This window comes from Schistocerca americana, chromosome 8 (assembly GCF_021461395.2).
Source record: "Schistocerca americana isolate TAMUIC-IGC-003095 chromosome 8, iqSchAmer2.1, whole genome shotgun sequence".
NCBI lineage: Eukaryota > Metazoa > Arthropoda > Insecta > Orthoptera > Acrididae > Schistocerca > Schistocerca americana.
The window spans coordinates 53547089-53656475 of NC_060126.1; the positions used below are offsets into that span (position 1 = coordinate 53547089).

Genomic DNA, 109387 nt, shown 5'->3' on the forward strand with positions numbered 1-109387 from the left:
AATAGTAGTAGGTCTGTTCAAAGCACACTGCCTCCTTTACGTATCAGGAAAGTATAATTTGTTCTATATTTCTGCCATCAACACAATCAGACCTCTACATCTACATACATACTCCGCAATCCACCATACGGTGCGTGGCGGAGGGTACCTCCTACCACAACTAGCATCTTCTCTCCCTGTTCCACTCCCAAACAGAACGAGGGAAAAATGACTGCCTATATGCCTCTGTACGACCCCTAATCTCTCTTATTTTATCTTTGTGGTCTTTCCGCGAAATGTAAGTTGGCGGCAGTAAAATTGTACTGCAGTCAGCCTCAAATGCTGGTTCTCTAAATTTCCTCAGCAGCGATTCGCGAAAAGAACGCCTCCTTTCCTCCAGAGACTCCCACCCGAGTTCCTGAAGCATTTCCGTAACACTCGCGTGATGATCAAACCTACCACTAACAAATCTAGCAGCCCGCCTCTGAATTGCTTCTATGTCCTCCCTCAATCCGACCTGATACGGATCCCAAACGCTCGAGCAGTACTCAAGAATAGGTCGTATTAGTGTTTTATAAGCGGTCTCCTTTACAGATAAACCATATCTTCCCAAAATTCTACCAATGAACCGAAGACGACTATCCGCCTTCCCCACAACTGCCATTACTTGCTTGTCCCACTTCATATCGTTCTGCAATGTTACGCCCAAATATTTAATCGACGTGACTGTGTCAAGCGCTACACTACTAATGGCGTATTGAAACACTACAGGATTCTTTTTCCTATTCATCTGCATTAATTTACATTTATCTATATTTAGAGTTAGGTGCCATTCTTTACACCAATCACAAATCCTGTCCAAGTCATCTTGTATCCTCCTACAGTCACTCAACGACGACACCTTCCCGTACACCACAGCATCATCAGCAAACTGCCGCACATTGCTATCCACCCTATCCAAAAGATCATTTATGTTGATAGAAAACAACAGCGGACCTACCACACTTCCCTGTGGCACTCCAGATGATACCCTCACCTCCGATTAACACTCACCATCGAGAACAACGTACTGGGTTCTATTACTTAAGAAGTCTTCGAGCCACTCACATATTTGGGAACCAATCCCATATGCTCGTACCTTAGTTAGGAGTCTGCAGTGGCGCACCGAGTCAAACGCTTTCCGGAAGTCAAGGAATATGGCATCCGTCTGATACCCTTCATCCAGACCCTCTAGGGAGGTATAGTTGCTCTGTGCATTCTATGCACACTCACTAGAATCTTCCCATACTGTTAACACTATAAGAAAATAAATAAATAAAAGGACTGGGAAGGTATTTTATCACATACTGGTTTGCTTATGACCAACAGACAGGCGTCCAACCTAGCATCGCTGATTTGTGGCTGAGTAGCGCCACTATGAGGATCCAGATCCGGCTTGCTTTAAAGACACGCTGTGACGGTCATCGGCGTTGCTTACCTTTGAGACTGGACGTGGTGAGCTGATGCTACTCAAGAATGCCTTTAAGGCAACAAAGGCGCCATTATCAAAACCTCCCTAAACTTGCACAACAGCCTGTAATAGGGCTACAAGAACCTGGAAGTTCCTTTCGTGATACAGCAGAAACGCCTGGCAGGTATGTAGGCACTGTACCTGATTGCTGGCCTCCAGACGGCCACGTGGCACTACCGAGAGCGAAGGTATTATATTTGACGTATGGCTCTGGCGCAGCGTACTGCCTCTGCAGCAACAACCTGAGTACCAGTTGCGGCCACAGTGACACAACGAACTGTTACGAATCGGTCACTCCACAGACAGCTGCGAGCCAGACGCCCTGTAGTGTGCCTTTCACTGACCCCAAACAACAGCCATTTGCGACTTCAGTGCCACCAACCGAGAGCTCATTGGTAGGCAGGGTGGAGGTCCGTTGTGTTTCCTGATGGAAGCTGGTTCTGCCTCTGTGCCTATGACGGGCGTTTGTTGGTTAGGAGGAGGCCATTTGAGGGCCTGCAACCAGCCTGTCTGCATGCTGGACACACTGGACGTACACCTGGGGTTATGGTCTCACGCATCCAAACTTCAAATTTGTCGTCTGGTGATTCGCTGTGTTGTGCAGCATTCCAGCAGGTGTTTTTCAACAGATAACGCTCTCACACACACCGCCGTTGAACCCGACATGCTCTACAGAGTGTCGACATGTTCCCTCGTCCTGCTTGATCACTAGATCTGTCTCCAGTCGGGCACATACGAGCGATCATCTGACTCACAACTCCAGCGTCATCCACAAAGAGCATGAACTGTTCCTGTATAGACCGATCAAGCGTAAAAGGCATGGAACTTTACATCACGAATTGACATCCGATATCTGTACAACACAGTGAATGCGCGTTTGCAACGCTTACATTCAACATTCTGGCATTTACACCGGTTACTAATGTACTGGCATTGCGCAGCTTCCTTGGTCGTTAGTGGTTTGGGGGGACTGTGTTCTGGCTATACCCTATACTTTGAGGGATCGGCTATCTATCCTGCAACCGACATGCTTTTCGAAGAGGTTCTAGCAGATACTGCTCATCTCCTTAGAGGCGTATTTTGTAGCACTGTGCTACGCATAGAGTATCTTTGGTTGGTAGCACGACAATTTTACTGCGACATCATACAATCTAGCAATGTAGTGGTTGTTTGGCAGGGGTTTGTCTATCGTGATGTGATATTTCTGATACATACAATATCTTTGGTCAGAAACCGGTAGTGCTAACAGAATTTGCTGTAACATCATTTACACGATATAACGTCGTTATTTCTACCGATGTGTTCATTTCTACCACGTACACTATGATGCCACAAGTATATTAGTAATGGAGTGGTGGCTTAGCAATTATCAATATATCAGGCCCCGCGCTCCATTGTGATTGGCTGAGAGCATCATGATGCTGGTGCGACGTCGTTAACAGTGGGGTGAATCTTTCATAACTGAATAATATTCGAGAAATGTGGGAAAATGAGGGTGTTTACATATCTGTCTGGGTGTGGTGTCTGTTGCTGCCTCAAATGACGAAATATTAAATTCTTATTAACAAATAGGCTTTGAGTAACGTAATTTGTTATTGACAAATACAGCCTGCAACATTTCCCTAGGGTGCCCACTCAGGTGACGCAATTATAAAAGATGGAGTTGGCAAGGTGCGCTTCATTAGCAGTGATAACTAATTCGGGCACATACTGTATTGTGATTGCCTGTCAGCATCCTGACGTCGACGCAATGTCGTGAACAGTGTGGCGAATCGTGCATAATTTGGTAAAAAACGAAAAATCGTGGAAAACCCGGTAAAAATACAAAATTGGGTAAAAATATGTAAAATTGGGGGAAATACGAAACATATAGAGAAGAGTGTAAAATATGGAATAATGAGAGTACTTACATGTATGCCAGGATGTGGTCTCCGCTGATGCCTCGAATGTCGAAATATTAAACTTTCATTAACAAACAGACCTCGAGCGACGAAACTTAACCTAATTTGCTATTACCAAATAGACACAGTCTGCTCTTCTACCTATGTTGCCCTGCTTCTGAGTGATCTACACCCACCCAAATAAGTTATAAAAGATAATGAAGCGGAGGGAGAAGTAGGCGGTGCATGATCCTCATTGGTCCAGGGGGAGGAGAGGGGGTATACCCAATTTTATTTTTATTTTACACATCTAGTTCCGCAGGACCAAATTGAGGAGCAATTCTCCAAGGTCATGGAACGTGTCAGTACATGAAATTACAACACGGAGTAATAACAGATAAAACAAAATGTTTATGACTCCAAAAAAGAGAAGCCATAAGTTTATGTAAGCGCAATCAATAATATAACACAGGAATCAGCTTAATTTTGTACGGAACTCCTCGACAGAATAGAAGAAGTGACCCAAGAGGAAACTCTTCAGTTACGATTTGAAAGCGCGTGGATTACTGCTAAGATCTTTGAATTCTTATGGTAGTTTATTGAAAATGGATGCATCATTGTAGTGCTCACCTTTCTGCACAAGCATCAAGGAAGACGATACAAAAGCAGGTTGGATTTCTTTCTAGTATTAACTGAGTGAAAACTGCTAATTCTTAGGAATAAGCTAATACTATTAACAAGAAACAACAGTAAACAATATACACTCATGCTCATAAATTAAGGATAATTGCAGAATGTGGTGCCACACAACGTGGCACTACACAAAACTGGCGCTAATAGCATAGGCACATAGGGAACACACACGATACAGATCTGTAAGTCCACGGTATTGGCGATAAGTTGATAAAATCGTCCCGAAACACATGTGCTACAAAACGCCACTGTTTCCTGCGCATGAACCACGACATCAATATGGGATATGATCACCATGCACACGTACACAGGCCGCATACTCTGGATCAGGAGGTCGAGAAGCTGCTGGGGTATAGCTTCCCATTCTTGCACCAGTACCTGTCGGAGCTCCTGATGTGTCCTAGGGGGTTGAAGACGTTCAGCGATACATCGACCGAGAGCATCCCAGACGTGCTCGATGGGTTTAGGTCAGGAGAACAGGCAGGGCATTCCATTCGTCTGATATCTTCTGTTTCAAGGTACTCCCCAACGGTGACAGCTCGGTGGGGCCGTGTGTTACCATCCATCAGGAGGAAGGTGGGACTCACTGAACCCCTGAAAGGCGGACATACTGGTGCAAAATGACGTCCCGATACACCTGATCTGTTACAGTTCCTCTGTCAAAGACATGCAGGGGTGTACGTGCACCAATCATAATCCCACCCGATACCATCAAATCACGACCTCCATACAGGTCCCATTCAAGGACATTAAGGGGTTGGTATCTGGTTCCTGGTTCACGCCAGTTGACAACCCGGCGAGAATCACTGTTCAGACTATACCTGGACTCGTCCGTGAACATAACCTGGGACCACTGTTCCAATGACCATGTACTGTGTTCTTGACACCAGGCTTTACGGGCTCTCCTGTGACCAGGGGTCAGTGAATGCATCTTGCAGGACTCCGGGCGAATAAACCGTGTAGACTGTGTGTCTGGAGACAACTGTTCCAGTGGCAGCGGTGAGGTCCCGAGCAAGGCTACTTGCAGTACTCCGTGTCCGTCTGCGGGCACTGATGGTGACATATTGGTCTTCTTGTGGTGTTGTACACTGTGGACGTCCCGTACTGTAGGGCCTGGGCACGTTTCCTGTCTGCTGGAATCGTTGCCATAATCTTGAGATCACACTTTGCGGCACACGGAGGGCCTGTGCTATGACCTGAAGTAGTGCTGGAGGGAATTGGCACCATGAAACCTGCAGCGCTGGCCATAAATCCGTAAGAGTACGAGGGAGTGGGGATCTCTTCTGAACATCACGTAGCATGGCATCCCAGATATGTTCTATAATGTTCAATGTCTGGGGAGTCTGATGGCCAAAGGAAGTGTTTAAACTCAGAAGAGTGTTCCTGGAGCCACTCTGTAGCAATTCTTGACGTGTGAGGTGTCGCTTTGTGGTGCTGGAATTGTCCAAGTCTGTCGGAATGCATAATGGACATGAATGGATGCAGGTAATCAACCGTACGTGTCACCTGTCAGCGTCGTATCTAGACGTATCAGGGGTCCCATACCACTGCAACTGCACACGCCCCAAACCATTACAGAGCCTGCACCAGTTTGAACTGTCCCCTGCTGTTTTTCAGAGTCCATGGATTCATGAGGTTGTCTCCATACCCATACACGTCCATCCGCTCGATACAATTTCAAACGCGACTCGTCCGACCAGGCAATGTGTTTCCAGTCATCAACAGTCCAATGTCGGTTTTAATTCCCCAGGTGAGGCGTAAAGCTTTGTGTCGTGCAGTCAGCAAGGGTACACGAGTGGGCCTTCAGCTCCGAAAGACCATATCGATGATGTTTCCATGAATGGTTCGTACGCTGACACTTGTTGATGGCCCAGCATTGAAATCTGCAGCAACTTACGGAAGGGTTGCACTTCTGTCACGATGAACGATTCTCTTCAGTCGTCGTTGGTCGCTTCTTGCATGGTCTTTTTCCGGCCGCAGCGATCTCTGATGTTTTACTGTATTCCTGATATTCACGGCACGCTCGTGTTACCTCGAAGATGCTGTGTCTCTTCGGTCGTGCGCCGACTATATACCACTTTGAAACTTCTGGTTTGGGAACTTCTAGTCAGGTCTTTCTGAGGTACTGGCACGCCACCATAGACAGCCAGCAACACTGATGAACTCTGTGATAGAGATGCAACATTGTGGAATGACAGAGATGCAACATTGTGGAATGACACACCCGCTAAGCTGGACTCCATCTATGTCCAGCATTGTTAGACTGATTCTTACTGCCAGAGGTGGTACATCGGTGTGCCCCAAAACACCTCTAAATTTAATTTCATCGTGTGTTCTTCGTACTATACTGCATACACACGATAAGCGAGATTTCCTTATTTCCTATGCTTGCTCATGTCACAGTTTCATGGTCAGCAGTGTGTAAGTATCTCATATTTTCTGTGTACTACAGATTTAATTCAAAGTGGCACGGCATGAAGGCGATGTTTCTGATCAGGGTAATTACATGATGTGCAAAGACCAAATATTCTTCACCGACAATGTTTAGCCTAACAAAGTGACGTGGCGAAAATAACTTACAGCACATATAGTAAATTAAGATTACAACTTACATCGAAAAAGAACTACTATGATTCTAGCGTTCTCCTATGTCACGTTCGTGAAAGAGGGCTGTGATTGGCACTTCGACTATCAAAGATGCCTCAACATACCAGAGAGTAAGGGGGCATTCAGGTCCATTAAATGAAAGAAGTCTGTTCGGTGACGAATTTAGCTCAGCTGAAGGGTTGATTTCACAGTAAGCGTTTAGTTGGCTAGTGTGGGGAGGTCCTCGTTTCACAAGGGCGCATGTTCAGCTGAAGAGGTGAAAGACTTATCCCGGAAAGCATCGCTTGACTGGGCAAAGCTATTTCTCCGAGATATCATTTCTTCTGGGAGTGCTGGTTCTCCATCGTATGCAAGAGAATACCGTTGAGGTTTGGAAGCTAGATCGCGACTCATAGTTCGACAGCTAAGTAGGTAAGAGCACTGTAGGCGGTAGCTGAGGGTCTGGTTTCCGGTGCTACCGGGTACAGAGTTTTCACTTTGCCATAAACGTTTCGCAGCAACACAGACTCCGCTGTACGCAGAAAGGTTACTCTGGGGACGTTCGGTCCGGTCTGCATATAAATTGTCAAGAAGACATACGGCGCAAGCCGTTTTTCTGGCTACTATTCGCTATACGGAGATCTGCAGATGGGATGCGTTATCCGCTGCCTCGCTGTCGCAGCATCAAATTATCGTATTGCCTCGATTCGAGAACTGAGAGCTTCTGTTAACAGCATAACAAGTAATCATGTTCGACGTAAACAATCCTCTATTCTTACAACATACAGATAACGGATGTTATGTGATAAGTATCCGTGGAATCATATAAATATTAATAACGCAATGGAAGATAAAGTGCTGCCACTTGATATAAGTGAGGAAGCAACAGATATTTTTTTCCAACGTTGCGACATTCCTGATAATTTCTCTCTGCTCGTTTTACCTCGTGTGAGCATAAACAGTTCAATTCAAAACAGATTATTAAATTTAATTTATTATGCAGAACACAAAATTGGCTTCTAACAACTGCGTCTTTCTTAATGTACATTTCGACTCATTGTTTCATACTATTAACGAACCCTTTCAATTAATGAATGAATAAACAATGTTTTACGTTAATCAACTGGAGTGGACTGACTTCACTGGCTAGCAATATTTCAATCCTTCAATGAGTACTAAAGAAACTTCAAAAGTGGTAAAATAATACATTACTCACCTGTCCATCGCCATTACTTCTGCAGTTCTCCCGGTTCTGAAACGTTAACTCTGTCACTGTGAGAACCATAACCTCCCTGCAACTTTGCCACATGATATTCGTGACGAAAGAGTTTATACTGATTTTCACAACTACACGCTGCCTCCAAACGTCTATAACACGCAAGTCATTGCGAATTTGTGTATGACAAACTTGCAACTTACCCGTCAAGTTACGAATGCCGTCGCGGTACCGGTGTTCTGGGCCCATAGTGATCCCTCTGTCACAGATAAAATTTCGTCACTGTCCATACTCCGCGTACCACTGTGAAGTGTGTGGCAGAGAGAACTTCGCATCGTATTAGGTTCAAGAATGGTTCAAGTGGCTCTGAGCACTCTAGAACTTTACATCTATGGTCATAAGTCCCCTAGAACTTAGAACTACTTAAACCTAACTAACCTAAGGACATCACACAACACCCAGTCATCACGAGGCAGAGAAAGCATCGTATTAGGATTGCGGTTTCTGTCCATTTTGTTTGCGTATGGAGCGCGACCACCACTCCCGTCGTCCTTGTCCGTATACGTTTAGGACCCCCCAATGTAAGCCGCGTACACACCAAACCCACCGATCCGCGCAGACCACAAACACGCGGCGCAGAGCGGCTGAGCACAGCGCAGCCTGGTGCGCAGGATTTGTGAACAGCAAATGCTGCGTTCGTAGTTGTTTCTCATCATTAGAAGACAGTAGAAGAGGGGTGGAGAGGGGGGAAAGGGGACACAAGTACTGAAAACTAGGAAGACATATTGGGGAAAAAAACCTTAAGTGATGTACGCATCGGCAGTGATGGAAAGTTTGGGACCCGCCAGGTTAGCCGAGAGCGCTAATGCGCTGCTTCCTGGACTCGGGTAGGCGCACCGGCCCCGGATCGAACCCGCCCGGCGGCTAACGACAGAGGCCGGTGTGCCGGCCAGCCTGGATGTGGTTTTTAGGCAGTTTTCCACATCCCCCTAGGTGAATACCGGGCTGGCCCCCACGTCCTCCCTCAGTTACACGGCTTGCAGACATCTGAACACATTCGCGCTACTCCATGGATTACACTAGCCACAGACAGTTGGGGTACACTAATTCCGTCCCAGCGGGTACAGCGTGGCGGCGGAAAGGGCATCCGGCCACCTCTTCCATTACCTTGCCAAATCCGATTAAGCACGCCGACCCTGCGTCGTTGCGGGAAAAAGGCGCAAGCAAAAGAAAGTAAGAAAGAAAGTTTGGAAAATTTTGCCGCATGACGTCGCAAGACTTTGAACCTTTGGTCAGTTCGATTGAACCAGAAATAAAGAAACAAGAAAGTAATTGTCAAAGTGCGTTCTCTGTATACAGGGTGGAGAAAAAAATGTCGCACTTGGAGGTCGGCTTCCGGTTCCTCATCCAGATTCGAGACAAAAGTTTGTCTGGCAAAATCAGATTCTTTGAAAAAAAAGAAAAAGAAACGTATGAAGACGAGGCAACACTATCACATCGTAAAGGGCAAAGGAATGTACAGAGGAATATGTACCGTCATTGTAAGTCACTGAGTAGCCGGCACGATAGCTCAGCGTGTTCGGTCAGAGGGCTAGCTGCTCTCTCTAATAAAAACTAAGTGAACGGATCGACGACGAACCTGAGCTGGTGTCATTGGACGTCTGCCCCGGACAAATACAGCGAACAATAACCAACAAAATGAGATTAAAAAAAGTACACAATTGGCACATCAAATCCACATCTACTGTGCAGCCGTGGTTCGAATCCACTTCAGGTTCATTTTTATTATTTTTTAGACGTCTGTTCGCTAGTGCTCGTCATTTATATGTAGGACATCATTTTGTCACATGACAAAAGTCTATCACTATAAGTAAGACATCATTTTGTCACATGACAAAAGTCTATCACAAGACAATGGAGTCCATTTAACTGAATGCATATGTCTACTAATCGCGCAGTGCACAACCATAACTAGTAATGTCAAGTTCATGTAGGGCGGCTCCCGACGGAGTATACAAACGTTGACAACGTCGATATGCTTTTGATGGTGACTCACGGCACCCAGAAAAAGGTTATTCGTCGCCTGGAGCAACGCCTTCGGCAAAGTGGTAATGTTCGCTCACAAATAAGGAAGAGAGGTCTTCCAGTGACTAGACGTACTACATAAACAGGGGACGCGATTTCTGAAATCGTTCAGCAGTCACCTCGGCGAAGTACCGTGATACTGGAAGGCAGTTTCAGATGGCTCAAAGACTGGTTATTGAAATGCTGCACCATGAAGAACTGCATCCATATTATTACACGTTAACTCAACACCAGTGGCCAGTGGCTTTTGCACCAAGTGGAAGATAACAGCGCAGACGCAACCAGCCCCAAGCCGCTCCCGCGGTAACCACAGCAGCGCCAGCCGGCGTGCATACGGAAAATACACTACTGACCATTAAAATTGCTACACCAAGAAGAAATGCAGATGATAAACGGGTATTCATTAGGCAAATATATTATACTAGAACTGACATGTGATTGCATTTTCACGCAATTTGGGTGCGTAGATCCTGAGAAATCAGTACCCAGAACAACCACCTCTGGCCGTAATAACGCCCTTGATACGCCTGGGCATTGAGGCAAACAGAGCTTGGATGGCGCGTACAGGTACTGCTGCCAATGCAGCTCCAACCCGATACCAAAGTCCATCAAGAGTAGTGAGTGCCGTATTGTGACGAGCCAGTTGCTCAGCCATCATTGACCAGACGTTTTCAATTGGTGAGAGACCTGGAGAATGTGCTGGCCAGGGCAGCAGTCGAACATTTTCTGTATCCAGAAAGGCCCGTACAGGACCTGCAACATGCGGTCGTGCATTATCCTGCTGAAATGCAGGGTTTTTCAGGGATCGAATGGAGAGTCGAGCGACGGGTCGTAACACATCTGAAATGTAACGTCCACTGTTCAAAGTGCCGTCAATGCGAATAAGAGGTGACAGAGACGTGTAACTAATGGCACCCCATACCATCACGCCAGGTGATACGCCAGTATGGCAATGACGAATACACGCTTCCAATGTGCGTTCACCGCGATATCGCCAAACACGGATGCGACCATCATGATGCTGTAAACAGAACCTGGATTCATCTGAAAAAATACGTTTTGCCATTCGTGCACCCAGGTTCGTCGTTGAGTACACCATCGTAGACGGTCCTGTCTGTGATGCAGCGTCAAGGATAGCCGCAGCCATGGTCTCCGAGCTCCATGCTGCTGCAAACTTCGTCGAACTGTTCGTGCACATGGTTGTTGTCTTGCAAACGTCCCCATCTGCTGACTCAGGGATCGAGACGGGGCTGCACGATCCGTTGCAGCCATGCGGATAAGATGCCTGTCATCTCGACTGCTAATGATACGAGGCCGTTGGGATCCAGCACGGCGTTCCGTATTACCCTCCTGAACCCACCGATTCCATTGCTAACAGTCATTGGATCTCGACCAACGCGAGCAGCAATGTCGCGATACGATAAACCGCAATCGCGATAGGCTACAATCATTTGCATATCACAGCATCTTCTTCCTGTCGGTTAAATTTCGCGTCTGCAGCACGTCATCTTCGTGGTGTAGCAGTTTTAATGGCCGGTAGTGTAGCAACCTACCGACTAGGGCCCAATCACGGCATGCCACGCCACAGCTGACTCACCGCCGGCCTGTGAACTCCAGCGCACTGCAACAGTTAATAGCGCACGCCCCGCCACGGGCGGCAGCGCAAGTCCGTTTACAGTCTCACACTGTGTTTGGACTCTGTTTCTAACTACGGATATATACAGACCTGAGGTGACAGTGTTGTACGTTTGTGGTCAGGACACAGTATACAATACCGTCTGACAGTATTTGTATTCAGATATTGTGTGAATTTCAGTTGAAAGACTGAACTTCATTTTCCACTCATGCCTCCAATCTTTGTTGCTCCGCACTTCCCGGACACTACAAACTAGTGGCGTCAGAGGCTGGCTTTTGGTTTCAGTTTTGGTTTCGTCGGTCCTCCCTTGCTTCTGGTCAGGTATCTCATCGCCTCCGACGAAGGGTTCACTGTGCGTATCTGTCTTCTCTTCTTTTGTGCGAACGGCCTTTGTGAATATCCATTCGTTCCTTTACTTTTGTCTTCCTTGTTTCGTCTCTCGTTTTCGCCACGGCAGCTGCCCAACCTGAGGAACCTGTGTCGCTCGAAGACCTTTTTAAGTACGAATCGATGCAATTGTCTAAACAGATGGCGAAGAAGCTGACACTGTTGATGGACGACCGGCAGTTACTGCAGCCAGCCCTCCACCAGCGCCTCGCCCGGGCTGACCAGAGCGGCAGCCGACACCGATGGGCCCCGACGTTCTGCAGTCGAAGAGTGGGACGAATACAAACGGCAACTGTTTCAACACTTTGCGGTCTCCAACATTTCAGGTGATGTTCAGCGCTCTTATTTCTTCTCTTGGGTTGGTGTTGCGCATCTCCATTAAGTTGTTTCCCCTTACTGAGCCGGAAGCAGTTCCTTTCTCGGACGTCATTGATGCTCTTGGTAAATATTTCGACTCTCAGGTGTCGGTCACCTCTGCTCGTTGTAAGCTTTTTCGCAAAAAAAAAACGCCAACATTCCCAGTCACATCGACAATGGCTCATGGAGTTACGTGGTATGACCTGCTGGTGCAAATTTGCCTCTCCTTGTGGTAAGTCATATCCTGATGCTATGTTGTGGAACGCTATTGTTCAAAATGTTACTGATTTCCGACTTCCCGTGAGGATTCTCAAGCTCCCAGACCCTTTTCTTGAGGATGTCATTCGCATAAACGAGGCACAAGAATTATTCGACACTGCTGAATTGGAGATGTCGCACCCCCCCCCCCCCCCTCCCCTCCTCGTGGTTGCCACCCTTAACACTCCATAGTCCTCTCCACACAGGCCGTCTGTTTCCATTAGGCACTGTAGACAATCTACATCACGCACGTGGCAGCTCCGTACCACTGGCAAATTCCAATCCTGCCCTCAGTGCTACATTTCTCGTCACAGGGATACCTGTTGTTTTCGCCGGGCCAAATGTTTGTTTTGCAAGAGGGCTGGCCACACTCAAGAAGTTTGCTCCAAGAAATTGCGTGGCCATTCTGTCCACTTACGGCACGGAGGCAATGGATGTCAATCAAGTCGATGGCGACGATGCTGTGTTCCTGCAGCAGTCAGTTTCTGACAAATTTTCTCCGGTTCAAGCTTGTTATAGTGTTTTCACTGCACCAGGTCAGCTCCAGTTTTCACCCATCCCCAGCGTCCCTCCTTGCTTGTACGGGAACCGAAAAAGAAAAAGGGGGGGGGGGAGCATACCGCGCGGCCTTGGGCGCCTTGCCAGTGTTAGATTCAGTAGTGTGTAAGCCTAGGGACCGATGACCTCAGCAGTTTGGTCCCATTACAACTTACCACAAATTTCCAAAATTTCCAATAAATCTACTCACCCAGTAGCGCATCTGAACAAGGTAGTACAATGCCAGCTGGTTACTAGGGCTTTGGGGTCTTTCATTAATAATGTATGAGAAGCCCAGTTCTCCATGGCTCGATGCTCAAACCCAGGCTCTCACTGCATACAGTGGAAATTGCATTGCCGTCCTGGGCACCTGTTCTGCCTTTGCCGATGCAATACCGATCTACCTCTTAAGATAGTTCCAGTCATGGTGCTCCACTCCTATGACTGTCCTAACATTTTTGGCCTTAACGCTCTTGACATTTTCGTTTTTCAGTCCTCAGATAATGTGGCGCTGATTAGCTCTTACGACAGAATCATAAAGCTCTGTGACGAACTCCAACAGCTTTTCAAAGACTCTCTGGGTAGGGCTAAAAGTTTTTTCACTCATATTACGTTGATGGATGCGGCATAGCCAAGGTTTATCAAATCTCAGGAAGTTCGTCATGCTATTCCAGGCACTGTTGCAGTGGAATTGCATTTATGAAGAAGCTGGAGGTCCTTACACCTGTTTCTGCTAGTCAGTGGGCACCCCCCCTCGTCATTGTCAGGAAACCCAACGACAGTGTTCGCCTGTGTGCAGATTTTAAATCCACCGTTACTGCACTGTCTCCCTCGTCCTGAGCAGTTAATGGACAAATTGCAACGAGGGATGCTCTTTTCCAGTATCGATACTGGATGATGAGACGAAGTCCTTCCTCATCATCAACACTCACATCGCATTGTCCCAGTATCAGCATCACCCCTTTGGCAGCGCTTCTGCCCCAGCCATCTTCCAATAATTTCTGTGCTGTCCCACAAAGTCGGCGCCATGGACCACCCAACTGTCTCTGCATCGAAACTACTTAACAAAGCTCAGGTCGACTACAGCCAGCTGGAGAAGAAAGCCTCGGCAATCGTCTATGGCGTTTCCAAATTTCATCAGTATCTGTATGGATGGAAATTCTGTTTGCTGACAGATCACTAGCCCCTCACTAGTTTGTTCCACCAGCCTAGTCTGTACCTGTCTGGACGCCACAAAAACTTCAGCATTGGGCGCTTATCCTCGTGAACTATGATTACAAGATTCTCTATCGCTCCACTGCCTGCCATGCCAGTGCAGCTACCTTGTCTCATCTCCCTGAAGATTCAGATACGAAATTTGATCCTTCTGAGTAGGTGTGTTTTCATACTGATCAGATTGAGGAAACTGCAGTGGCTTCGTTTCCGATTGACCACCATCAACTTGCCGCAGCCACAGGACAAGTTGCTACCATCTGGCTCCTCCGCCAGTTTTTCCAGTACAGCTGGCTAGAGACTAAAAGACTAAAGCATCCCTTTTTACTGAGTCGCTTTGGCGTAGGTTTTACCAGCGTGACATCCGACAGGTGGTTTTCCTTTTACACAGACCAAATGAGCTGGGGAATCGTCCATACAAAGCAGCTGACAAGGCATTACTGTATATGGTTAGGTATGGACAAACACATTGTACACATGATCACGAGTTGCAAGGATTGTGCTGAAAACTGCCTACTCCTCCCCATAAGTTTTTCGACAGGCCCTGACCAGATGGCCCCTGGCAATAGATTCACATTGATTTCACTGGACCATTTTGTAGTTCGTGGTGGCTTATCACAGTGGATGCTCTTCCAAATTTCCTTTCATGAGCCCTCTGACTTTTTTATTTAATTTATTGCCAAATTGTAGACCTGTTACCTGACGTTTAAAACAGGTCGTACATGTTACAATTTTCGTTTTTCATCTTTTTACAGTTTTCTCTCCTTTTGTTTTTTCTACAACATTTACAAAGAATTATACTTTTCAAAATAACCATAATTTAAGGTTGAAATATAAATAAAATTTTGTTGTTTTTTTGAAGAATATAAAAAGAAGACAGGATAGATGAGAGATTTGCTAGTACCATCACCGAATGTAACTGACGGTGAATACCTCGGAATGGTTTCTTCGAGCTGTTGACCGCTAGTCACACACACACACACACACACACACACACAAATGATTATTAGTAGAGAAATAATGTTGTTTATCCTACTTATTACTAATCCTATGTATTAACTACTTTAGGTGCCCATCCATATACAGCATTTGGTGTTTTCTTGGCTAGATTGACAGCACTTTTGCTTATTTGCTGTCACATCTCAGCTTCCTCCTCCTGTTCCTCCTCATTGTCAGTATTTTCGTTGTCACTGTGGGTATCGCTATCCATCCTCTGGAGATTGCTGTTACGCTGCACATAGGCATGTCTGCAATGTCGTGTCCGCATATAGTCTTCATGTGTTGTTTTTGAAATACTGTTTGTCAGTGCGTTTAATTGTGCCCATTGTTCTTCGTCTCTTATTTCTCTGTATATATCTATGTCTGTACATGTGCAATCTAAGTGTAGTGTATGTCTATTGTTCGCGTATTGCCCGCAGAAAAAGACAGTGTGTTCTGGGGAACCTTCTTCCGCGCATGTGCATATAGGTGTCTGACTCAGACACTGCGTGGGATAATGTCCGTGTCCGGGTAAGAAATGTACCATACCGCGGCTGGGATCGATATGTCTCATTCTTCAAATTGGTTAAAATGGCTCTGAGCACTATGGTCTCATTCTCAACCGCTCCCTTATGTCAGGGAGAAAGTCGTGTAGTCTGCGTCCCTTATCACTTACATCCCACTCACCTTGTCATGTATCCAAACACCAAGTTTTAAGGTGACGTATCGTCTCTATGCGCACACCGGTTATTGTGTGTACCTTATCTAGTCTCCCCACCTTTACCCAGTACCTTGCAACTCTGTATTTGATCGTGATATCTATGGGGCATATTCCGAGCACCACACACAGTGCATCCGCTGAGGTGGTACTGAAGGCTCCAGATAGCCTAAGTAGGACACTTCTCTGCCCTCGTCTGACGGATGCTTTGTTGGTGACCACGTTCAGTCTATGTGCCCACGTGCTAGCTGCGAAGCTGAGTACTGATTCGAAGAGCGCACAGTGTTATGTACATATTACTGGTAGAGGTAGCCTGTACTGTTTTGAATTTAGCCTCACCAGTTTGTGTAGTATTTTTTCTGCTTTGTCTGTTGTTAGCCTTTCAATTTTTCATCTATGTGTACCCCAAGATAGCGCGTAATGCGTGCTCGTTTGATGTTTGTGTCCCCAATTTTAACCGAAGTATTTCTTTGGAGTGATCCTTTCAGTAAAGTGTATGTTGTTTTGTTTCCGGCTATTCTGAGTTTGTTGTTGTGACACCACTGAGTAATTGTTTGTAGAATTCCACTGGCTTTCTCTCCTAACTGGGCTCTGTTGTTTGCAGTGACTACAACTAATAGGTCATCTGCGTAGGCGACCATTCCGTCTGACCTGTCATCCCCATCCAGAAGTTGTAGGAGGGGTTCGATTGTTATGTCCCAGAAGATGGGGCCGCAGATCGACCCTTTGGTAATTCTTTTAATTACTTACCGGCTGTCCATCTGACATTCGACTACTCGGTCTTTACAGTAGTCTAGAAAACTGTTGTACAGTGATTGCGGTACCTCCAGATGTCTTAGCCTCTGAAACAGTGTGGGCCACCAAAGATTATCAAATGCTCCGGCAATGTCAATCATTATTGCCATGGCGTATTTCTGTTTTGTGGTGTTAACTATGTGCCAGATCTGAAGCCGAATTGGTCTTGGCTCATACCCCTGAGAGCTCTGTGCGTTTGCAGACGCTTACACAGTAGCTTCTCCTGAATCTTTGCTAGAGTGTTTATTAGGCATATTGTCCTGTAAGTCTTTGGATCTGAAGGATCCCTGTCCGCTGATTTCTTAATAATGACTCCTTTGGAGGTTTTCCATACTGTAGGTACCCTGCCCAGCCGTAAGGCATCGTTCAGTAACGTTGTTAGGAACGGGGTGATCGGCGATGCTAGTTTTTTCAGTGTTTCCGAGTGGATACCATCTGGTCCAGGTGCTTTTCTGTTTTTGAGCTCTGAGATTGCTAGCGCAACCTCTTCTTGCGCAAAAGTACAGGTGACAGTTGCAGTGTTGTATGGTGTGTGTAGGTTTTCTCTTAGTGTTGCATGATATTGTGTGTCTGTATCGATAACGTCGTCAGGGAGCAGTTTATACAGCAGAAACTCCGCTGTACTCCTCCATCCCCTCATCATCGTGCCGTCATCCTGCCTTAGCGTTCCCAGAACTAGTGGGGCTTTTATCTTCTCTGTCAATGTTTTGTGTGGTTCGCCCCATATATTTTGCTCTGTTTGTGTTGTTACAAATAGCTCCCATTGTTGTCTACGCGTGTTATATAGGGTCTGTCTATATAAGTCTTGTGCATGCATATATGCTTCAAGTCTTATTCGTCTGTCCCTATCTGCTATCGCCCTTTGATATAATTTTCGTTTGCGTCGTGCGTCTTGTTTGAGTCTCGTGAGTTCGGTGGTACATGGTACTGGTGAGCAATTTGTGTTCTTTGCTGTCGGTATTGAAGTGTTTTGTGCATGTTGTATTACCTGTGTTAACTTGTGTGCTCTATAATCGATACTTCCATTGATGTTTTCTAGATCGTGTCGTTGGATAATTTCCGTTAATTTGTTCCAGTCTGCTTTGTGCAACAGCAAGTGTCTCGTGTGAGATTTGGTCATTGTGTTCTGAGTGTGAGTTAATGTGTATGTTATAACATTATGATCACTACTGGTTATGTTGTCGTGTACAGTCCAGTTTGTTACGTATGCCATTGCTGCATTATTTGCTAGCGTGAAGTCGATATTACTGCTCGTACCATCGAACCCTGCATATGATGGTATAGGTCCTTCCGTATTCATTACATGTAATTGTGTTTCTTGTATTAGTTCGGTGATTATGCGTCCTCTGTCATCTGTTCTGAGTTCCAGAGGGTCGATCTGGAATTAATGTCAGCACTTATCACTATTTTTTGCACCTGGCATACATTAATAGGTCTCTGATGTAGTCTGCGTACGGCTGTATTTGATGGCTGTATTGGGCGTACATGGATGCAATAACCCATGTGATGTTCCCGTTAGTTATCTCTATGGTAACCAAGTGTTGATTGCGTAACTGTGTTACCTTAATTATGTTATAAGTTCTATTCAGAATTACTATTGCAGCCTTACAGTCATTGCTGCCTGTTATTGTGGTAGCATGTTCTGGTAGACATATCAGTTGCCCGTTACTATTATAAGGTTCTTGTAAGCACATGATGACTGCCTGCAAGTCTTGTGCTATTTTAGGGATTCCCGCGCTGACTGTCGTACTGTTTTTTGTATTATGTTGTAAGATATTCATTTTTTGTCTATGTGTTCTGGGTGTTTTACGCGTACAAAACATTTACTGCCAGTCTGTGAGTAATCGAAATATGTTCGTACGTGTGCTCTTACACGATCTATATATATTTTGTCCCAGTCGAAAGATTCTGACCTGCGCAGGTAGACCTGGAACATGAAATCGAGCAGCGGCTCTGCTGATGTAGAAATATTTTCTGTCTTTAGGATGATTCTGTCTGTTTGCTCAGTTACTGGAACACAGAGAGAATCTCCCTTTGGATGGCACAATCTAAGTAGCATCCGCTACGCTGTCTGCACTATCTCTTTTTTCTCTAGCCTCCTTAAAAGTAAGTTAAGTTCTAAATTATCATAATTAGGTGCAGTTGGCTTGCTGTTGGTGCTGGTTTCTGTTGCGGTCTCTGAGGTGGTACTGGACGGATTGTGGCTTGGTGTTGGCCGCTGATTGGGGGACATTTTAAGACCTCTTTGGAATGTCATACGGTTACTTTTCGTTTTGTCACACGCTTCTTCAATGCTGTTTGCCTTCACACGTTTTTCACTGATGTTGGTGGTGCTTGCTGGCATGGTGTCGGCGATGGTAGTGATTTGTATGGGGCTGACTGTATGTGTTATGTTGTCTTTGTTTATGTTTGGAGTGGAGGTTGTTGCTACACGCACGTTGACATCGTTGCAAATGTCACATCTCTCTCCCTCAGATTTGTCCTCACCTAATTGGTCTACTTTTATAAGTCTGGGTCCGGTAGTTTTGAGTTTTGTGTTGGTCTGTGGCCTGACTGTTTCGATGTGTTTTGATTCTCTGACTTCCACAACGTCGGCCAGCATGATCCAGGTCTTGGTGACTATTTTCTGCCAAGAAGGATTGCCTGCCACCCTTGTATTGGATAACAGCCCACAATTCACCTCTGCTGAATCTGCATCCTTTTGCAGGGCTAATGGCATCACTCATATCCGCTCAGCACCTTTTTCACCACAGCCCAAAGGAGAAGCAGAGAGGTTTGTGTGAACTTTCAAGTACCAAATGACAAAGCTATGGTCATCCCACTCCAAGTCTCATCCCACCATACAACACGTCAGGGAGATACGTCTCCTACTGAACTTCTCCATGGCAGACCTCATTGGACCCCTCTGCATCTCTTCCATCCTCCACACTACCACAACTCCTCCTCTTCATTACAAATTTCAGAACCAATGACAAGATGTACTTTCGGGTTTTTCACAGGGGTTATTCATGAGTGCTTGGGATTGTCATCCACTCCACACGTAGGGCTTCATATATTATTCAGGATGGAATGGGGCATCATCAACAATGGCACCAAAATCAGCTACACCCTTATGCTATTCCCAACCCTTCTGCTGATTACAGAGCAAGCACAACAGGCACCACCATAGTTCCCCGCAGTGGGTGTCATCCCACCAGCCCGGCACTCCCAGCAGGGCTTTAGCATTGGCCCACTGCTGTCGCTACCATCACTGCCTTGGAGGCTTGCACTATCTCCATTGTGGGCTCTGCTCCTTCCACCACTGTCATTGCCACCCCTGCCACTGCAGCCCTCAGCAGTGCCTCTTCTGACGTCACTGCCGGTGGTACCACTGCCGGTTCAGTTGCTGGCCCTGCCTTCGTATCCACTGCCTATTTCGTCATTTCCGTAGTCGCCCCTGGACCTAGACTCCCCTCTGCCACATTGGGAGCTCCCTCAGCTGGGTGGGCATCTGACACATGCTGTTTGTGGGTTTTCTTTCAAGTTCCATTGGAGTGGGCCAGCAGAACCCACACCAGGCCTGCCTGAATCATCCTGCTTCCAGCCCAGACCTTCCCCCCCATCGCCGCTGTGGCCATGAACATTACACTACCACAATTTGGTATTTGGGGGGGGGAGGGGGGGGGGGGGGGGAAATAGTGCAGTATCATCAATGACCACACTGTGGCACACAGTGTTTCGTGGCCAGGAGCCAGACAGCATTCAGCTCACGGCCAATCGGTAGTGGCACTACTGCCACTTAACAGTGCAGGTGTAACATCCCCTAAGCAGCTAGTACATTATAATAAGAAGAATTCATGATCAAATCTGTGTATGATGTTGTGCAAGAACTAAATAACACATTTCCTGGAAGATGGTTAGGACGCCTGTCTGTGCCAACATGTGCATTGAGGTCCCCTACTATAATCTGATTACCTCCATTTAGCTGCTTTTGCATGTCATCTTCAAATTCCTCCTTCTCCTTTTTTGTACACCCCACCTGTGGGGCATATGCTTGGATGATTTCAATGCTTTTTCCTTTCACTCGTACTCTGGCTTTTATCATTCGATCATTGATACCTTCCACCTCCTCCTGCAAACCCTCTCTGACCACTATTGCCACTCCATTTCTTCCCCTCTCATTCCCTATCCAGTACAGTTTACATCCTTTACTTAGTGGTTTTTCACCAACTCCTCTCCACCTAGTCTCAGCAAGTCCCAAGATGTCCAATTTCCTCCTTTCCATCATTTCTACAATTTCTTCTAACTTCCCAGTTAGAGTCCTTACGTTTAAGGCGCCCAGTCGTAAACCATCGCGTAATCCTTTTCCATTGCTTGGTCGGTTTCCTTTAAATCCGTTCCGTGATCCGAGGCATGTTCCCTTTTTGAAAGCAGTTGATTTATCCACTACTGGCTTGCTAGGCCTATCGCAGCTTCACCAGAGCCCCGTTAGCCGTCACGTTTCAGTGTTCCCATAGGGCCTTCCCAGCTACCGTAGCGCATGTTGGCACAGACAGGAAAGGATTTGAGGAGATAATGAGACCAGAGGGCTGGGGGAACCGAAATAGAGAAGGAAAATTGTTGCTGGAATTCTGCAAGAGTAATGGGCTGGCGATCGCAAATTCCTGGTACAAGAAGAGAAGTAGCCACAAAATAACTTGGTACAGTGGAGACTGGTCCCAAACTTCAGTAGTAGACTATGTACTAGTGGATAGGCAGATGATGAGCAGCCTCACAGATGTTAAGGTCATTCCATCTGAGGCCTTAGACAGTGACCATAGGCTGTTGGTAGCCACCCTGAGAGAGAAAAAAGATAGGAGGGCAACAGACATACAGGAGAAAAGGTTGAAGACATGGATGCTGAAAGAGGATGAACGGAGGACCCAGTACCAGACACTGATCAGGAAGAAGCTGCCAAAGGAAGATCAGAGAACAGTGGAAGAAGAATGGGGAGATTTTAAGAGGGCTCTAGTTGAGGCAGCTGAGACTGTGTGCGGAAGAACTAGCACAAAGAGGAGAAGTAAGGAAACCCCATGGTAGAACAACATATGTAAAGAGGCAGTACTTCGAAAGAACAAAGCCTTCAGAGAATGGTTCCAGACCCGAACAGAAGAAGCTAGGATAAAATATAAGGGAAGCAAGAAAGCGGCACAGACCATAGTAAGGGCAGAGAAGAAAAAGTGGATGGAAAAATGGACAAGAATTTTAGAAGAGGACAGTGAAGAGAACAAAAAAGTACTTTACACCATGGTAAGAAATAAGAGGAACGACAGAAGCGAGTGCCTGAGGATCATGGATAATAATGGAAGAGTTGTGGAGGAAATGCATGAGCTCAAAAAGATTTGGAAGGAGTACTTTGAAGATCTGTTGAATGCCGTCAAGCGGGTAACTAACAGTGATGGAGAGCCTAAGGCAGCAGACGATGATAATAGTGGGGAAATTGATGATCTAACTTGGAATGAAGTGGAAGAAGCCATAAAGAGGATGAAAGGGGGCAAGGCACCAGGTTGGGACGAACTAACAGTGGATATGATACGAGCAGCAGGAGAAGTAGGAACCCAGTGGCTATACAGAGTGCTGAGGGTGGTGTGGAAGGAGAACAGAATTCCTGAGGATTGGAAGAAAGGAATTATAGTCCCGATCTTCAAGAAAGGGGATAAAAGGAGATGTGAGAACTACAGAGGAATCACCCTGCTATGCCACTGTGGAAAAATCTATGAAAAGATCCTGGAGAAGAGAATAAGAAGCACTATTGAAAGTAGACTGCAAGAGGAGCAGTATGGTTTCAGACCGGAAAGATCAACAGCGGACCTCATATTTGCGGTAAGGCAACTGCAGGAAAGGCACTATGAGTACGGGAAGGACTTAATCATGGCCTTTTTAGATATTGAGAAGGCGTATGACAGTATCTATAGGGACAAGCTCTGGGATGTGCTGAACGCAAAAGGGATAGATGAAGAGATAACACGAAAAGTCAGAAAAATGTATGAGGGAAGTGAGAGTTGTGTGAAAGTGGGGAGGGAACGTACTGCATGGTTCAAGCTGGAAAATGGGCTGCGACAAGGAAGTGCACTTTCGCCTTTATTGTTTATTATTGTTATGGATGAAATCCTACAGCAAGTATCAGATGCAGTTGGAGATCATAAAATGAAAGCAGTGCTTTTTGCCGATGACCTGATGTTATGGGGAAATTGCGAGAAGGAGGTGCAAGAGCAGTTAGATGTATGGGAGGCAACGGCAGCACAATATGGAATGCATTTCTCTGCAAAGAAAAGTGAAATAATTGTCACAACAAGGAAGAAGAATAGGCCAAATGTGGATATAACTTGTGGAGGGGAAAAACTACAAGTGGTAGAGAACTTCAAGTACCTGGGAAGCATGATTGAAAGTAAGGGGGGAAACGCAATGGAAATAAATGAAAAGTGCAGAAAAGCAGGGCAGTTCTTCAAATACATTAGGGAGCTTATTTGGAGCAAGGAGGTGCCACAGAAATCCTAGGGAATTATATACCGAACCTACTTTGTCCCCATATTGGCATACGGAAGTGAGACATGGGTAATGCACAAAAGCGACAAAAGTAGAATACACGCTAGTGAAATGAAGTTCCAGAGGAGCAGGTTGAGTGTAACAAGACGAGACAGATTGCGAAATGTGTATGTGAGGGAAAGACTAAAGGAGGAACCAGTACAGGGACAGGATAGAAAAATCAAGACTGCAGTGGTATGGACACATGAAGAGAATGGACGAGGGAAAAATTCCAAAGAGGATGTTTGATCTGCAACTGGAGGGGAAGAGGCCCAGGGGAAGACCAAGAGATAGATGGGTGAAGGGAGTGAAGGAATGTGTGACGAGAAGAGGAGAGAACTGGACGAAGGTGGAAGAGGGGGAATGGTGGAAAGACAGAACACGATGGAGAGGCTTGTGTCCCCGACAGACCCAGCCAGTGGCTGGAAACTGTCCAAGATGATGATGATGATGGTTAGGACGCCATGTTCCCTATGAATAACCCACTCAGTTTCCCGATTTAATACCAGTGGATTTTTTTGTGGGAATATCTAACGAGTCATGTTCATGTCAGCAAACCCATAATCGAGTTCCTACTGCACATATAGGAATCTTGTCGCTCTGTGTCACCAGCAACTTTACATCTCGTCCGGGGAGTCAAGTATTCAGGAAAATAGTCCACACCACAGGTGCCACACTGCACAGAGCCTCCTTCATTGATTTTGAATGGCACAGCTGCAGTGGTGCAGCTTTAGTCCTATTTGGCCAGGTCTCGCAAACTTCAGCGAAATTCTAGGACATATCGCATGAGAGTTTTCTTATTTTTTTTAATTTTTTGTAAAAACTTTCCTTCATAGACTGAATTTTCCCAGAATTCTACCAATGAAATGAAGTTTGCCTCCTGCTTTATCAACGATTCTGCCTATGTGATAATTCTATTCACATCTCAACAAATTGCTACAGCCAAGGAATTAGCATGAGTTGAGTGATTCCAGTTGTAACTCATTTACATTGAAGTCATAGGATATTACATTTCTACATGCTGCAGAGCCCTCATTTTTGAATTTCTGAATATTTAAAGCAATTTGTCACTATTTACAGCATTTTTAAAATTACATTTTTATATCGTTATTGTTTCACCTCAGTTGCTCATGTTCTTATTTAAATTTTAATTTTAAATATCAACACAGTTCTGAATTCTCTCCACAATGACGGCGTAAGTGATTTTGAATCTTATCAAGATCTGACTGAATGTTTGTGCACGGTCTGCGCAATAGATAATGGAATCATCTGCAAAAAAAGATTGAGGTTACTATTAGTAGGCAGGTAGTGGGTGCTCAGGCATTCTTTGTATTCTTGCCACATTCCCCCCCCCCCCCCCCCGATGTCATCGATGATGTCACACGCTGTTGCAAGATTTCTGATGAAGCACAGTTGTCTTATGTATAAAATGGCGTAAAAATTCAAAAGTTGGCAGCAAATTCAAAATATGGTGTGATTTTCCCCAACTCCTAAGATGTAGGACTACTGTCCTAACTATAAACTGGCGGGAATTTCAAAAATCCAAGATGGGACATTGTCTTGCTGGAATTCAAGGTGTCTGAACTGGAACACTGGCACTATGATGTCAGATTTTCCCCATGAGACAAAGGATTTTTGTTTTCCCAGCAGGTCCAGGCCTATCTGTTAGACAATGGGTGTCAGTCTACTGACCTACTTATCCTGTTTTCCCCAAGCAATTATTCACTCAGACAAGGACGGACACACAGTCACGGTTGTCAGATCACTTGTTCTAGATATAGAATTCAAGGTGGTCACTGGTTCTCCCCTATCGTTACTGACCCGCCTGCCCCAAGTTATAGCCCAGCTGTCCAAATTTTAAACAATTTACTCTCCCCTCTGACATACTTTAAAGAGTTAAGCTGCTGCCGTCTCACATCATCAACTGGGAGATGCGCCACCATCAGCCAATGGCGACCAGCCATGTTTGCAGTGACTTGTGCAGGGCCGGTGGCTCTGATTCTCATCCACCTAGAGTTGCACAACAGTCAACCTAAGAGAGTTCCATGCAGAAAGACAGCACCTGCATACCACCAATTCAACAGTGTGTTAGTGTTTTTTTTTTAACGTCCCGTCGACAACGAGGTCATTAGAGACGGAGCACAAGCTCGGATTAGGGAAGGATGGGGAAGGAAATCGGCCGTGCCCTTTCAAAGGAACCATCCCGGCATTTGCCTGAAACGATTTAGGGAAATCACGGAAAACCTAAAGCAGGATGGCTGGAGACGGGATTGAACCGTCGTCCTCCCGAATGCGAGTCCAATGTGCTAACCACTGCGCCACCTCGCTCGGTCCACCAATTCAATAACCTAACATGAAGTGGTGTATAGAAGTTCCGATCACAATGCTAGTACACTGTTGTGGCGACACTGTAGTCACAGCCCGTATGACCCCATGTTAGGATGACAGGAAACACTAAAAATGCACGAAGCACATTTGTACTTAAACACAAGTGTCGGGGATTTAAAATTCTCGCAAGTTGAAAAGTAACCTACTGAAAAATTGAAAAGTCGAGAGATGCGCATTTGTCCTCTTGATGCTGGACAATTGAATGGGTGAGCTGAACAGAACAGAATCTTGCCTCCAGCAACAGCCATTTAATGGAGACGACTGCATAAAGTACTAGATGTTCACTTGGTGTGGGTATGGTTTATGTGCCATCACCATTGCACCACCTTGCTGACGGCTCACCAAGCAAAGACCGTTCATGCCAGTCCACATTGGAGGAGTATGCTGACTCCATCCACAATTTGCTGCTATCCTGTTACTAGCCAGGTTCGATTTGTGAAATATTTTCGTGACTGTAACCGATTGACAGTGGGTGATAAACGAAACTATAGAAGTTTCTCATCAATTTTGCGTTGAAACAGAACTTGGTGTCAAATCACTACAAGTTCGTCAGAACTATACATAGCTGTTACAATCCTAGCAGAGTGTTGCTCGCTATCTGTTATCATGCACTCTAGAACTGACTGTACTAGCCTTGTCTGTACAGCACATATCATTATCCAATAACTCTTCCAGCAAATCTAAGTCTTCCATCCACCTCCCTGCTGCAAAGTCCAGCCTCACAGTCAAAGTTGTTTTGTAATATGTGTAGTAAGATGGGAAAGTGTTTTTATAGATATTTAAACTGTAGGGGACGTCAGCAGAATGCAACATCCATCGAAGTGCAGACGAGAGACCGCCCAAATCGTGTGCCAAAGGCTTGCAGCCATAGCAGAGCTGATCTAGTGTTGAAGATATAATGATGATTTGTGTGTAACTTGGCGACAGAATCAGACATTGATTGAATTATTTTATAGTACCAAGTCACTTAATACCTGACATTCCTTGGACATGGAGCAGCAGATTAATTTATTTGGCCAGGATCGACAATAACGGACCAAAAGATTTACTGGCTTTAAAAGAAATCAACACTACACAATTGAAAAGGAGTGTTTCAGAAATGATAGGAAAACGGTAATGTTCCTCCTGCCTCAATGCTGCGTTCGGTCCATCATCGTGATCGTAATTAATGGAGATAAACTGATACAAAATGATTAACATTCAAGCAATGAGGAGATGGAGACACTTAAGGATAATTTGTCTAAATAAGCACACTGCATATACAGGGTGATCCATTGATCGTAACCGGGCCAAATATTTCACGACATAAGCGTCAAACGAAAAAACTACAAACTACGAAACTTCTCTAGCTTGAAGGGGGAAACCAGATGGCGCTATGGTTGTCCCGTTAGAAGACGCTGCCATAGGTCAAACGGATATCAACTGCGTTTTTTTAAATAGGAACCCCCATTTTTTATTACATATTCGTGTAGTACGTAAAGAAATATGAATGTTTTAGTTGGACCGCTTTTTTCGCTTTGTGATAGATGGAGCTGTAATAGTCACAAACATATAAGTACGTGGTATCACGTAACATTCCGCCAGTGCGGACGGTATTTGCTTCGTGATACATTACCCGTGTTAAAATGGACCGTTTACCAATTGCGAACCTGGTCGATATCGTGTTGATGTATGGCTATTGTGATCAAAATGCCCAACGGGCGTGTGCTATGTATGCTGCTCGGTATCCTGGACGACATCAGCCAAGTGTCCGGACGGTTCGCCCGATAGTTGCGTTATTTAAGGAAACAGTAAGTGTTCAGCCACATGTGAAACGTCAACCACGACCTGCAACAAATGATGATACCCACGTAGGTGTTTTAGCTGCTGTCGCGGCTAATCCGCACATCAGTAGCAGACAAAAAACGTCGGTGCTGAGACTGCTACATCAACATCGATTGCACCCACATCATATTTCTATGCACCATGAATTTCATGGCGACGACTTTAAACGTCGTGTACAGTTCTGCCGCTGGGCACAAGAGATATTACGGGACGATGACAGATTTTTTGCACGCGTTCTATTTAGCGACGAAGCGTCATTCACCAACAGCGGTAACGTAAAGCGGCATAATATGCACTACTGGGCAACGGAAAATCCACGATGGCTGCGACAAGTGGAACATCAGCGACCTTGGCGGGTTAATGTATGGACAGGCATTATGGGAGAAAGGACAATTGGCCCCATTTTATCGACGGCAATCTAAATGGTGCAATGTATGCTGATTTCCTACGTAATGTTCTACCGATGTTACAACAAGATGTTTCACTGCATGACAGAGTGGCAATGTACTTCCAACACGATGGCTGTCCGGTGCATAGCTCGCGTGTGGTTGAAGCGGTATTGAATAGCATAATTCGTGACAGGTGGATTGGTGGCCCGCACATTCACCGGATCTGACGTCCGCGGATTTCTTTCTGTGGGGAACGTTGAAGGATATTTGCTATCGTGATCCACCGACAACGCCTGGCAACATGCGTCAGCGCATTGTCAATGCATGTGCGAACATTACGGAAGGCGAACTACTCGCTCTTGAGAGGAACGTCGTTACACGTATTGCCAAATGCATTGAGGTTGACGGACATCATTTTGAGCATTTATTGCATTAATGTGGTATTTACAGGCAATCGCGCTGTAACAGCATGCGTTCTCAGAAATGATAAGTTCACAAAGGTACATGTATCACATTGGAACAACCGAAATAAAATGTTCAAACGTATCTAAGTTCTGTATTTTAATTCAAAAAACCTCTCTGTTACCAACTGTTCGTCAAAAATTGTGAGCCATATGTTTGTGACTATTACAGCGCCATCTATAACAAAGCGAAAAAAGTGGTTCAACTAAAACACTCATATTTCCTTACATACTACACGAGCCGGCCAGAGTGACCGAGCGGATCTAGGCGCTACAGTCTGGAACCGCGCGACCGCTACGGTCGCTGGTTCGAATCCTGCCTCGAGCATGGATGTGTGTGATGTCCTTAGGTTAGTTAGGTTTAAGTAGTTCCAAGTTCTAGGGGACTGATGACCACAGCAGTTAAGTCCCATAATGCTCAGAGCCATTTGAACCATATTACACGAATATGTAATAAAAATGGGGGTTCCTATTTAGAAAAACGCAGTTGATATCCGTTTGACCTATGGCAGTGCTATCTAGCCGGCCAACCATAGCGCCATCTGGTTTCCCCCTTCAAGCTAGACAAATTTCGTTCTTTGTGGTTTTTTCGTTTTACGCTTATTTCGTGGGATATTTGACTCTGTCACGATCAATGGACCACCCTGTATAACGCACGTTTTTTTAATGCTGCGTAGCTTTTTATATTACAGTTACAATAGCTGGTACGTATTAATACTTGAGATTAATGTCCTGTTGATGGTACCTGCTCGTAATTAATTACAGAAAACGATGTTTGCTGATTGAGAAGACAAATGTTTTGCACAAACTATAAAATACAGATTGCGGAACGCAGCAAGTCTGCGTCCGCCTTTCATGGAATAGAAACTCGCCTAAAACAAACAACTGGAAAACTTTTTCCCTGTCAACACAAAATTGAAAAATCAAATTACACTCCTTATTGAAGTTACAGTCTGCCAATCGAGGAAATGAAGGTGGGTGAGTGTACTTTAGCGATTCTCTACAACATCCGGTCTTGCACAGCACTGAGCGATTTCTCTGAGTCCACATGCACGATTGTTTCACATTATATCTCCTAACACTCATGCCACTGCAATTACAAATCAAATTTCGTAAAATATATTTCCCTCTACGCAACAGCATTGTGAATGAACAATCTTTTAGTGCTACTGATCAATCTGCTAAATCGTTTTTGTACAGGGCGATCAAAAAGTCAGTATAAGTTTGAAAACTGAATAAATCACAGAATAATTTAGATAGAGAGGTACAAATTGACACACATGCTTGGAATGATATGGGGTTTTAATAGAACCATAAAAATACAAAAGTTCAAAAAACGTCCGACAGATGGCGCTTCATCTGATCAGAATAGCAATAATTAGCATAACAAAGTAATACAAAGCAAACATGATGTTCTTTACAGGAAATGCTCAATATGTACACCATCATTACTCAACAATAGCTGTAGTCGAGGAATAATGTTGTGAACAGCACTGTAAATCATGTCCGGAGTTATGGTGAGGCATTGGCGTCGGATGTTGTCTTTCAGCATCCCTAGAGATGTCGGTCGATCACGATACACTTGCGACTTCAGGTAACCCCAAAGCCAATAATCGCACGGACTGATGTCTGGGGACCTGGGAGGCTAAGCATGACGAAAGTGGCGGCTGAGCACACGACCATCACCAAATGACGCGCGCAAGAGATCTTTCACGCGTCTAGCAATATGGGGTGGAGCGCCATCCTGCATAAACATCGTACGTTCCAGCAGGTGTTTATCAGCCAGGTTGGGGATTATGCGATTCTGTAACATATCGGCGTATCTCTCACCCGTCACGGTAGTAGTTGCCTGCTGTCCAGCGCCATCTGTCGGACATTTTGTGAACTTTTTTTTTTTCTAATAAAACCCCATGTCATTCCGAGCATGTGTGTCAGTTTTTACCTCTCTATCTACATTATTCTGTGGTTTATTACGTTTTCAAATTTATACTGACTTTTTGATCACCCGGTATATTGAGAGGTGCGACATTCACCATCCAGTATATTTCTATTAGTTAAATATTCCTGGACTACAGGCGCAAAATGTATTAGAATGTCACAAACTCCTTCCATGTGCTGCACACCAAATCTAACGTTTACCCAGCGATATTCTGTTTTACTGACATGTATGACAAGGGCTCTTAGTTTTAATAGCAGGAAACATTCCAAACTTGAAGGTGGGTCAGATGGTCATGGTATATAAGGTCTGTGCACTATAAATAGTGATAGAGGTCTATTCCTGGAAATAGCTTCCCACAACAGTTATATCGTATTCCTTCCAGCACACGAGACAGCTATGCAGTTCTGCGACCTTGATTCAGCCCAGGCGACCTCTGTTTATAGATGAATTTACAAAGTAACACGACTCCAGGATCATATTATTAAGCTGCTTTTTACAACTCCACGGTGCTGCTAGGTATATTTCACGCTATGGCATATGGTTCTGTGTGATATGCACTGTGTAACAATGTTCTGTGACGCGTTTGGGGGGTCATAAGAAGACCACAATGGGCATCTAGAAGCTGGAAAGTAGTTTGACGAATTTTGAAACCGGCGGAGTAGCTGCATTTAACTGCAGTTCGTTTGCTATATTGGTTAACTTGCATGTAAACTACCTGGAACTCGACTACACATAGTCAGACACTATTTATGACTGTATTGACAGATCACTGATTTTACAAAGTGCCTGCATAAAACGTAGGACACGAGGTACTGGCGCAAGCAAATCTGTGAGGACGGGTCGTCAGCCGTGCTTGGGTAGCTCAGTCGGTAGGGCACTTGCTCAGGAAGTTTGAGTCTTGGTCTGGAAGACAGCTTTAATCTACCAGGAAGTTTTACATCAGTCCACTCCTTGACTGAAGATAGAGTTGACATTAGGGTGTGATTTATAACCTCTGTGTTTGCCTCTACACAAACATTAATAGACTCTTAAGAAATGGTGATAGATACAAATCGTACGGCTGACAATACATCACGTACCGATACTTTCCGATAAATATAGTGGTACTTCTACCATAACTGTCTGATAGAGTGACTTGGGTTTACTAATAGCATCGTAGACTATGTGATCAAAGGTATCCAGCCACCTCCAAACACATACGTTTTTCACATTAGCTGCATTGTGCTGCTACCTACTGCCAGATACTTCATGTCAGCGACCTCAGTAGTTAAATGGCTCTGAGCACTATGCAACTTAACTTCTGAGGTCATCAGTCGCCTATAACTTAGAACTACTTAAACCTAACGAACCTAAGGACATCACACACACCCATGCCCGAAGCAGGATTCGAACCTGCGACCGTAGCAGTCGCGCGGTTCCGGACTGAGCGCCTAGAACCGCGAGACCACCGCGGCCGGCTCGACCTCAATAGTCATTAGACATCGTGAGAGAGCAGAATGGGGCGTTCTATGGAACTCACGGACTTCGAACGTGGTCAGGTCATTGGTTGTTACTTGTGTCATACGTCTGTATATGTGACTTCCACACTCCTAAACATCCCTAGGTCCACTGTTTCCAATGTGATAGTGAAGTGGAAATGTGAAGGGACACACAGAGCACAAAAGCGTACAGGCCAACCTCGTCTGTTGACTGGCAGACTGCCGACAGTTGAAGAGGGTCGTAATGTGTAATAGGCAGACATCTATCCAGACCATCACACAGGAATTCCAAACTGCATCAGGATCCACTACAAGTACTATGACAGTTAGGCGGGAGGTGAGAAAACTTGAATTTGACGGTCTTGCGGCTGCTCATAAGCCGCACATCAAGCGTCACTTGGTGTAAGGAGCGTAAACATAGGACGATTGAACAGCGGAAAAACGTTGTGTGGAGTGACGAATCACGGTACACAATGTGGCGATCCGATGGCATGGTGTGGTTATGACAAATGCCTGGTGAACCTCATCTGCCAGCGTGTGTAGAGCCAACAGTAAAATTCGGAGGCAGTGGTGTTATGGTGCGGTCGTGTTTTTCATGAAGGGGGCTTGCACACCTTGTTGTTTTGCGTGGCACTATCACAGCACAGGCCTAGATTGATGTTTTAAGCACCTTCTATCTTCCCACTGTTGAAGAGCAATTCGGGGATGGCGATTGCATCTTTCAACAGATTGAACACCTGTTCATAATGTACGGCCTGTGGCAGAGTGGTTACACGACAGTAACATCCCTGTAATGGATTGGCCTGCGCAGAGTCCTAACCTGAATCCTATACAACACCTTTGGGATGTTTTGGAATGCCGACTTTGTGCCAGGCCTCAGTGCACCACTCCGTGAACAATGGGCTGCCATTCCTCAACAAACCTTCCAGCACCTGATTGAACATATGCCTGCCAGAGTGGAAGCTGCATGAAGGCTAAGGGTGGGCTAACACCGTACTGAATTCCAGCATTACCGATGGAGGGCAGCACGAACTTTTAAGCCATTTTCAAGCAGGTGTCCTGATACTTTTGATCACATAGTATATCTGTGTGATCAGCATGTCAGTGCCGCAGGTCTACCGTGATGCAACAGTGGTCTGCTTGCACGTAATACCCTACTGTGATAAGCTGTATCAAATAACTACACAGAAGGATAGAGTGGAGTTTTTGCATCCTGCAGACCAATGCAGTATTGCTCTGATGATTTTACTTCAAGATAAGGATGCAACAACTGTTGGATGGCATTAAATCATCAGTATGGTCACACTCAGAAGACAGTAACGTAAGAAATCAGCTGCATATGTACAACATAAAACACATATAAATTTGTACAAATGCTTGCTTTGGCAGCAATATCCATTAATAAAATATCCTCAGGTTTCAAACCGCTTCAAGTGTTCAACTGCTCACGAGCTATCGGCAGAAATCTCCTCTGCCATTTTCATGTGGTTGTCTGTCATGCAAATGCTACTGCCATGCTTATATAGCCACGCCCCCACCAGTGACATCACTGGTGCCCAGTCCCGCACAGTATATGACAATGCTACAGTGGCACGGCCACTGTGCCCGCATTGCCTTGGACACAGCTCCTGCAAAGCATTGGTGTTTTTATTGCAACATCAGTGACACCTCTGTCATATGGCCTCATGAACATGAAAAACTGTTAAGAGTTCCTGGAACACTTCAACAGCATCCAAGACCACAAAAAGTTTATGATGGAAGTAGAGGGGGGGAGACAGTTCCTTGCCATTCCTGGACGTCCTTGTCTGCTATAAATCCAATGAGTGTCTCCGTCACAGCATTTAACGCATGCCCACCCACACAGATCCATACCTACACGCCGCTACCTACCACCACCCAGCACAAAGACGGTCTTTTCTGAGCACCTTCGTACATCGAGCCAAAACCATCTCTGATGCCATAAATCTGCCAAGGGAACTGAGCCACTTACGCAAAATTTTAAAGGAATATGGTAGCAAAAACAGACAAATTTTGCATTCAATTTAATCTAATCTGTGAAATCAGAAGGCCTCCAAAGAATACAAAGATTGTGTTTTTACTGTTTTGTGGCACAATAACAAAGAAGATTAGCGTGTTCCTGAAGTAACCTAAAATCGACAGTCTTCAGGTCTCCAGCAAAGATCCAGCAAATAATGAATCCTGCGAAAGGCGATATAGGCTTCAGAACTCCTGGAATATACAAAATACAATGTGGGTGTGGTAGTTTGTCAGCCACACTGTCCCCAACACTGAACAGTGCTGCACAGAACATGAAAGGTGTTTCTGACTACATTATCCCGAAAAAGTCTGCTGTAGCAGAGCATGAACTGGAAAACGGACACCGAATTGCATTCAATGATACTTGTTTTATTATCCAGGCCAATAGCTTCTGGGACAGCGTAATAAATGAAGGAACAGAGATCAAAACATCGGACAACACCTTTAATACAGACGGTGGATTGCAGCTGAGTTTGTGCTGGGATACTGTGATCGGGGAGTTGAAGCGGGTGTGGTGGCCATGTCACCAAAACATTGTTGTATATTGTGCAGGTGTGGTGGCCATGTCACCAAAACATTGTTGTATATTGTGCAGGTGTGGTGCCCATGTCCCCAAAACATTGTTGTATATTGTGCAGGTGTGGTGCCCATGTCACCAAAACATTGTTGTATATTGTGCAGGTGTGGTGGCCATGTCACCAAAACATTGTTGTATATTGTGCAGGATGAGGCACCAGTTATGTCACTAGCGGCAGCGCATGGCAGTGGTATTCACATGACAGTCAACGACTTCACAATGGCAGAGATCTCTGCAGAAAGTTCATGGACAGGTAACTAGTTGGCATGGCTTGAAAACCGATACTTTCTTATCAACTCATATTTTTGGTGAGGTTCTGCCAGCTCTATGCATACGTTTCTCAAGGCAATTATTGGGTGTGAGGGAGAGATTGTGGTGATCTACTGTTGGGTTTAGTTGTGTTGTGCTGTTATGTTCTGTTCTTCTCATTGTTACTCCAGGATACTGTGCGTTCAGATGTCAAATGCTGCTGTACTGCATGTGACTGCTTCTGTCGAGGAGTTCACCTACAGCTTTTGCAGAATGATAGCCACGACTTTCTTCATTCATTTGATTGTGTGGAAGCATGCAACGTCCGCCCATGTCGCGTGCACCAACAGAGGAAGCATGGCCAGCAACATCGGTCACTCAAAGCTATCACACAAAAATGATGAAATAGTTTCGGTTATGATGCTGGGTTTTGTGGCAGTCGGGTTGTAAGATGTAATGACCTTCACATGCCTTTTTCTATCCTACACGATTAGAGTTGTTACCGGTAGCTTCGAAGAACATGTAAGTGGTATGGAGATGCTTTGGGAACTCAAATCGGAATCCCTGGATGGAAGGCGATGTTCTTATCGAGAATACTATTGAGAAAATTTAGAGAATCAGCATTTGCAGCTGACTGTAGAAAGGTTCTGCCGACGCCAACATACATTTCGCATAATAGCCGTTAAGATACGAGAAATCGGGGCTCATATGGTGTCAAACAGTCGTTTTATCCTTGCTCTGTTTGCTAGCGGTATAGAAAAGGAAATGACTAGTAGTGGCACAGGATACTCTCCACTGCAAGCAGTACATTGGCTTACAGAGTACGTATGTAAACGTATGACACATTGACCAATGAGTCGTAGGTCTCATGCCTCCTCCCAGTACACTCCGTGTCTAACATTGTTACATGACACTTTACATAGAAACTTATCAAACCATAAACTAACAACACTTTAGCCATGGCAAAACAGTTCTATGCCTTTGCACGAGTCATGATTTCTCTGTCTTCGAGGTTCTTATGCGAGATGTTTGCTCTGGTGCCTGTCTAACTTTTCCAGCCATAGTGTGTAGATCTTGCCAGCTGAATGTATATCAGGTGGTGGAAAGATATTTCCTACATTGGAACATTAATTGCGCTGCATTCTAGACGACTAGAGTATGACATCAGTTCACCTTAGGGGAGGATGCCTAGAGGAGAGGTGGATGGAAGACAGATTCCTTGGAAACATTAACACGCTGTTATATCACCAGCACCACCATTCACCATAAATGTGTGTTGATCTCTCAGTTTTGTCGTCATCGTCGTCGTTGGATCTATAGCAAAAATGAGAATAGTGGGCAAATCTTAATCTACCGTTCAATATCGCAATCAGTGTGTGTCAGAACTTACGATCAGTGTTAAATATAGATCCAAGATGTCACCTGGAAATGAGGGTTAATGCTTCTTTAGGTGGAAATTTCAATATGTTATTGTTAATTTCAGTATAAAAGTCAAATGAAAATTCAACGTTTTGTTGTGTATATATCTACCATGTCATTTTGAAAAGACTGCAGTAGTATCCCTGGTATCAGATCCTTACAAGATCAAGCTGCACCAGTATGCACTGGTCAGTCAATTCAAATACAATTTTTGTGGCAGGTTGCTCAGTCAGGCAACGATAGTCATGTGCATTTCTCACTATATGAGGTGCTGCCTGCTTCTCTATTCTTATGGGTGACAGCAACTTATTGTTAATGGTGCACCACACAGCATCCCTGCGACTCACAGCACACAGTGTGATGTGTGACGATCGTGGAGTGGTAGTGGCGGCAGCAGTGTGCAGCGATGAGGTAGGCTAGTCCAGCTATGGAATATCAGAACCATTCCATTGCCTTCCTCTAACACAACACGATGCACTCCTATTCTAAAATTAGACAACGATTAAGTGAAAAATCTTGTCTTAGGAATACATCAGAAAGCATGCGGACTGGTGTGGATGCACTGCCTTAGAGAACAAGGTGCTGACCAGATCACATAAGTACGTACTGTAGGTGAAAACAGCCTCTATGTAGCAGTAAACTTCAGAGCCATGTGACGACATGCTGTGAGCTCCAAGCAATACTGGTAGTGAGTTAAGACATGGTGTGTCAACCTGCGAAGATGCCTCCAATGTGGCACGTAACCTGTCCCGCCACGGCACGGCTCGGCTCAGTGAGCTGCAGCGGAGAGGACGTGAACCAGTGTCCACAAGTTGACCAACAGTCAGTGCAATATAAGAACAGTGTTCAAATGAAGATGCATGTGAATACCTCTCCTACTGCTTTCTCCTCCCTCCCCCAGCTACTACAAACATCAGTGACAAGTGTTTGACAACCATACAGACTGCATCGATGGGCTATATAGTTTTTAGGTTAGGATGAGTGCATTATAGTTTGACAGCCAGCAGACGTCCCATAACTTGAAACTTTTGGTAAGTGGATTTTTAATTTTGACTCACTGTCATTTGGGTTAAAGTATGTTTTTCATGTTTCCCAAGACGTTAACTCCAGTCATGCAGGCAGTAATTGCAGTGCTATCACAGCCGCATACTAGCACTTGGAATCTGAACTTCTGCACTCCATTCAGCATTAAGTTATCGAATCGGTAGTACACGCATGGTGTGCGTCTGAACTGAGCTGTCCCCCAGTGCACGGTGGCGTGACTCCAGGGCGACTTGGCTGGGCACGGACTTCACGATCAGTCTGTATGTCTATCCTCCTGATTTATAGTTTGTGGCACTTTGACCATTCAGTTATGTAATAAAATGAAACACTTGTACTGTTGGTTTGATGTTATACTGCAATGAGTTTTGATGACTTAGTACGCCATCTTCAGGCCTTAGCTGAAGCTGATAGCGTGAACTCTTATTCATACTCTATTCCATCAGCGGCTTAGAAGATTCTGATGTCGTAGAGGCAGGCTCAGTATTCCAGCTCTGGGACAGTATGTCCGAATTCCACACTGTTATAAGTAGCCCAACAGGTCTGAGTTGGATCATGGTGTCTTAGAGCTGCACTAGGATGTCTCAACTGCCATATGCAATAGCCATCTTGTATTCCAGGTCAGCCATCTTGAATCCTCATGTCATAGGCTGGTGCTCACATTTCATGTCGCTGATTGTGACATCACAGAGCCTGCACCCAGCATTCTCAGTCTGCCAGCATGACAATGTGTTGTCTTGAATTTTCCACCAATTTATACTTTTGAACGAGTCTTTCTTCCTTAGGAAACACAATAGATCAATTGGGCTATTTTTTTTAATTTCCTTTTAGTTTTGAATTTCCCACCAAAACCTGAATTCTCTCCTTTTTATACATAGGGCAAATGACCTTCGTCAGAGGGAAAGCAGTGTGGTAGGAAAATCCCATGAATCATTGGTGCCATTTGTCCATGAATTGGCACTACTATAATACTTCTGTTTTGACTGCACCAACTCAGAAGCCTAAATTTTTTGTGATACAAAAGACCCTAGACCTTGCTAATTGACATAAATTTGAACTTGATATCTGTACTCATTCCTGAGAAAGAGTGGTTTTAACAGTCAGACACATGGACAGACAGACAAGGTGGTCCTAAAAGCGTTCCATATTTACCGACAGATGCAGAAGCCTAAAAAATAAAAACATGAAATATATAAATTCCCTGACAGGTGCTAGAACAGATTACAGAACACTTCATCGTTTTTCCTGCAATTGACCACCATAAATTAACATTGCTGTGATTATGGAGGGCACTGAGGGTGTTATTTTACCCATATGCTCATGAAACCAATCTAGTTGCCACTTGTGGATTCATTTCCAATAGCTGTCTATCTTAATTCTCAAGCTATCTGTACTACTGAAGTATATTTGCATTCACACACTTCACAGCAAATTTTACATGACTGCAAACAATAACTGACATGGCCATACTGAAAACAAAATTAAGAGATTGGACTTGTGCTAAACATCTCGCAAAATCGTGTCCTATAAAATGGGAACACTGCCAGCTCAAAGGCTCTACAGATAGTTTCCACTACTGGTCAAAAGTTTTTGATCATCTATCAGAACTATGGATTTGTGGTTAAAGAAGGATTTCATTTTGAATATTCTATCATATTCTGACAATCATGTAAAAACTAAGCACCTCTGTTATACCTGACTGTTTGGCTAAAGAAGCACTGAGAAGTATCTACAACACCACTGATGTGCCTTTACCTAAGATGGTTTCATTCAAACAGATCTCATTCCTTCTACTGTCTGTGTAGCAATCAGTTTGCATGAGCTTACAGTACACTGTGTGCATCTTGCAGTGTGCTTTTACACCTGATCAGGGTCATACCATTATCTCCTAAAGGGACGTAAGTAGGAGACTGGAATATAAAAAACATGATGTAATTGTAGTTCTGCATAAGGAAGGCTAGTCTAGTCTAGTCTAGTAAGACAATAGCAACAAAAGTTGGTGTAGCCCAATCTACAGTACAGTATACATTGCCACAGTTTAAGTAAACGGATGTAAATGCAAGTGTGTTGCAAACTAGAAGACACCAGATAGCATCCTGCAGTGAAGATCAATTCATATGTGTACCATGTAAATGGTAGAGGCCTCTTACAGTACCTGAAATTCACCAGGAAATAAATTGTATGCAAACAGCTCCAATCTCCACTCAAAAGCACAATGCCATCTCTGTCAACAACAGTTAAGGGGCTTACAATGGGCCCAGCAACATAAAAACTAGAGTTCACAGCAGTGGCCCAAGTGTACTCACAAATCTAAGTCTGAAGTTTCTGGAAGCCATCATTGAATGTCTGTTCATCACCTTTGTGGAGAACATATAAAGAATCAGTGTGTGATGCCACGATGAAGCATAATGGAGGGTTGGTCGTGGTGTTGGGATGTTTTGCAGGTTGAAGTCAAAAGCCTAGTTGGGAAGCATAGTGAAGGAAGAATATCAGAATCAACAATGCAGTTCCATCTGGCAAAAAAATTCTGCAGCAGGACAATGGTCCCAAACATGCTTCTATATTGTGCAGGAGGTATGTCAGTATAAAAGAGAAATGTGGGGAACTGAAGAATATGCTAAATTCCATTCATTTCTTATGGGATGAACTTGACAGCGAGGTCAGAAAACTGAGGTCATTTAACATTGAAAGGTCTGCGTAAAATTTAAGCCATATTGTGTTTTACTTAGGGATAGAGGGATAAAATATGTAGTTTTTATGGTGTGTATATTGAAATTAAGTATATCATGTATGACTGAAAATTTCTGACCGGCAATGTAAGAAAATTTATACCTCAAAGATCTAGGCGACATTAAGCCCGAGATTTACTGCTGTATAAAATTAGGATGAAGAACATGTACCGGAAACTTTTACTGTCCAAAATGCCTGTGAACTTAGAGTAATACGAAATGTAAAGATCACAAGGACATAGTTGTACGTGGTAGACTTTGGTTGAGTAAGTAAACACAATGAAGTCCACACAAAAGGTTGCTTGCAAGACACCCATGTGACCCTTTCTGGAATAATGCACAAGCATGTGGATCCCACACCAAAGAGTACTGAATGTGGATATTGACTGCATACAATGAAGAGCAGTATAAATGGTCACAGGTTTGTTTCACCCCTGGAAAAGTGTCACAGAGATGATAAAAAGATGAAATGGCAGATGATTCAAGAGAGAAGCAAACAATCCTGTAAAACCTTACTTGTAAACTTTCAAATATCTGTTTTACATGTCAATCTACACTTGCCCTATGCATACCTACTGTAGGGAACATGAAGACAAGATTAGAATTTGTTAAAGCATGCACAGAGTCATTTAAGCAGTCATTCTTCTAGTGCTCCATACATGACTGGAACAAGAAGCAGCTCTAGTAACTAGTAAAATGTTACGTACTCTCTGTCATATACTGCACAGAGGTTTGCAGAATATAGATGTAGAACAAGAGTTTTCCATCAGTGTGTTCTTCGTGTTTTAACTTACGACTGAGGAACCAGGGGGTTAAGAGAATTCACAAAAGCGAAATTTAGAAATCACAGGGGTGAAAAGATCAATACTAGGTCTACGCTGAAGAGATTGCAAAAGTGACTATTCATGTCAGTTGTGTAACACAGCGGGTTGAAACACTGCAGTGGAAATGGTAGGGCATGTTGCAATACGAAATCGTGGAAGGACGACGAAAGCAAACCTCCAGTTGAGCCCAAGAAAAAAAAAAAAAAAAAAAAAAAAAAAAAAAAAAAAAAAAAAAAAAAAAAAAAAATCACCAGACAGCTGGCATAAAGGACTGCAGAAGAGCCTTGGGTGTCAACTAGCAGCAGTCAATCGAGAATGACAGTGGCGTCAGTTTTCAAAAAATTGCTGCTCGACTTGCTTTCACACTGGCGACTTCGTCGTGGCGATTCAGCTGCGCTGTTCAATCGTTGCAACACCCGACTACAGCGCGCTTGAATTGCCGTACACACGATAACCGTGAGGCTGAAGCTCTGTGGTGAGAGCTGTCAGGGCACTTGGGCGAGCCTGGTACGAAAGGTAATCTAAAGAGGAAGCGTTGCTCTTTATTTTGTTATTTAGAAGAAAATACGTCGACGAAAGTGTTGGATTTTCGAAGTCCGGAACAAATTTTTACACGTCTCCTCCAAAGCATTACTTTTTCTGATCTTACTGCTGTAATCATTTTCCAAGTTCCAAACAGCAGGACGACGTTCATTTCAACGACGATGAAAAGATCCACGTCGAAAGCCGTTTTTGTAGCAGGAAAGTGCACAAAATTCTTTAAAACGACAAAGGAAGTCACGTGATTCGACAACCGCAGCAAAGACTGGCAAGACGTGCGGGCGGCAAATGTTTTAAATTTAAATATCGTGCCGGAGCAGCTTTCGATTTTTTTTCAGGCGGATTATCGTCACACATATGTCCCATGTAACAGTTCTGTAAGCTCAAATTTTTAAACAATTAGTACAAACGCAACCGTGTTTCTAGTCATTAAGTACGATCCAAATCGGAGATTAAAATATCGAGGGGGGGGGGGGGGGGGGGGGGGGGGGGACACGCTTGGTGCTGGTCAAAGGTATATGAAGTAACTAACGCCGTTAAGTACATCAGAAGAAAGAGTGTAGTACACTTTATTTGAATTAACTTTGAGAGCAACCGTCTTTTGTGTATTATAGCTCCTCTAACTTCCATGCTTGCAAAGTAACGTATTACACGCGAGCTGGCTGTTGAAACCTAGAGTTTCCGTGATAAAATACGCTTGTAACTAACTACTGAGACACAAAAGTATTTCAACACGCCTACTAGAATTCTAAAATGACAGTGTCAGAAAACCATGATAAGCGGTATACAGTACTATATAACTCTCACTACCGGTATAACTGGCAGACAATAATAAAAACACTGATGATTACGCATTCAGTGCTGAAACGTGAACGACTTTAAAAACGCAAACTGCCAGGCGTACGGAGGAAATTTCTTCCAGTTTAACTTCGAGGCAGTCACAGATGAATCCCACTTCAAGGACAGGGACAAGGATTTAATAATTATATCTTTCACCAGCATGCAGCATAGCAGCCCTTTTCACTTGTACCCTGTACATTTACAGAACAGTTTTGTGTTTACACGTTTTACACCATAAACTGCTCTGCATATTGGGGTTTAGGGGCGCTCAAAACTGCTCTGCATATAAACTATGCAACAAGTAAGTCATCGCTATCGGCCTACCATTGAGTGTGAGTGTGTGTGTGTGTGTGTGTGTGTGTGTGTGTGTGTGTGTGTGTGTGTGTGTGTGTGTGTGTGTAAGGGGGGGGGGGGGGGGGTGGTAGCATACTCTCACTTCATCTATGCAAGTACACAGAGAAAAATTTAATGACTACACTCCCTCTAACTAAATTTAATTTAGCATACTATTTACGGAGATGAAGCTAACCAATGCTATACTTACACTACTAAACTTTTGCTAGAGCCATTATACAATAATTCAGAAATGATTTTGGAGGTTCTATGAATGTATTGATAAATAATACATTTCTGGATGTCCAGCCGAATCTAAATTGCCAAACTACCTGAACAACTAATTAAGTACAGATTTTTATAAGTTTTAACAACTTATCTTTCATTAAACGTTTGTGCCACTGTATTTAACTTATGTTGTCATTAACAAAATAATAATAATGCCAAAAAAAGAGTATTCACTTATCCTGTATAATTTCCGTTTTCTTTAATATTTTAGATTATATGCAATGAAGGTGTGTGTTAATTATGCATTTTGTAATCTGTGCTTTCTTTTCCAATGAAACTTCATTGTTTACTTTTCCAAGAATGACAGACTTGGATATGTTACTATTCAGCAGAGTCATTTCCTGCAACTAGAACTCCCTAGAGTTATGTATTTTTGTATGATATTTGATCACCAACCACTTTTCAAGCCGAAACATAATACGTAAAAGGCAAAACTAGGCAAGGAACTTACAGATAGCAGCTAACAGAGTCCCACCCGACAACAATAACACTGCAGTACACACTTCATTTAACATGTCCCCTCAGATAAAAAACCTGATGGTAATGACAGTAAATGAAAATCATTTACCATCTGAAATGTCATGTACACCTTATCTAATTCTACTGGTGCATTTTGACTTTTCTGATCATCACTATCAACAAAAATGACTGTCAGCATATGACAGCAGCTGCCATGCCAATTTTGAATCTAGCTATTTTAATGACATTTTTAACATTACATTTCCACCTGGCACAACAATGTTTCACATGCAGCTTAACAGCATGCCAGTGTCACTGTTTTAACTTTTTCCCTAGCTGCTTCTTACACTAAGCTGGAAAAATTATGGTATAGTAATGCAGTATGGTTCAGGACCATTAACACTCAGGGCCATGGCAGGTGCACGGAGTCTAAGAAAAGTGACTATTCAATACAACTTTCATCGACTTGATATTGGTAGGAAATAGCTCTGCAAACACCTTTTTAAACAATCTGATGCAGCCTGACACCAAGTAACTACTTGTAAGCAGTGTAACAAACTGCACTGATGATGCAAGCACTATGAAAGTACTACTAGACACCTTTCCCCTGATAAGTTACTCTATAAAGATTCATTGTATCTGTAAAAAGAATATAGTAAAACTATAATACAATAGCACGGACTAAGAAAAATCAGCAGCTTCATAACTGTCACACCTCTAAATGTGACAAACAGTATGTTACAACTCTTGGCCAGGTTAAGAGTGTCAGCAGGTAAATTCTCAGTTTGAAGGAGAATATGCAAAATAGCAAGCAGCACACAATCTATAGATGCAACTTTATAACAAGCTTACAAAAGTCAACATCTGGCTCGTTGCTGCTGTACCTATTCAAAAAACAAATGTGTAGCAGCACTTTCTTACAGCAAAGAGCACTAGATTATTTGGGTCGACAGAAGCGTCCGATCCAACGCGTCAGCTTTGACCCGTGACGTAAGGGTGTTGTGTGTGACGTCATGACGGCGCGGAGTTTGGTTTGAGTGTGGCTGTCTCCAGTTATGTTTTATCTTATTTTATTTACTTTTCTGATCTGTTCGTTCTATTCCGTGAGATTTTTTAAAAAAAAAGACAAAAAACACTAATCAGCTACTGAAGCATCTTTATCTTCTATGGGTTGCAGGGGTTACGAACCCTGGGAAGGTGGGTGTGTATTCATGCATGGCTGTCTTCACTTACACGTTGTAGCTACGCAAGGCATCTAAATTTGTTTATATTTAGTTTGCCCCCCCACCCAAAACACCCCATTTCCCGCGCTTGTCCCGTTAGTGTCATTAGGCTTCTTGTGGAAAGTGTGTGTGTTTGTTTTTGTTTCCGCCATATTTGTGACATGGGTCAAAGCAGACGGGTGGGATCGGACGCTTCCGTATTTCCGATTATTTTGATACAGCATTAATAAACTGCCTCCATTACAAATTCATTACAGCCATAAATATTTATGTATGTGAACTATCCCTACAACAAATGAAAAACTTCGTAGTATACACTCACTAGACAGAGCTATGCCCAAACAAAGTAATGCAGTTAAAAATAGGACACAAATTCTAGTTTTTATGTAGAGAACTCTATCGCAAGGTGGGTTAATATGATTACTTTCACAATGTACGGCACTAGAACAAAGTGTTGCACTGCCTTTCCAATGCTCGTATTATTTAATATCAGACACTGTACCATCATAACTTTTTTCTTCCTTGATTGCAACTTGTTCTCTGTCACAACTATCAAGTTGTTTATATTCTGTTACAAAATCTTCAAAGGCAGACCACCTGAGTATGATTTATGGACAGTATATGAAACCAACCAATTATGCTTTTACATTTGATACTGTTGCAGCAGCCATATGATTAAAAACAAAATTTCACATTTTCCAAAACTTATCTGCAAGAGATTCATGGGACTGGCCAATCACCAAAAACTAGAAGCAAGTAGATTTCAGATTCAATACATGCTGAAAATCTATTTATGACAAAATATCACAACTAGCCCAATAATATATAGCAATGCATGTTTATATGTCTTGTTGATTAACTGCAATAACTGTGTGACATAGTGGACACTAGGTTGCCAGATGTGCAGAATGTAAACAATTTGGCACAATTATCGTCTGAGTTAACTGTAGTGTAGTTACTACCATCACCATGAAAATATTTAAGAAGTTTCAGCATGCTGAACAGAAGTAAATTTTAAAACACCAATTCTATAAAATATTTGACATACAGAAAAATGAAAACTACAGGTCACTACCAGAGATCTTTCACATTTCACTACATTTACAAGTTTTGATCTTATAGAGGAGCATACTATTCTATTGTTGGTTGGTTGTTTGGATTGTCCTCAGTAGAACAAGTTGGGAAGATGGATGTGGAAATGCAACAAAATAAAGTAATATTAACTTATTTAATTTGAGTTTCAGTTTCTCACACATCTTACAGATGACAAATACAGTGTACAGAAATGCACAGCTATCAATTCTGTAAAACAAAAACAATTTTTGAGTGTCACCAGCACTCAAACATTTAAACAAATTTCTTATAAAAGATAAACAATACAACAAAAAACATTTGTATAAAATAGAACTCACAGGAATTTCTGATTTTATTACACAACTCCCTGAACTTCAGCAGGTAAGGAATGTTTGGCAGAAATTAGACAGCAGTTGTAGAAGACAACTGGTATGACAGTGTCCATATTCAACCAGAATTATTCAATTCTGTTTTTTCCACACTTCAATAATACTTCCAACACAGAGTCCTTCAATAAATAAGCAACAATAAAGCACACAGCACACTATGTTCCAAGAAAGGAAAGGTAAATATAACGAGCTTAGTTACCTGAGGAATGAAAATGTTTCATATAAATGCAAATGGGTCCCATAACTATGTCAGTATCTTCAATAGGCCCAAAATTTCAAAGCTGCATTCATAACAGCCATATTTCCTCAGTACATACTATTGTGAACAACTAGACTAATTTATATTCCTCTGGCAATTTAGATGTGTTTACATTTGCCTTTCCTTTATGAAACAATGCCTTTAAATTTGAAAAGCACAGAATTTGTGTGTAGCAAACTACACAGCCATTTATTTTTAAGAACACATCTGTCACTCGACATTTATAAGCCAAAGAGCAAACATGTCAAAGCAAGACATTACACATTACTGTACCTTGGCTTTGCTTCCTATATACTTTGCAGAAGCTATGCCATTTGTTGTTGTAACCTTTGACTTATGCCCACCATCAATGTATGTCTTGTAGAAAAACCTTGCAAACAAAACGAAATAACTGAAGTACATCGCTATAGAAAGCTTTATATTTGTGCGTGAAATGTGACACTCTTGCTGCCCTGCCTCAAGGATCTGGTGTGCCCAAATATTTACCGCACAGCCAATTATCATTTGAGTTAACTGCAGTGTAGTTACTACCATCGCCAACTGACGTGGAGGTCTGTAACCCATAGCTCGCAGTGCATAATAGGAGTACATTACCGAATGCACAAAGTAGTTCATGACAATAAACCATCTTGCTGAGGCAGTGTACTCGGTGTAACTGTACCAAGAATACAGCAAAACTGTAATATGATGGTACCAATGAAGAAAAATCAGAGGCTGCTTTCGTAACACAATGAACACTGTGTCTCCAAGCTCTGGTAGTTTTGATAGCACAAACATCCACGTCCAGAAGCCAGACACTCTGTCCTGCTCAATGAAGCTGTTGCAAAGAGAAAAGAAAAAAGTACTGTAAATTAAATCTGACGATACAATTTCAATTTCATAATAATTACAAAACACTGATTTGACAGAAATTACAGAATAAAGAGGGCACTGTGTTAAGGAAAATTGTGCTAAATATCATTCTGGCTAAAAAGATCCAAATGTAGCAATCGTCATGTTACAGCAAATAATGCAGATTTAAATCACACTGTGATTTTTTTTTTCCCGAGTGCTACACTTTTAACAGTTTGATGACGCATGACTGTTCCATTCCTTTGCGAAGAAAATCACACTGAACAGGCGTTTTCATAACTATGTACCCAGGGTGAATGTGATTATGAAACTTTACATCAAATAAAAACCCACTTTATTTTACGTGAGACTCTACTGTCTCTACCGTATGAAACAAACGCTTACTGCGATTTTATTTTGACAGTAACTTTGGAAGATTGTTTCCCAGTATATAAAGATGTCTTTAAGCATCAGTACTATTGTGTTCATGGCGCCTTTTTTCCTTACTGTTGGAATGAATCCAGTGTACGGCACTTTACGCATCAAGTCTTGGCAAAATTCACACTTGTACTACCACCACCCTCCAACATGATTATTTCCAAAACATATGACGAAAATGTAGAGCACAGAAAAGTGTGACACTATATACAGCTATCAAACAGCTGTAAAATTTTGTTTCGATCACTGAACAATCCCTCCCCCTCAACTGGTATATCACTTTGATACGTAAAACTCATTCCAAAACACTTCGCGCAATACTTCAAATTAGTCTTTTCTTTCGTACAAATTATGTTTACGCAAGTATTCCTTGGCAGTGCACGTTACTGCAGTTATCAGAAATGGAGCTGCTCTACATGAGACACACGAAAGAGCATTACGCTTATTGCGATCGCATTACGTATCGCCCGACACACACACTGCACAGTAGGGAGAACCGGTCATTGAGGTAGCTGGTTTCACACAAAAATCTCAAGAATGGTAGTTTCGCCCCACTTCCGCTTGTTCTACTCTTACCATAAAAAGCAGTTTTCAGTTTGATTGACAAAGTAAACGTAGATGTCTATCCCTTAGTTTCTTAATGAATAGCAAAGTAAATCGGAAACAGTTTCGTACTCACCTTGGAATACACACGGAGTGATATAGACCGTAATTCTTTAGCACATGAAAAAATTCTGGGGCTGTTCGGCATGCGCCGATTATGCTAAAAGCTGCGAGCATTGTATTCCACAAAGATAGAATCCCACGAAGCTCGAATCGTGGGCGGCTCTGCATATAATGCTGACCAACGAAAATGAATATCATATAAATCCCGCAGTAATAAAACCCATTGGTCCAGTTTTTTGTCATCCATACTCTGGTGTCCTGGTGCTCAAATTCTTCTTCGAAGTTAAACACGTATGAGTAATTTGGCAAAGTTATTTCCATGTAGCTGTTCATCGTAGATGGCTAAGATCTTGAACCGGCAAGAAAATTTTTCTTTGGTCGCTAATTTCCGCAACGTGCACGATGCCGATAAATAAGCGTATAACATCAAACCACTGCAGGCAGTAGGAGATAATCACAACACTTCAACCCTACCGGCACACTATCGGCACGTAATGAAGATACACACTTTCTATTTTACTAAGTCGAACTGATATTTCCCGGCAGGTGAGCCGCGTTCAAAGACCCTGTAGCGAGTCGCTACGTTCTTCTAACGCCGCTCTCCTCCTTCCCTACTACCTCCAGCGTTGCGCCTTCACTGACTCAACAACCGTCATCCGTTCCATTCAGTATTCACAGATTTCGCCGTCTGCCACCAGATGGCGGTAAAAACCAATCAATGTTTGTCACTGTCAAAGAACATCCTAGCAAAATTCATGCTCCGTATCAGTGACAATACTTTCACATTTTTCTAAAGAAAATGTGTTGAATACAAGAAAGATTGACGGGAAACCTCATTGATATATATATATAGTCTCGGTAATTGCTTGCGAGTAAGAAATTAGCAATGAAAATCTGCCATGAGTAAAATATGCTATATGTTATCTCTGTATATCGCTGTCTGACATCTTTGATCGTGTTGGGGGCAGGTGACTGTGTACTGTGTGTATAATTGTATATGTTCTTAGTTGTGATGTTTATATGTGATTTGGCATAATATTTATTATTTTGTAAACATGCCACCAAATATAAACACATACATTCAGTTAAAGGAATCTATAATATCAAAGTCTAACTATGTTAGTCCACCAGAACTCAATAATTTTGTGTTAGAATACGCGCAGATAATAAACTCAAAAAGACGTTGTAGCTCGATAAAAAATTTGGAAGAACTGATTTGTTTGTTAGAAAAACGAGATTATATAAGCCCAGACAACGTGAAACCTCTGCTATGTATTAGGGATAGAATCCGCGATCCACAACGCTTGCATTCGTTCAGTAATAATGGAGATTCAATATCAAATGGAATCGACGACGATTTTTATGGTATGTGATAACATGAAAAGTTTCTAAAATTATTGACTGAAGTAAACCGCCTTTATAATATGGTGTTTTGCTCTGCATCTAGGAAGACAGATGTCGAACAGTACTGAGAGTCAGAATGACGTCTTCAGAACGCGATCTCTTCCGCCTAGAGGTTCGTAATTGTTGTTGCCTCACTAAAGATAAGGTAGTATAGGTGATCCACCTGTCATTTAATAAATTATATTTTTATGATGCACACACTGCCCTAGCTCTGCACATTGTACCTGACTGTACTTTGTAATTTTAAATTTAGTTTTTTGTAAAGGAAGTAAGAAAATCTAAGTATATTGTGATTAACACTGAAGTCACATAGCCATAAATTTCTTTACGGTGCGGTGCTGTCTATATACAGAAAAGAATATCAAAACATGCCCTGCATGTAGACAACTACTGCTCATAAATTTCCTTGTTCGTTTATTGCCAGGTTTGGGTAAGCAGTCTACTGTGTATCTTTGCACATTACAGTTTTGATTCAAGATGGATTTACACGTTCATTTATTGTTAGATTTTAAGTAAGTTCTCTGTATTTTGTGACGTCATTGTTGCTGACACTTTTCTCTTCTCTGTTAAAATCAGAGTGGGGAAGTAGAGCACAGGAAAATAAAAATGTGCCATTTATATTAGTAGAGTGATCCAAACCTTGTTATTTGTGTTTTACAAGTTCCACAAAAACTTTTCACTTTACAAAATTTATAAGGCTTTCGTGCTCACTTGTTGACAAACTGCCTGTTGGCTTCTGTCTTGGGTTTTTCGGCTGACACTCGTCTCATGATTTTTTCTAACATTTCGCCATCATGAGTAGTTGGTATTGTCAAAGTTTCACCCTCCATTGCTGGGGGTGGACTGGTGAAACATTAGAAAAATCATCAGACGAATGTCGGCAAAAAAAACCGAGACAGAAGCCAACAGGCAGTTCATTACTTTTCACTTTGCTTATTTTATCGCAAAACCCTACATCTTACACTCTTCCCCTTTCATTCCTCATCTTGTCGTGTTGTTGTTCTTGTTGTTGTTGTGGTGGTCTTCAGCCCGAAGACTGGTTTGATGCAGCTCTCCAAGCTACTCTCCCCTGTGCAAGCTTCTTCATCTCCATATAATTACTGCAGCCTACATCCTTCTGAATCCTCATACTGCATTCATCACTTGGTCCCCCTCTATAATTTTTACCCCCCACACTTCCCACCAGTACTAAATTGGTAATCGCTTGATTTCTCAGAATGTGTTTTGTCAACCAATCCCTTGTTTTAGTCCAGTTGTGCCTCAAATTTTCTTGTCCCTCCAGTTCTATTCAGTAACTCCGTAATACTTACATGATCCACCCATCTAATTTTCAGCATTCTTCTGTAGCACCACATTTGATAGCTTATATTCTCTTCTTGTCTAAACTGCTTATCGCCCATGTTTCACTTCCATACATGGCTACACTCCAGACAAATAGATTCAAAAAAGGCTTCCTAACACTTTTCTTACCATTACCAGTCTGCATTTTATATACTGTCTACTTCGGCCATCATCCTTTATTTTACTGCCCAAATAGCAAAATTCATCTATTGGTTTAAGTGTCTTGTTTCCTAATCTTAATTCCGTCAGCATCACCTGAATTAATTCAGCTACATCCCTCATTTTTGCGTTTGTTGATGTTCATTTCTCGTATATCTTCCTTTCGAGGCACTGTCCATCACATTCAACTATTCTTCCAAGTTGTCTGCTGTCTCTGACAGGATTACAATGTCATCAGCAAGCATCAAATTTTTTATTTCTTCTTCCTAAGCTTTACTTCCTACACCAAATTTTCCTTGGTTTCCTTTACTGCTTGCTCAGTATCCAGATTGAATAACATCAGGATAGTTTACAAACTTGTATCACTCCCTTGCCAACCAATGGTTCCCTTTAATACCCTGTGACTCTTACAATTACCATCTGGTTTCTGTCCGAGTTGTAAATAGCCATATGCTCCCTGTAATTTACCCCACTACCTTCAGAATTTCACAGAGAGTATTCCAGTCAACATTGCCAGAATCTTTCTCCAAGTCTACAGACACTATAAACCTAGGCTTGCCTTTCGTTAACCTATATTCTAAGATAAGTTGTAGGGTCAGCATTGCCTCGTGTGTTCCTACTTTTCTCCGGAATCCAAACTGATCATCCATGGAGTCGGATTCTACCTAGTTTTCCATTTTTATGTAAAGAGTTTGTGTTTTTCATATTAAACTCATAGTTCACTAATATTCACACCTGTCAGCACCTGCTTACTTTGGAATTGGAATTATTACTTTCTTCTTGAAGTCTGGTGGTATTTTGCCTGTCTTGTACATCTTGCACACAAGGTTGAAGAGTTTTGTTACGATTAGCTCTCCCAATGCTATCACTATGGAACATTGTCTACTCTCAGAGACTTGTTTGGACTTAGATCTTTAAGTGCTCTGTCAAGTTGTTCTCACCTTATCATGTCTCTCATCTCACCTACGTGCTCTTCCCTTGCCATTATGTTGCCTTCAAGTTCATCTCCCTTGTATAGTCCCTCCATATACTCATTCCACCTCTGAGCTTTTCTTTCTGTGCTTAGCACTAGTCGTTCATCTGAGCTTTTGATATCCATACAGCTACTTCTCTATTCTCCAAACGCTTCTTTAATTTTCAGGTAAGCAGTATCTGTGTTACCCCTAATGAAATATGCTTCTAATCCTTACATCCATCCTTTAGCCATTCTGCTTAGTCACTTTGCACTTCCTACCAGTCTCATTTATTAAACATTTGCATTCCATGTTGCCTGCTTCGTTTGCTGCAGTTTTATATTGTCTGCATTCATTATTTAAATTCAGTATCTCCTGTGATATCCAGTGATTTCTACTAGTCTGTTTACCTACATGGTCTTCTACCACCCGTGCTATTTCATCTCTCAAGACTACCCATTCATTTCTCCTGTATTCCTTTCCACCGTTCTAGTCAATCATTGCCTAATGCTCCCTCCGAAACTCTGAAAAGGCTCTTAGTCTTATCCAAGGACTATTGCCTTAAATTCCCACATTTTGCAGATTCTTTAGTTTTAATCTGCAGTTCACAGCCAATAAATTGTGGTCAGGTGTCACATCTACTCCTGGAAATGTCTTACAATTTAAAATCTGGCTCGAATGTCTCTGTCTTACCATTATATAATTACCTTTCAGTGCCCCATGTCTCTTCCACATACACAACCTTCTTTCATAATTACTAAACCAAGTGTTAGCAATGATTAAATTGTGCTATATACAGAATTCTACTAGGTGGCTTCCTGTTTCATGCTTTTCCCCCCTGTCCATAATCATAACAATTGTTCATAAAACCTGTTCAACCTAAAAGTTGAAGCTCTCCTTTTGAGGGAATGTAGAACAATATATTGTACTATTCAACAGAAAAAAAATCAAACTTTATGGATTGGCATTTTTGAAAAAAATTTTTTTTTCATAAATTATAAAAAAAGTTCTGAATGCTATAGTAAAAGAACTTTGACAGATAAGTCCAAATGGAGGATTTATTTGTAATCATAAAGCAATTATCTACCAAATAAAAAAAAAAAAAATCTAGAACTGTTCCAAAGATACAGCATTTTAAAAATTTTTCTAAAATTCACACCTTCAAAATGGTATGCACAGTATCCTCTTTGGAGGGCTGTATCTCGGAGCAGAAATTTTTTTGGAGAAAACAAAAAAATACGTGTTCCTTACTAAGCTGTTCATCTGCTAAATTAAATAAGATCCGTGACTTATGAAGGTAAAATTTTTTTCCTAGCCTGCCTGAATTGATATGGACTATGGCCCTACTATTTTTCCTTCTCTACCTTTTTCAGTTATCGAATTCTAGTCCCCAATCACAATTAAATTTCCATCTACCTTAACTGTTTGAATAATTTCTTGTATCTCACCATACATTTCTTTAATATCTTCATCACCCATTGAGCTAGTTGGCATATAAACTTGTTGTGGTGCGTGTGGGCTTAGTATTTATCTAGGCTACAATAATGCGTTCACTATGCTGTTCATAATAGCTTAACCACAACCAACTCCTGCATTGGTGCTTTTAACTTTGCATTTATAACCCTGTATTAACTTGAGCAGAAGTCTTGTCCCTCTTGCCACTGAACTTCACTAGTTCCCACTATACCTGACTTCAACCTACCCATTTTCCTTTTTAAATTTTCTAACCTTCCTGCCCAATTAAGGACTCTAACATTACACGCTCTGACCTGTAGGATGCCAGTTTCTCTCTCTCTCTCTCTCTCTCTCTCTCTCTCTCTCTCTTGATGACAGCATCCTCCTCAGTAGTTCCACCCAGAGATCCGAATGGAGGACAATTTTACCCAGGAGAATACCATAATCATTTAACCATACAGTAGAGCTACATGTCCTCAGGAATAATTATGGCTACAGTTTCCCCTAGCTTTCACCCATTCACAATACCAGCACATCTAGACCATTTTTGTTGATGTTACAAGGACAGATCAGTCACTTATCCAGACTGTTGCCCCTACAATTACTGAAAAGGTTGCTGCCCCTCTTCAGGAACCACACGTTTGTCTGGCCACTCAGCAGATACCCTCCGTTGTGGTTACACCTACGTATCTCTGAGACACACAAGCCACCCCACCAATGGCAAGATTCGTGATTCATGTAGGGTGTCTTGTAATAAGATTGCAATAATTACATATGCTTTTGACTCTCACCATTCATATCATTTACACCCTCCTTTCTCTTGTGTAATTCAGTTATGTTTTAGGAGATTTGCCCCTATTTATCGTCTTCTAGTGATGGACATCAGTAGGCTCAATTGTTAATTTTTTTGTGATTGGCAGTATTTTTGGTATGTGCTTCTTCTTGCAAGATCCGAGCCCTCCTGCTTCAGCCTACCTACCAGCATTGTTGCATGCATTCTGTTCTGTTGTTGACAGGAATTATGTCTATACAACACTTAATATTGCATCTTTTGCTCTGAATAGCTTACAAGAGACTTGTTTCTTCTGTTTGTCTTGAATGATCACTGCGTAGTTCTCCTACATTACAGAGTGATTTTATGCCTGTCACATTTTCGACCATCTAATTGTTGCTTATGTTGCATATTTCAATGAAAGTTGCTTAGTGTAACCCACCCTCAGTCCCTCTCTCCCCATGCCTCCCTTGCATTGTTCATTGTTGATAGCTGATTTATGTACATACTAATCACCAAGTTATTCATTGGAGATTTGTCTCTGTTATGTATCACAGTGAGCGGGCCTGCAATTTCAGTTATTCATAAAAAATGTGCATTAAATATAGAGCAAATGTTAACTATGGTGGAATAATAGCGAAATTAGAAATGGTGGAACCAACCAGAAAGCACTCCAACCCATATTGTCCATCCAACTGACTTGTGGAGGGCTCTACACTGAAGAAATTTTCACAGAGGCATAGGCATAATTTAGATGAGCAGATGCAGATGCTTACGTTAATTGGACTTTTTTAGGCTACATTAATCTCTTATAGTAACTTTTCATCATCAAGGAGATTGTACTTGTTGTATGGATATATACTTGGCAATTACATGACTCTGGGCTGCAGCAGTGCTGTTTCGAGATTTCGATTTCTGTGCTGTTGCCTACTCTTTTTTAGTTATAATATGGATCTGTTGATAAAAATTCTTATGCTACTGACTCTGTAACAGAGCAAGAAGACTTAAAATGATCTGGAGAGTAAGGCATGTGAGTACCAGTTAACGAAGTGTGTGGCTTCCATGGTGTGGCTCACATGCCTTAGTGATGCAGATGTCCATACTGTAGGAGCAATCACATTGAAGAGGCCAGGCAAATATACGGTTCATGAAGAGGGGCCTTTTCAGAAGTCTGGATGGTTGCCCTCTCTGGCCTTGTAGCTTTAGTCAACATGGTTTTGCTATTTTAGTACTGTGAATGGCTGAAAGGAAAAGAAAACTACAGCCATAACATTTCCCAGGATAGGCAGTTCTACTCTGTGTCGAAATGGTGATGGCATCCTATTGGGTAAAATAGCCCTCATTTGAATCTCTGGATAAGGATTACTCAGAAGTATGTTGTCATCAGCAAAAACGAGACTGGCATTTTAGGGTTTGAGTGTGGAATGTTAAGATCCCTTAACTAGGTAAGAAGTTTAGAGAACTTAAAAAGAGGAGTGAGTAGGTTAAAGATGTATTATGCGAATTACTGAAATGTGGTGCCAAGAAAAAACAGGGCTGATGGTGAGGTGAATACAAGGTTACCAACAGAAAATCAAATAGGGGTAATGCAGGAGTAGGTTTAATAGTGAATGAGGAAGTATGAATGTGATTAAGCTTCTATGAACAGCATAGAGACTGCATTATAGTAGCCAATATAAACAGCAAAGCCAATGCTCACTGCAGCAGTGCAAGTTTATATAACAACTAGCTCAACAGATGAGAAAGAGATCCAAAGACTGTATGATGAGCTAAGAGAAATTATTCAGTTTATTAAGGGAGAAGAATATTCAATTGTGAGGGGAGCTGAAATTCATTAGTAGGAATAAGAAGCAAAATAGTAATAGCAGGAGCACATGGTCTGAGGGAAAGGATTGTAAAGGGGAAGCCATCTGATACAAACATACATATACCGAGCAAGGTGGCGCAGTGGCTAGCACACAGGACTCGCATTCAGGAGGACGACGGTTCAATCCCGCGTCCGGCGATCCTGATTTAGGTTTTCTGTGATTTCCCTAAATCGCTCCAGGCAAATGCCGGGATGGTTTCCTTGAAAGGGCACAGCCAACTTCCTTCCCCGCCCTTCCCTAATGCGATGAGACCGATGATTTCGCTGTTTGGTCTCTTCCCCCCAAAACAACCAACCAATCATACAAATTCAACCATTGCTAATACTTTTGTAAGGTTGTAAGTGTGGAAATGACAAGGTGACACTAGAAGGTTCCATAGAGTGTACATAACAGTAAGACATAGAATCAAAACAAGATTTTTAAGTGTGAATCATTCCAAGGGTAGATGAGGACTCTCTTGCCATAAGTTATTGCAGATGGAAATTGCAGAAAGGTGGGAAATTAAAGAGATGGGATCTGGATAATAAATTGAAGGAATCACAGGTTTTTGAGAGTTACAAAGGGAGAATTTGGCAATAATTCACAGAAACAATGGAAAAGAGAGAGAAATTGAATGGATAGCTTTGTGGGATGAAATAGTGAAGGCAAAATGAGAAGACCCAGTGGAAACTTTTGGGTAACTCACTATATCTCAAATTCAGTTGATGAAAGGAAAAAATATAAAAATGCTGCAACTGATGTGGTCTAAAGGGAATATAAACTGCTAAAAAATGAGATTCACAAAAATAGCAAAACGGGAATGGCTAGAGAAGAAATGCAAAGACGGAGAAGTGTACATGGCTATGGGACGATAGATGCTGCTGTTTGAAAATTAAAGAGACCTTTGGAGGAAAGGGAAGCAGCTGTATGAATGTCAAGAGCTCAGACACCTAGCCAATACTGAGCAAAGAAGGGAAGACTATAGTTGAAAGAATATTTAGGACTGTACAAGGGAAATTAAACTGAAGGCAGAAATTTAGAAAGGGCTTAAGATTCACATGAATATAGAAAATGTATTGTGAGAAAAATTAGACAGAGCACTGAAAGAATTAGGATGAATCAAAGATGTTGGAGTAGCTAATATTCCCTCAGAATTATTTAAGTGCTTGGAACAGCCAGCCAAAATAAACTGTTCTACTTGCTGTTCAAAATATGTGAGACAAGCAAAATAGACTCAGATTTAAAGGAGAATTTAATAATTCAAATTCCAAATAAGGAAGGTGCTGATGAGTGTCGGTATTATCTGACCCTCAGTTTAATAAAACAGTGAAAAATCTTGGGTGGAATAATGACTTATTATGGAAAGGATAGTTGCTACTCACCATACAATGGAGGAGCTGAGTCACATGTTTGAAAAGGATAGTTGCTACTCATCATTCAGTGGATACACAAAACAAAAAGACTGTGAAATATGTGAGCTTTCAGCCCAAAAGGCCTTTATCAGAAGTAGGCAAAACACACACACACACACACACACACACACACACACAAGACACAGTCTCTGGCTGCTGAGGCCAGATTGCGAGCAGCATGTATGATGGATGATGAGAGAAGCAATCTGGGTGGTGGGGGTAAGGAGGAGGCTGGGGCACGGGGGGAGACAGTAAAGTGCTGCTTATGTGAGCACACAAGGACAAGGTGGGGAGAGGTTAGGGTTAGGTGGAGGAGCAGGGGGCACTGGAAAAGGAGAGAAGCAAACGGACTGTGACTGGGTTGATAGAAAAGAGAGTTCTGTGGTGCTGGAATGGGAACAGGGAGGGGGATTGGTGGGTAATGGAAAATGACTAATGAAGATTGAGAACAGGAGGGTTACAGGAACGTAAAATATAGTTCAGGGAGAGTTCCCACCAGCGCAATTCAGAAGCGTGGTGTTGGTGGGAAGGATCCAGATGGCACAGGCTGTGAGTAATCATTGAAATGAACATCATGTCAGACAATGTGATCAGCAACTGAAAGATCCAGCTGTTTTTTGGCCACAGTTTGTTAGTATTCATTCATGCAGACAGAGAGCTTGCTGGTTATCGTGCCCACATAGAATGCAGCACAGTGGTTGCAGAGCTTAGCTTGTAGATCACGTGACTGGTTTCACAGGTAGCCTTGCCTTTGATGGAATAGGCAGACTGGAGTAGGCGGTGGTGAGAGCATGTATGGGACAGGACTTGCATCTAGAATTATTACAGGGATATGAGCAATGTGGCAAGGGGCTGGGAGCATGGTTTATGTAGGGGTGGGTTATGTAGGAAAGTTCAGTGGACAGTGTAATACCACTGTGGAAGTGATGGGAAGGATCATGAGTAGAACATTCCTAATTCCAGGGCACGACAAGAGGTAGTCAAAACTCTGACGGAGAATGTGATTCAGTTGCTCCAGTCCTAGGTGGTACTGAGTCACGAGGGGAATGCTCCTCTGGCTGGACGATGGGACTTTTGGGAGATGGTGGGTATGTGACTGGTGAGACAAGGCATGGGAGATCAGTTTTTGTACAAGGTTGGGAGGGTAATTACGGTCTGTGAAGGCCTCAGTGAGACCCTAGGTATATTTTGAGAGGACTGCTCATCATTACAAATGTGATGGCTATGGGTGGCCAGGCTGTGTGGAAAGGACTTCTTGGTACATAATGGGTGGCAGCTGTCAAAATGGAGGTATTGCTGGTGGTTGGTAGGTTTGATATGGACAGAGGTACTGATGTTGCCATCTTCGAGGTGGAGGGCAACGTCAAGGAAGGTGCCTCGTTTGGCTGAGTAGGACCAGGTAAAACAAATGGGGAAGAAGGTGTTGAGATTCTGGAGGAATGTGTATAGGTTGTTCTCACCCTCAGTCCAGATCACAAAAATGAAATCGATGAATCTGACCCAAGTGAGGGGTTTGGGATTTTGAGTAACTAGGAAGGATTCCTCTAGGTGGCCCGTGAACAGGTTGGCGTAGAATGGTGCCAAGCAGGTGACCATAGCCATACTCCAGATTTGTTTGTAGATAATGCGTTCAAAGGAGAAGTAATTGTGGGTGAGGACATAGTTGCTCACAGTGACTAGGAAGGAGGTTGTTGGTCTGAAATCCTTTGAGCTTTGGCAAAATGTTCAGTAGAGGTAAGCCCATGGGCATTAGGGATGTTAGTGTAAAGGGAGGAGGCATCAATAGTGACGAGCAGGGCACCGGGTACTAAAGGAACAGGAACTGTGGAGAGTCAGTGGAGGAAATGATTGGTATCTTTTATATGGGAGGATAGGTTGCGGGTAATAGGCTGTAGGTGTTGGTCTATGAGTCAGTCAGGCAGCAGTAGCCGACTGAGACAGATGCAGCAACAGGGAAGCAACCGCTTTTGTGTCACTTACGAGTTCCTAACCAGGAGCAAATTTTATTGTATCAACTGTGTGCTTTAATAGTTTAGTTTCTTGAGTTTCTGCATGTAAATTTAATATCTAATAGCCACAGTTGTCGCGTTTTTGTTTGCATTGGAAAGTAAACCAATTTTGTGACATATTACAAGTTCCTAATCAGGGGCAAATTGTTTAGTTTCACCTGAGTGATTCGGCAGCTCTTAAAAGCTGATATTGAAAGTACTGTCAAAATGCTCCATTCTTTGCTGAAGCATATTTGGCTTGAAGAGAAATCTCCAAAGGAGTGGAAAAATGGTTTGGTGGTAAAGCTCCCAAAAAAGGGAAATTTGTCAGGCTGTAACAACTTGCGTGGTATTACATTGTTGTCAGTGCCCAGTAAGGTCCTCCAGAATTATTTTAATCAGAATTAAAGGATCCCTTGAAAAGCGACTGCGTAAAGAACAGGCCGGTTTTAGGGCACAACGCAGTTATGTTGATCTTATTAACACTCTTAGGATCATTTTAGAGCAAAGCAAAGAATTCCAAGCAACCATGTACCTGGCATTCATTGATTTTCAAAAGTCCTTCGATTCCGTGAAACATAAAGTGCTCTGGCAGGTGTTGCGGAAGTATGGCATACCACAGAAGATCTTAAACATCATAAAAGACCTATATGATGGCTACAAATGTTGCGTACTCCGCAAGGGAAATATGACAGAGCCCATAAAAGTAACAACTGGAGTCTGTCAGGGTTGCATTTTGTCACCAACACTTTTTCCACTCGTTCTAGACTCTGTTATGAGAAGAGTCATAGCAGGCAGGAGATGAGGAATCCAGTGGGGGATCCACGAACGTCTGGAGGATTTGGATTTTGCAGACGACATAGTTTTACTAGCTCCAAGGCTGACTGATATGCAAGCTAAATTAAACTTGCTGAAAGAAGAAGCAGAGACTGCTGGCCTCAAGATAAACATAGGCAAAACAAAGGAAATGAGAGTAAATTCAGGGAACATGGAGGTGCCATTGTTAATAGGTGAGCAGCGGGTGGAGACTGTCAACTCATTCCTGTATCTACATCTACATCTACATTTATACTCCGCAAGCCACCCAACGGTGTGTGGCGGAGGGCACTTTATGTGCCACTGTCATTACCTCCCTTTGCTGTTCCAGTCGCGTATGGTTTGCGGGAAGAACGACTGTCTGAAAGCCTCCGTGCGCACTCTAATCTCTCTAATTTTACATTTGTGATCTCCTCGGGAGGTATAAGTAGCAGGAAGCAATATATTCGATACCTCATCCAGAAACGCACCCTCTCGAAACCTGGCGAGCAAGCTACACCGCGATGCAGAGCGCCTCTCTTGCAGAGTCTGCCACTTGAGTTTATTAAACATCTCCGTAACGCTATCACGGTTACCAAATAACCCTGTGACGAAACGCGCTGGCCCTCTTTGGATCTTCTCTATCTCCTCCGTCAGACCGATCTGGTACGGATCCCACACAGATGAGCAATACTCAAGTATAGGTCGAACGAGTGTTTGTAAGCCACCTCCTTTGTTGATGGACTACATTTTCTAAGCACTCTCCCAATGAATCTCAACCTGGTACCCGCCTTACCAACAATTAATTTTATATGATCATTCCACTTCAAATCGTTCCGCACGCATACTCCCAGATATTTTACAGAAGTAACTGCTACCAGTGTTTGTTCCGCTATCATATAATCATACAATAAAGGATCCTTCTTTCTATGTATTCCCAATACATTACATTTGTCTATGTTAAGGGTCAGTTGCCACTCCCTGCACCAAGTGCCTATCTGCTGCAGATATTCCCGCATTTCGCTACAATTTTCTAATGCTGCAACTTCTCTGTATACTACAGCATCATCCGCGAAAAGCCGCATGGAACTTCTGACACTATCTACTAGGTCATTTATATATATTGTGAAAAGCAATGGTCCCATAACACTCCCCTGTGGCACGCCAGAGGTTACTTTAACGTCTGTAGACGTCTCTCCATTGATAACAACATGCTGTGTTCTGTTTGCTAAAAACTCTTCAATCCAGCCACACAGCTGGTCTGATATTCCGTAGGCTCTTACTTTGTTTATCAGGCGACAGTGCGGAACTGTATCGAACGCCTTCCGGAAGTCAAGAAAAATAGCATCTACCTGGGAGCCTGTATCTAATATTTTCTGGGTCTCGTGAGCAAATAAAGCGAGTTGGGTCTCACACGATCGCTGTTTCCGGAATCCACGTTGATTCCTACATAGTAGATTCTGGGTTTCCAAAAACGACATGATACTCGAGCAAAAAACATGTTCTAAAATTCTACAACAGATCGACGTCAGAGATATAGGTCTATAGTTTTGCGCATCTGCTCGACGACCCTTCTTGAAGACTGGGACTATCTGTGCTCTTTTCCAATCATTTGGAACCCTCCGTTCCTCTAGACACTTGCGGTACACTGCTGTTAGAAGGGGGGCAAGTTCTTTCGCGTACTCTGTGTAGAATCGAATTGGTATCCCGTCAGGTCCAGTGGACTTTCCTCTATTGAGTGATTCCAGTTGCTTTTTTATTCCTTGGACACTTATTTCGATGTCAGCCATTTTCTCGTTTGTGCGAGGATTTAGAGAAGGAACTGCAGTGCGGTCTTCCTCTGTGAAACAGCTTTGGAAAAAGGTGTTTAGTATTTCAGCTTTACGCGTGTCATCCTCTGTTTCAATGCCATCATCATCCTGTAGTGTCTGGATATGCTGTTTCGAGCCACTTACTGATTTAACGTAAGACCAGAACTTCCTAGGATTTTCTGTCAAGTCGGTAAATAGAATTTTACTTTCGAATTCACTGAACGCTTCACGCATAGCCCTCCTTACGCTAACTTTGACATCGTTTAGCTTCTGTTTGTCTGAGAGGTTTTGGCTGCGTTTAAACTTGGAGTGGAGCTCTCTTTGCTTTCGCAGTAGTTTCCTAACTTTGTTGTTGTACCACGGTGGGTTTGTCCCGTCCCTCACAGTTTTACTCGGCACGTACCTGTCTAAAACGCATTTTATGATTGCCTTGAACTTTTTCCATAAACACTCAACATTGTCAGTGTCGGAACAGAAATTTTCGTTTTGATCTGTTAGGTAGTCTGAAATCTGCCTTCTATTACTCTTGCTAAAGAGATAAACCTTCCTCCCTTTTTTTATATTCCTATTAACTTCCATATTCAGGGATGCTGCAACGGCCTTATGATCACTGATTCCCTGTTCTGTACGTACAGAGTCGAAAAGTTCGGGTCTGTTTGTTATCAGTAGGTCCAAGATGTTATCTCCATGAGTCGGTTCTCTGTTTAATTGCTCGAGGTAATTTTCAGATAGTGCACTCAGTATAATGTCACTCGATGCTCTGTCCCTACCACCCGTCCTAAACATCTGAGTGTCCCAGTCTATATCTGGTAAATTGAAATCTCCACCTAAGACTATAACATGCTGAGAAAATTTATGTGAAATGTATTCCATATTTTCTCTCAGTTGTTCTGCCACTAATGCTGCTGAGTCGGGAGGTCGGTGAAAGGAGCCAATTATTAACCTAGTTCGGTTGTTGAGTGTCACCTCCACCCATAATAATTCACAGGAACTATCCACTTCTACTTCACTACAGGATAAACTACTACTAACAGCGACGAACACTCCACCACCGGTTGCATGCAATCTATCCTTTCTAAACACCGTCTGTACCTTTGTAAAAATTTCGGCAGAATTTATGTCTGGCTTAAGCCAGCTTTCTGTACCTATAACGATTTCAGCTTCGGTGCTTTCTATCAGCGCTTGAAGTTCTGGTACTTTACCAACACAGCTTCGACAGTTGACAATTACAATACCGATTGCTGCTTGGTCCCCGCATGTCCTGACTTTGCCCCGCACCTGTTGAGGCTGTGGCCCTTTCTGTACTTGCCCAAGGCCATCTAACCTAAAAAACCGCCCAGCCCACGCCACACAACCCCTGCTACCCGTGTAGCCGCTTGTTGCGTGTAGTGGACTCCTGACCTATCCAGCGGAACCCGAAACCCCACCACCCTATGGCGCAAGTCGAGGAATCTGCAGCCCACACGGTCGCAGAACCGTCTCAGCCTCTGATTCAGACCCTCCACTCGGCTCTGTACCTAAGGTCCGCAGTCAGTCCTGTCGACGATGCTGCAGATGGTGAGCTCTGCTTTCATCCCGCTAGCGAGACTGGCAGTCTTCACCAAATCAGATAGCCGCCGGAAGCCAGAGAGGATTTCCTCTGATCCATAGTGACACACATCATTGGTGCCGACATGAGCGACCACCTGCAAATGGGTGCACCCTGTACCCTTCATGGCATCCAGAAGGACCCTTTCCACATCTGGAATGACTCCCCCCGGTATGCACACGGAGTGCACATTGGTTTTCTTCCCCTCTCTTGCTGCCATTTCCCTAAGGGGCCCCATTACGCGCCTGACGTTGGAGCTCCCAACTACCAGTAAGCCCACCCTCTGCGACTGCCCGGATCTTGCAGACTGAGGGGCAACCTCTGGAACAGGACAAGCAGCCATGTCAGGCCGAAGATCAGTATCAGCCTGAGACAGAGCCTGAAACCGGTTCGTCAGACAAACTGGAGAGGCTTTCCGTTCAGCCCTCCGGAATGTCTTTCGCCCCCTGCCACACCTTGAGACGACCTCCCACTCTACCACAGGTGAGGGATTAGCCTCAATGCGGGCAGTATCCCGGGCAACCACAGTCGTAGTCCAATCAGGGGATGCGTGGGACGAGCTGGCCGTCCCCGACAAACCCCCATCCGGACCCCCACAGTGATGCCCATTGGCAACAGCCTCAAGCTGTGTGACTGAAGCCAACACTGCCTGAAGCTGGGAGCGAAGGGATGCCAACTCAGCCTGCATCCGAACACAGCAGTTGCAGTCCCTATCCATGCTAAAAACTGTTTTGCAAAGAATGTCTGAACTAATCTACAGAGAGCGCAAACAAATCAACAAAATTTAAACGGTTATTAAAATACAAGATTGCCTAGTAAATGCAGTAATGCTGCTACTTGCGCACTGCTGACACTGCTCGGCGGCGGAAGGAGACTACACGAATTTACACTATTCAGGTACTAAACCGCGATGCTACACTCTCAAATACTACAATACGCCCGAAATTTATGAATTAAACAATGCAAGTACCAAAAACAAGCAAAGAAATTAAGAATTAAACTATGTAACAAATGAGTGAGCTAGGAGTATACGACTTGCTGCTGCAGCTGCTATCCAACGGCGGCAGGGAGCACACTGACTGTGACCAACCGACACTGGCCGTTCAAAACAAAAACAGAAGACAAACGACTACGCGAATTTACACTATTCAGGTACTAAAACGCGATGCTACAACTCTCAAATACTATAATACGCCCGAAATTTATGAATTAAACAATGCAAGTACCAAAAACACGCAAAGAAATTAAGAATTAAACTATGTAACAAATGAGTGAGCTAGAAGTATACGACTTGCTGCTCAGCTGCTTATCCAACGGCGGCAGGGAGCACACTGACTGACCAACCGACACTGGCCGTTCAAAACAAAAACAGAAGACGAACGACTACGCGAATTTACACTATCTGGGTAGTATAGTGGCAGAAGACAGTGGAGCTGGAGATGACGTGAAAAACCGCATTAAAAAGGCAAATGCTGCCTTCATACAATTGTATCCAATATGGAAAAATAGAAATATCATGTACAAAACAAAAATCCGTATTTTTAATACAAATGTGAAGGCTGTCCTTCTGTACGCCAGTGAAAGCTGGAAAATGGATAAAAAGATAGCATCCCAGTTACAAAGCTTCATAAATAGATGCCTTCGACGCATCATGAATATCTGGTGGCCAGAAAAAATATGTAATGAGGAGCTCTGGCGAATAGCAAACCAGATACCTATAGAAGACCAGATATGAGAGAGAAAGTGGGGCTGGTTGGGGCACACCTTAAGAAAACCAGATGGAGCCATCGAGAAAAAAGCATTGGAATGGAATCCCCAGGGAACAAGGAAGAGAGGAAGACCAAGGGGCACATGGAAGAGGACAGTGGAAGGGGAAGCAAAAAGAGTTGGCAAGACCTGGGCAGAATTGAGGCAAATGGCCAAAGACAGAGACGGATGGCGAGTTCTCCTGGATGCCCTATGCCCCCATAGGGGCCAAAGGAATTAAGTCAAAAGTAAGTAAGTATTACTAGACACAGTTCGTGCAATTTCGTCAGGGTCTACAATAGAGTTGCGCAGCACGTGCCGATAGTTTGTTTATCTGCATAGTTTAGTTTCCCATGGTCTTTAGTATGAACAAGGACTGCGATTATTGTGTGCGGATGCGAGCCGAGTTGGTGACACTTCACTCGCAGCTTCAGGCCGTGATGGCTTTGGTTACACAGCTTGAGGCTGCAGTGGATGAGCACCACTGCTGTGGGCCGGCCGTGGGGATTGAATGGACATCCAGCATGTCCAAGTCCTCTGATTGGTCCTCACCGGTGGCCAACCCAGTTACTGCTTGCACTGAGGCTGACCCCTCATCTGTGGTCGAGTAGGAGGTCGCCCTGGAGCGAAGTAGGCAGCGAAAGACTTCCTAGGGAGCCGCACATAAGACCTCCCCGGTTTGTCTGACAAACAGGTTCCAGGTGCTGTCTGTGGCTGACACTGCCGCTGAGTTAGATGCTGTCGCCTGTCCTGTTTCGGAGGAAACCACTCAGCCTGCAAGATCCGGGCAATCACAGAGGGTGGGATTATTGATAGTTGGGAGCTCCAATGTTAGGTGCATTATGGGGTCCCTTAGAGACTTGGCTAACAAAAAGGGTAAGAAAACCAATGTGCACTCCGTGTGCGCACTGGGTGGAGTCATTCCAGATGTGGAAAGGGTCCTCCCGGATGCCATGAAGAACACAGGGTGCAGCCAACTGCAGGTGGTTGCTCACATCGGTACCAATGATGTGTGTCACTTTGGATCAGAAGATATTCTCTCTGGTTTCGAGCGGCTAACGGGAGTGGTAAAGGCTGCCAGTCTTGCTTGCAAGTTGAAAGCAGAGCTGACCATTTGCAGTATAGTCGATACGACCGATTGCAAACCTCTGGTACAGAGCCGAGTGGAGGGTCTGAATCAGAGGCTCAGGCGGTTCTGCGACCATGTAGGCTGCAGATTCCTTGACTTGCGCCAAAGGGTGGTTGGGTTTCGGGTTCCACTGAATAGGTCAGGTGTCCACTACCACTATACGCAGGAGGCGGCTACACTGCTAGCTAGGGCTGTGTGGCGTGGACTGGGTGGTTTTTTAGGTTAGAGGGTCTCGGGAAAACACAAGAAGGGCTTCAGTCACAAAGGGTGCAGGCTGAACACAGGAAGGACGTAGATACAGGAACCATTGATATTGTTATAGACACTGAAAGCTGGCTAAAGCCAGATATAAGCTCAGCCAAAATTTTTGCGAAGAACCTAATGGTGTTCCGAAAGGATAGGCTAAACACGGTTGGCGGTGGCGTGTTTGTTGCTGTCAGAAGTAGTTTAACTTGTCACGAAATTGAAGTAGATACTTTCTGTGAGTTAGTACGGACAGAGGTCATTGTTGGCAACCAGATTAATATAATAATAGGATCCTTTTACCGACCTCCCAGTTCAGATGAAAGGTTCAAAGAAAACTTGAGTTTGATTTCAAACCCGTACCCGACTCATACGATAATAGTAGGTGGTGACTTTAATTTACCCTTGATATGTTGGCGAAAATACATGTTCAATTCCGGAGGATGCATAAAATATCATCCGAAATTGTGCTAAACGCATTCTCTGAAAATTATTTTGAGCAGTTAGTTCATGAGGCCATATGAATAGTAAACGGTTGTGAAAACACACTTGACCTCTTAGCAACAAATAATCCTGAGTTAATAACGAATATTAAAACTGATTCAGGGATTAGTGAACACAGAGTTGTCGTAGTGAGATTGAATATTGTAATCCCCAAATCCTCGAAAAATAAGCGAAAAATATACCTATTCAAAAAAGTAGATAAAAATTCAATTGACACCTTTCTGAAAGACAATCTCCACTCATTCCAAATTAATAATGTAAGTGTAGACCAGATGTGGCTTAAATTCAAAGAAACAGTATCGGCAGTAGTTGAGAGATTTATACCAAATAAATTAACAAACGACGGAGTTGATCCTCCTTGGTACACAAAATGGGTTAGAACACTGTTGCAGAAACATGCCAAATTCAAACAGACGCAAAATCCCCAAGTTTGGCGATCGTTTACAGAAGCTTGAAGTTTAATGTGGACCTCAATGTGAGATGCTTATAACAGTTTCCACAACGAAACTTTGTCTCTAAACCTGGCAGAAAATCCAAAGAGATTCTGGTCGTTTGTTAGCGGCAAGAAACAATCAATGCCTTCAGAATGAGATTTTCACTCTGCAGCGGAGTGTGCGCTGATATGAAACTTCCTGGCAGATTAAAACTGTGTGCCCGACCGAGACTCGAACTCGGGACCTTTGCTTTCGCGGGCAAGTGCTCTACCAACTGAGCTACCGAAGCACGACTCACGCCCGGTACTCACAGCTTTACTTCTGCCAGTATCTCGTCTCCTACCTTCCAAACTTTTCAGAAGCTCTCCTGCGAACCTTGCAGAACTAGCACTCCTGAAAGAAAGGATATAGCGGAGACATGGCTTAGCCACAGCCTGGGGGATGTTTCCAGAATGAGATTTTCACTCTGCAGCGGAGTGTGCGCTGATATGAAACTTCCTGGCAGATTAAAACTGTGTGCCCGACCGAGACTCGAACTCGGGACCTTTGCCTTTCGCGGGCAAGTGCTCTACCAACTGAGCTACCGAAGCACGACTCATGCCCGGTACTCACAGCTTTACTTCTGCCAGTATCTCATCTCCTACCTTCCAAACTTTACAGAAGCTCTCCTGCGAACCTTGCAGAACTAGCACTCTTGAAAGAAAGGATATAGCGGAGACTTGGCTTAGCCACATCCTGGGGGAGTGAAAATCTCATTCTGGAAACATCCTCCAGGCTGTGGCTAAGCCATGTCTCCGCTATATCCTTTCTTTCAGGAGTGCTAGTTCTGCAAGGTTCGCAGGAGAGCTTCTGTAAAGTTTGGAAGGTAGGAGACGAGATACTGGCAGAAGTAAAGCTGTGAGTACCGGGCGTGAGTCGTGCTTTGGTAGCTCAGTTGGTAGAGCACTTGCCCGCGAAAGGCAAAGGTCCCGAGTTCGAGTCTCGGTCGGGCACACAGTTTTAATCTGCCAGGAAGTTTCAATCAATGCCTTCTCTGCGCAATAGCAATGGAGATACTATCGAAGACAGTGCTGCCAAAGCAAAGTTACTAAACACAGCCTTCCGAAATGCCTTCGCAAAAGAAGACGAACTAAATATTCCAGAATTCGAATCTAGAACAGCTACCAACATGAGTAACGTAGAAGTAAACATCCTCGGAGTAGTGAATTAACTCAAATCACTTAATAAAAGCAAGTCTTATGGTCCAGACCGTATACCAGTTAGGTTCCTTTCGGAGTATGCTGATGCATTAGCTCCATACTTATCAATCATATACAACCGTTCGCTCAACGAAAGATCTGTACCCAAAGACTGGAAAGTTGCACAGGTCACACCAGTATTCAGGAAAGATAGTAGGAGTAATCCACTAAATTACAGGCCCACATCGTTAACGCCGATATGCAGCTGGATTTTAGAACATATATTGTGTTCAAACATTATGAATTACCTTGAAGAAAATGGTGTATTGACACACAGTCAACACGGGTTTAAAAAACGTTGTTCTGTGAAACACCACTAGCTCTTTTTTCACATCATTTGTTGAGCGCTATTGGCAAGGGTTCCGTATTTCTGGATTTCCGGAAGGCGTTTGACACTGTATCACACAAGCGGCTCGTAGTGAAATTGCGTGCTTATGGAATATCATCTCAGTTATGTGACTGGATTTGTGATTTCCTGTCAGCGAGGTCACAGTTCGTAGTAATTGAGGGAAAGTCATCGAATATAACAGAAGTGATTTCCGGCATTCCCCAAGGTAGTGTTATAAGCCCTTTTCTGTTCCTTATCTATGGAAACGATTTGGGAGACAATCTGAGCAGCCGTCTCCGGTTTTTTGCAGATGACGCTGTCGTTTATCGACTAATAAAGTCATCATAAGATTGAAACAAACTGCAAAATGATTTAGAAGAAATATTGGAATGGTGCAAATATTGGCAGTTGACCCTAAATAATGAAAAGTGTGAGGTCATCCACATGAGTGCTAAAAGGAACTTCTTAAACTTTGGTTACACGATAAATCAGTGTAATCTAAAAGCCGTAAATTCAACTAAATACCTAGGTATTACAATCACAAACAACTTAAATTGGAAGAAACACATAGAAAATGTTGTGGGGAAGGCTAACCAAAGACTGCGTTTTATTGGCAGGACACTTAGAAAATGTAACAGACCTACTAAGGAGACTGCCTACACTACGCTTGTCGGCCCTCTTTTAGAATACTGCTGCGCAGTGTCGGATCCTTACCAGATAGGACTGGCGGAGTACATCGAAAAAGTCTGAAGAAAGGCAGCATGTTTTGTATTATCGCGAAATATGGGAGAGAGTGTCACAGAAATTATACAGGATTTGGGCTGGAAATCATTAAAAGAATGGTGTTTTTCGCTGCGACGGAATCTTCTCACAAAATTCCAATCACCAACTTTCTTCTCCAAATGCGAAAATATTTTGTTGACACCGATCTACATAGGGAGGAATGATCACCAGGATAAAATAAAGGAAATCAAAGCTCGTATGGAAAGATATAGATGTTAATTCTCTCCGCTCACTATAGAAGATTGGAATAATAGAGAATTGTGGAGGTGGTTCGATGAACCCTCTGCCAGGCATTTAAATGTGATTTGCAGAGTATCCATGTAGATGTAGATGTAGATATGAGAGCAGAGATTATGTCAGTGCAAGCACAGTAACCGCCACAATGGGGTGTCCTGGGTGGTTGGGATTATGGGCTTTAGGAAGCATGTAGAACATAAGAGTACGGGGAGTGGTGGGGATAAGGAGAGAAATGGACTGTGGGGAGAGGTTCTGGGAGAGAAATGGACACTGGGGAGAGGTTCTGGGAGAGAAATGGACTCTGAGGACAGGTTCTGGGATGGGCCTAAGGATTTGAGGAGAGACTGGAGATCCAGCTGGATTTCTGGAATGGAGTCACTGTGACAGGGTCTGTAGGTGGATGAATCTGAAAGCTGGTAGAGTCCTTCTGCCAGATAATCCTTGTGGTCCAAAACAACAGTGCTGGAGCCTTTGTTCAGCAGGTAGGATCAGTTTTTAGGTGGCATATTGCAGGTCTTTCTGCAGATATAAGGTTAATTTGCATGTTGAGGGATTTGGGGAATGATGTTGAGGCAAGGTTCAAGGTTAAGAAATTCTTGAAAGTTAACAGGAGGTGATTTGGGGGCAGTGTGGATGGATCATGGTTGGATGGATTCTGAGAACTGAGGCAGGCAGAGTTCAACTTTGGTCTTAGGTTGAATCTGATTGATAGGGTTAGTGGCAAAAAAGTGTTTCCATTGTTGGGACCGGGACAAGGATAGAAGGTTATTAACAAGTCCTGCAGAAATTGGCAGTGGGGCGAAAGGTGAGGCCTACGGAAATGTCTGATACTTCTTTGGGGGTAAGGCTTTTGGAGGAAAGGTTCATGACTGTGTTTTGGGTCTGTTTAGGCTCTGGATTCTGTGCGGTGGTGGTGGAAGGGAGTTTTTGAGGGTGAAGTAAATGTAGTAGCTTTGAGAGCCAGGATTTATCAGTTATCAGGGGACTTAAGGGAGGTTCGAAGGTTGTTGTAGAGGATGTGGATAGTGATAATCCAAGGTGGGAGTGCATATCTGTGGCTCAGCATCTCCAATGTATGGTAAGTAGCTATTATCCTTTTCGTAAGTCATCAGTTTATTATTTACAGAAGACTGGAAAAACTTTCAGAAGCTGACCTCAGAGAATATTAATTGGGATTCCAGAAAAATGTAAGAACATATGAGGTAATACTTGGGACTTACCTTAGAGGATATGTTGAAGAAAGGAAAACCACAGGATTTTTAGATATTTACAGGTTGCACAGAAACCAGACTGCTGTTATATGAGCTGAAGGACATAAAAGGGAAACAGTAGTTGACAAAGGACTGAGACAGGGTTGTAGACTACCTCTGATGTTCTTAAATCTGTATGTTGAGCAAGCAGTAAAGGAACCAGGGAAAACACTGGAAAGGGAATTTTAGTTCAAGGAAAAGAAAAACTTGGTTGTTTGTCATTGGCATTGTAATTTTGTCATAGATTTCGAAGAACTTGGAAGATCAGTTGAATAGAATGGGCAGTGTTTTGAAAAGAGAGTGAACAGGCCAGGTGTTTCAATAATTAAGCGATGATTTGCTTCCCCGACATGTGTGTGGTATAACATGTCAAAATATAAATAATTTTTTTCTGTAAAACGTGCCTGTGATCCAATTTGTATTATCAAAAATTTGTTCAGAATACTAGTTACAAATAAATGTGAACACACCATAATTAGATTTTCACTGTTTATTGTAAAATAATAGTTTTACTGATTAACAATTAAATTAACTTGTGAAAATTTTATATTCCTAATGGGTAAACAATGCTTCACATGAAAACATGAATTACTTTAATACTACGCAGATTCAGACATTACTAGAATGTTGTTGGCAATATTATGTTAAATACTTTAAATATAATTGCTGCTTTTCTGACTAAAATTTCGAGAAGTCAGAATGTTTGGTTCTGTTTACATTCCAATTACAATTCTTACCTTTAATGAATAGAATACATTGAAATTACAATGTAAATCGGGTAACTATTCTGCATAATCTGATTTTGTGCAGAGACATTGATATGTAAAACATATAATTGACTATAATAAACATACAGATTGGGTATCGTAATTTACTGTTGGCACAGTATTGATGTATTCTGAATATGTTGTCCTATTCTGTCACATTACAAGAGTATTATATATATAAAAAAAAAAAAAAACAGCAATAATGGAATGTAATGTGATTAAATCAAGTGGACGAATGCTTAAGTAGGCATATTGACTTGTAGTACTATGGCGGTTGTTGGTGTTATATCTATCTTGGCTACGGTAATGTGGTCACTATGCTGTTCACAGTAGCTTACCCACATTCCTACTTTTTTATTCATTATTAGACCTACCTCAATGTAGAGGCCTGGGGTGGGTCCCTCTGCAGTGGCATGGTTCAGCTGAGGCTGTAGTTTGTCACCAGGATGTTATCCAGTGATGGCTCAACAAAACATCATTAACATTCACACATTTTATTAGAAAACAAGCTATGGTACTCATAGTGTCATCCTGCAGTAGCGACACCCCTTTGGAGTGTGACGACAGTGGCAAAGCTGGCAGGGCTGATGCCACTGATAACCGGCCAACAGCTGGGCCCGAGTGCTGACACGTAACATCTGCAGCAACACTCGCACCACCTTGGCGCAACTCAGGGCAGTTGTGAAAACCCACGGTGATTCTTGCATAAGAAGACAGCCCCCGACAACGGTGTGCAGCACTAGGAGCAGAGGCATACAGTGTAAATTTGCCTGCACAAGTGGGGGCAGATGGGTGGCTGCACTGCCCTTGTTTCAAATGGCTATCCTCTAAGGCAAAACCCCAGCTGCAGCTAAAGTTAGCCAGAAGATGACGCACCAGCTGGAAGCACCAAGTCGACAGGAGTGGGCTTAGAACCAAAAGTCGGCTTTTTGGTGATGCTTGCAAAACTGTGTCGCTCCATCACCTGCTATGAACCATTTCTCATAGCAGGTGCTGCCAAACGTTGATACATTTGGCTAAAAATGATGGGTATTTATACAGTTTCAGTGCTCACTTGTTGTACCAAGACACCACTTCTGATGGTACACCAAAACGAGGCTGTGACCAGAACATACGGCAAATGCCATGCTGTTTCTATGATCAGCCTGCATTTCTGCTGTGTCATCAGTACTGCCAGTTCTGGCCCCTGTTGGTATTGCTGTATCTGATGCTACGGTGTTTTGGTCCTCTGTGCACTTATTGGCATCCACAGCCAGTTTGCAACAGCTGTGGCTTTGTTGCTGTTTTACTCTGTAGTGCTGAAAAATGGTGGTGGTGCTACATTACCTCCTCCCTCTGGTGGTTTTGGAGCCTGAAACTTAGCTCATTGTCATTCTGCAAAACACAGCACACGTTTCCACACTGGTAATGGTGTACAATACATTTTCTTAAGTGCAGTCAGTCTTAACCACAAGATACGTCAGCTGCATACTTTAGCCCACTGGCTTTCATTTACAAATGCTCTGAAACCGTTAAGTGACTACTTATTGACTAACAATGTAATGTTATCAAACTCTTCCCTTCTGTTGGATATCCCTTAATTGTAAATTGGCTTAATAGGTTCCTACACAAAATAGAAAACAACTGTTACACTGACTCCTACTTATTCACACACCACTGGCAAATTGTCAACAAGCCATAAACTAATTTCATCCCTTATAAATTATTACACAAAACTCGTTTAGAGCACTATGTCAGTAATCCCGTCAGCGCACTTTAGTACAAGAAAAGAATCTGCAATGTCTTCTGTAACGTATCCTTAATAGTAATTACACATATTCCTACCATTGATCACAATGTATATAGAACAGACTGACATAAAACTGAAAAAGCCTTCCCATCTTTACAAACCCTTGAAGCACATTATCCCTGACAAATCACTGTTAACAGTAAATGGTCCAACTTCACTGATTTCTTATGTTCAGAATTTCTATTCATCTGTCTGATGATGTCTTTACTCACCACTTTGGTGCACCATTCATAAATTTGCATCTATGGCCACAGTTTCCCTTATGTCTTCCCATAAAAATCCCCCTAATATCATGGTCACACATAAACTACATACAGAACTACCATACATCATATGTTGACAAGTAGTTTCATGTATTTCCCTCTCTGTAGTGGTAATAACAAACTGAATTCTCCTTGTGGTGCTAGGCTTTCTTCTTCCGTGTCTCACCCAAAGCCACTTACTGGTGCCTTGCAGCACTATACTGTACAAATTAAGCCCTAGTGATGTTCCCAATATTTTAGCGCTTGTTCCCTTAAGATAGACAAACCTTGTGACAGTATCTCAATGGTGATAGTTTGCCCTAGCTGGAAAAGTTCTCTCAGATTCCACTGTGCATCACACAAGGTTAATTTTGGTGTGATGCATGAACTGAAAGCCCCAAACTTGTGCAGTATTTTTCACCTATATTATACTTGCTGTGCACAATGAACCATGGCTGCATTTGTGCAGTATTCTTCACCTATATTAATATTCACTGTGCACAATGAACCAAGGCTGCGTTGCAAACAGCTCACAGTCTGCATTGGAAATAAATGTCTCTGTACCACTTCATTACTCATAACATTTGCATCACTATCAACATCATCAATAACTTCTTGTGCACCCTCTGCAGTATCTACAGCAACATTACTGTCTGCAGTTCCACTGTGCACAACACAAAAATCATTGGAAAGTATGCTGCCCTGTACATACTTCACATGGTACTGCAGCTATTCCAGGTTCCACATTTTCAGAAGATCTCAGAGCAGCCCCTTAATTTCCACAACATTACTACTGTGCGCATCGACTAAACTTGAACTGCTAACTTCTTTCTCCTTACCCTCTGCTTCCTTCTTCATTTATAATTCCTCCAAAATCCTTATATTTCTGATCCCCAGTAAAACACTTGTTTTCAGCCAACCACCCATAAAATATTCTCTTCCTTTTTTTCTTTTCTACTATACACCAATTTGTACTGTTGTTCGGCCTTTATTTCCTTAAACATGCATGCATTGTTTGCCTGCAACTGAGCTTCCTCAGAAGCTAAAATCCGTAATGTTTCGTTCAGGGCAGCACCCGTTGGTATTGCAAAAGATGTGGGTAATCCTTCACCAATCAAACAACAACAGAAAAGAGTAAAGCAGAATGACAAGAAAGAGACTTAGGCCTAAACAAACTACTATGCTGTTACTTATTGCTATTTTATTTGCTTACATAATGAGCCTTATTCCTTGCTCAAAAACAAATATCTTGCGTGTTCTAAGTGGCCCAAACAACCACACGTTTCCTAAAATTCTCATTCTCTGATATCATGGGAACACTATTCAATAAATACAGCAAAATAAAATAAAATTATGTGAAGGACACTTAATTGTAACACTATCATAATACTTCTAGATAAAAGTTAGCTTGCTATATGTGTTTAACAATCTAAACACTTCTATACCATGAGCCACACCCCTTGCTTGTGATAGGCAGTATTTAGTATCTGCAGTAAGTGTGACAGCACCGCTACTCGACATGGTTGGTGTGGATACTACACAGATTTATGGTGACTCGGTAAGAACCGTGGAACAGAACCCTGTGAGTGGAACAAACGCACCTGCTTGTTGAATTATGGGAAGGAGAGTATCCAAACCCAAACAGATTGCGCACAACAATATTCTCGGCCCACGGCTGGTGCTGCCGGCTAGCCACTGAGCACACGACAACTCTTGACACAAGCGAAAGGCTAGGTCTGCGGCAATTGAACTCTGCAGAAACACTGGTCTGCTACAATTATGCTGCTCACAAGTAAACATTTCTATCAGTGGGTCTGCCTGTATGAGGCAATGTGCGTGCACTCCATGGTATGTTTCTGAACTACTCTGCTTTTCTGCCCATTCCAGTACATCTGCCTCCATCGGGATGTCCACTAACAGGAATCCCAAAGCACATAGTAATCAGTGAAAGTTAACATTATATTTATACATCCACATAACACTGTCTGATTTTACCTGCACATACTTAACGTGCAAATAGTCTACAATTTAACCTCTGGCAAAAGACCAACTGACTTACCACAATAAGTGCAGTAAAAATATAAAGTATACTTCACTCACCCTACATGGCCGATAATGACAGCGCTTAAAACATCCAGGCTAATAAGCCAAGGTCAATGTATAAAACATTCTAGTAACGTTTCCTCTCCAACTCCGGGAGACGTCTACACAGATAAAGTAGCAAACTGGCAGTTCGCCACTTTACCTCTGAAGATGTCTCCCGCAGTTGGAGAGGAAGTGTTAGGAGAAAGTTTTATACATCAATCATAGCCTATTAACCCAGAAGTTGTAAGTGATGACTGAATCGCCTCCTGCTCAGAAACATCCTGCATCCCATTGTGGAACCTTTGCTCCGAGTACACAACCAAGCATTGTAAAACAACACCACCAGGAAGATACCCAAAAACAATCATAGAATACTAGCTTACATGTTACGTCTTAAGCCTGCCTAGCTGTATGGCCATAACAGTAGCATGAAAAGCACTGTGTTTCAATTGGTAAAAGTGTTTCTCATGAAGTATAACAAAGCAAATTAGAATCCTGGTGGTATTTTCAATTTGCCATAGCCGTGCGCTGACCACATGCCGCTCCATATCCGCATCCAGTGACGCCTGTGGGCTAAGTATGACATGGCAGCCAGTTGGTACTATTGGGCCTTCATGGCCTGTTCAGGTGGAATTCAGTTTTTTTATAACAGTAAACTGAAAGAGTCTTTCCTTAAGGAAAGTTAGAATTTAACATATCCTTTCAACAGAATGGTCTTTGGTCATGGCACACTAAGTGTGTTAGATTGGGTAGTGACAGTGTTAGGAATTTCTAATTGCTGCATTGAAAAACACCCAAAATAAGTCTTGACCAGATGGTGGCATGAGTCCTGCTTCACCAAGACAAAAGCCTAATGTCAGGAGCACTTTGCACCTTGGTGCTTTGGTTCATATAAATCTGAATGTCATTGTAAAGAATAAAGTTTGAATGCCTAGTGTGTGTTACTCTTGCCCCGTGTAACATGCAAAAAATTCTTTATTGAGTGTGAAAAGTGCAACAGAAGAATGGAAAAACTGGTTGAATCTGACGGTGGGGGAGATCAGGCCAGGTTCTGGAGAAATGCAGGAACAAGCAAGACAGTACTAACCCCAAGACTTCTTAGAAAACAGGTTAAGGAAAGACAAAGTTACATTTATAGTATTTGTAGACTTGGAGACTGCTTTTGACAATGTTGACTTGAATACCCTCTTTGAAATTGCTTCATTTGACCTTCGGTGCACTCAGCGACATCCGTCATTTGAATAAAGGTAAAAACGTAATTCACCAGACCACATTACGTTCCGCCAGTCAGCTGCTTTCCACTCTCTGTGGTTTTTAGCGCATTGAAGTCACACAGCTTTATGTGCCAATGTGAGCAATGGCCTCTCGTGAGGTCACCGACTCCAGATGTTGATTGCGTGCAATTCCCATCGCAATGTTATTTTGGTTGCAGGTTGGGATCAACCTTCATTCACTGCCTGAAGCAATATCTGTCAGGTTTGGAAGCAGTTTGATTCACAAGCTGTGAAACATGTCTCCAGTCTTTTTCCAGCCACAGTTCTGACATCCTGTTTTGTGGCCATGTGTATTGAACCACTGCTTGTAGACACATTGAACAGTTGACCATGAAAACCTACAAATCCAGCAACTTCCCACACCGTATGGCCATAGGCGTGACCAAACATGATTGCCCTTTTTTGGCACTTTGTCACATCCGTATATTTAGCCACATTTTCGTACAGTGTCTGCTTGAAACATAAATGTCTCATTGATTGCTACTTCCTTATGCTAACAAAGAGACAGTGTGTGTGCGGTTGAGCACATGACTCTGTCGCTGCTCCATCTGTAAAAGTTAATGATTTATCTGTGTGTTCAAATTTGGGTGCCCAATTTTTTGCCTGGTGAGCTTAAACAGTAGACTGGCAATTGAAAGAAAAGCATTTCTGTAGAAGAGAAGTTTGTTAACATTAAATACAAATTTAAGCATAAGGAATTATTTTATGAGGGTATTTGCGTGTAGTGTAGCCTTGCGTGGAAGTGAAATGTGGGCAAGAAGCAGTTCAGACGTGAAGAGAACATAAACTTTCGAAATGTGGTCCTCCAGAAGAATGCTGAAGATTAGGTGGGTAGATCGTGGAACTGATGAGAAGGTAGTGAATAAAGTAGGGGAGAAAGAAATTTGGGGCACAACTTGACGAAAAGAAGGTATTGGTTTGTAATCTTACCCTCCCACACATCACCAGTAAATTTTCAGTCTCTTCATTAGTTTGAAAAGCTTCAAGAAGTGTAAGATGTCTCGTTGTTGGCTACAGTACATCTGGGGGTAAATTCTTGAAGCTACAGTTTTGACTTTGTGGGTTCCAGTTGACATAATAATTGATGAAGTACTTTCTGTTTCTATGACTTTTTTTAATTGTATCCCAGTGTATCCCAGTCTTCTATATCACACTGACTTCGCAATCTCTATTTTCATAAAACCAAAATTACATTATTATTGCCAAAATTAAAAACACGTCTGTTTCCATCAAAGGCATGCCTACTACTACTAACGCATTCTGCAGTACTAAGACATTCCAAAGAGTTTACAAAACGAAAAGAGTTTACAAACTTTCTTCACAAAAGAAGAATCTTCACCAAGTTATATCATTAATTTGGAAATGAATCCAGAAGTAAATTGAATAATTAGCAACAGATTGCATGATTAATAATCATACGCATTTGCCACCGGATCACGTTGTGCACTGATCCACCGGGAAAGCTTGAAGAGTCACAGCTGGGATAATGTTCACCTACACAAGATTCAAAAATATTCCTGGTATCGGCTGTTTCTATAAAGAAAGTTAATGTTAGAGGAGTGTGTCCCATTACATGTTGAAAGGACACATTCTGAGACATTAGGCAATCACCAGTTTAGTATTGGGGAGAAGTGTGGGAGGTAAAAATTGTAGAGGGAGATCAGGAAGTGAAGACAGCAAGCAGGTTCAAATGGAAGTAGGTTGCAGTAGCTGTTCAGAAGAGGCTTGCATGGGGTAGAGTAGTGTGGAGAACTGCATCAGACCAGTCTTCAGACTGAAGACCACAACAGCAATTGTGCTGGACATTGGTTTTCACTAAAACCAGTCATGCATTAAAGAGTAAATTAAACAGTAGCTTATGGTGTTGTAATGTCATTTCTAAAGCTACCATTTCAGTTAAAACTCCAGGGCTCAGAGGACATGGTCGATGTATATAGCTAATCACTATGTATATAGCTAATCACTGATGTTTCATCTGCATATGTCAGAGTTTTATACATTGACCACCCCTAAGTTTTAACCCCAGGAGTGAGAACTACTTAGTATTGGTAATGTTATTATTGTGACCAGTATTTAAAAACAAATTTCGTAAACAAGCAAATGCCTTGTGAGACTGTCGTTAGTGTGTTTAGCGCTTTTGTTGAAATGTTATCAACTTGTTAAGACAGATTTATTTTCATGATTTTCCTGGAAGAGGCCATTTAATAATTGCTTGGTTTTCTTTTTATTATTTTCCTGAAGACACTTCTATCTCTATGCACATATGTTGTACCTGTTTGATATGGGTGCACAAAAAGGAGTTCACAAATGTTTAAATTATTTAATCTGCCTTCAGTGGGGTTTACATGTATAACAATACATATATTAAAATATAAGATGTCCTCAAAGAGCTTCATTTGAAAAAAAATTGTTTTTTATAAGAAACCAGGTGTCTTGTTAATGAAGCTCTGGTTTGATTCTTGTTCTCCCTTATCGAGTGTCAATTAATCTGTGGGCAGTGATCAGTTTCCCACTTAATTCTTTTGAAATCCCACTTGCTCCAGCCCCCCCCTCCCCCTCCCCCTCCCCCTCCCTCCCCTCTTGAAAAAGGAAGTGCACATTCTGAAAGGTAGCCAAGCTCTGTACCTTTCGTTTCTGTATCTATCAGTGACGCAGCGCTTCTGCCTTTTGGCCAGTTCTCTCCTTTATTCCTAAATAATTCAATTTTATACATCCTATATTTTGATGGCAAAGACATATTTACACCACTCTTCTACGATTACAACTTCTTCTTCTTCTACTAATACTAATACTAATTGTTGTGTCTAGGAATCCTGATTACTCGGTTCACTAGACAAACAATCAAGCAACTCGTATTAATGAGTTTTATTACAAACAAGACAATTACAATACTTAACTTTGATGTGTGTTGCAAGCAAAGGGCGACATACAAAATAATCAGTCTTCTTCAGAATAGACAACCACAAGTCTGTGCTACATAGAGAGTGCTAACTAAGTCACTAACGTTGACGCTACTATCGGAGTCTCTAATCTTGAAGCTGCTATTGAAGTGGGCTGTCACCAGTTGGGTGTGGTGCTAATGTCCTTCACATATGGGCCACTGCTGTCGCTTTGTCATCTTGAAGGGAGGTCGGTTGGTAGGTCGGTGTGCAATTGGCTGATCTCTTCTCAAAGCCTTCTCTTCCCTGTCATTCCTGACTGGTGTGCCGGCACTGACTTCATGCCATAACACTAATACTAATACATGAAATGTTTTCATTTGCAGTGTTGGAGTTAGTGAGTGAAGAAATTGGAAGAAAGTGGAAAGATCTAGCCCGCCACTTGGGCCTGAGAGAAGGCAAAATGAACGAGATTGAAGCAAGATACCCCAATAATCTTAAGGAAAGGGTGTATGCCGTATGTAGTTCTTGGTTCTCTCTTTTTTTCTGTAGCTGTAACGAGCTTCAGGTAGCAAAACCAATTATATAACTGAGTTTTCTTTATCCTAGTGTTTGGCCATGTTCCAAGAAAATAATCCTGATGGCATGGAGAAAAAATTACTGAAAGCATTAGAGAAAGCCCGCAGGAAAGATCTAAGGGACCAGGTTGAGGCAATACTGAGGCCGTACTGAGGTATGAAACATTATTTTTCTTTTTTCACTTACACATTAATATCAGTTTGCTTTGGATTTAATTTTCAAGACTGTGATTTTATCTTATCCTATTTCATGATGTAGAATGTCTATTTCTATATAAAGTAAACAAATCAAGTATCATTATAGCACCCATTAATATGATGACCACCAGTTTTCATTGTATACTTCAGAGTGAAGAAAGCAAATTTAATATAATTATAGCATTGAAGTAAACATATCCCTGTTGTATATGTGAAATCTAATTTAACACTGTAGGAAAAGATAAATTGCTACTTATCATAAAGGAGTACATGAAGTTGCAGGCAGGTACAATTAAAAGCTTTTGGCCACAGCCTTCATCAGCAAAACAGAAACATAAGCAAACACACCTCATGCATAAGACTGCCAACTCCAGCAGCCTGGGTCAGAATACAACTATCACATGGGATGGAAGCAGCAGTCTTTAGGTGGCAGGGAAGGGGGTAGAGAGGAACACTGTCTGGGGAGTAGAATGCCAACAGGCACAGTGTCAGGAGGTACTGGGGCAGGAAGTTGGGGAAAAAAGGAGCGAAAAAGAAGAGGAGCGGGAAAAGAGGGTCAGATGTGTTAAGCAAACAAAAAGGATGGGAGACGAGATTGGGGACGAGATGATAGAGCAGAAGGGGTGTAAACTGTTTGATGGATAGTAGGGGTCAGTATGTTGGTGTAGGTTCAGGCCAGGATAATTACGGGAGCAGAGAATGTGTTGTAAGGATGACTCCCATCAGCACAGTCCGGAGAAGCTGATGGTGGAGGGGAGGATCCAGATGGCTCGGGTAGTGAAGCAGCCATTGAAGTCGAGCATGTTATGTTCAACTGCATGTTTTGCCACAGCGTGGTCTACTTTGCTCTTGGCTACAGCTTGGCAGATGTGTTAAGCAAACAAAAAGGATGGTAGACGAGATTGGGGATGAGATGATAGAGCAGAAGGGGTGTAAACTGTTTGATGGATGGTAGGGGTCAGTATGTTGGTGTAGGTTCAGGCCAGGATAATTACGGGAGCAGAGAATGTGTTGTAAGGATGACTCCCATCAGCACAGTCCGGAGAAGCTGATGGTGGAGGGGAGGATCCCTTCATCGTGGCCTTTGAAGGCGATTTGTTGCTGGGAAAGGTCAAGGTGATAATATTCCAATGTGATGAGAAACCAAACATTTCCTTCCTCCTCCCTCCACCCCCTCTCACCCCTCGTGCTGTGCAATGTATGAAATTTGGGCACACGTCTTCATGTTGCGATACCAGCCCAGTCTGTAGGGACTGTGGATGACTGTTGCAGGTGAATGTTCCTTGTGCTCCTCCCCTCGTCTGTGACAACAGTGGATCACAGTTCTGACCCACAGAAGACTATGGCCATTGAAATCACCCAAAATTAGGAAAGGAGGGGGAGGGGCAACCAATGCAGACAATATGTTCTGAGACACTCCACCTTCAGGAGGGAGATAAACATTACGGATAGTAAAATCCTAAAATACCCTTACCCATAGTTGCCTGAAGGGAGGTGCAGAAAGCAGAGGAACAGCTTAAGAGATGTTGTAGCTCAGCCAGGTGGCGGAAAAAGCCACTGCAATTCCATTGGAGAAGCATGCAGTCGGTATACTGTGAGGATGTGAAGGGACCAAGGAGTCAGTTTATGCCCTATGGTCACCTGCTGCCACAAATTGAGTGGTTATGGTATCAACCCATGTAAGTTCTGAGATACATTGTGTGGTGTGATCTGGAGCCTCAGGTGCCATTGGGATTGCAGCGTGAGCCGAGGCAGCCTCAGCCATATAAGCGGAACATATGGGATCTAGTGGCATGGGGGCCACTGGAATCTCCTTCATCTTGGAAGACTTCTTTTTATCTTTCTTCTCCTTAGATGGTTTAGATGAATGGGAGGGCATCCCCAAAATAGTTTCAGGAACTGAGGAACATCTCAAAGCCATATGACCAGAAAACTGTAGCTCCTTCAGCCACTATCTGGTTGCAGAAAACTTGCTGGCAGGTCTCATCCTTATTTTCTTGAATACTGGTGCTCCCATACACTTCATTGTGGCACAAGGAATTTACTCAGCCATTGGTCTTTCTATTTGTAGCCCTGGTTTTCTCAAATACAACCATTGTAGAGTCCACAATGATTCCAAATATAAGTGTAAAATATACCTATTCAAAAAAGCAGATAAAAATTTACTTGACGCCTTCCTGAGAGATAATCTCCACTCATTCCAAATTAATAATATAAGTGTAGACCAGATGTGGCTTGAATTCAAAGAAATAGTATCGGCAGCAATTGAGAGTTTTATACCAAATAAATTAACAAACGACGGAGCTGATCCTCCTTGATACACAAAACTGGTTAGCGAACACTGTTGCAGAAACAATGAAACAAACATGCCAAATTTAAACAGATGCAAAATCCCCGAGATCGGCGATCTTTTACAGAAGCTCGAAATTTAACGTGGACTTCAATGCGAGATGCTTACAACAGTTTTCACAACGAAACTTTGTCTCAAAACCTGGCAGAAAATCCAAAGAGATTCTGGTCGTATGTGAGGTATGTTACCGGCAAGAAACAGTCAGTACCTTCTCTGTGCAATAGCAATGGAGGTACTATCAAAGACAGTGCTGCCAAAGCAGAGTTACTAAACACAGCCTACCAAAATGCCTTCACAAAAGAAGACGAACTAAATAATCGAGAATTCGAATCGAGAACAGCTGCCAACATGAGTAACGTAGAAGTAAATATCCTCGGAGTAGTGAAGCAACTTAAATCACTTAGTAAAAGCAAGTGTTCTGGTCCAGACTGTATATCAATTAGGTTCCTTTCAGAGTATGCTGATGCATTAGCTCCATACTTAACAGTCATATACAACCGTTCGCTCAACGAAAGATCCGTACCGAAAGACCGGAAAGTTGCACAGGTCACACCAATATTCAAGAAAGATAGTAGGAGTAATCCACTAAATTACAGGCCCATATTGTTAATGTCAATATGCAGCAGGATTTTAGAACATATATTGTGTTCAAACATCATGAATTACCTCGAAGAAAACTGCCTATTAACACACAGTCAACATGGGTTTAGAAAACATTGTTCCTGTGAAACACAACTAGCTCTTTATTCACATGAAGTGTTGAGTGCTATTGGCAAGGGATTTCAGATTGATTCCGTATTTTTCGATTTCCGGAAGGCTTTTGACAATGTACCACACAAGCGGCTTGTAGTGAAATTGCATGCTTATGGAATGTCGTCTCAGTTATGTGACTGGATTTGTGATTTCCTGTCAGAGAGGTCACAGTTCATAGTAATTGATGGAAAGTCATCGAGTAAAACAGAAGTGATTTCTGGCATTCCACAAGGTAGTGTTATAGGCCCTTTTCTATTCCTTATTTATGGAAACAATTTGGGAGACAATCTGAGCAACCGTCTTTGGTTGTTTGCAGATGATGCTGCCGTTTATCGACTAATAAAGTCATCAGAAGATCAAAACAAATTGCAAAATGATTTAGAAAAGATATCTGAATGGTGCAAAACTTGGCAGTTGACCCTAAATAATAAGTGTGAGATCATCCACATGAGTGCTAAAAGGAATTCATTAAACTTCGGTTACACGATAAATCAGTCCAATATAAAAACTGTAAATTCAACTAAATACGTAGGTATTACAATTACGAACAACATAAATTGGAAGGAACACATAGAAAATGTTGTGGGGAAGGCTAACCAGAGACTGCATTTTATTGGCAGGACACTTAGAAAATGTAACAGATCTACTAAGGAGACTGCCTACACTACGCTTGTCCGTCCTCTTTTATAATACTGCTGCACAGTGTGGGATCCTTACCAGATAGGACTGACAGAGCACATCAAAAAAGTTCAAAGAAGAGCAGCATGTTTTGTATTATCGCGAAATATGGGAGAGAGTGTCACAGAAATGATACAGGATTTTGGGCTGGATGTCATTAAAAGAAAGGCATTTGTTGACACCGACCTACAGAGGGAGAAACGATCATTACGATAAAAATAAGGGAAATCAGATCTCGTACAGAAAGAAATAGGTGTTCGTTCTTTCTGGGCGCTATACAATATTGGAATAATAGAGAATTGTGAAGGTGGCTCAATGAACCCTCTGCCAGGCACTTAAATGTGATTTGCAGAGTATCCATGTAGATGTAGATGTACGGTAGTGACCATTCCCGATCTTCCTGTCCCTTAGTGTCACTCCCCTGGGCGCCTGCCCAGACAGGCTCTCAGCAATGCCGACTGGGATGCTGTCACCTCCATTGTCATTCTTAGCTCCCCACTAGACGGAGGTACTGACACAGCTGTCCAGAATGCAACAGCAGTCATTCTGTTGACAGCCGACTTAGCAGTTCCCTATTTTTCAAGATTCCTCTGTTGGATGACAGCACCTAGGCGGACCATAGACATTGCCAAGGCTATTAGAGATTGCAGGTGAACTCTCCAATGGCGTAAGTGGCATCCTTTTTGGAGCACATCATTGCCTTTAAATGGCTCTATGCCTGGGACTGCCACCTAATAAAACGATGGAAACAAAATTGCTGAGAACAGCACATTTCAACCATTTGACCACATACACCTCCTTTGTAAGTATGCACCTTCTTTTATGCTGACCTTGGTTTCCATGTTATAGAAGAGTTAGTAACCCTGCTAGGAGCTGCTCACGTGGTACTACGAGGGTTGAATGAAAAGTAATGCCTCCGCCTTCATTAATTGGGTTTGGATGGGAATATTTTTATTAATCAAATGCAGAAATAATCCTTAGAATGTGATCTTTAATTACCAATATTCACTTTTCCACATAATCACCAGCCGATTCGATACATTTCTGTCAACGACGAACGAGTTTTCTTGAGCCGTCACAGAAGAAGTCGACACTCTGTTTCCGCAACCCCAGTCTCACAGTTCTCTCAATGTCTTCATCAGAAGCATAATAATGTCCCCGGAGATGGTCTTTCATTGTCGGGAACAGATGGAAGTCAGACGGTGCTAAATCTGGGGTGTATGGAGGATGCCGTATAGTGGGGAGATTCAATCTCTGAAGTTCTCCTGTGATGGCATGTGAAGTGTGTGGTTTGGCACTGTCGTGCTGAAGAAAAACATTTCCCTTTTCCTTTTGGATCCTTGTTAGCCTCTGTTTCACAGTTTGCAGCGTTGTGATGTAACACTATGAATTTATTGTTGTTCCACGATCAAGGAAATCAGCATGGATAACACCATCTGCGTCCCAGAACACTGTGGCCATGATTTGTCCAGCAGAGGGCTGCGTCTTGAGTTTCTTTCTCTGGGGCTAGTCTTTGTTTTGATATTCCATAGATTGATGTTTCGTCTCCGGGTCATAATAGTGTAGCCACGTTTCGTCTCCTGTCACAATTGAATGGAGAAAGGCATCACCTTCATTCTCATACAGCGAGAGGAGTTCCTGGCAAATTTCAAGTCTATGTGCTTTCATTTCAGAAGTCAGCATCCGGGTTACCCATCGTGCACAGATCTTCCGATAGCCAATCAAAGCAATAACGTGACACACACGGTCTTGTGAAATGCCCATTGTGCTTGCAATTTCTCTCTGAGTGATATGACGATCTTCCTGAATCAATCTGTCGACTTTTGGTTGTGAAACTTGGTGGTTGCTGTCACAGGACGTCCAACTCTTTGTTTGTCATTCAGGTCAGATGTTCCCGCCTCATTATCTTTATAAACTTACTCACCCAATGACACACAGTACTCACATCAACACAATCACCATAAATTGCTTTCATTCTCTGATGAATCTCCTTTGGGGTAACATTCTGCTGTCAAGAATTCAGTGACTGCACGTTGCTTAAATAGCATTGACCGACCATCTGCACAAGGTTCCGTACTTTCCACTGTAACAACACAACCATTCAATGCTAAGGCTTCTTGCCGACTGGAGCTGTAGAGAAGAGGCTACAGAACAAGCTAGTAACTGCTGCATACCAATGCTGCCAACTGTTGAAGAGTTACGAAGGTGTAGGCATTACTTTTCAGTCAACCCTCATAGTATGGGTGTTACATGTCCCCGAGCTGTGTGTAGCAGCGCTTCTTGCTGTGCAGTAATTTCTATGCGAGTGTCGATGATACTATCTGAGAGAGTGCAGAGCAGCCTGGCAATTGCTAATTGTGTATCTACATTGTCTTGGGGGTCCCTCAGTATACCTAAGTTGTGGTTTGTGGCATCTGCTGCAGATTGTACATGGGTCAGCAGTGTTGTTGCTAAGGATTCCAGTTGTGTGGTGTTATTTACCACTTCATTCTTTAGGCTGGTGAGCCAGGTGATATGCAAGTCTGTTTCATTCTGGTTAGCATCTTCATCAGCTTGCAGCTGTCACGAGGTGTTGTTGATCTTTTCTGTGTACTCTGAATTGGCTGTACCAAAGACAGTTTTTACTATGCAACCACCTGCCTCTATCTAACACCTCCTTTGTTGTACGTATGGGACTACCTCTGTGGTCTGGCGAAGCTGACTGTATAGTTGACTAAAAGCTGATTGTAATTATTAGTACTCTCCATGGTCGTCTCCAAACTCTTGTCTTGTAGCCTATGATAGCTTGTAGTTTATCAAAGGTACCCTCCAGCCACCTGATTTTGGTTTTTACTGCCTACATATTGATATCTAGTTTTAATGTCCTCTGATGGTCTGAGATGATTATGTCTCATGTCGTATAAATAAGACTCCTCCCATCATAGGATGTACCTCAGTGCTTCTGTCATCCCTGCACCAGCTCAGCAGACCCATTAGTGTGAACATCTTATACTCCTTTTCCTCGCCATCCCTAGCTCGATACCTGGTGCTGGAACTGCCTTACCTTCCTCCAGGGTCAAACCATTCCATTCGGTAAGGGAAAGGAAAGTGTTAGCGTACTGTTTCAGCTCTCAGTGATGCGTAGTGATGCATCAGGTTAGAGAACTGTTTTTTCTTCTTCTAATCTCAGATACTCCCCCTTTCCCTTCGGTAGAAGTTGCCAATGGAAGAGATAGTGGATCTATGACACCTCAAAAAGGGTGGACACTACTCATGTGAACAGTCTTGATATGATTTAGAAGCTGTAGCTTTACATCTACTGGTAGCAGCATCTCAATAACCAAAAAATTTAATGGCCTCTGATAACACAACACAAATTTCGTTATCTTCTCTTTAGGTACATAAGGGTTGGTTAATATGACCCATTAATATTATGGTAATACTGCTTTTTTGTTATGAGCCCTCTCCTACTGCTCTAAAGTTTTTGTGTTTCATTTGCATACCTATCACCAAAACATTTGAAAACGTTTTGAAAAATCTTTTACTTGCGAAACATGCTCCATTGGGGCAGCTTGATAAAGTCAATGGGCGAAAGCATCTTTCGACCAAAAATAACATTGTAAGGGGATAGCCCGATGCTCTGATGGACTTCTGAATCGTTCACCCCCATTACAAAAGGAAGTGGACAGTGTGCTGTGAATTAACATAATAATTTAACATTTTACTTATAGTTCTGTGAACCTTCTCAGTACAGTCATTCTCCTGTTGGTGCAATGCACTGGTCTGTAACTTCTTAATATGCAGTAAATGGCACAAATGTTTCATTAGATCGGCGATTTAATTTGTCCCTTCATCAGTTATTATTGTTTCAAGTGTGCCATACTTCAACGACCATTGATTCGCCAATGTGTGAGGCATGGTTTCTGCCTGTTGATTAGGCACGGATATTGTAGTTATAAAACATGACAAATGATTGATAATTTGAGCACATTCCTGTTTCCCAATGATGTCCAGGCAGATGGCTTGCACACATCAGTCCCAAGCATTTGAAAAGGTATTTCGCCTTCAGGTAGTCATATGCAATCTTTCAGTGGCTTTGATCTGCTCTTTGGGTATATGGAATGCAGTTCTTGACATGACACTCAGTATCTTGCTTCTGCGTCACATCAGTAGGCCTGCGCTACTTTTCATTCAATTGCCCTACGTCCCAAGTGACCGGACAGACTTGAGTCGTGGTCAAGCCTCATTACTTCAATTAACAACTCAGCTGGTACTACCACTTAACCCACATCTTGTTTGCATGTAAAGGAGACTGTTTTCTGTGCCTAACTGAAGCTGCCTTGTGAATCGTTGACAATCTGGGTCATGACTGTGTTTGCCTCCAAATGTCAACATCAACAACTGTGCATTCACAACACAAATTTTGCGAGTCAGCAAGTTCGAATTTTTGCTTTATCAGCCCGGATGATGTATCATTTCATAATAAAATTTGCTGAGATGTAAAGCCCACCTTGTAGCCATTGAAGTGCTGTACAATCAGTGACCTATAACCATCTTGAAATGTCTGCCACACAAGTAACGTCTGAAATATTTTATACCGATTGTGAGTGTGAGGATTTCCTTCTCCATTGTTGAATAGTTTTTCTCAGCTGAATTTAATTGCCTAGATGTATATGCTGTGGAATGCTCGTGACCGTCAATTTCCTGTCTCAGAATGCAGCCAGGAGCAAAATTGCTTGAATCACTGGATAATGTGAACTGTTTTTGAAAATCGGGTAAAGCAAGAACCAGACTTGAAGTGAATTAGTCTTTTAAGTTTTGAAAACCCGCTTCACAGTTTTCAGACCATTGAAATTTAACCTCCTTTTGCAATAGTTGTGTTAGTAGTCTTGCAGCTTCCATTAAGTGCAGAACGAATTTTGCTAGGCGTTCACCAAGTGGAGATACGACTAATTCTTTAAGTGAAGTAGGTGTTGGAAAATTTTTCATAGCTTCCACCAGACAACCTTCAGTGCAAACGCCATTGTGTCAAGTGATGTGCACTAAATAATGAACTTAAGACCAAATGAAATGGCATTTCTCTAAACTAAGTGTCAGTCTTGCTGAACATAATCAGTCAAAACCTTCTCCAAGTATGAGAGATGTTCCGTAATGTCTTTAGCAAATACAGTTACATCATCCGAATATATGAGACATTATTTTGGCTTTAAACCTTGCAGTACTCCATCCAAAAGCCTCTGAAAAGTCTCTGGCGCATTCTTTAGCCTGAAAGGCATGCACTGATTCTAATAAAGTCCAGATAGTTGGGGGGGGGGGGGGGGGGGGGCGTTTTTGGACAATCTTCAGGTGCCACCTCTAATTGATGATATCCGGACTGTGGCTGCCTTGCAAATCAGTGATAGTCTGAGCCATGACTCTGTGCTTGCCTCTAAATGTCAGTATCAACACCACCTCATTCCACAGAGCGAATTTTGTGACTACTCAGGCTGTACACATTCGCATGTTACTGGCCCACAGCTGTGAAGTACTGACGTTGTCCCAGATAATCTATGGTATGTAAATCCTGGATTTTCCATTGTTTGATAATCTAGGGTATCATTTATGTCAGACATAGGATACATATCTGACGTTGTTTTCTCATTTGAGAAATGGTAGTCGCAACAGAATCTATATCCTTTCCTACAATCTGGTGACTTTTTTGGTACAATGACCACAGATGCCAGTCACGGAATAATACTAGGTTCTATGATGCCATCCCTCAGCTGTTGATTAATGAATTATGTCATAACAGGCTACATCATGTGGAACCTGGTATGGTTTCCTATAGATATGTCCTTTGTTCCCTCATGGAATATGGTGCTGCCAAATTGGTGTGTCCGCCGCTCGTGGTCTTGCGGTAGCGTTCTCGCTTCCCGAGCCCGGGGTCCCGGGTTCGATTCCCGGCGGGGTCAGGGATTTTCACCTGCCTCGAGATGACTGGGTGTTTGTGTTGTCCTCATCATTTCATCATCATCCAGGAAAGTGGCGAAATTGGACTGAGCAAAGATTGGATATTTGTACGGGCGCTGATAACCACGCAGTTGAGCGCCCCACAAACCAAACATCATCATCATCATCATCCCAAATTGGTGTGGCAGGCGAAGGTCCAGAAAAGTTAAATATATCTATGTATTCCTGTAACAGCTTTTCCATGCTCTCACTCTCTTTTCGTGTAAATGTGCTATTTTTCTCTTCAGTGCATTCAAATTGACAGAGTGATTGGTGCTGCACAGTGGGGTGTGAATTCCCTTTCCAATTCATCCTCATCCACTATTTATAAGTATGGAAGTTTTGTGACCTCAGGGCTGAAATTATCAGTACTTATTGGTAGTACTTTATGTCCTTTAATTTCTCGAATGTAGGACAAGCTACATCGTGCAAAACTTAAATTTTATCCATTTCCTCATTTTCTGACAATGGATCAACAGTATGCAATGAATTTAGTGGCATATGAGCTTCCACATCAGTCCAGATCAACGTCTAGTCATACCACAAATTGACTCTAAGTGAACTTGTACACAGTTAATGCAGCTTCTGAGTCAACTTTTGCATGATACGCAGCTAGGAAATCCAACCTGAGTATGACATCGTTGTCACTGGAGACCCTAGGAAGAACATCAACATCCATCCGGAAGTTACAACCCCACTCAGAAACTCATTACCATTGACCTGAGAGAATCCACATGATCGCCATCTAACCACCTATATTGCATAAAGCCCAGTGTGGTGGACTTAATACAAATTATCCAAGTACCCATACGTGCAAAAGACACCTGAGATGCTCTATCCAACAGAACTTTACCTAACTTATTACTTAAGCACTGAGTCAGAGTGCCCCTTTCTAACCATCACTGGGAGCATTGCTCAGTGGTCACAGCTCCTTCTGTTTTGTTTAACAGTGGGTTATGCTATCTCTTTTGAGGCTGCATCCCATTGTTGTTGTTGTTGTTGTTGTTGTTGTCTTCAGTCCTGAGACTGGTTTGATGCAGCACTCCATACTACTCTATCCTGTGCAAGCTTCTTCATCTCCCAGTACTTACTGCAACCTACATCCTTCTGAATCTGCTTAGTGTATTCATCTCTTGGTCTCCCTCTACAATTTTTACCCTCCATGCTGCCCTCCAATGCTAAATTTGTGATCCCTTGATGTCTCAGAACATGTCCTACCAACCGGTCCCTTCTTCTCGTCAAGTTGTGCGACAAACTCATTTTCTCCCTAATTCTATTCAATACCTCCTCATTAGTTATGTGATTACCCATCTAATCTTCAGCATTCTTCTGTAGCACCACATTTCGAAAGCTTCTATTCTCTTCTTGTCCAAACTATTTATCGTCCAATGTTTCACTTCCATACATGGCTACACTCCATATAAATACTTTCAGAAACGACTTCCTGACACTTCAATCTATACTCGATGTTAACAAATTTCTCTTCTTCAGAAACGCTTTCCTTGCCATTGCCAGTCTACATTTTATATCCTCTCTACTTCGGCCATCATCAGTTATTTTGCTCCCCAAGTAGCAAAACTCATTTACTACAGGGTGATTCAAAAAGAATACCACAACTTTAGGAATTTAAAACTCTGCAACGACAAAAGGCAGAGCTAAGCACTATCTGTCGGCGAATTAAGGGAGCTATAAAGTTTCATTTAGTTGTACATTTGTTCGCCATTTCAGCCAATAAAGTTTTTGGTCCCTTTTTCTTCGAAGGTGCTACTGTAACTGGACTACAGTATCTGGAGATGTTAGAGAATTGGCTGTCCCTCAGCTCGAACAAGAAGCACAACAATTCACATTTCAGCAGGATGGAGCGCCACCACATTGGCACTTATCTGTCCGTAACTACCTGAACGTCAACTACCCGAGGCGATGGATCGGCCGCCAGGCAGCCCGTGACAGAGCACTTCATCACTGGCCTCCAAGAAGCCCTGATCTTACCCCCCTGCGATTTTTTCTTATGGGGGTATGTTAAGGATATGGTGTTTCGGCCACCTCTCCCAGCCACCATTGATGATTTGAAACGAGAAATAACAGCAGCTATCCAAACTGTTACACCTGATATGCTACAGAGAGTGTGGAACGAGTTGGAGTATCGGGTTGATATTGCTCGTGTGTCTGGAGGGGGCCATATTGAACATCTCTGAACTTGTTTTTGAGTGAAAAAAAAAAACTTTTTAAATACTCTTTGTAATGATGTATAACAGAAGGTTATATTATGTTCCTTTCATTAAATACACATTTTTAAAGTTGTGGTATTCTTTTTGAATCACCCTGTACTTTAAGTGTCTCATTTCCTAATCTAATTCCCTCAGCATCACCCAACTTAATTCAACTACATTCAATTATCCTCGTTTTGCTTTTGTTGATGTTCATCTTATATCTTCCTTTCAAGACACTGTACATTCCGTTCAACTGCTCTTCCAAGTCCTTTGCTGTCTCTGACAGAATTACAATGTCATTGGCGAATCTCAAAGTTTTTATTTCTTCTCCCTAGATTTTAATACCTACTCCGAATTTTTCTTTTGTTTCCTTTACTGCTTGTTCAATATACAGATTGAATAACATCAGGGAGAGGCTACAACCCTGTCTCACTCCCTTCCCAGCCACTGCTTCCCTTTCATGCCCCTCGACTCATATCTGCCATCTGGTTTCTGTACAAATTGTAAATAGCCTTTCGCTCCCTGTGTATTTTACCCCTGCCACCTTCAGAATTTGAAAGAGAGTATGTAGGTTTGCCTTTCCTTAATCTTTCTTCTAAGATAAGTCGTAAGGTCAGTATTGCCTCACGTGCTCCAACATTTCTATGGAATCCAAACTGATCTTCCCCAAGGTTGGCTTCTGCCAGTTTTTCCATTCGTCTGTAAAGAATTCACGTCAGTATTTTGCAGCTGTGACTTATGAAACTGATAGTTCGATAATTTTCACGTCTGTCAACACCTGCTTTCTTTGGGATTGGAATTATTATATTCTTCTAGAAGTCTGAGGGTATTTCGCATGTCTCATACATCTTGCTCACCAGATGGTAGAGCTTTGTCAGGACTGGCTCTCCCAAGGCTCTCAGTAGTTCTAATGGAATGTTGTCTACTCCCAGGGCCTTGTTTCGACTCAGGTCTTTCAGTGCTCTGTCAAACTCTTCACGCAGTATCGTATCTCCCATTTCATCTTCATCTACATCCTCTTCCATTTCGATAATATTGTCCTCAAGTACATCGCCCTTGAATAGACCCTCTATATACTCCTTCCACCTTTCTGCTTTCCCTTCTTTGCTTAGAACTGGGTTTCCATCTGAGCTCTTGATATTCATACAAGTTGTTCTCTTTTCTGCAAAGGTCTCTTTAATTTTCCTGTAGGCAGTATCTACCTTACTCCTAGTGAGATAAGCCTCTACATCCTTACATTTGTCGTCTAGCCATCCCAGCTTAGCCATTTTGCACTTCCTGTCGATCTCATTTTTGAGACATTTGTATTCCTTTTTGCCTGCTTCATTTACTGCTTTTTATATTTTCTCCTTTCATCAATTAAATTCAATATTTCTTCTGTTACCTAAGGATTTCTACTAGCCCTTGTCCTTTTACCTACTTGATCCTCTGCTGCCTTTTACCTACTTGATCCTCTGCTGCCTTTACTTCATCCCATTCTTCTTCTACTGTATTTCTTTCCCCCATTCCTGTCAATTGTTCGCTTATGCTCTCCCTGAAACTCTGTACAACTTCTGGTTTAGTCAGTTTATCCAGGTCCGATCTCCTTAAATTTCCACCTTTTTGCAGTTTCTTCAGTTTTAATCTACAGTTCATAACCAATAGATTGTGGTCAGAGTCCACATCTGCCCCTGCAAATGTTCAACAATTTAAGACCTGGTTCCTAAATCTCTGTCTTACCATTATATAATATATCTGATACCTTCTAGTATCTCCAGGATTCTTCCATGTATACAACCTTCTTTTATGGTTCTTGAACCAAGTGTTTGCTGTCATTAAGTTATGCTCTGTGCAAAATCCTACCAGGCGCCTTCCTCTTTCATTTCTCTCCCCCAATCCATATTCACCTACTATGTTTCCTTCTCTCCCTTTTCCTACTCTCGAATTCCAGTCACCCATGACTATTAAATTTTCGTCTCCCTTCACTACCATAATAATTTCTTTTATCTCATCATACATTTCATCAATTTCTTCATCATCTGCAGAGCTAGTTGGCATATAAACTTGCACTACTGTAGTAGGCGTGGGCTTCGTGTCTATCTTGGCCACAATAATGCGTTCACTATGCTGTTTGTAGTAGCTTACCCGTCCTCCCATTTTTTTTAATTCATTATTAAACCTACTCCTGCATTACCCCTATTTGATTTTGTATTTATAACCCTGTATTCACCTGAGCAAAAGTCTTGTTCCTCCTGCCACCGAACTTCACTAATTCCCACTATATCTAACTTTAACATATCCATTTCCCTTTTTAAATTTTCTAACCTACCTGCCCGATTAAGGGATCTGACATTCCACGCTCCGATCCGTAGAACGCCAGTTTTCTTTCTCCTGATAACGACGTCCTCTTGCGTAGTCCCCGCCCGGAGATCCGAATGGGAGACTTTTTTACTTCCGGAATATTTTACCCAAGAGGACACCATCATCATTTATCCATACAGTAAAGCTGCATGCCCTCGGGAAAAATTACGGCTGTAGTTTCCTCTTGCTTTCAGCCGTTCGCAGTACCAGCACAGCAAGGCCGTTTTGGTTAGTGTTACAAGGCCAGATCAGTCAATCATCCAGACTGTTGCCCCTGCAACTACTGAAAAGGCTGCTGCCCCTCTTCAGGAACCACACGGTTGTCTGGCCTCTCAACAGATACCCCTCCGTTGTGGTTGCACTTACGGTATGGCCATCTGTATCGCTGAAGCTCGCAAGTCTCCCCACCAATTGCAAGGTCCATGGTTCATCCCATTCTCTTGTGAATTCTGGGTCCTAAAGTTCCTTTCATATGACATGTGCAACCACCCTGAAACACTTAATGTCCGTGTTAAATACAACCTTCCTTTCTTTTGCTCGCAGTTTCATCTATTTCTGCAAATACTGCTGCAATCTTCACTATTTCATTCAATGTTTTTGGCAACTCCATTTTCATATCTTCCAGGAAATATCAACATATAACCCCTCAAGAATGCTGCTTCAGCATCAACATCTACATGATTAGTCAGCAATTCACACAATTCACAGTTAAGTGCCTGCAGACGTTTCATCAAACCACCTCTAAGCTACTTATCTACCGTTCCAGTCTCGAATAGATTGTGTCAAAAATAAACACTTAAATCTTTCTGTGTGAGCTCTGATTTCTCTTATTTTACTGTGATGATCATTTATCCTTATGTAGGTGGGTGCCAACAAAATATTTTCTCACTCTGAGGAGAAAGTTGGTGATTGAAATTTCACGAGAAGGTCCTGCCACAGCGAAAAAGTCTTTGTTTTAATGATGGCCACCCCAATTTGTGTATCGTATATGTGATGCTCTCCCCCTTATTTCTTATAGAACAGCATTGTTTGTTTTATTATTGTTTGTAAGTTCATACATATTAACATTGATTTTACAAAGGCGATCAGCAAACTTTTTCTGACATAATTCGTTGAGTTGTTCATGGTAATACCTGGCCATATTCTTCCTCCTATACCTATCAGTTAGCCCATCCAGAGTGTGTCAAAAGATTAAACCTTCCATAATTGCTCATGGCATATCAAATAAAGTCTAGCATCGACTGTTAGTTTAAGCTTGGCCATGCTTAATAATTGATCTTCACTCCAATCCTCTAAGGAGGCAGCCATATGCAGATTATCCAAGAATACCAATATATTCTTCCCACAGGTAAAGTAGGAAGTTGCCTTTCCCATTTCTCCTACCTTAATTGACTCTGCTCCATTTGTAAGTGTGCTATGGTCAGTTTGGTGCTGTATTGGGTTTTGCACTTAAACTTCCTTCGCTGCCCTTTCCGTATCCATAATGCTTATTAACCACTAGTTCACATATACACCCAAAACGATGCAAGGTAACAAAGGATAGGTGATAACAAAACAGATCCCAGAAGAATTCTTCAAACTTGGCACTTATTGGCAATGGAACACAAGATCGCCTGTCGCCGAACCTCAGACATCTTCCATCTTCAATCTCTGCAGTGTACTGACACCAGTTGTATGAAGCACAGAGTCACTGGTGGTGGACTGCTAGTTGCTGCTGGTGAAGCAGTAGATCCAACAATTGATGATGGCATTGATGATCTGCAGTGCTACTTAATTATTAATGTATACAATGGATAGCCATCAATTCCACCAGGCTAAATGGCATCGGCACCCGGCTGCTGAGCAGGCGCTCATGCTGGCTGCTTAAACTGTGTCACAGAAAGGCCCATAGCGCTGGTTCACAGCATGGCAAGAAGCGGTGATGGCCACGTCACCCTCGAGTCCCAGAGCCCAGGAGACCCAAATTATAGCACCAGTGGTTGGATCAGGCTGGAATGTGATGTCCCCTGCCAGTTGTGCGATGTTGGCATCGTTAGTGTATCACACTGGAGTCTCTCATTACAACCGAATTTGGTAAGGTATTGGTGTCTTCCCGAAGGTGACTGGGTGTCATAACTGGCAATAAGTCACTTACGATAACCGTTCCGGGTATGCGGTCTGATATAACAGCTTACCCTGCAAGGGGACAGGTGGCGTGAAGTGTCTCCATTTCCACATTCCACACTTGGTGTTTTCCTCTGCTCCGACCTCTGCACTGAGTTCTCGGTTTCTACGATATTGCTGCTACCTGCTTCCACTGAGTTTCATGATGTTCCGTAGCAGTGAGTGTACAGCTGTTGTCACTTTTCCAGTCTTTTGTAAAGTGTTTATGGCTTTTTTTCCCAGTCCCAAAGGATTTTTCCTGTTGATAGATGTTGAAAAATATACTCAAGTGTATTTTCTTTGCCAGTTGTGTAACTGAGGATTTGAATAAGATTTAGTTAACCCTCTAACCAGGGAGAAGACTGTTGTGACTTTAGCAAGTAGGATCATAAAAAATTTTAAAATTTAATGTGTTTTAAAAATCCATCAAATTTCACAAGATTATTTCTTCTACAGAATGAAGATAAAAATTTGGTATTGCACATAAGACTACACAAAATTTTTAATTTCAAAGAATTGTCCAATTTTCTGATGGTACCTGTTTTATGTGCGTGCAGATATGACCTCAGGGAACTTTTGACAATTACAGTCAGGACCAGAGTTTTCATTTATCTTTCACACAGGTTCAGTGTGCCCTCCACTGGACTTAACAACAAATATCCAGATGACAGTCGAACTTGTCCCATACTTTTGCAAGCGTGTCTGGAGTTCCTGCTATTGATGTGTTGTGTCACACTTTACTGAAAGTTGTTCGAAGATGTGCACCAAGACAGTCTTTCAGAAAGCCGCACAAAAATAAATCGCATACCATCAGATCTGGCAAACCTGGTGGCCAATGCTGCAATGTGCCCCTTATGCCTTAGGAGGAGCAATGCCAGTGAAAATTGTGATGCTCATTTATAATTAAATTACACCTGTTGGAACGGAGAATGCAATATGCCTTCTGTTTCTATATTATTGCCATCTCAACTTGAAGCACATTGGCTTATGAATGATTGAGGCACTTTCTTGACTAATTAAAAATCTGCATCGTATCCTTCCTCTCAGAGGTGCTGCTCCAGCAGAGTAAGAAAGAAAGCACCATGCCCAAGAGACATCGTGACAGATTGGAGCTTTTAGTAAGGCTCTGAAATGCACTTGAATAGGTCAGCCTATGAGAGCATTGTCCATGTAGCACAAGGGTGCAAGTTCAAAGTCAGTTCCAGTACAAGCACTTATATATAAAGAGGGGTTATAATTAAACTTTCGCCACTGCAGAGGTCCCCCAAAAAAACGAGTAATTGTAGGACAATGAAACTTTGTGGAAACATTTGTAAGAACATGTAGAAGACAAACAACGAATACACCATTGAAATAAACATTTTAATTTCCACATGAGAATATAACATTTGTTAATTGTGTACCCTATTTACGTTTCAGGTTACAAATGTTGTTCAGTGTAGTGAGCATCTGCATCCATGACAGCCTGAAACCACACTAGAGATTGCTCTACTGCTGCCCGAAATATCTCGGGTGTGATGTTGGCTACCTCTCTCATTATGCTTATCTTCAATCTTTTAATGTACATCTACATGTACATTGATACTCCGGAAGCCACCATAAGGTGCGTGGTGGAGGGTACCGTGTACCACTACTTGTCATTTCCCCTCTTGTTCCACTCACAAGTAGAGTGAGGGAAAAAACAACTGGTCCTTACTCACGATGTATGTTGGCAGCAGTAGAATTGTTCGGGGCAGTCAGCTTCAAGTGCCAGTTCTCTAAATTTTCTCAATAGTGTTTCTCAAAAAGAACATCACCTTCCCTCTAGGGATTCCCATTTAAGTTCCCAAAGCATCTCTGTAATACTTACACATTGTTCGAACTTATGAGTAACAAATCTAGCAGTCTGCTCTGAATTGCTTTGATGTCTTCCTGCAATCCAAGCTGGTATGGATCCCAAACACTCAAGCAGTACTCAAGAATAGGTTGCACCAGCATCCTATATGCGGTCCCCTTGTGAACAACTGTTTCCTGAAATTCTCCCAAAAAACCGAAGTCGATCATTTACCTTCCCTACCACAGTTTCCACAAGCGTGTTCCACTTCATATCACTTCACAGTGCTATGCCCAGATATTTAAACAACATGGCTAGTGTCAAGCAGGACACTAGCAATACTGTATCCAAACATTACACGTTTCTTCTTCCTACTCACCTGCATTAACTTACATTTTCCCACATTTAGGGCTATCTGCTATTCATCATACCAACTGGAAATTTTGTCTAAGTCCTCTTGTATCTTCCTACAATCACTCAACTTTGACACCTTACCGTACACCATAGCATCATCAGAAAACAGCCGCAGATTGCTGCCCACCCTGTCCGCCAAATCATTTGTATATAGAGGACAACAGTGGTCCTGTCACACTTCCCTGGGACACTCTGATGAACACTCGCCATCAAGGACAACATACTGGGTTCTGTTATTTAAGATGTCTTCGAGCCACTCACGTATATGAGAACTTATTCCATATGCTCGTACTTTTGTGAACACCCTGCAATGGGTCACCATGTCAAATGCTTTCCGGAAATTTAAAAATATGGAATCTGCCTGGTGTCCTTCATCCATAGTTCTCAGTATATTACGTGAGAAAAGGGCAAGCTGCATTTCGCACGAGCAATGCTTTCTAAAACCGTGCTGATTCGTAGACATAAGCTTCTTAACTTCAAGAAAGTTTATTATATTCAAACTGAGAATATGTCCCAAAGATTAACTCTGTCCTTAAGGTAATCCCCCGGCCAGAAATCACACAGGTTCAAATCTGATGATCTTGATCGCCACACAGTTTGGAATGATCAGCAAGTGATTTAGTTTTCTCCAAATGTGTTACAGTGTAATCCAGTTACCTCCCAAGCTCTGAGAGGAGGAGTTCCATCATCCATAAAAACAGTTGGGTCCAAAACACCTCTCTGCTCAAGAGCAGGGATTACATGTTGGTGAAGGAGATCACAGTAACATGTGCCATTCACATGGCGTATCCTTGATCCTTGGGTTCAGAGTTCCCCCTATGTCACTGTGCCAGTAGCATTGCTTAGCAGCAAGTCATGACACCTACACTATTAACAACACAAATCCTGCAGTGCACAGTCTGAATGTTATTCCTGTGAGGTTAGGTATCTGTATGATAGTTTGCCTCTACACCGTTCAAGTAGGGAAAGCGTAGTTATAACCACCCTGCAGTTTCTTTACTGTGTGTTCTTCATTTGAAAGTGACAAATTCATTCTGGAAACAGCTTTTATCTATTAGTAGCATACTGTAGATCCCCATCCCTTTCCGTGCCCATTTCCCGTCTGCAGCTGCTGCTGTTGTTCGAATGTTATTTTCATTCTGGTAATTTGTATTTTAAGTTGAGTTGTGCTTGCCTTCAATAAAACTTTCCTAGGTTGTTGACCGCACTGTCATTTTAGCCACTATTGTAACTATTGAACTATACATAACATGATTATGTGGTCACATCTCTGGAACAATTTTACTGAAGATGACAATGACCATGGAAGTCTACATATGCACAGGACATCAACACATCATGAAACAAATAAAATTCGTATTTCTCATTTGAAAATCTCATAAATAAAAGATCAAAAAAGTTTACAACTAGCATACTCTTCAAAATAAAAATGTTTTCCTACTTGTTTTTCTCAAAACCAATTATCTTCATCTTAATATGAACTCTCCAAAGGAAGTACAGTAGATTGAAATCCATCTTTCATATTCGTGAAGGGATCTAACATTATCTACTTTCTCATCTCTTTTCGAATTTTGTGAGTTCAGATGAATGTTGTTTTGTCTTTTGTGCTAGCATGGAAAGAAATTATTGAAGGCCCTAATATCACGTAATAGTCCGTCAAATTCATATTTTCCATAAAAGTAAGAATGCAGCAATTTTTCCAACGTAGGAATTCCATCTTCCACTTTGTGCCCCCCTTTTGCATATAAAGGGAAATCTGTGCACACCATCCTTTCACATCTCTGTTTATATTTTGCTCCTTTCTACATATTTATATAGTAGTAATTTATACGTTTATTATTTATTCTCTGTCTAAGAGGCAAGCCATATTTTTAATATTTATGACATGTGACTGTTTCAGATAAATCATAGCCTACAGTATGGGTCTCCATCAGATCAGCGATCTGCTTATTTAAAAATATTCCAAGGTGAAGAAATGTTGTGACATTCAAAGGCTTCATTTCTTGAGTCCATGAATGTGATAATATTGTGATATGAGTGCCTAAGCTAAATTGTATGTTGTAAATGAAATCTTATTTTTGTAAATAAAGTGAATAATTAATCTGAAGTAACTTTAATATTGTGGTACATTTTAGAACCAACACAGAGTTCTCTTGCATTTTGATTAAAGGTTGAGACTATGTATGTCATTTGAGACTACTATTATTCACATTGATAACCTTTAATTTTACTCTGAATTATAATCTGCTGCAACCAGTTACATATAAAGAGTTATAAAATCTCATGCTACTTCTTATTGTATACATTAATTGTTCATTATTTCACAAACAAAAGGTTAATTACATCCACAGACATGTAGAACACAGCCCAGGATGGATATATTGATTTTGCGTAACTGACTTACACAACTATACGCTAACAGCAAAAGTAACAAGGAAAAATGTTAATTCATACAGGGATCTTTTTTGAACTTAAGAGAAATATATTGTAGGACAATAAAAAATATGTTAAAAAAATTTTCTTTCGCGGGACAATGAAGCACTCTAGTGACTTGTAATTGGCAACACTGTATCTGTCAGTCTCTTGGGTAATCACATCATTGGGTGTTTTTTAATTGAGAGAAAGCTAACTTTGTGCATGGTGATTTTTTGCAGTGGCCACTGACAGAAGCAAGAGAGCAATGTGAATTTTTGCATGAAAGCGAGGAAAACCTTAATGGAAACATTTGAACTTTTAAAGGAATCTCATGTAGTCCCAATTGAAAAAAAAGGACCACTGTAGACGAAATGGCAGAGAAATCGGATCATGTGGCAATAGCATCATAAAAACCACACCAGGATGTGATGTCAGAGAGACTAAGTGGGCCATTGATTCACTAAATGCAAGATATCAATGCTCACTCTGTATTCACCTAAGCCCCACATGCTAAGGATTGCTTGCTTTACAACACATATTATGTACCTAATTGACTACTCAAATTGCAGTGACAGCATATGTATGCCAATAAATATGCGGCACAGGGGTTATAAATCATCTAATAATGTGCTCACTAGCTACCATTCAGTCTAACTAAAAATGGAAGACTAATTTTACCAACAAGTTGTTTTTTTTTTTTTTATTTCTAAAGCCACTCAGGTTGATCTTTTGAAACTTGATATTATAACTTTGTATGTTTTGGAACAAAAATTAAAACCACAAAATTATCTTCTGTGAGTATATGGAATCACATTCAAAGAGACTGCTCTCACATCTGTTGCTCATGACGTAATGCATAGAAGAGTGTTAAGCTCAAGGTGCAGCGTTCAAAGCTGTGCGTTTTCCCTTTTTTTCTATGTACAAATTTACTAGGAAGAAAAAAACGGCAATATTTCAATGTTTTCCCAAATTATGAAATTGAGTGAGAGAGAAATAAAATAGCTGCCCTTGCTGCATATCGACTTGTTTACCCAAATTATGAAACTGACTGAGAGAGAAATGAAATAGCTGCGTTTGCTGCATATCAACTTCACTATAATTCCATAGCTGTCAACTATTATGGATTGTTGATAATTATTACGGATTTATCACATTCATTACATAGTTACAGAGAAGTACTGAAAAATTATGGAAATGGACATTATCGAATTCATGTTTTTAAAAAAATTGGAAAAGATACTGTTTGTTTTCCGCCAGTCATATGCTACTAAAATGCTTTATAGATTGTAATGTTTTCTTTGCAGTGTACGTAGTAAACATGTCTATGAATGATTTTGACATACAAGTCTAGAGTGACAGCCATCTAGCGGTGGAACTAAGAAAATTGGTAGACACATCATCCGCCCCTGGAAGTTGTAACCATCTGTGATTCTTTACATGTGTACTTGGCAATGATAATGTGCGCATGCGTCCAGTACATAATTCCGTAAAAGAACAAAAATTATGTAATTAACAAAAAATTATGTAAAAACAATTAATAAATAGGAACCCTGAGCTCTCTTACATTTTTAATTTGAATGGGTGACTATAAAAAATCAGACAGTCCCTTTCGAATTTTACGTAGTAGTTCCAGCGATCTGGGTATTTCCGTCTGGTGTGCAGGCACAGAAACGCGCCAGGACTGTACTGCGTGAATTGTGTATGAACTGTGTATAGACCGCTGATATTTTCGGTAATTGTTACAGTGTGTTCAGTGCTAATATTCATCCATTTAGAATTCAAAAACACTGTTTGCTGCTAAGGAAAGTTTTAGTTGTTTTTAAAAATTCAAGGAATTAGACTTCTTTTTCCTTCAGCAACTGTTAACAATGTCTTTAAGGAAAAGCATGACAAAAATGATAATGAACAATTAAACAGTGTGAAAAAATTTTGGAAATAGTATAGTAAAGAATGGCTAATCCAAATAAATCAGGCCAAAATGTGTTTTATGTAGTGTGTTCATGAAACGTTTCTATAAAGTATGTTGGTCTTGATTGCTGCTGTCGTCACGTTCTGCCTAAATAAAACACATGTAGACCTAACAGATCTGAAGACTTCATATTTATCGTCATCATTTGGAATAAAACCTTATGGGGAAGACTGTCACCAATGCACAAATGGTTTTTAGTTCATTTATTGTTGAACATGACCTGCCATTTTGTGTGCAATCATGCTTCACAGCTGTTCAAAAAATGTTTCCTGATTTTCAGATTGCTAAAAAATACAGTTGTGGAAGAACTAAAACAACTGCAGTTCTACAGTCTTTATCATCTAGAACACAGAATGATGTAGTAGAAAACTTAAAAGAATCACCTTTTCTCTCGCAGCTTATGATAGCACAGACATTAAAGATGTGAAACTATATCCAATTGTTGTTACATACTTTGATGTTAAACAGGGAAAGATGTGCACCACAATACTAACCTTGCTGGAATCAAGTTTAAATAATGGTGAAGGAATTTTTAATCTATTGAGTGTGGACTGCTAAGAAAAGGAATTCCCTGAAAAAATTGCATTTCATTTGCATGTGTAATGCAAATAAAGTGGTGGGACATATAAAAGGAGTTGTTGCTTTTTTGAAGAAAGGTCAACCACACATAATAATTCAATCTTGTTCCTGCCACTTGCTTCATTTAGCTGCACAAAAGGGTGTAAAAACGTACAGTATTTTGACACTGAAGAATTAGTAATGGACATTTTCTACTTTCTCCTACAGAGTTCAAAAAGACAGTCTACTTAGTCAAAATATATATGGGACTAAAACCCATAAAATACCAAAGTATGTTTGTACAACTCCAATCAGTAGGAAGACTAATTGAGCAGTGGGAACCTCTTGTAAAGTTTTACAATGAGGAAGCTCCAAAAAATTTAAACAACTCTCACTTATCTAGAGTGTGCCCTATTCTAAATGATCCAGTAACTAAGATATATATTCTTTTCTTGCATAACACCATTTTGTTATTTAGCACAGCAAATGTATTCCTTCCGAAAGAAGAGCCAGTAATTCACAGACTTTGTAGCATACAAAAAAACTTATTTACACATTTGATTGTGAGATTTATCAATCCTTCTGCAGTACCTACTTCTGGTAGTCTGCTGGAATTGAATTTCAAAAAACTAAATATCACAAAGGGGATGAAGATACTGTCACTCGTGTAGGCACTAGAAGCTTCATTTGTCCGCTATAGTCGCTACTACTGGTATTTAGCAACTTTATGGCACAGTTATAATTATTTGTTCAAATTCAAGCAAGTTCCTTAAGAACTAGTTCACAAATTTTTATTCAGGGACTAGCACAGGCACACAAAGCGAACATAAACTCAAGACAAAATTGTTCATGTCGTGGTGGGATTCGAACCCACAACTCCTGAGGAAGCATCTCTGTCTTGGCCTATGTGGCCTCATTTACTTCCTCCCTAGACATTAGCATAAGAGTGGCAAGCAGAAATAAAATCACAGTCAGTCAGTTTCTGTGGCTCACTAGCAGTGTTCAGTTCGTGATAGTCATTGCTCTGATTGAAGAAGACGAGTTTTTGATTAAGAGATCCTGTCAGGGTGTATGGTGTGCCATCCACTACTGTAAAGAGATGGTGGAAGAATTATGTTGAAAGAGGCATTACCAACAGAATTCCTGGTGCAGGCAAGAAGAGACTGGATGCACAGCAGGATGACACAGAGCTTGTTACTAAGAGCCAATTGCTTCCCTTCCTAGGTGTGAAGCAGTTGTGGTGAGAGACCAACTTCCCCAGTTCCACTGATACAGTTTGCTGAGGGGTGAGGGAAGATGGACTGCACGCCTGAAGATCCACCGTAAAACAAGGACTCGGTAAGGAAAATGTGTTATACCAGCTGGCATTCACAGAGCTCCATCGGGAGGCGGCATGGGAAAACATAATTTTTCATGGGTGAGAAGGTGTTTCCCATGAGCAATAATGGTCCAAGAATGGCTTAATGGCCACAAGGGACAAGATATTGTGGAGAATGTGTAGCAATGACAAGAAGTGGGCAGCTATCAGTTTCCCACCCAAAACAGTAATAAACACTAATGTATAGTATTAATAACGCCTTCAAGATAGCTCTTCAGCACATTTAATGTGAGCAGGTATTAGTGTTCATCAGGTCTCTTTTAACCGAAAAACTTAGTTAAACAACTAATCCAAAACCAGAATGAGCAGTAACATGAAAATTAGCAACCTCTCAATTGACATTGTCATGGACATACACGAAAAAGTCATTGGGAAATTGAAAACATGAAACAGAAACTTTCTTTGCTTAACCCCCACCTGATATAGAAATATGAGCAAAACACAAAAGCCATCAAACATAATTTTATTTTCCCACTTTAAAGACCCTAATAACAAAAATCAGCTCCCATAGCTAGTTATTTGCTATACCAGTCTCCACTTAACTCCGAACTAGAATACAGGAATGTCATCAAAACTGTGAGAAAAAAATCTGAAGACCAATATTCAAAGCAAGAAACATTCAACAGCCAAAGGAAATCAAGCTCATCACTTCTCACAGAAATAATGTAGTCCATTCTCCTTTTAAGAAGCTGCCAACCGCTAGTGATTTTCACGATGTGCTGCCTTCAGTTAACAACACCACCTTCTATATCTCTTCTTTCCCCTTCTCTGCTTTCAACTACAAAACTGCCAACTAACAGTCACTACTGGGAGCTGTTGCTGTAGTGTCTCACACCTTTACACTCAGTCAAAACACGCTTGGGCAACAGCCAAAGGAAATCAAGCTCATCACTTCTCACAGAAATAATGTAGTCCATTCTCCTTTTAAGAAGCTGCCAACCGCTAGTGATTTTCACGATGTGCTGCCTTCAGTTAACAACACCACCTTCTATATCTCTTCTTTCCCCTTCTCTGCTTTCAACTACAAAACTGCCAACTAACAGTCACTACTGGGAGCTGTTGCTGTAGTGTCTCACACCTTTACACTCAGTCAAAACACGCTTGGGCACAGAGACATTGTTATAACCTTTAATCACTAATAAATTGCGTGGATATACAAAAGTAGAAACACTAGCGGGTTACATGTTACTAACTCCGTATCTGTCATTCGACTGCCGTGCCGTGACATGCGGCCGGCGCCGTTCATAGGCAGGTGGCGCTCCCGCGCTCGGCCGAGCTGCGGAGCGCCTCTTATCGCTGTGTTCGCGTACTAACGTAGCGGCACTTTTGAATGTCGTGGCACTGTCACAACACTTTTCCCCCCTTGAGAAAAAAAACACTCACTTCCTTGGAGACACGGACAGTGCGGATACATCCATGGCCTCTTGGGAGGCCCCGAAAAGATCCCGCGGAGAAACACAAGAGTATGGTCGAAAATGTCCAGGACGGAAGCTTGCGCGTGGAACGTGCCTCCTGGACGAGATGATGGGTGAAAACTCCGGAGCAGCATCCATAGGTGTCGTAGACCTGGGGGTGTGCTCCAGCGAGATGGGTCCCGGAGAAGGCGGCGTCGCGACTGGGGCCGGTTCCGGCGTACTCGGAAGCGGTAGCGACGGCGACGGCAGCAACACGCCCGGAAGATCGGCAGCAGCGACAGGACAGGCTTCTCGGGCTGGTGGAGATGAAAGAAGGGGCGGTGGTACCGGCGTGGCCACCACTCGTGGGCGCATCTGGTCGTAATGGCGAACAACCATGCCGTCGTCCATACGTATTTCACAAAGCCGGCAGCCACAAAGAGCCTGGACCACCCCTGGAATCCATTTAGGGCGAGATCCATACCCCCGTGCCCACACGTCGGCGCCCACCGGGTATTTTCCCGCACTAGGAGACACAGTACAAGGCCTGACAGGGTGAAGCAGATGCAGTAGAGTGCGCGGTTGGCGGCCATGCAAGAGTTCCGCAGGGCTGCGATCACCCAGAGGCGTGAAGCGATAAGAACTCAGAAATTGCAACAGAGCGTCATCTGTGGAAAAATCACTAAGGAATTTTTTCATTTGGCTTTTGAAAGTGCGGACAAGGCGCTCGACCTCCCCATTCGATTGCGGATGGAAGGGCGGTGCTGTAACATGAATCCCTTGTCCAGTACAAAAATCACGGAAGGCCTGCGAAGAGAACTGAGGGCCATTGTCCGTTACAATCGTGGATGGAAGACCTTCTAGCACAAAGATTTTGGACAAAGCCAGCGTCGTCGCCGCAGTGGTGGGCGACGAACATCGAACAACAAACGGAAACTTTGAGAAGGCGTCAATCAACAGTAGCCAATAAGTGCCGAGGAAGGGGCCGGCAAAGTCAGCGTGCACCCGTTCCCACGGCTGCGCCGGATCAGGCCACGGAGAGGGCAGAGTACGAGGCGCAGCCAGTTGTTGAATACACTGATCACACGCAGCGACCATGTGGGCGATGTCCGAATCAATACCGGGCCAATAAACGTGCCTGCGGGCCAGGGACTCAGTCCGAGAAATCCCCCAATGGCCCTCACGCAATAGTTTGAGAACATCTTTGCGAAGAGAGGCGGGCACCACAACCCGTGGAGATGCGCCATCCGTGGCCAGAAGAACAACACCCTCACGAACAGACAGACGAAGGCGCAAGGCATGGTAGTTGCGAAGGGGATCCGATGCCCGGCCCTTGGTCCTGTCCAGCCAACCCCGCTGAACAAAACCGATCACCTGACGCAGGACCGGGTCCCGCGCAGTAGCCGACGCGACCTGCGAACCTGTAAGTGGAAAACCCTCGACTGCACGACGTTCTTCCTCATCAATGTGGAAACAGAGTAGTTCATCTCGATCGAAAACCGGGTCGGGGCCCATCGGCAAATGCGACAACGCGTCAGCGTTGGCGTGCTGGGCCGTGGGGCGATAGTGAATCTCATAGTGAAAACGAGACAAGTATAAGGCCCAACATTGCAGGCGGTGAGCTGCCTTATCCGGAAGCGACGCCGAGGGGCTGAACAGAGAGACCAGCGGCTTGTGGTCGGTGATGAGGTGAAACTTAGAACCATACAGAA

General features: G+C 42.5%; 2 protein-coding genes across 2 annotated transcripts; one reads left to right on the plus strand and one right to left on the minus strand.

Moving 5' to 3' along the window:
- Positions 1-45622: 45622 nt before the first annotated feature.
- On the minus strand, positions 45623-48737 carry LOC124544738 (elongation of very long chain fatty acids protein 6). Its single transcript, XM_047123397.1, has 2 exons — positions 48079-48737; positions 45623-46947 (listed from the first exon to the last, which is right to left on the minus strand). Exons 1-2 carry the CDS (start codon positions 48396-48398, stop codon positions 46395-46397), a joined length of 873 nt encoding a protein of 290 aa, XP_046979353.1. The 5' UTR covers positions 48399-48737; the 3' UTR covers positions 45623-46394.
- A 273-nt stretch (positions 48738-49010) lies between these two features.
- Positions 49011-102068, plus strand: LOC124544739 (fas-associated death domain protein). Its single transcript, XM_047123398.1, has 5 exons — positions 49011-49430; positions 49513-49581; positions 80905-81035; positions 81128-81251; positions 101862-102068. Exons 1-4 carry the CDS (start codon positions 49121-49123, stop codon positions 81248-81250), a joined length of 633 nt encoding a protein of 210 aa, XP_046979354.1. The 5' UTR covers positions 49011-49120; the 3' UTR covers position 81251; positions 101862-102068.
- The last annotated feature ends 7319 nt before the right edge of the window (positions 102069-109387 follow it).

Coding starts and splice junctions, on each gene's coding strand:
- LOC124544739 (XM_047123398.1), top strand. CDS start 49,121: ATGCCACCAAATATAAACACATACATTCAGTTAAAGGAATCTATAATA. Junction 49,582..80,904: donor GCGATCTCTTCCGCCTAGAG/GTTCGTAATTGT, acceptor TTTCATTTGCAG/TGTTGGAGTTAGTGAGTGAA. Junction 81,036..81,127: donor TTAAGGAAAGGGTGTATGCC/GTATGTAGTTCT, acceptor TCTTTATCCTAG/TGTTTGGCCATGTTCCAAGA.
- LOC124544738 (XM_047123397.1), bottom strand. CDS start 48,398: ATGAACAGCTACATGGAAATAACTTTGCCAAATTACTCATACGTGTTT. Junction 46,948..48,078: donor CACTCCGTGTGTATTCCAAG/GTGAGTACGAAA, acceptor TCTTTGCAACAG/CTTCATTGAGCAGGACAGAG.